This window comes from Lissotriton vulgaris, chromosome 4_1 (genome assembly GCF_964263255.1).
Source record: "Lissotriton vulgaris chromosome 4_1, aLisVul1.2, whole genome shotgun sequence".
In the NCBI taxonomy this organism is placed as follows: domain Eukaryota; kingdom Metazoa; phylum Chordata; class Amphibia; order Caudata; family Salamandridae; genus Lissotriton; species Lissotriton vulgaris.
The window spans coordinates 664985983-665130161 of NC_141691.1; positions in this window are offsets into that span (position 1 = coordinate 664985983).

The window sequence follows — 144179 nt, forward strand, 5'->3', positions numbered from 1 at the left end:
AGCCAGGGCTCCGCTCCTCAAATATGTCAGAAGTCTAAGCTGCAGCACGGGGAAGACCCGGAGACAACCGCTGGCCGTCAGGCACCGTAGGCCCGAAATCCCCGGGCTCGATTTTTGCGCCGTCGGTGTCCGCGCAGCCGCCCCGGCTCCCGTGTCCCAGAATACTCACGGGGCCCAGGTGCGCTGGCTCACTGTCGCCGGGGGGTCACTGCCTCGATGTCGCCCGGGGTCCGTCCTGAACCGGGCGGAGGCGAGGAAGCAGGGCGCAGGCTCCGATGGCCCCAGAAAAGGGCGATCCAGCTTCTCACTCCCTGGCGAGGCCCGCAGCGGCCCCAGGTCTCTCTGCGCCGCTGACAACCCAACAGCCGTGGACACTCCGGGACTCCCCAGTCCCGTCACCGGGGCCCGGGAGGAGCGAGCGGCAGAGGGATATATGATGTTACAACGCATACTATTACAACGCATACCGTTACAACGCATCTTTTACAACGCGAATACTGTTACAATGCATGTTTTTACAACGAGTACTATAACAACGCAAAATAGTACTTATTTAGCAAAAATACCATTACAACGCAACATATAACAACATATACCATTACAACGCATAAATAAATATATATTATTTTTTTTTTGTAAAATAAAACCTGGCACGGGATGCAGGGAAAATAGGGGTTTTGGGTGGGGAAGTGTATTAAAAATCGGTAAGAAAAACTACCATAATATTACGAATCCTAATTAATTATTTAATAAATTAATACTCGAGTGTTAAAATTAATACTCGAGTACTTAAATTAATACTTCGACTGGTAAAAATTATATCATTTTACCGAATTACATTTTTTAAAATTAAAAAAAATGAAACATTAATAATATACACGATATGTAATTTTCTTGATATGAAAACCAGATATATAGGATTCATGGACGCCATTTTGAAAAGGTATAACAATATTTAGTCCTACTATTATTTCAATGAATAAATACCACAACACATTATCCAAAATGGATGCCAAAACGGCTGAAAAAACGCTATGTAAATTACTTATAATTATTTTTTAAATTATACGTTTACACAGAAATAAATGTAAAATTTAAAACCAATTCTAGCGCATATTTTTACAAATTAAATTGAGTTACTAAACCAAACTTATAAATTGTAGCCAGACACCATTTTGAAACTAGTTGATCCTCAACTACCCGAGAGAGCAGACGTGAAAACTGAACCTCTGACCTTTTCACCCTTTGATACCAGTTAGACTGACAGAGCTACTGAATAAAACGATTTACAAGTAAGTAACGTTTACAGAAAACGTTAACAAAATAAATTCTTTTTATTGTAAGTGAATATCGAACAAAATATTAATAAATATCCTTATTATTTAAAGTTTAATTAGATATTATGAAAATATTACTGGGAATTAATGAACATAAACGAGAAAGAAATACATTTCATTATATTACGACAAATATATATTGTAACATAGAATTATTTTAAATAAGTAGAAAAATAAAACGCCATATAATTTAAATACGATCCCATAAAATTAAAATGTATTTATTATATTACTCATAGAAATCACTTCCAAGCCGCAGAAAACGTGAGACCTAAAAAATAACATTATTTTGGAAAAAACGAACCGTTATTCAAAGTTAGAACAAGGTACATCATCATTATTCATTAAACAACTTTATCATGCATTACTCGAAAAAGGACGCATTACAAATAAATATTGTACATTTTTTTGACAGAAAAATCACTTCTAAATTAAATTCCGGATCATAACTGCCCCAAAAAAGTGTGTCAACATCTTTAAAAAAAGGTAATAAAAATATTTTCGTGACAAACTAAATACAGCATTTTTCTTCCAAAATAAATGCACTAGAAATGGATAAATATATATAATTTTTTTAATGTTTCAGTTTGAAAAACCAAGTCTTGAAAAGAGATTAGAAAAAAACTTCAAACTGTGAACAAACATATATCAAAACCATCATATTAAAAGGTAAATTCGATTTTTAAAAAAAAAATATATATTATATATTTAAAATATGATTAGTCTGTAACATTTAACAACATTAACTCCATTTGGATAGTCAAGAGGTGTAAATGACTATTCCAACTCCGGGTAAGTGCTGCAGTAGAGAAAGTGCAGGATAGTGTAGAGGTTTAAATTATTATTCCAACTCCATATAAGTGCAGCAGTAGGGAAAGTGTTGGATAATCTAGGGGTGTAAATTACTATCCCAACTCCGGGTAAGTGCAGCAGTAGGGAAAGTGCAGGATAATATAGAGGTGTAAATTACTATTCCAACTCCATGTAAGTACAGCAGTAGGGAAGTTGCTGGATAATCTAGAGGTGTAAATTACTATTCCAACTCTGGGTAAGTGTTGCAGTAGGGAAAGTGCAGGAAAGTGTCGAAGTGTAAATTACTATTCCTACTCCAGGTAAGTGTTGCAGTAGGGAAAGTGCAGGATACTCTAGAGGTGTAAATTACTATTCCAACTCCAGGTAAGTGCAACAGTAGAGAAAGTGCTGGATAGTCAAGACACATGTAAAATAATATTCTAACTCCGGGTAAGTGCAGCAGTAGAGAAAGTGCAGATCAAAAGTATATTTACAATTATATAATTCTAAAATTGTGCACTATTTTTATGTTTCTTGAATAAAAAAACATCTAAAATTTAAAGAAGTAAAAAGTCACTTTCTTCACAAGTTATAAGCCACACATTTAAAACCATACATTTCTTTTTAAAGAACACAACCCAGCAAGATCTTCAAAAAGATCAACTAAAACCAAAATCAAGATCAGAAACCCATCTCAGCAAAGAAAAGATCTAATTAGAAAAGTAAGTGAAAATCAATTTTCATTATACACATATGAATAAAGCATGAATACAAATAAATGCTGGATAGTGTAAAGGTACTAATAACTATTCCAACTCTGGGTAAGTGCTGCAGTAGGGAAAGTGCAGGATAGTCTAGAGGAGTAAATTACTATTCCAACTCCATGTAAGTGCAGCAGTAGTGAAAGTGCTGGATAGTCTTGAAGTGTAAATTACTATTCCAATTCCATGTAAGTGCAGCAGTAGGGAAAGTGCTGGAAAATCTAGAGGTGTAAATTACTATTCCAACTCCGGGTAAGTGCAACAGTAGGGAAAGTGCTGGAAAATCCACAGATGTATATTACTATTCCTACTCCGGGTAAGTGCTGCAGTAGGGAAACTGCTGGATAGTCTAGAGGTGTAAATTACTATTCCAACTCCAGGTAAGTGCAACCGTAGGGAAAGTGCTGGATAGTCAAGAAACATGTAAAATAATATTCCAACTCCGGGTAAGTGCAGCAGTAAGGAAAGTGCAGATCAAAAGTATATTTACAATTATATAATTCTAAAATAGTGCATTATTTAAATGTTTGTTAAATAAAAAAACATCTAAACTTAAAAGAAGTAAAAAGTAACTTTCTACACAAGTTATAAGTCACACATTTATTACCATACATTTCTTTTTACATCTCTACATCTTTTCATTATACACATATGAATAAAGCATGAATATAAATAAATGCTGGATAGTGTAAAGGTACTAATAACTATTCCAACTCCAGGTAAGTGCTGCAGTAGGGAAAGTGCAGGATAGTCTGGAGGAGTAAATTACTATTCCAACTCCATTTAAGTGCAGCAGTAGGGAAAGTGCTGGATAGTCTTGAAGTGTAAATTACTATTCCAATTCCATGTAAGTGCAGCAGTAGGGAAAGTGCTGGAAAATCTAGAGGTGTAAATTACTATTCCAACTCCAAGTAAGTGCAACAGTAGGGAAAGTGCTGGAAAATCTAGAGGTGTAAATTACTATTCCAACTCTGGGTAAGTGCAGCAGTAGGGAAAGTGCTGGATAATCTAGAGGTGTAAATTACTATTCCAACTCCGGATAAGTGCAACAGTAAGGAAAGTGCTGGATAGTCAAGAGGTGTAAATTACTATTCCAACTCCGGGTAAGTGCAGCAGTAGGGAAAGTGCTGGATAATCCACAGGTGTAAATTACTATTCCTACTTCGGGTAAGTGCTGCAGTAGGGAAAGTGCAGGAAAGTGTCGAGGTGTAAATTACTATTCCTACTCCAGTTAAGTGTTGCAGTAGGGAAAGTGCAGAATAGTCTAGAGGTGTAAATTACTATTCCAACTCCAGGTAAGTGCAACAGTAGGGAAAGTGCAGGATAGTCAAGAAACATGTAAAATAATATTCCAACTCCGGGTAAGTGCAGCAGTAGGGAAAGTGCAGATCAAAAGTATATTACCAGTTATTTAATTCTAAAATTGTGCATTATTTATATGTTTCTTGAATAAAAAAACATCTAAACTTTAAAGAGTAAAAAGTCACTTTCTTCACAAGTTATAAGTCACACATTTATTACCATACATTTCTTTTTAAAGGACACAACCCAGCAAGATCTTCCAAAAGATCAACTAAAACCGAAAACAAGATCAGAAACCCATCTCAGCAAAGAAAAGATCTAATTAGAAAAGTAAGTGAAAATCAATTTTCATTATACACATATGAATAAAGCATGAATACAAATAAATGCTGGATAGTGTAAAGGTACTAATAACTATTCTAACTCCAGGTAAGTGCTGCAGTAGGGAAACTGCAGGATAGTCTAGAGGAGTAAATTACTATTCCAACTCCATGTAAGTGCAGCAGTAGAGAAAGTGCTGGATAGTCTTGAAGTGTAAATTACTAATCCAATTCCATGTAAGTGCAGCAGTAGGGAAATTGCTGGAAAATCTAGAGGTGTAAATTACTATTCCAACTCCGGGTAAGTGCAACAGTAGGGAAAGTGCTGGATAGTCAAGAAGTGTAAATTACTATTCCAACTCCAGGTAAGTGCAGCAGTAGGGAAAGTGCAGGATAGTCCTCAGGTGTAAATTACTATTCCTACTCCGGTTAAGTGCTGCAGTAGGGAAAGTGCAGGATAGTGTAGAGATGTAAATTACTATTCCAACTCTGGGTAAGTGTTGCAGTAGAGAAAGTGCAGGAAAGTGTCGAGGAGTAAATTACTATTCCTACTCCAATTAAGTGTTGCAGTAGGGAAAGTGCTGGAAAATCTAGAGGTGTAAATTACTAATCCTACTCCGGGTAAGTGCAACAGTAGGGAAAGTGCTGGATAGTCAAGAAACATGTAAAATAATATTCCAACTCCGGGTAAGTGCAGCAGTAGGGAAAGTGCAGATCAAAAGTATATTTACAATTATATAATTCTAAAATTGTGCACTATTTTTATGTTTCTTGAATAAAAAAACATCTAAACTTTAAAAAAGTAAAAAGTCACTTTCTACACAAGTTATAAGTCACACATTTATTACCATACATTTCTTTTTAAAGGACACAACCCAGCAAGATCTTCAAAAAGATCAACTAAAACCAAAAACAAGATCAGAAACCCATCTCAGCAAAGAAAAGATCTAATTAGAAAAGTAAGTGAAAATCAATTTTCATTATACACATATGAATAAAGCATGAATACCAATAAATGCTGGATAGTGTAAAGGTACTAATAACTATTCAAACTCCGGGTAAGTGCTGCAGTAGGGAAAGTGCAGGATAATCTAGAGGTGTAAATTACTATTCCAACTCCATGTAAGTGCAGCAGTAGGGAAAGTGCTGGAAAATCTAGAGGTGTAAATTACTAATCCAACTCCAGCTAAGTGCAACAGTAGGGAAAGTGCTGGATAGTCAAGAGGTGTAAATTACTATTCCAACTCCGGGTAAGTGCAGCAGTAGGGAAAGTGCTGGATAATCCACAGGTGTAAATTACTATTCCTACTCCGGGTAAGTGCTGCAGTAGGGAAAGTCAGGATAGTGTAGAGATGTAAATTACAATTCCAACTCTGGGTAAGTGTTGCAGTAGGGAAAGTGCAGGAAAGTGTTGAGGTGTAAATTACTATTCCTACTCCAGTTAAGTGTTGCAGTAGGGAAAGTGCAGGATAGTCTAGAGGTGTAAATTACTATTCCAACTCCAGGTAAGTGCAACAGTAGGGAAAGTGCATCTAAACATCTAAACTTTAAAGAAGTAAAAAGTCACTTTCTACACAAGTTATAAGTCACACATTTATTACCATACATTTCTTTTTAAAGGACACAACCCAGCAAGATCTTCAAAAAGATCAACTAAAACCAAAAACAAGATCAGAAACCCATCTCAGCAAAGAAAAGATCTAATTAGAAAAGTAAGTAAAAAACTATTTTCATTATAAACATATGAATAAAGCATGAATACAAATAAATGCTGGATAGTGTAAAGGTAGTAATAACTATTCCAACTCTGGGTAAGTGCTGCAGTAGGGAAAGTGCAGGATAGTCTAGAGGTGTAAATTACTATTCCAACTCCATGTAAGTCCAGCAGTAGGGAAAGTGCTGAAAATCTAGAGGTGTAAATTACTAATCCAACTCCGGGTAAGTGCAACAGTAGGGAAAGTGCTGGATAGTCAAGAGGTGTAAATTACTATTCCAACTCTGGGTAAGTGCAGCAGTAGGGAAAGTGCTGGATAATCCACAGGTGTAAATTACTATTCCTACTCCGGGTAAGTGCTGCAGTAGGGAAAGTGCAGGATAGTATAGAGATGTAAATTACTATTCCAACTCCATGTAAGTGCTGCAGTAGAGAAAGTGCTGGATAACGTAGAGGTGTAAATTACTATTCCTACTCTGGCTAGGTTTTGCAGTAGTGAAAGTGCTGTATAGTCAAGAGGTATAAATTACTATTCCTACTCCAGGTAAGTGTTGCAGTAGGGAAAGTGCAAGATAGTCTAGAGGTGTAAATTACTATTCCAACTCCGGGTAAGTGCAACAGTAGGGAAAGTGCTAGATAGTCAAGAAACATGTAAAATAATATTCCAACTCCGGGTAAGTGCAGCAGTAGGTAAAGTGCAGATCAAAAGTATATTTCCAGTTATATAATTCTAAAATTGTGCATTATTTATATGTTTCTTGAATAAAAAAACATCTAAACTTTAAAGAAGTAAAAAGTCACTTTCTTCACAAGTTATAAGTCACACATTTAAAACCATACATTTCTTTTTAAAGAACACAACCCAGCAAGATCTTCAAAAAGATCAACTAAAACCAAAAACAAGATCAGAAACCCATCTCAGCAAAGAAAAGATCTAATTAAAAAAGTAAGTGAAATTCAATTTTTATTATACACATATGAATAAAGCATGAATACAAATAAATGCTGGAGAGTGTAAAGGTACTAATAACTATTCAAACTCCAGGTAAGTGCTGCAGTAGAGAAAATGCAGGATAGTCTAGAGGTGTAAATTACTATTCCAACTCCATGTAAGTGCAGCAGTAGGGAAAGTGCTGGATAGTCTTGAAGTGTAAATTACTATTCCAGCTCCATGTAAGTGCAGCAGCATTGGAGAAAGTGCTGGAAAATCTAGAGGTGTAAATTACTATTCCAACTCCGGGTAAGTGCAACAGTAGGGAAAGTGCTGGAAAATCTAGAGGTGTAAATTACTATTCCAACTCTGGGTAAGTGCAGCAGTAGGGAAAGTGCTGGATAATCTAGAGGTGTAAATTACTATTCCAACTCCGGGTAAGTGCAACAGTAAGGAAAGTGCTGGATAGTCAAGAGGTGTAAATTACTATTCCAACTCCGGGTAAGTGCAGCAGTAGGGAAAGTGCTGGATAATCCACAGCCGTAAATTACTATTCCTACTTCGGGTAAGTGCTGCAGTAGGGAAAGTGCAGGATAGTGTAGAGGTGTAAATTACTATTCCTACTCCAGGTAAGTGTTGCAGTAGGGAAAGTGCAGGATAGTCTAGAGGTGTAAATTACTATTCCAACTCCAGGTAAGTGCAACAGTAGGGAAAGTGCTGGATAGTCAAGAAACATGTAAAATAATATTCCAACTCCTGGTAAGTGCTGCAGTAGAGAAAGTGCTGCATAGAGTAAAGATATTATTTACTATTCCAACTCTAGGTAAGTGCTATAGATATGAAAGTGCAGAATAATATAGAGTTATACAATAATAATAGTGGTGCAATCGGAAAAGTACATACAAATCGAGAGAATAAACTTTTATATTCACAAACTTAATATTTTTTTTCTCTCTTTTCAGAAAATGTCTACACATCCAACAGTAAAATATATCTCTTCCAGGAAAGGAAACCAACTACTTAATCACGCAGGTTACATTTATTGTAAGGATAGGGTAAGTTATCCACGGATTCATTGGAGATGCGTGCAATACCATACAACTCGTTGCAGCGGCAGAGCGGTTACGGTCAATGATATTATTGTAAGAACAACCGACCATAACCACTCTGCCTCTGCAATGGAAGTTGATGTTAGAGAAACAGTTAATGAAATGAAAGCTATTGCAAGCACCTCCAATGAATCCACAGGATTTATTTTGAGACAGGTTGCACAACATGTCCCTACTCATGTTGCTAGTAATTTCCAACTATTCATAATTTGCGTAGAATTATACAACGTCAAAAGCAGGCAAGTAATACTCAAGTAAATACGCCACATAGCTATTCTGATATCAATATTCCTCACGAACTTACAATTTCTTTTGCTAATGAACCTTTCCTTCTGCATGATAATGAAAACCCTCTAAAGCGTATTTTAATTTTTAGTACTCCACGTAACCTTGTAAAGCTTGAAACTAGTGAAATTTGGATGATGGACGGGACGTTTAAAAGCACGCCCCATCCATTCACTCAAATTTATACTATACACGCAAAAATTAACAACAGTGTAATACCCCTAGTGTATAGTTTGCTGCCTGATAATACTTCTGCAACTTACACAGAATTTTTAACTGTGATTAAATAAAAAACTACAAAAACAAAGGAAGAGTGTCCGTCAATAAGGCGTGAGTGTGATCGAGATAGCACGTATAGATATGAGGCCAGCTGTAGTTGGTCAGAAGGCTGGGCTAACTTTCAAGAAAAAACTCATTATTTCTTCAAGAAACCCTCACTCACCCTAGTGGTGACATGCTTCATCATCGGGTCCACTCGGGAGATCGAGTACCTCCCGAGTGTGCTACGACGCCAGGAGACTGCGGAGCAGGTTGTTGTGAGAGTGAGATGTGAAAAAAAAGTGTAGTTAAAAATGTCAGCGGTTGTCCCAAAAAATCATTTATTCGCTGGTCAACTTGACATATTAAAATTAAAAGCTATGTGCAGGGAAACTATCCACAAGAAATACAGGTGTTTCCCTGTTAGGGGAAGGTCAACATGTTTCTGCCCTTTAAGTGTGTGAGTTTACAGGGCTTTCGTCAGGACCAGTAAGTGGGTGTTACCTCAACAGGTATAGGCGCGCTAAGGCCTACCCTGCTGTAGGTTGTGAAAGTTAAAAACAGTGGCACTATGTGTAAAAATAAGTGCGTGAAAATACAAACCAAAAGGCTTGCGGGATTTGCTGTCCCCGCTGGATCCACGAGATCCAGCGGGGACAGCTAGGTGCCGAGAGGGTGCTGAGCGTTGCGGGCGGTGTGCCATTGTCGCTCCCACCCCCCCTCTGAATCTATGGGGCATGGTTCATACTGAATACAAACTTCTGGGCTCCTCGCAATAGAGGCAAATCCCCAAGCCTTTTGGTTTGTATTTTCACGCACTTATTTTTACACATAGTGCCACTGTTTTTAACTTTCACAACCTACAGCAGGGTAGGCCTTAGCGCGCCTATACCTGTTGAGGTAACACCCACTTACTGGTCCTGACGAAAGCCCTGTAAACTCACACACTTAAAGGGCAGAAACATGTTGACCTTCCCCTAACAGGGAAACACCTGTATTTCTTGTGGATAGTTTCCCTGCACATAGCTTTTAATTTTAATATGTCAAGTTGACCAGCGAATAAATGATTTTTTGGGACAACCGCTGACATTTTTAACTACACTTTTTTTTCACATCTCACTCTCACAACAACCTGCTCCGCAGTCTCCTGGCGTCGTAGCACACTCGGGAGGTACTCAATCTCCCGAGTGGACCCGATGATGAAGCATGTCACCACTAGGGTGAGTGAGGGTTTCTTGAAGAAATAATGAGTTTTTTCTTGAAAGTTAGCCCAGCCTTCTGACCAACTACAGCTGGCCTCATATCTATACGTGCTATCTCGATCACACTCACGCCTTATTGACGGACACTCTTCCTTTGTTTTTGTATCTATTGATTGGGGACTAAGAGTGCCCTTGAACCCTGTCTCTCCCTTTGTTGATCGATAAATAAAAAACTAACCAAGCCCTAGGAAAATAATAATGGATTTTGAATTGAGCATGATCAATGTGATCACCAAAATGTACACGGATACCCAAATTCAAGGGTGTTTTTTCCACTTTTCCCAGGCATTCTGGCGTAAATTACAGAAAACACACTTAGTTACAGAATACTCAACAGACAGCAAACTTCAAGTAGAATTAAAAAAATTAACAGCTCTTTGTTTTGTCCCTCCCGAAAGTGTAGACGAGTACTACACTGCCATTACAGAATCTGAATATTATTTAACAAACGAAGATAAATTGGCACCAATTCTAAATTATATGGAAGACACATGGATTGGACACCTAGGCAGATCGGGTCGCAGGAGGAAGCCACGTTTCCATGTGGAGTGGTGGAACTGTTATTCGAGTTGCCTACAGGGAGAGGCTAAAACAAATAATGCCATTGAGGGATGGCATAACTCCTTCAATCATTTAATTGGAAAACCCCACCCAAATTTCTATTAATTTCTTGAAACTTTGAAGAAGGAGCAAAGCTTTCAAGAAATGAGACTATCACAAACTCTCACAGGTAGTCTAAACTCACGGATTACTCAAAGAACTAAGGAAATGTCAGAACGACTATTGGGACTTTTACAACAGTTTTCGATGTGTGTGCCTCTAGATTACCTTGAGAATCTTGCTAACATCCTTTCTTTTTAAACACTTATTCACATTACTTTCCTGCTTTTATCTAAATTTACTCTCTTTCTAATTTAAATTGGCAATAAACATTTTTACTAAAACATTTTTTTAAATTTGATGTTGGGTCACCTTTTTTTGAATTTAAGTAATTTTTTTAAATCAATTGTGTAATCATCCCCTTACATGAATCAAATATTTTTTTTACTTTTTTTAATAAAACATTTTTTAAAATTGCAAAAAAAATATTTGCAACCCAAATTTTGTGACATTATTACTAATTATTTCGACATTACTTAGCATATGTAAAAAATGCATTTTTTAAAACTTTCAGAACTCTTCTTTCAAAACTAAACCATACAATTGTTGATAAAACTATGTATTTAAGCAAAATATTGATATTTCCATGAAATTACCAATAAGTGCTAAATCTTGTTTAATATTGTTCATAAATATCTTTTCAAAAATCTTCTATATTGGTTAAAAAAGTTTTTTTAATTTGTGGACTAATCAAGCCATTTTTTAAATCCTAAAACTATAGACACGAAAATACATCATACATATATTAATCTCCTTTTTATTCTTCAAAAAGTGAAACACAATCTGGCTGTGTCAATGTTAAAAACCAATCTAACCTGTTTTTCTTAATCCAAATATAGTAACTCCAACAAAAACCATAAATATACGCTTCACCTTATTTTTATAATAACCGTGAACATTAATTCTGCCTTAAAATGTAATAAACCAAAAAGAAATAAATTAGGAATCTTTTGCTTAAAATTTAACAGTTGAAAGACAAAGCAGAATTATAATCAAAATTATTATTTTAAAAAAGAATGGCAAACAATATAACCAATCATAATATCATTTTTCGCAAATATTCCAAAACTTTGAATCTCCAACAAAGACATATTTTTTTCCAAAAAGCACGAATAAAACTTTGGAAATATCACTGTTTACATTCGTATAATGTTTTATCAACAATTACGTGAAACTAACTTTCTCAAACATCTTTTTTCAAAACTTTAATTTCACTCGAAAATGCATTTTAATACATTGCATACAAAATTATATTTATTGTATAATAAATACATTATAAAACACTTTTACATCATTTAATACAACTGATTATTTCATTAATCTAATTACCGATCTTCCCCCCGCCCTCCGACCCAACATAGGCATATTCTAAAAATACGAGTAGCGACATGTTGTTTTAATTACATTTTTTTCAATTCGAGCAACCTCAACTTAACTTATCCTTACAATAAATGATAATCTTTGTTTCTTTTACAATATTATTTAATATTTAAGTGGTTTCCTACCTGAACGTAGATCAGCGTCCTGCTGCTTCCTGCTGCTTCCTGCTGCGGTACTGCACAAAATGGCCGATGACGCTCGCGTAAACGTAATGACGTCAGGATATGCTGCAACAATAAACAAAGGACTACTGTAGATTTATATTTAATACTTTTTTTTGAATAAAGTTATTTTTTATATATATTTACATGTAAATTAAAAATGTTCAAAAATATACATTAAATTTCAAGAAAACAGAAGGTTATTTTAATATAATTCTTGAATTATAAAATAAAATTCTACATACTAAAACACTGTTTGTTCGTTTTTATTAAATTAATGCATTGTATATTATCATAACAAATTTCATGTAAAAATTCTACTTTCTTTTCTTACCTGTTTTCTTCTTTCTTTTCCGTTATTTTCCGTTTCTTTCCATTGCTTTACTTTGCTTTAATTCCGGACCGCTATACATATATCAAGGTATCATGAAAATAAATGAAGGACAAATGTATCCATTGAAAACAATGTTAAACCGTGGGAACCATAATATTATAATAAGTTTTTCACAAATATATTTTTTTAAATAAATTTCTAATTATAAACGTATTAAATATTAAACTGTTTCTTTAATACCCAATATAATTTTTCTAAATATAATCTATTTTCTTTTAAAAGAAAATTCTTTATTAATATTAAAATTCTATAATACCCAAATTAATACTCAAATTAATTATACATACAATAAATTTATTAATTAATTTTTAAATATTTAAATTAGTTCTATAATACCCAAATTAATACTCAAATTAATTATAAAAACAATATATTTATTAATTAATTTTTACATATTTAAATTAGTTCTATAATGCCCAGATTAATACTCAAATTAATTATTATTATTAACTTAATAAAATAAAACTCTAATAAATAAAAACAATACATTTATTAATTAATTTGTACATATTTAAATTAATTCTATAATACCCAAATTAATACTCAAATTATTTTTACATACAATAAATGTATTAATTAATTTTTACATATTTAAATTAGTTCAATATTACCCAAATTAATTCTCAAATTAATTATAAAAACAATATATTTTTAAATTAATTTTAACATATTTAAATTAGTTCTATAATACCCAAATTAATACTCAAATTAATTATTATTAATAATATTTTATATTGTACATAACTATATTTATACTCAATTAACAATTACCATATTAATTACTAATAACAAAAATAATTATAAATACTCAAATTAATGATACAAAAAATACATTTATTAATTAATTTTTACATATTTAAATTACTTCTATAATACCCAAATTAATACTCAAATTAATTATAAAAACAATAAATTTGGTTAATTAATTTTTACATATTTAAATTAGTTCTATAATACCCAAATTAATACTCAAATTAATTATTATTAATAATATTTTATATTGTACATAACTATATTTATACTCAATTAACAATTACCATATTAATTACTAATAACAAAAATAATTATAAATACTCAAATTAATTATATTTTAAATAAATAATACTACATAAAAACATATCAATACATTATATATGATGATACCCTAAGTCTCCATGAAGTCCAGCAAATTGGTCTATTGTGGAGAAGAATAAGTGAATTGTACCAGATGGGTAGATGCAGAAAAGATTCACGTGAAATAACCGGAAGGGAGAATAACGGTTTAAGAAGAGAGGATCTGTGTCTAAATAAGGGAAGCAAATCATAGGGAGATTTAGAGGAGAAACAAACTATTTCTTCAAAAGAGAAGGGTGAGAAAAAGGATTGTTCAATGTTAAGCCAAAGAGGAGAAAAGGGGGAGGATTCCAAGGAAAGCCAACGAGAAGCTTGTTGTAAAGAAAAGGATTTGTGAAATAAGCGAAAATCTGGGAAATTAACACCACCATTCGATTTAGGTCTACAGAGAGATAAAAGTGAAATTCTGGATTTTTTGTTTTTCCAGAGAAAGCATGAGATAGAGGAGTCAATGCGTTTGAAATATAGAGCAGGAATGTGAACAGGTAACATGGAAAGGGTGTAAATAAGGATAGGAGCGATCATCATTTTAATGGAATCAAGCCGTCCCCACCATGAAAGAAAAAGAGGATTCCAAGAGGAAAATAATTGATTAATGCGAGATAGAGCAGCAGACATATTTAGCTTAACAGAGGAGGTAATAGAATTGGAGAACCAAATACCAAGTTATTTAATTTTAGTGTTATTCCAGGCAAAACCAGTAGAAGAAAAGAGATGAGGGAGACAAAACTAGGTCAAAGGGAGAATTTCCGTTTTGTCTCAATTAATCTTATAACCAGAAACAAGGGAGAAAGCTTCAAATTCAGATAATAAAGGAGAGATAGAAAATTCTGGATCTGAAATAAACAAGAGGATATCATCGGCATATGCAGAGAGTTTTAATTGGTGATCACTATAAGAAAAACCGGAAATGGAAGTGTTCTGCCGAATGGAGGACAAAAAGGGTTCCAGAGCTAGAACGAAGAGAAGTGGAGAAAGAGGGCAACCCTGATGAACTCCTCTCTGAAGAGTGAAGGAAGGAGAAAGTTGCCCATTCACCAGAACAGAAGCTTTGAGTGAAGAATATAATAGAGAAATAAGGGAAATAAATTTGGAGCCGAAGCCATGCCATTTAAGAGAAGCGAATAGAAAAGACCAATCCACTCTGTCAAAAGCTTTTTCAGCATCAACAGAAATTGCAGCTAAATGTATGGGAAGAGAGGGGGCTTTATTTAAAATGTTCAGAAAAAGACTGGAGTTATCAGAAGTTAGTCTCCCCTTAACGAAGCCACATTGTTCTTTTCCAATAAGCTGGGGCATAAAGGAATCCAAACGCAAAGCCAGTAATTTGGCAAAAAGCTTATATTCAACATTGACTAGTGAAATAGGACGATAGTTTTTACAAAAGTGCGGGTCACGACCTTCCTTCGGAATAAGGCAAATGGTGGCATCTTGAAAGGTACCTGCAGCTGAACCAGATGAAAAAAAGGTTAGAAAAAGTACTAAAAGTTTGGGCAATGAAAGATCAGAAAAATACAAATAAAACTCCACAGGGAAGCCATCAGGACCCAGAGTTTTACCCTTAGTATGAGTAGACAAAGCTGTATTGAGTTCATGATGTGAGAGATCATGATCAAGAGTAGAAAAATCAAGGTGAGAATTAGATGGCTTAGGTAATTTATCAAAGTAAGAATGAATCATAGAAGGAGTAGGAGGGGATTCTGGGGTGTAAAGTTGCTGATAGAAGAGTTGAAATTGTTCAAGAATATGAGGATCTGTGTGAAGAAGAACATTATCTGTGGAAAAAATTGATTCAATAGAAGTGCGTTCCTTATGAGATTTAAGGTAATTAGCCAAAAGCTTTCCAGATTTATTACGGCCTCCATAATAGCGTGCGCTACTGCGAAGAAGAATGGATGAGGCATTATCTGTGGTAAACGTGTTGAAAGAGATCTTGGCATGCAGAAGTTCTGGGGACATACATTTATCAGAAGAAGTTCTTCTTAGAGACGAAATCAATAATAAAACCTCTTGCAGTAGCCTGAAAGGAGTCCCAAAAAATATAAGGAGGAACGTCAGGAGTAGAATTAGTTTGAAAGAACTCAATAGCGAAAGTACGAAATGAAGAAGAGAAGAGAGGGTCAGTGAGAAGAGCAGAATTAAAGCACCAACAAGAGGGCTTGGGACGAGGAAGAAGTAAATCAAAATCAGTTATAATGGGAGCATGATCCGAAATGACAATGGGTTCAATAGAGGAGGATAAAAGATTTTGAGTGAGAGACTGTGAGAGAAAGATATAGTCTTAACCTAGAAGAAGAAGCATGAGGGTGTGAGAAGAAAGAGTAATCAAGGGTGTCTGGATGTGTGATTCTCCAAGAATCGGAGAGATGGGTTTGAAGAATAGTGTTTAAAAACTGTTTATGAGGTGTGTGGGAAACAAAACGAACAGTGGATTTACGATCAAGGAATGAATCCATAATCTGATTACAATCTCCTCCCAGAAGAAAGAAATCATCTTTATGTTGTATACACTTACTTGTAATTAAGGGCCAAAAAGAACAATCAGGTTGAGTAGGACCATAAATATTAAACACAGTCAGAGGAATTGAATTTATCAACAATTTAACCAAAATCCATCTCCCTTCATAGTCTTTTTCCTCTAATAAAACTTTACATTTCAACTTTTTGTGAATTAGGATAACAACACCATTTTTCTTATTGGAATAAGGAGAAAATAAGACAGTACCTACCCAATTCCTTTTTAACTTAAGGGATTCAATATCAGTCAGGTGAGTCTCCTGTAAAAGAACAATATCAGGGGCATAGGAGGATAAATGAGAAAGTACTCTCTGCCGCTTAATGGGGTTATTAAACCATGAACATTCCAAGAGATAACTCTAAATTCGCAAATAAGGGAAATGTAATAACATCAAAACTTGCAAAAAAGATAATAAGCATCTTCAAGCCGATAAGGAAAAACAATAGGAAGTTAGAACAAGGAAGCAAGACTGAAGATAAAGGAAGAAGGGAAAGGAAAGGAAAGGGGAGAGGGAAATTCCACAAAATGACTCTGAATTTTGCAAATAGGATAAACCAGAGAACATGAAGGATTACAAAAGAGTATGAAAACAGATTAAAGCCAAAAAGAAGAAATAGCATGGGGTCAGAGAAAAGAAAACATGAATGAAGAAAAGAGAGGGAAGGAAAGAAAGGGAAAGAAAGAAGATAGAAGAAGAGACAGTGCATATCCAAAGGATGACTGAAAACAATGTACCTGAAGGAGATAAACACATGGAGGTGGGGAAGTGGCGACACTCTACAAGACGAACCTTGCAAAGGGAGGAAATCCAACCGCATCAGGACAAAGGACAAATTGGAGAATTGACAAGATGATCAACATAGACTTAAGGAAATACACCAGGGACCAGTGTTACAGGGAGGGAGCCACGTATAACAAAGGGAAGAATTTCATGAGTCTAATAAGGAGACAAAAAGGTAAATGACAATACGAAAATGACAACAGGGATGTATACTATAAAATGCTTAATAAACAAACATAAGAATCGAGATCGGAATAACAACGGGAAGGGATGCAATATAGTGCATGAATTACCCGGGGGGAAAATCCGAAAGTACATTAATAATAGCAATAGAAGCGCTATAAAAGTAGAATAAGCATATGTAAATATTTATGGGATAACTAGTAACATGAGATTGTATCTAAACACGTGTGAAGAGAAAAAACGGAACATAGAACAATAATAAAATCTCTAAAAGCAGAAAATTCAACGTGAGTAAGAATAAAGGAAGAAATGATCAGCCACTTGAAGAGGCGAACGTATCCATGGCCAGACTGAAGATGGATAAAGTTCTTAAGTTCTCCAGGGTCCTGAAAGGTCCAAGTTCTGTTTTGGTGAGTGACCTTGAAAATATAGGGATGAAACAAACCATATCGAGCGCCCAAAGAACGTAGAGGTGCACGAAGATTCAGAAATTATTTTCTCCTGGACGCCATTGCATTGGAGACATCCTGGGAGAGGAGCACCCTTTGACCCATCCAAGAGACCTGACGTTTAGACCTGGCTGCAAAAAGGACAGAGAGGAGAGCTGTAAATTTCAGAAAAAGAATAATGACACCCCTTGGCTTTGGCGAATCAGAGGACCGTGGACCAAGTCTATGAGCTCTCTGGATACTGAGAGATGTGATAGATGGCATGTCCAATAGTTTAGGTGTAAAGGAGGCGAAGAATGTGACAGGATCATCTCCTTCCAAAGACTCTGGAAGACCATAAATACGATTATTCCGTCTGTTCCTATTTTCCAAATCCTCAGAGTGCTGGTGTAGGGTACGGATCGATTTCTCCAAAGAAGAGATACGTTGAGAATTGGATTGAACCTCTGAAACTTGTTGCTCTACAGAACAGATTCTAGCATCCATAGACGACCATTTATCTTTCAAAAGTTGCATGTCTCTGCTAGTATCCTCAACAAAAGGGCGCAAAGCGAGAATCTCCCCTAGAAGAAACTCCATAGAAATTGGGGAGGATGGCTTATCTGGCGATGGAGGATCCTCCTTCAAACGTTTAGAAGCAGCGTTAGGAGGAGAAGATTTATTTGATGAAGGTTGCGATGAAGAGGCACGGTGTGGAGCCAGACCAGCCATTTCACCCACAGGAGAAGAGGCATTGGAGGAGGTTGAAGTTGGGTACTCTTGAGGGGATTTAGAAGATACAAAGATACACATTGGTTTGCGCAGCTGACCCATATAAATAAACGCACTAAAAGTTGCGCAGTAATAGGGTATTTAAAGTGCACAATAAATCAGACAGTCAGTAGCAAAAGAGATTATTTAGCAAATGAGACCAGCACAGGATGAATATATGCCTCAGTCATAAATTCACAAAGCTATATAAAATAAATATAATGTCTTGTCATAAATACAGTAGCAGACCGTAGCGAAAGAAGTCAACAAGAAATACACCCTCAGCATGTAATAATGTGGTAAATGAAATGAGAGAAGATGTGGCAAGGTTGGGTCTGAAGTAAAATTATGACCTGGAAAGTGCAAGCTGTTAAACAGTTGACCCTGAAAGATCCAAAACACTGAGACGTCAGTAGCAAGTGGCATTTTTCAGCTGTAGATCGTAGAAAACTCCACAAGGGTCATTCAGCAAACAGCCTCCATGAGTTGACATACTCTGTATGGAAAGTAGGAGATAGCTCAAGTGGAAGTGCCAAGCATACACCAAGTATACACACCAGGCTGCAACTCGGTGAAAAAGCAGAGGAGATGAGCTGCACCTCATACAGGAAGCCAACAGTCAATGCGCTGTGCGTGAGGAAAAACATTTGCTGTGTGAGGAGAATTACAAAATGGCAGGCGTAAGCAGCATCAAAGCCCACAGCCGATAAAATATGGAAGTGCGATGTTAAAGATCACTTGGGAATAAGGTAGCAAGAGAATGACTCACAAGGCAGTGAAGTAGTGTAGGCACCGCATGTCAGAGGCCGCCGTGGGATCACAGGAGGCAGCCGTCACAAAGGAACAAAATAGCGAGCACGGTCAGCCTCAGAGCACACAGGCAGTAAAGACGTCAAATCCTTATGGGCAAAGAGTTCGGAGACATCTCAGGAGACGTTGCTTACATTCCGATTCAGGAAATCAGCAAGCTTGTCGCTGGGGACGCCATGGGAACTGCAGAAAGAGCCGAGAGAAGGTCCGTCACGGCAGAGAAACCTCACTACGTGGCCATCTTGTGCGGTGCCGAAACCACGCCCCCCTGCCAGAGGTATTCTAAGTTCCATGTTCTGGGTTGTCTAATCATTGGGGTTATGGAAGAACCAATGAGACACTGATTGCTAGTCTGGTAGGGGATTTTGGCTACTAAGGTCAGTTTTAGTACACCCTAATTCACTGAGGTTCCAAGGCTCTATGCACAGTAATGTGTATGAGCAGAATCCCTGCTACAGTGCTTTCCTTTGCACTACCATAAATGTGTTCACACTGCCACTGTTTTAAAAACAGTGCAGACAAATGTGTGGTTCACATGCAGCAGCTTTGCTGTCACACTGGGTCATGGCACAGAAATGTGCAGAGCTGGTTGATACTGGTACACAAAGCTTCTTGCCACATATGCCCTCTTTCCTTGCATGCATGTCAAAATGTAAGCATTTTCCATAAATTGGCAAGTACATGCATACATGATGTAATCTGGTTGTGTAGCTGTGGTGACACCACCAAGGGCTCACTAATAAAATGATTTTCCATATCCTTAAAAGTACTACATGACAAACAGTGTTGTGATTAGTCATCTGACTGTGTAGCCTACTGTCTATGTGTAGTTAGAATGGCAGTGTCTGCTATGGGCTGCTACATTTCACACTTACTGGACTCCCTCGTTGGCCTCGATTGTTTTTCTTTTGCACTGCCAAATTGCAAATAGAAATCCAACAACTGTTATCACTGCACTCTGTGCCTGCCTTGTCCAAGCACAGGAATAACCATGAGGTCATGAACATCTTATTCTGATTCCAGCTATGATGTGTTCACGATTTCCCAGGTTCTGTGTCTATTTGCATGTTGTTTTTGATGATGTCATATAACCTATGGCTAATATTTTATAGGTGTGGCAAATATGCATTATGCCATCAAATTCTTGGACTCAGGAAAAATGACTTGTATAATTAAATTTTTTTAGATAACATGTCCCCGGAGCAGAAGCGTCAGTTCCTCCAGCAGATGGAACGTTACCAGCACATCAGTCATGTGGCTAAGGGGTACAATGCAATGGCTAAGAGGTACCGGGAGGAAAGGGCTGCATGCAGGTGGAAGTCCATCACAGACAGTACAAAGAAAGCCGGGAAAAAAACATGAGTCTCTGTCTGCATCAACAACACACCAGAGCCAGCCCCAGCCAATCCCTGGACCATCAGGAATTCTGTGGCCACCACAAAGGAAAAGGTCAGCTATCCCAGTCCATCAGGAGCTGCTCCATGTGCAGCACCCACAACTTCCACCCTAAGTCTACCTCCCGCACAGCATGCACAACCAGGGACATTCTCCAGAGCTACAAGTAAAGTGAAAGGTCTGTCCTCACAAAGCAGCAGACGAGGCTTCTGTTCAATATGAACATTTGTGTGGCCCGTCTTGAATGGGACAATTATGACATTAAGGGCCACCTCATGGACATAAAGGGAGCCTCTATTGATGGACAATTGTTGTACAGTTTCCCACCCTGTCCAGCCCAACGTTTCCCTTCTCCTATTTACCATCCTGTTAATAGATTTAGGGGCAGATTTACAAGCCCAGTATGCCACTTTTGCACCACTGTTGCGACACTTTTGTAACGCAGCGGCGGGGCAAAGGCAGCGTCATGCTTCAAGGTATTTACAACGTGATGCATCTAGGGAGATACGTCATGTTGTAAAGCCCTTCGTCCCATGAAACCTGCGTCAGGTTTCATGTGGGCGTTCCGGCGCAGAGGGGAGCGTTCCGGCACAGGAACTCCTCGGAAAAGTGGCTGAGTCAAATCTACAAGATTTCACTCAGTCACTTTTCCGACCCTGCTGCGTCAAAACCTTACGCCTGCTTGTAGCAGGTGTAAGGAGTGACAGCACAGCTAGTATGGAGCGCCCCAGAGCAGTGCTGGAGTTGCTTCGCGCTTGCAACAAAATTCCAGCACTGCGTCACCTTCACGAAATCAGATGTGTCACGCATCTGTCTATTCTTGCGCCATGTTGCACAGCATTGTAGATGTGGCGCATCCATGGTGGCGCAAGAGGTGTCTGCGGTGAGGCAAAATAACTGGCGCATCCCTGCTGATATGCAGGGATGCGCCTGTTATTGTAAATCTGCCCCATAGTTGATAGTTAGTGTTAAGTGCAGATTTAGTGTAGGGATAATATAGTGTTAGGTGTGGTTAGGCTTTTTAATTTTAGAATATTCTCTTTTTAGTGCTTTTGTTTACGTTCCCTTTTCCATTGGGTGGTAGGGTTATATAATTGGTTCGTATGTATGTTTAGTTGGTTGATATAGGTTAAGGTGTCTTTGTGCCATCTCGGATGTGCCGTAAGGGGTGTGGTGGGTTGATGTTTAATATATGTTGTTATGTGTATAGTCTTAGGTAAGCTAGTTAGTTTAGTGTAGTTGAATATTAGTACAAGTTAGGTTAGTGTAGTTTAGGATTAGTAAGCATAATTAGTTAAGTACGATAAGAGTGTTTTTATAAAATAAATTACCAATGATTGATGCTTTGTGCTCCCATTCATTTTTGCTGTGGGGACATATCCTGTTGGATTGGTAGTGGATTACGACAGATGCATCCCCCCACCATCAATTAGAATATCTACAAGTGTGATTACAGCATCTACAAGGGACAGGCTACCAACAAACCACATTTGAAATGTTTTTTAAACCAACTGATTGATCTTTAGAGTAACAAAGTTCAGTTGGGAAAATAGTTTTTTATTAGTCTGAGAAAAATATATCCAGATGTGATTATTTTGTTAGGACAGATAAACACCATAGGATGCAAAGTGGGCATTGTGCTCTGCACAGCATTGGTTGAATGCTGTGGTTAAGGTGTAAGGATACTTTGCAATATCTTTGATTACAATGGTCCCCACAGCGGCTTCAGTTTCCATGTTGGTGTGCACGGGATGTATACTTCACTGTAAAGGGGGGCAGGATGCACACCTTGTATTCCTCTTTTTTCAAGTTCATCTGCTTATATCCGAGATATGCGTGCTGATTGTGTAAAGTGCTATGCCCTGTCAGCACTGAAATTATAGACATCACTGTAGTGGGGCTTCATCTCGCCCCAAACAATCGCACTGCTGAATGTGCGAATTTCGCAAGTGTATATTTATTTAATCAACCATTTGCCAAGTTCATCAATGTACTCCATGGTAATCCTTATTCATTTTAACCTCTTCTCAATTTTTGTGCGAGACCACATGCCATGTGTTAATGCCATTTCCGATTTTTTACTGCTCACTCCACGTCCATCCAGACTTTTTAAATGAACAGAACTGAAGCATAAATTAATTTCAGGCAGCGTTTATTTTAAAAAAGTACCCAATGCATTTCGGGCTCAACGCCCTTCTTCGGGGGTCACTGTGAATAGAATGATAAAACCACAATCACTCATACTGCTTGTAATTTCCATGAAACATTCCCTATCACTAACCCATACTAAATATATTGTGTAATGGCAAAAGCGTTTATATCACTTTAACAAAGCCTAGCGCGGTGATTGCATATGTTACAAAAATGACAAGCAGCCTACCTCATCCTTTCAACCCTGTTTGTGAAATTTTTCTTATTAATCAGCTTCCGATGTTTTAAAACAACCCTCTCCCCCGTGACAGACACATTGATATTTGATACATCTTCCTACATCCCTCCTACTAGACAGCGTGACAATTCTGTTTGACTTCCAACCTTCTGCACTTTTAAACTACAAATGCCCTTGCTCTACTCGTGACTCAGTTTGTGAAATGCCATAAACATATCTCGCAACTCAACTCCCCCACTTCCATTCTAAAATCACCATTGTTTTACGACCTGTTCTCACTCCCTTTCGCCCTCGATAATCAATCCCCTGAGCCAGGACCTTCAGAAACATTCAGTTTAACTCGTACCTGCCATACGTGATTAAAAAGCCATCTGTCCCACTCCGTCTACCTTCTCGTCAGTTGCTCTCCCATAATCCCTCTTTTCTTTAACCAATCATTATGTCTGCCCAATGAGGCTCTTCTGTTTCAATTTCCCGCCCTCTCACCCGCTGTGTATTACACGTAATTTTACTCAATTGGTGACTACAATTACCACAATTCAGTTCATCGCAATTAGGTGAACCAATGCGGTTCTCAGAATAAAACAGTGTAAAATAATATTAAATCCCACACTACAAATGTTAATGAATGTGAATGTTTTAAATGTCGTTTTCATAGTTATTGTAAGCACGTTAAGCGTCTCTACGGCCGTCCTTAATGAACCACGATGTTAATATTGGCATGCAGGCTCGAGTTTTTCCATCACGTTTATCAGTCCTTTTGTCTTTCGTCTCAATCTTCATCCGTTGGGTGCAATCCTGGTTTAGGGCATCTGTAACAAACTGCACTGTAAAGGGGGGCAGGATGCACACCTTGTATTCCTCTTTTTTCAAGTTCATCTGCTTATATCCGAGATATGCGTGCTGATTGTGTAAAGTGCTATGCCCTGTCAGCACTGAAATTATAGACATCACTGTAGTGGGGCTTCATCTCGCCCCAAACAATCGCACTGCTGAATGTGCGAATTTCGCAAGTGTATATTTATTTAATCAACCATTTGCCAAGTTCATCAATGTACTCCATGGTAATCCTTATTCATTTTAACCTCTTCTCAATTTTTGTGCGAGACCACATGCCATGTGTTAATGCCATTTCCGATTTTTTACTGCTCACTCCACGTCCATCCAGACTTTTTAAATGAACAGAACTGAAGCATAAATTCATTTCAGGCAGCGTTTATTTTAAAAAAGTACCCAATGCATTTCGGGCTCAACGCCCTTCTTCGGGGGTCACTGTGAATAGAATGATAAAACCACAATCACTCATACTGCTTGTAATTTCCATGAAACATTCCCTATCACTAACCCATACTAAATATATTGTGTAATGGCAAAAGCGTTTATATCACTTTAACAAAAGCGTTTATATCACTTTAACAAAGCCTAGCGCGGTGATTGCATATGTTACAAAAATGACAAGCAGCCTACCTCATCCTTTCAACCCTGTTTGTGAAATTTTTCTTATTAATCAGCTTCCGATGTTTTAAAACAACCCTCTCCCCCGTGACAGACACATTGATATTTGATACATCTTCCTACATCCCTCCTACTAGACAGCGTGACAATTCTGTTTGACTTCCAACCTTCTGCACTTTTAAACCACAAATGCCCTTGCTCTACTCGTGAATCAGCACGCATATCTCGGATATAAGCAGATGAACTTGAAAAAAGAGGAATACAAGGTGTGCATCCTGCCCCCCTTTACAGTGCAGTTTGTTACAGATGCCCTAAACCAGGATTGCACCCAACGGATGAAGATTGAGACGAAAGACAAAAGGACTGATAAACGTGATGGAAAAACTCGAGCCTGCATGCCAATATTAACATCGTGGTTCATTAAGGACGGCCGTAGAGACGCTTAACGTGCTTACAATAACTATGAAAACGACATTTAAAACATTCACATTCATTAACATTTGTAGTGTGGGATTTAATATTATTTTACACTGTTTTATTCTGAGAACCGCATTGGTTCACCTAATTGCGATGAACTGAATTGTGGTAATTGTAGTCACCAATTGAGTAAAATTACGTGTAATACACAGCGGGTGAGAGGGCGGGAAATTGAAACAGAAGAGCCTCATTGGGCAGACATAATGATTGGTTAAAGAAAAGAGGGATTATGGGAGAGCAACTGACGAGAAGGTAGACGGAGTGGGACAGATGGCTTTTTAATCATGTATGGCAGGTACGAGTTAAACTGAATGTTTCTGAAGGTCCTGGCTCAGGGGATTGATTATCGAGGGCGAAAGGGAGTGAGAACAGGTCGTAAAACAATGGTGATTTTAGAATGGAAGTGGGGGAGTTGAGTTGCGAGATATGTTTATGGCATTTCACAAACTGAGTCACGAGTAGAGCAAGGGCATTTGTGGTTTAAAAGTGCAGAAGGTTGGAAGTCAAACAGAATTGTCACGCTGTCTAGTAGGAGGGATGTAGGAAGATGTATCAAATATCAATGTGTCTGTCACGGGGGAGAGGGTTGTTTTAAAACATCGGAAGCTGATTAATAAGAAAAATTTCACAAACAGGGTTGAAAGGATGAGGTAGGCTGCTTGTCATTTTTGTAACATATGCAATCACCGCGCTAGGCTTTGTTAAAGTGATATAAACGCTTTTGCCATTACACAATATATTTAGTATGGGTTAGTGATAGGGAATGTTTCATGGAAATTACAAGCAGTATGAGTGATTGTGGTTTTATCATTCTATTCACAGTGACCCCCGAAGAAGGGCGTTGAGCCCGAAATGCATTGGGTACTTTTTTAAAATAAACGCTGCCTGAAATGAATTTATGCTTCAGTTCTGTTCATTTAAAAAGTCTGGATGGACGTGGAGTGAGCAGTAAAAAATCGGAAATGGCATTAACACATGGCATGTGGTCTCGCACAAAAATTGAGAAGAGGTTAAAATGAATAAGGATTACCATGGAGTACATTGATGAACTTGGCAAATGGTTGATTAAATAAATATACACTTGCGAAATTCGCACATTCAGCAGTGCGATTGTTTGGGGCGAGATGAAGCCCCACTACAGTGATGTCTATAATTTCAGTGCTGACAGGGCATAGCACTTTACACAATCAGCACGCATATCTCGGATATAAGCAGATGAACTTGAAAAAAGAGGAATACAAGGTGTGCATCCTGCCCCCCTTTACAGTGCAGTTTGTTACAGATGCCCTAAACCAGGATTGCACCCAACGGATGAAGATTGAGACGAAAGACAAAAGGACTGATAAACGTGATGGAAAAACTCGAGCCTGCATGCCAATATTAACATCGTGGTTCATTAAGGACGGCCGTAGAGACGCTTAACGTGCTTACAATAACTATGAAAACGACATTTAAAACATTCACATTCATTAACATTTGTAGTGTGGGATTTAATATTATTTTACACTGTTTTATTCTGAGAACCGCATTGGTTCACCTAATTGCGATGAACTGAATTGTGGTAATTGTAGTCACCAATTGAGTAAAATTACGTGTAATACACAGCGGGTGAGAGGGCGGGAAATTGAAACAGAAGAGCCTCATTGGGCAGACATAATGATTGGTTAAAGAAAAGAGGGATTATGGGAGAGCAACTGACGAGAAGGTAGACGGAGTGGGACAGATGGCTTTTTAATCACGTATGGCAGGTACGAGTTAAACTGAATGTTTCTGAAGGTCCTGGCTCAGGGGATTGATTATCGAGGGCGAAAGGGAGTGAGAACAGGTCGTAAAACAATGGTGATTTTAGAATGGAAGCGGGGGAGTTGAGTTGCGAGATATGTTTATGGCATTTCACAAACTGAGTCACGAGTAGAGCAAGGGCATTTGTAGTTTAAAAGTGCAGAAGGTTGGAAGTCAAACAGAATTGTCACGCTGTCTAGTAGGAGGGATGTAGGAAGATGTATCAAATATCAATGTGTCTGTCACGGGGGAGAGGGTTGTTTTAAAACATCGGAAGCTGATTAATAAGAAAAATTTCACAAACAGGGTTGAAAGGATGAGGTAGGCTGCTTGTCATTTTTGTAACATATGCAATCACCGCGCTAGGCTTTGTTAAAGTGATATAAACGCTTTTGCCATTACACAATATATTTAGTATGGGTTAGTGATAGGGAATGTTTCATGGAAATTACAAGCAGTATGAGTGATTGTGGTTTTATCATTCTATTCACAGTGACCCCCGAAGAAGGGCGTTGAGCCCGAAATGCATTGGGTACTTTTTTAAAATAAACGCTGCCTGAAATGAATTTATGCTTCAGTTCTGTTCATTTAAAAAGTCTGGATGGACGTGGAGTGAGCAGTAAAAAATCGGAAATGGCATTAACACATGGCATGTGGTCTCGCACAAAAATTGAGAAGAGGTTAAAATGAATAAGGATTACCATGGAGTACATTGATGAACTTGGCAAATGGTTGATTAAATAAATATACACTTGCGAAATTCGCACATTCAGCAGTGCGATTGTTTGGGGCGAGATGAAGCCCCACTACAGTGATGTCTATAATTTCAGTGCTGACAGGGCATAGCACTTTACACAATCAGCACGCATATCTCGGATATAAGCAGATGAACTTGAAAAAAGAGGAATACAAGGTGTGCATCCTGCCCCCCTTTACAGTGCAGTTTGTTACAGATGCCCTAAACCAGGATTGCACCCAACGGATGAAGATTGAGACGAAAGACAAAAGGACTGATAAACGTGATGGAAAAACTCGAGCCTGCATGCCAATATTAACTTCGTGGTTCATTAAGGACGGCCGTAGAGACGCTTAACGTGCTTACAATAACTATGAAAACGACATTTAAAACATTCACATTCATTAACATTTGTAGTGTGGGATTTAATATTATTTTACACTGTTTTATTCTGAGAACCGCATTGGTTCACCTAATTGCGATGAACTGAATTGTGGTAATTGTAGTCACCAATTGAGTAAAATTACGTGTAATACACAGCGGGTGAGAGGGCGGGAAATTGAAACAGAAGAGCCTCATTGGGCAGACATAATGATTGGTTAAAGAAAAGAGGGATTATGGGAGAGCAACTGACGAGAAGGTAGACGGAGTGGGACAGATGGCTTTTTAATCACGTATGGCAGGTACGAGTTAAACTGAATGTTTCTGAAGGTCCTGGCTCAGGGGATTGATTATCGAGGGCGAAAGGGAGTGAGAACAGGTCGTAAAACAATGGTGATTTTAGAATGGAAGTGGGGGAGTTGAGTTGCGAGATATGTTTATGGCATTTCACAAACTGAGTCACGAGTAGAGCAAGGGCATTTGTAGTTTAAAAGTGCAGAAGGTTGGAAGTCAAACAGAATTGTCACGCTGTCTAGTAGGAGGGATGTAGGAAGATGTATCAAATATCAATGTGTCTGTCACGGGGGAGAGGGTTGTTTTAAAACATCGGAAGCTGATTAATAAGAAAAATTTCACAAACAGGGTTGAAAGGATGAGGTAGGCTGCTTGTCATTTTTGTAACATATGCAATCACCGCGCTAGGCTTTGTTAAAGTGATATAAACGCTTTTGCCATTACACAATATATTTAGTATGGGTTAGCGATAGGGAATGTTTCATGGAAATTACAAGCAGTATGAGTGATTGTGGTTTTATCATTCTATTCACAGTGACCCCCGAAGAAGGGCGTTGAGCCCGAAATGCATTGGGTACTTTTTTAAAATAAACGCTGCCTGAAATGAATTTATGCTTCAGTTCTGTTCATTTAAAAAGTCTGGATGGACGTGGAGTGAGCAGTAAAAAATCGGAAATGGCATTAACACATGGCATGTGGTCTCGCACAAAAATTGAGAAGAGGTTAAAATGAATAAGGATTACCATGGAGTACATTGATGAACTTGGCAAATGGTTGATTAAATAAATATACACTTGCGAAATTCGCACATTCAGCAGTGCGATTGTTTGGGGCGAGATGAAGCCCCACTACAGTGATGTCTATAATTTCAGTGCTGACAGGGCATAGCACTTTACACAATCAGCACGCATATCTCGGATATAAGCAGATGAACTTGAAAAAAGAGGAATACAAGGTGTGCATCCTGCCCCCCTTTACAGTGCAGTTTGTTACAGATGCCCTAAACCAGGATTGCACCCAACGGATGAAGATTGAGACGAAAGACAAAAGGACTGATAAACGTGATGGAAAAACTCGAGCCTGCATGCCAATATTAACATCGTGGTTCATTAAGGACGGCCGTAGAGACGCTTAACGTGCTTACAATAACTATGAAAACGACATTTAAAACATTCACATTCATTAACATTTGTAGTGTGGGATTTAATATTATTTTACACTGTTTTATTCTGAGAACCGCATTGGTTCACCTAATTGCGATGAACTGAATTGTGGTAATTGTAGTCACCAATTGAGTAAAATTACGTGTAATACACAGCGGGTGAGAGGGCGGGAAATTGAAACAGAAGAGCCTCATTGGGCAGACATAATGATTGGTTAAAGAAAAGAGGGATTATGGGAGAGCAACTGACGAGAAGGTAGACGGAGTGGGACAGATGGCTTTTTAATCACGTATGGCAGGTACGAGTTAAACTGAATGTTTCTGAAGGTCCTGGCTCAGGGGATTGATTATCGAGGGCGAAAGGGAGTGAGAACAGGTCGTAAAACAATGGTGATTTTAGAATGGAAGTGGGGGAGTTGAGTTGCGAGATATGTTTATGGCATTTCACAAACTGAGTCACGAGTAGAGCAAGGGCATTTGTAGTTTAAAAGTGCAGAAGGTTGGAAGTCAAACAGAATTGTCACGCTGTCTAGTAGAAGGGATGTAGGAAGATGTATCAAATATCAATGTGTCTGTCACGGGGGAGAGGGTTGTTTTAAAACATCGGAAGCTGATTAATAAGAAAAATTTCACAAACAGGGTTGAAAGGATGAGGTAGGCTGCTTGTCATTTTTATAACATATGCAATCACCGCGCTAGGCTTTGTTAAAGTGATATAAACGCTTTTGCCATTACACAATATATTTAGTATGGGTTAGTGATAGGGAATGTTTCATGGAAATTACAAGCAGTATGAGTGATTGTGGTTTTATCATTCTATTCACAGTGACCCCCGAAGAAGGGCGTTGAGCCCGAAATGCATTGGGTACTTTTTTAAAATAAACGCTGCCTGAAATGAATTTATGCTTCAGTTCTGTTCATTTAAAAAGTCTGGATGGACGTGGAGTGAGCAGTAAAAAATCGGAAATGGCATTAACACATGGCATGTGGTCTCGCACAAAAATTGAGAAGAGGTTAAAATGAATAAGGATTACCATGGAGTACATTGATGAACTTGGCAAATGGTTGATTAAATAAATATACACTTGCGAAATTCGCACATTCAGCAGTGCGATTGTTTGGGGCGAGATGAAGCCCCACTACAGTGATGTCCGGGATGTATACTTACCATTCTTCAAAAGTCATCCTGATGCCTCTTTACATGTTTCTACACAGCTTTGCACATTGTGCACAACACTGTGAACAAATTGGCAAGTGTTGGACGAGGGATGTAGTGATGTAAGTTTCAGCTAACCTGTGCAGGTATTTGAAAATAATCAATTTTTGAGCTACACTTTCATACACCATTCCTCTTCTTTATGCTTGATGGAATAATTTTAAACTGTCTTTACATGTGTATTGCCATGACATACATCTTTTCAAACATTTTACTCTTCTGGGTATATATTTATTGTATATTGTTTGTAGATACTACATGTGGCTTTACACTGACATGAGTATTGTTCCAACTCACGATAAACACCATGGGCATGGATTAACTTTTTTTCTTAGACAGTGTTTTCTCTCACAGATCGGAGCATTGATTAAGTCACACTTGTCAGGCCCTCACAATGCCTATAATGGACACAGAGTCATCATATTCCCTTGGATAAATGTTACTTGATTAGTAGTAATGGCTACCCTGAATATGCATTGTTGGCACATTTAAACTTAATTGGTCACAGGCAACACACATCTTAGTGACTCAAATAATTGTATTTACATATGCAGTAACTTAGATAGTAGACTGGGACAGTTCTTTGTGCAACAACACCCCATTGCGTGAATGCAAGGGGGCCAGGCAGAGTCCAGGGGGAACATGTACAGAGACATGTTGAGGAAGAGGCAGAGTTCAGTCAGCAGGCTGATTGCAGTGTCATTGGGAACAACACAAAAATAGGCAATCCATATCAAAATTCAAGGTGAGTGTAGCCGAGTCATTCATTGGACTGTGGAAGCTGACGTTCCGGGGCATGATGGTAGGCACAGTTCCAAGCAGAAACATTCCATTAGACAGAGATGATTGCTACTGCTGACTTCTTTGCAAGATTGTTGATTTATCCACATCTTCCTCCTCTGATATGTCCTGTGTATCCCGTGTGCGTGATGGAGTGTTGGCTGGAGCACTGCGAGACTGTGACACTTCAGGGGGGTGAGATGTGGATTTTGAAGGTGCACCAGCATTCATCTGTGACAAAGGTTGAGGAAGCACTGCAGTGATGATTAGCTGCAGGGCTTGCAAGACTCCAGTAATGTCTCTATGGTATCTAGCCATGGCTGCCAAGTGTGAGGCCTGCATCCGCTCCATGTTCTCGCTGATCATTCTCATGTGACGCAACTCCTTGGAGCTACTTTGACTGGACAGTTGATCTTGCCTCTGAGTCAGTACTCCAGCGACGTCAGCCATTGAATGTTGGAGAGCATGGTGTGGACTGTGAATGCCTGTGATGGACTCTAGGTGGTCCCTATTAAGACTGAGACAACAACTGACTCCGTCAAGTTTGGCCACCAACCTGTCAAACCCCACCTGCACCTGACCATCCATCTCCTGCTGGACCTGCTGGACCTCTACCGCACAGCGTTGAAATCTTACAAGTGTGTCCTCAAGGTCCGGGGGAGACAGATGTGGTGGTAGGTGCTTGCTGCTGTGTGTTTTGTGCAGGGGTGGAGCTTCCACAACGCTGCCGGATGTCCCTGCTTCCGGAGATGGGCTGCCAATGAACCTGAGCAGCTCTTGGAGGATGTCCTGGTCGATGGTTGAGATGTATTTATCTTTATCAATGAAGAGTGGGACAGGCTGCTGTACAGGTGGTGATGTTTCTCCCTTTGCAATGTAAGGTGAGATGCTGTTGTATGTGTGTCTCAAATATGATCACGTATTTAATCAGTTTACAAGCAGACTGCATGACAGTGTCTATACCAAATTTTTAGCGGAGATACCTGTTACATGCAGGTTAGGGAATCATTGCACCACATTACTGATGTGATGTTAGAGTTGTGAATTCTTTCCTTACAGTTTACAAGTATGCCAAATGTGAGTGGCCAATTTCTACACACATGCTGCACCAGTTCTGTCCTCTGTTCAGTAGTGACAGTGGTGCAGGTTATACCACAGTGTTGTGAATGCAGATTGGCTCAGATGTATGTGTCTGTACACTGCTTTGTGGTAGAGTCACCCATACTCATTACACTACAAACCTTTTTAAGATTGTCTAGTTTTGGAGGTGTGGATTGCACCTTGATGTTGGCAATGCTACATGATTGTTATTGTGGCATGAGTAGGGCTATTATGGTGTTGAGATCAGGGTTGATGTAATGTGCCACATGCTATAGGCAGGTAAATATGCTTGATTTGCCATAAACCAAACTGTGTAGATAGATTTTAATGTTGCCAAATCACATTGACAAAGTACATTCTCATTGATGCATGTTTATTTGAAGGTATGGTTTGCTTTTGTTGTACTGCCCCTTATTCCTTTCACGCAGTGACCCTTGCACTTATGTGCATTTACACTGGTGTGATGTTGCAAGCTGGAGTAAATATGACGCTTGGTCAAGGTTGGGACACTTGTGCATTGTTGGACTGCAGATGTCTTCCTTATATCAGGGTGTGTATCGATACGATGAAGTATCAGAGTGAGGCCTTCTCCTTCAAGGATTGACTCTGCACTCCTCCACTTAATTGACAGAGGCCTGTACCATGTTTACAAGTTTATGGTGCATGCATGCATTTCATCATGCACTGGCACTTGACTTGTCAGTGCTGCACACAGACAGGCACCTTAGCAGGGTTGTGCAGGTGTGTCTGTGTTCAGGGCAAGAATGTTTATGTTGAAGGAGGGACCCCTTCAGGCACATTAGCAATGATTGACAAATTGCAATTACTATGTGTGCCAAAACAGCAAAAGCTTTGGCAATTGAGAATTGTATTTATTTTTGCATGTTGGGGATCATGGTTTTCCTTGCACGCACTGCTTACTGGCCTATTGGCTTCAACGTTGCGAATATATGGCAGCATGTCTTTCTATGGGTGTTGCAGGGTGGACAGCCAAAACAACACCCATTATCCTCTCCTTTCACACCACGTGAAGTGTGTAAGTGGGGGTGTCGCTCGAGTTCGAGACTCTGTCCCTTGGTGCAGTTTAGCTCGCTACAGGAGTAGCTGGGAGCCAACGCGGTTTCTGGGGGCATTTTCCAGCTGTCCAAAGGAGGACCCGGCCGCAGTAGGAGGTGAGAGGCGCGGCGAGCGGGACTGCGAGGACCAGCATTCCTGAACAACACCGCCAGCTGGTTCCTCTTCCCGCCGCGCCGCGCCCCCTCCCAGTGCCACGCCCCCCGCCTGAAACGCTCATTACCTCTCGCGGCCCCCGCTTTGCGGGAGCCGCTCGAGTTCGAGACTCTGTCCCTTGGTGCAGTTTAGCTCGCTACAGGAGTAGCTGGGAGCCAACGCGGTTTCTGGGGGCATTTTCCAGCTGTCCAAAGGAGGACCCGGCCGCAGTAGGAGGTGAGAGGCGCGGCGAGCGGGACTGCGAGGACCAGCATTCCTGAACAACACCGCCAGCTGGTTCCTCTTCCCGCCGCGCCGCGCCCCCTCCCAGTGCCACGCCCCCGCCTGAAACGCTCATTACCTCTCGCGGCCCCCGCTTCGCGGGAGCCGCTCGAGTTCGAGACTCTGTCCCTTGGTGCAGTTTAGCTCGCTACAGGAGTAGCTGGGAGCCAACGCGGTTTCTGGGGGCATTTTCCAGCTGTCCAAAGGAGGACCCGGCCGCAGTAGGAGGTGAGAGGCGCGGCGAGCGGGACTGCGAGGACCAGCATTCCTGAACAACACCGCCAGCTGGTTCCTCTTCCTGCCGCGCCGCGCCCCCTCCCAGTACCACGCCCCCCTGTTATACTTAGGAGCTCTTGGGCACGTGCATCGCGGGACGCGCGCGGGGCGGAGAACGGGGCGAAGACCGGGCAAAGAGCGGGCCGTTCTAGGCCGTTAGAGGCCGGCAGAGACCGGACCGGGCCACCCCTCTGACGCTCCTTGCCCCTCAGCCCCTTTCCGCTCAACTCCATAATGGCGACCAGGGCTTCACGGAGTAAGCCCGCCCAACAGGGTTCAAGTACACTGGAAAAATTCTTCCCAAAGGCGAGTGCTCAAGTTAACAAATGTCAATCAGTCACGGAAACGCACCTGGAGCTGGGACCTGAAAGCGCGACTCTGGATCACGGGGATACATTTTCTACAGATGTTAGTACACCTATACTACTGGACGCCACCCATATGTCATTAATGGACAGTATTGATCAGACCATTGAGTCGGTCCTTCAGCAGTTAAGAACTCCATCAACCCAGAGGGATAGTGACTTCCCCCGGCCATCTGGGATTACTGACCACTCTGCTATTCCGGTTAATACGGGAATAGATTCGCAGGAAGTGGGACAGGTTGCCCTGCTCACAGAGCCTGCAGGTAGTGGAGTGGAACATCCACCAAAAAGGAAAAGGTCCAGGAAACCAAAGAAGGCAAAAAGGGCCAAAGTTGATACAATTGAGATAAATCAGGATGACAGTACAGACATCTCGGCCTCCCCTGAGCTCATTTCACCAGGGTCTAGGTCGGATCACATGGGCTCTCCAGTATCTGTGGCCTTACCATTGCACTCGGGCCCATTTATATTCGGTGGGGCAACTTCCAATAGCACTGACACAATAATCAACTCACTTACAGACACCATTAAGAACTTGTTAATCCCCATCTCAGCTAAACTGGACGCCATAGAAAGTAGACTCAAGGCTTTGGAAAACAGTCACAAAAGGAACAGCCCTGGGTCAACTACAAATGCTCTTTTAGCTCCCCGGGATCCATCTGGGAACAGACCGTTGTCTCCTGCACCGACCCAGGTTTCAAATACGGTCCCGCTGAGTACAAACGGTGTGCCTGCCCCTCAGACGCACCCTTTGCCATCTTCAGCGTCTAGGCCCCCTGTCCCGGCCCCTAGGAGATCTAAGCCACTTCCTGCTCCCCAACCGAGGGGAGTTGAGAACTCTACTAATGGTCCCACTGGTAATATCATTTCCCCCCATGATAGGCGCAGGGTGGTTAATTTGCCCCCAGAAGCAGTCCCGTACACGGCAGTCATGGTGGGAGTACCTGAGCTAACTGGTGACACAAGGGAGCCTCAGGACTCTTTACGTAACAAGGTCATAAGTTGGCTTAGTATTAATAGGCCGCTGCCCCCAAACCTGAAAGGTGAGGTTCTGATGGTCAGGAGGATCCCATGGATTGGCCTTACTCCAAAGAACAGGGCAGGTGATTGTATCATTGTAAGTTTTAAAAGCCCACACGTCGCCAACTACATTTGTAATTGGCTCGTAAGGCCTGATAAGTCCAACATTGAATTAGTACCCCTCTCACACTTCTACCCAAATGTTTGCAACACGGAGGCGGGGAGGGAGAAGGGGTGGACTAGAGTAGGCTTTGCTGTAGATGGCTCACGTTATAGACCAAGGCATTACTTACCACCTGTTCCGGCCAATTTCATACATCACAACAGATTCTCCTGCCTAGATCAGGTCGACTGACCACAAACCGGGGAGACTTTTCTTAGCCCTGGAAAGCTGGTGGATGAGGCGCAAGGTTGGGTGGGATTGAGTGCTGCCCCTGTAACTGAACGCGGTCCACAGGATACCGTTAAAGATCGAACGGTTATCCTGGATGATAGTCTGGGTCAACAGGGGCTTCCATCTAACATTGGGTCTGACCATATTTCGCAACCTGAGGTGGCGGAGTTGGATGGGCCATCCGCCACCGCAGTTTGTAACATTGCTCTGTCAGACATTTATCCACCCATAGTCATTGCGCAACCTCCTACTGGAGGTCAAGGTACACTACCGTCAGATCCTGGGTTGAGAATTCTCTCCTGGAATGTGGCAGGAATTGCAAATAAGGAAGGCACACCGGAGTGGGATCAATTAGTAGGTAACAGTGATATCCTCCTTTTTCAGGAAACATGGGCGAGGGAAACCCAAACTAGGAGAGGGTTCGAAACATTTGAAATCCCTGCCAAATGGAGTGGGAGGGGGAGGCCGTCAGGGGGCTTGGCAATCTGGATTGCGAGTCACACTGGGTGCCAGACGGAACAGGTGCATACGTTTTCGCAGGACATCCAGTGTGTACGGCTCACATGGCCTGGCAAACCACCGTGGGCTATTGTTAATGTCTACTCGCGACCAGTTGCCGCGCCAAACGAATCACCGACCTTAAACGATTTGTCCTCCTTCCTGGGTCAACTTCCGGGAGACTTCAAGGTGGTGCTGGGAGGAGACTTCAATTGCCACTTTGAACCCTTGGAAGGCCTACTGGAGGGTGCCCTTACTGCCGAGGATGACTACTGGGGGGTCCCACCCTCGTCTTCGCCCCACCCTAAAGCCTGGTCCCCTCTAGCAATACAACTCATGTCCCTCACCCTAAACTTCGCACTGAGGGCTTGTAATGGTCGTACCCCTTCCGATACCCCCTCAGTGTGTACTTTCAACAGAAGGGGCCATGAGTCGAGGCTAGATTATATCATGATAGATATTACACTTTGGTCAAAAGTCCTTGACTTTAGGGTAATAAATAGGTCAGACAGTGACCACAATGCCCTTTGTTTAAACATCCAGTGGCCCCTGCCTCCAGCGGGCACTTCCGCAGAAAATGGAGGTGAAGATACGGGGGAGCTGCTCCTTACAACAAATAGGCGCCGGGTCAAGTGGGGAAAGCTCGTGAGCTCAGATGATGCCATCAACAAGCTATACGAGCTGGCACTCCCAAGGTTTATGGAGGTGGACGTACTTCTAAACGAACCAAGAACCCCAGAATATAACGAGAAACTGGGTAACATACATCAGGAACTAGTGAGGGATTTGGCGCAGGTATTTCACCCGGAGGTGCCAACCCGAAAGAAAAAGACCCATACTCCCACCTGGTACACCTCCTCCTGTAGGGCTGCCAAATCTGAGCTCATTGCTGCAATAAAAGAGGGGTCAAATAAGGCCAAGGAACGTGACCTTAGGAAGCATTATAAATCAGTGATGGGGAATGCTAGGACCGAGTGGGACTGGAACCACTGGCAGGACCTTCATGATGCCCTAAAAACCAGGGACTCCCGGAAATTTTGGGCCCTTGTAAATAATGGCACGGGGGAACTTAAGAAAGCAAATGAACCCAACATTGCCCCCGTGGTTTGGGAGGCTCACTTTGGGGGACTCTACCAAGACACTAATCCCTGCCATGATATAGCCCTGTCAGCGCCTTTAGGTTCCCAGGACTCTGCCATGGAACTATCCCTAGGGGAGGTGGAGGCTGCCCTGGAGCATTTATCGTTGGGGAAGGCGCCGGGTCTGGATAGGTTACCCGGGGATCTTTTCAGGCATCACCCGGATATCTGGGGTCCGTACCTCCTTATTCTTTTCAATGCCATTCTAGGAGGTATGGCAATCCCCGGGTCTTGGCTGGGGGCAGAGATTGTACCGATTCACAAGAAGGGATCCACTCTGCTCCCGGCCAACTACAGGCCTATTAGCCTAATAGATGTACCCCAAAAGCTCTTTGCGCGCCTTATCCTTAACCATTTGCTGGATTGGGTGGAGGACAATGACATCATGAGCCCCCTTCAGGCTGGCTTCAGAAAGAACACGTCGACCATGGATCAGATCTTCCGCCTCCTCCTCCTTTATTGGAAGACGGTAACGTTAGAGGGGGGAAGACTGTACATGGTCTTCGTGGATCTGAGGTCAGCCTTTGACCTAGTCCCTCGAAGGAAATTATGGGAGGTTTTGCAAAAGCTAGGAGTACCCCCTCAGCTTCTCAGCATTATCATCAGGTTGCATGAGAACAACTATGCACAAGTGAGGTGTGGGAGGGATGGCAAGCTCTCGGGCAAATTCCCGGTACATCGAGGAGTCAGACAGGGCTGTGTCTTGGCGCCGACCCTGTTCTGTCTTTTCATTAATAGCGTCATTCAACATCTTGATAACGTTAAGGACAACGATGCCCCGCTCCTGGCAGGCAGGAGGGTTCCGGCAATAATGTTTGCTGACGATACCCTCCTGCTTTCCAAATCCCCCATGGGAATCCAGAGGATTGTGAACGGTTTTGGCCTTTTCTGTCGCCAACATGGGCTGGAGGTGAACACGGAAAAGACTAAGTTCATGATCTTCAACCCCCCCACCAAAACCAGACCCAATCCTACACTTGGGGAAGTTAGTCTTGAGAGGGTCTCGACCTTTATATATTTGGGGGTAACACTCCAGAAAAACTTTCATGGGACTGCCAGATAGCGAGATCCAGGCTGAAACTGTCCCAGCTATCGGGTGCACTCCTGAAGGTGGCTAATAAGTCCACCTTTAAGCCTGTAAGCCCGGCCCTGGAAACATATAGGTCCCAAGCCAAGGCAGCAGCCATGTATGGCAGCGAGTTATGGGGACACAAAGCAGGGAAGGCTTTGGCAGGAGTGGAAAATAGTTTTCTAAGACGCCTACTTGGTCTCCCGCAAGGCACGCCACTTCTCCCCTTAAGACTGGACTTGGGTCTTCCGTCCATCGCTGAAGATCTTCTGTCGAAACCTGTGAAGTTTTGGCACCGGTTATGGACCACCGAGGAGCTGCACCATTATAGACAGGACCTTATTCATGTAATGAGGCTGAATGTCAACAACAAAATTCCCTGGCTGGCTTTTATCAAGATGGAATTGTTTAGTATGAACTTGCCAGACTTATGGGATGATCCAGCTCAGGGCTGCCAAAGGATTACACGTAAAACTCTTGCCCAGCTGTATAAGAACAAAAACCTCTCACTCATGGATAACGCTCATAATAGTGGCACCCTGACGGCACGTTTTATGGAATCCAAAAATTCTTATGCTTTCGAACCTTTTATGGATTTTATCTTTCCTCTCCTGGCAAGGAAATTGTTCGTGCAATGGAGGTTTGGTACACTCCCCACCAAAGTATTCACCTACAAATGGTCCACAGGGGGTGACAAACTTTGCCCATGCTGTAAAGCCCAGGATGAAGATGACCTACACATAATGTTTGTATGCCACGCTTACCAGAGACCCAGGAAGCGCTGGATAGCACCGCTCTGTCGGAACCTGGGCTTCAGGAAGTACTTACAGGCCTACAGGGTCATGAAAACTAATACTCTGGGCCATATTGTCTTTGCTGTTTCAAAATTTTTAATGGCAGCATGGATGATAATGAAGAAAATGTCCCCCTGAACTGGTACTACCCTGCACCCCCTACCCCATGCTGGTCCAGTAGAATCTTTTTATATGTAAATACTGTGTTTTAAATGTATGTATTTGTATTTTACTGCATCTTTTATGGCCCATGCGGACGAAATAAAGAATTTTTGGAATTGGAATTGGTAAGTGGACCTAGGTTACGTGGCTATGGATTTACACTGGCTTCTTAGTGGTGCTTAGCCCCCACCCCAATGTCACATAAAGTGCGATTGGCATGGGGATGTATGCTCTGGAATGCACCCCTCTGATAGGCACATGGATGATACATGCTGTTCTGCTCATGGTGATTGGATGCCTTTGTTAGTGTAAGGCTGTTTACAGACATGCGTATCTGTTCACTGCCACTGTTGACTTTCCCCAAGGACTGTTTTCCATGCACATCAATGTGAAATGGCCAGCTCACACCAGGACTGTGGTTACTGTAGACTACTTTTATCTGTATGGCACATGTGGAGACTTTGATGTAGGAGAGTGCATTTCGACATATAGGGTGAAGGTGACATGTAGCAATTTGACATGCATTGGTGCTACATTGATATTTTTGCTCGGTGTCATACTTCACTTGACATGCACCTGGACAGGGACTGTATAGTTCTGTGAGCAACGCACACAGACAAGACATTAAGATAGTTGTTTATGGGACTCATTCCTGGTATGCAGAGTCCTTACACTCTACTGTTTGAAGCCTATCCCTTCTGCTCATAGTTGAACATCACATTGGCCCTACAGTATACTAAATTTGGAGATTGTGGAATATGCTCCTTTTAGACATAAGGGTGCATATTCACTATGTTGTGGCAATGCATGTGTTGATGGTATTGAGACTCACTACATGCTTTGTCACTTTGGGAACATATAGCTGCATCTCATGAACAAGCAAAGGGGCATATTGACTGGAGAGGTGGCATAGTGTTGCATTGGCCTCCTTGCCTCAACACCACTCTCATACAAATTGTCCACACAGGGCTGGATCTCATTGACAACAATATGATGCAGCCCCGTGAACCAGACTGGTCTGGGACTAAAGTTAGCAGGTCACCACTGATGAGGGCACACATGCACCATTGTGCAGAGGTGTCTGAGTTGAGTTGAAGATTTTACATGTGCATGAAGGGGGACCTTACTGTACATACACATTCTTATGTGTAAGTTTACAATTGTTTGCCTGCTATTCACAAAGGGATTTACGAGTAGTATATTTTAAGTGTGGAGTCTCCACACATAAAAAAATAGTACTCTTTATGTGTGGAGACTCTGCACTTCGTAAATCCCTTTGTGAATAGCAAACAACTGTTGACCTTCACAAAAGTGCGCATTTACCTTTGTGAATCAGGGCCTAAATTTGCTGATAAGAAGATGGCATCCATAAGAACATGTTGTGAATAATTTCTTTGTATTCCATAAAATGATCCATATTATAGACTAGCAAGGTGTTCGCAAGTGCATCTAATCACCTACCATTGATTTCTCAATGCTCTTTTGTGCACCGGTACACTGAATGGTCTCTTGCAGCTAAAATTAAATGCTGCAGACTAATTATAAATGTTTACCACTTTCTAAGAGATTCATTAGTAGAACAAATAGCTTTAGGATCTGGTACCTGGTCAGGTGCAAACCTAAGCTCAAATTGGGCATCTGCTTTATACCGATAACATGGAGTTTATTTTCACTGGCTATAGATTGACTCACCATTCTGAGTTTCTGTCCATGGAATTGGAGATACTTCAGAAGGATTCATGTATAGTTCTTACCAATTATCAGTATTCAGTCTGAAGAACAATATGTTGTCTCTGTTTTCATTATTTTTATGTTATAGTATAACACAGCAATAAAAGTTCTAGGTAGCTTTTTAACACTGCTTTATTTGTGTCTTTGTCACCCTTACTGATAAAGTTCTATTTGTGTAACTCACTTTTAAGAACTATTGTGTACATCATTTATCTGATAAGATCCCTGATATTGCTGGTGGATGATGTCTTCATTTAGGATTGTCTGCCCATTTCCAACTGCTATCTGTGTTTTCAGTGGTGAATGGTTTTGAAATTATTGCTTTCTCATTCCCATCATTGTCTCTCTGTTGTCTGTGCTTCATATGCATATGGTTTATTTAGAAGCTGACAGCAGTTATTTTCTGTTGCGAGGATTCTGTTGTTTTATGCGTTCCTTGCAGGATGATCTATTCACCAGACTGCATTAACAGGGATAGGCTTATGGAAAGGGGCGACCAATCGGTCCCCCCGAACGTATGGCTGAGTACCACGATCCCCCCGGGAAGCCATCTTGGGCGGGAGGCGAGTCTCGGCTGGTATGCCCGAAGCGGCGTAGCCGGGGCGCGCCTGTTCCCGCCCTAGAGTGGGTTGGCCTAGACACTGACGCAGATGGCCACGCCCTCGGGGCAGGCAGGGGAGGGTTTACGCCCGCCCTGAAGACGGATAAAAGGAGGAACAAGACCAGAAAGCATCCTCTTGTTCCTGTGCTCTGAAGCTGCACCTCCTCGCTGCACGTGAGCTCGAGACGGAACGAAGAGCCAATTTTTGAGCGTTGTAATCTTTCTCGTTTGTTTTGCAGATACTCTGTAGGAGAATGCCGAAGAAGGCGGGAAAGCGAATGACTACCGAGCAGATGCTGCGTGTTCTCATGAAGGAAATGACCGACTTGAAGAGGCGGATGGATAAAAATGAGGAAGGGGGCCCGAAACGTCCTTTGGAGGGTACGGCCCCGGGTGGAAAAGGCAAGAGGCCCAGGAGAGGAGCAGCTGGAGGAGATACCCCGGGTCCCAGTGCCCCGCTCGAAGCACCCACTCCTGTACCGGAGGAAGGGAATCCGATTCCCGTGGTGGTCACCCCCGTGTCCGAGGAAGATATGCCGCCCGAGTTGGCAGCACAATTAACGGCGTGGTTGGGTAAAAGTAGCGAGGGCGCCACGGCTGTAGATGCGCAGGTGTTGATGAAGCAACTGCGGGAAACACGTGAAGCAGCGAGGGAATCCACGCCGGCCGCGGCTGTAGGGAAGCCTCAGGGGACGGTTTTAGTCACAGAGACAGCGTCCAGTTCAGGTAAGCGACCATTGCCGATTGCGAGGGAAGAGTCGGCACCCTCTCGAAGGGAGAGATTGGGTCAGCATGTTCCTTTAGCTATTAAAGAAAAGATATGGGCAGGGGAATATGTAAACATCTTCTCGTTGCTTACTGATCATTATGAGATGGAGCATGTTAAAAGTCAGAAGGAACTCATGCATCCGAGTGTTTGGCGCGCAAAGATGGCCGCCTTTAAGGTTAATGAAAACATTGGCAATTGGGGCAAGGCATGGGGGATTTTCACATCGATCTTGGGTGAACGGAGGCCCGAATTGCTACCCGAATTGCCGAGTTATCAGTCACGAATCATGGGGTACTCGGTATCACACGAGGGTAATCATTGGTTTTGCTATGATAATCTTTTCAGAAAAGCGAAAGAACATGATAAAAACTTAACTTGGGATTGTTATGACTCTGTGTCCTGGTCCAAAATGAAGGAGACTGGTATGTTGAAAGTGCCACTGGTAGGAAGTAATGTGGGCGAATCCTCCCGTCAATATGCGGGGACGCCCTTTCGATCAGGTACGGGTACCGACAATCACTCGAGGCCTACCGGTAATACAGGTAAAAAGGGGGTGTGTTGGAATTTTAACAGGGGTAAATGTACTAGGCCCCAGGGATCGTGCAAGTTTAAACACGAATGTAGTGGGTGTGGGCAATCATCCCATCCTGAGTCCACGTGCAGAGCCAAAACGGGTGATAACGGGGGTAGAGGAGGCGCCAAACAGGTCTAACATAGTCCGAGGGGCGCCTTTACCTACCCCGGTTGATACCTTGGCGATGATTCCCTGGCTCAGTGAATACCCGGATCGTGCTTCTGCTGGGGTGTTGCGGAACGGGTTTTCATATGGTTTCCGCATCCCAGTAGGGGACTTTCAGGGTGTGGAAAGATGCAAAAATCAGATATCGGTCTTGCAGCATACGACCGTGGTACAGGAAAAGATCCGGAAGGAGGTTACTCGAGGTCGAGTCGCGGGTCCGTTTAGTGTACCCCCGGTGGCTAACTTTGTTTGTTCGCCTTTAGGAGTGGTCCCCAGGAAGGACCCGGGTGAGTTTCGGCTGATACATAATTTGTCAGCCCCACGTGGTCTTTCCGTAAATGAAGCGATAGACCCAGAAATATGTTCGGTACGGTACGCATCTTTCGATGAGGCCGTGGCCATTTTTAATCGCCTGGGGCCCGGTGCGCTGATGGCAAAATCTGATATCGAGTCAGCGTTCCGGTTGCTCCCGGTACATCCAGATGATCAACGGCTGCTGGGTTTCACGTTTCAGGGACAGTATTACATGGATATGTGTATGCCGATGGGATGCTCGATTTCTTGTGCCTATTTCGAGAAATTCAGTTGTTTCCTACAATGGGTCTTTACTAGGAAGACGGGTTTTCAACATGTTATGCATTATCTGGATGATTTTTTGTTCCTGGGGGCAGCCGGGGATTCGGAATGTGGACATGCTTTGGATGCATTTTGTGTTTTAATGAATCAGTTTGGCGTGCCATTGGCACCAGGTAAGACGGTGGGTCCTTCGACCTGCCTCGAGTTTCTGGGGATCGAGTTAGACTCCAGAGAAGGTTGCTTCCGTTTACCAGGTGATAAGGTGTTAAAATTCAGGGCATCCCTGCAAATGTGTATAAGTGTAACTAAGGTCAAATTGCATCAGCTACAGCAGTTAGTGGGGCAGTTGAATTTTGCCCTAAGAGTTATACCGATGGCCCGCCCCTTTTCCCGTTCGATCGCTCAAGCCATGGTCGGACTGAAGGAGGGCCATCATCGCACAAGGCTCTCGGCCGAGGTCCGCCAGGACATGCGCATTTGGTTGGCATTTCTGGCGGATTTCAATGGTCGAGTCGTGTGGAACAAACCAGCCGTGTCCTCCGAGGAACTGGGGTTATGGACAGATTCGGCAGGGAGTATAGGTTTTGGTGCCATTTTCGGTACTCGATGGTCTGCACAAAAATGGCCAGCATGGTGGCGAGACAGTGGGCTGACAAGTAACATTGCCTTCCTGGAACTCTTCCCCATTTTGGTGGCCCTGAGAACGTGGCCTGAAGGGTTCAGAGATCACTCTGTGGTATTCTGGTCTGACAATATGACCGTGGTTGAGTGTATCAATAGCCAGGCAGCACGATGCAAATGGATTTTGAGACAGCTCAAGGAAATTGTGTTATTATGTATGCAATTGAATGTACTATTCAAAGCGAGACATGTCCCGGGGATAATGAACCAGGCGGCTGATGCCCTTTCTCGTTTTCGTATGCAGGCTTTCTGGGGTTTCCTTCCCACAGCGGACCCGGAGCCTGCACCCTTTCCCGAAGCTCTCTGGTCTCTCGGTGCCCCGAGCTTCGTAACCTCGTGGGAGAGAGTTTAGCACCCAGGACGAGGAAGGCATATGAAGGGGCGTTCCTTTCCTATTTAGCCTTTTTGGGGACTGCTAGAAGGGAGCTTTGGGGACAGGAGGAATGGGTAGTGAATTTTTTGATGTCTTTATACCGGGCAGGGAAATCGGTGGCCACGGCCCAGAGGCATCGGGCTGCCATTTCTTTTGTTGCTAAGGCTCATGGGATACAGGACCCGACAGCGTCTTTCACTGTGCAAAAAGCGCTACGAGGGTGGCAACGCCTTGAGGGTAGCAGAGTAGACGAGAGGCGCCCGATAGGTTTGGATAGGTTGGCCCAGTTATTATCCAGACTCCCTACTACATGTTCATCTCACTTTGAGACAGTGTTATTCCGAGCTGCTTTTACGCTAGCATTTCATGGAGCTATGCGGGTAAGCGAATTAGTAGCAAGGAACAAGCAGGATGTTACGGGAGGGTTGTGCGCAGAGCACGTTCAAATCAGAGGGGAGACGATGACGGTCTCTTTTGTAAGGTCCAAGACCGATCAAAGCGGGATGGGCGACGGCATAATTATACACAGGATTCCCGGGTCGTCCATGTGCCCAGTGAAGTGTTTAGAGGATTACTTGACACAAAGGGTGGCATCATGGGGGGGGACCTTGTTGAGACACGCAGACGCCACCCCACTGACAAGGTTTCAGTTTCAGCGGGTGCTTGCGATGTCAATTACAGCTGCGGGCTTGAACCCGGGCGAGTTTGGGACCCATTCCTTTCGGATAGGGGCTGCTACAGAGGCTACAGCCAGGGGTATGAATGTGGAACAGGTTAAACGTGTGGGGCGTTGGTCCTCCAACTGTTATAAAAGGTATGTGCGTTTGCACATGTTGTGAAGCTGTAATGATGTATTCACGCTTCTTGTTTTTGTTTGGTTTTCAGTTACGCAAGCCTACGAGGCGGGGCGGACTATGCAGTCGACCCAACACTGGGCCAGCGGTCAGACATCACCGGCTGTTAAAAAGGAGGTGTGGGTCGTGGGCCACTCATACGTGAGGCGTGCCGCGGACGTATTCAAGGCAGGTGACATGGTGCACGTGGCTGGGGAATACGGGTACAGTGTGTCCTTCTACGGAAAGGGCGGTCTCTGTATTGACCAGTTTAAATCTTTTTTCGAGGGTTTGCTAGGGCGGACGAGGTCACCGCCGTCTGTAGTCATAGTACATCTTGGGGGCAATGATTTGGTCACCATTGGTAGACGACTTCTCCTGGAGGCGATGCTTTCCACTGTAAGTTGGTTAGCGAGGAGAGTTCCAGGGTGCACAATTGGGTGGTCCCATATGATCCCACGAAAAGTGTGGCGGGGGGCTTTCTCTGTTTCTGCTTTAAATCACTCTGTGAGGAAAATTAATAACAAAGTAAGTAGGTTGTTCCGTTCCAATGCACTGCATTCTATCGCGCATGGATGTATTAATGATGACAGTATGTACTTGGGGGACGGTGTTCATTTGTCTCGGATGGGGAATGAGTTACTCATAGGAGACTTCATAGCTTGGCTGAAGACGTTAAAAACATGACCTTTAGGTAGGAGTATGGTGGGGGGTCCGGATAGCCGGTCAACTATCCGGACCTGTGGCGGTAAGGTCATGATCGGTGAGCACTAATTGGAAGATCCTTATGAGTGGGCGTCACCCATTACGGATGGGGGCGCTCGGGGGAGGTGGCCATTGGCCCCTCAACGGGGAGGCGGTCCCTTCTAAGGATGGGTCGCCGAAAGGTAAGGGAAGGCGGTCAAGGCCCCTTCATGGGTAGGAGGGGTTACAGCCCCCTCCTGGGGAATTTCCCGGGGCCAGGACGTCTGCGACGGCAGATGTGGTAAGTTGTGTGGGGTTTGGGGGGGGGTCTACGCTACCTTCTAGATACCTCACACGAGTCCTCGTACGACCTTTAAGTGGCGTCGAGTTTTTATTGGTGCCCCCGTCAAGTCAAGGGAAATTGGTAGTTGCACTTGAGGTATGCCTCCGTGCCGCCCCTCTCAAGTGAGGGGGATATGTCTGGGTTAGGGATCTTGACACCGGTTACGACCTTGCCGTTGGCCCTTAAACGTTAGGATGTACAATTTCAAAAGTTAAGTAAATGTTTGGTAGGATGTTAGTTCGGCTAGGAGAACCTTTGTATTAGAGGATATGTTAAGGTTAGCCAAACATCGCAATGTGGTAATGAAATTGTACATAATATGAAACTGTTGATTTAATGTTTTAATTTTGTTTCATATTTTAATAAATACGGCCCGGGAGGATCACTCCCTCCCGTCTCCAAAAACTTCAGAACTGTTTCCGGTTTCCCATCCTTGGGGATTGTGTTGAGAGGGGGTGGCGGGTATCTCAGCCATATGGAAAGGGGCGACCAATCGGTCCCCCCGAACGTATGGCTGAGTACCACGATCCCCCCGGGAAGCCATCTTGGGCGGGAGGCGAGTCTCGGCTGGTATGCCCGAAGCGGCGTAGCCGGGGCGCGCCTGTTCCCGCCCTAGAGTGGGTTGGCCTAGACACTGACGCAGATGGCCACGCCCTCGGGCAGGCAGGGGAGGGTTTACGCCCGCCCTGAAGACGGATAAAAGGAGGAACAAGACCAGAAAGCATCCTCTTGTTCCTGTGCTCTGAAGCTGCACCTCCTCGCTGCACGTGAGCTCGAGACGGAACGAAGAGCCAATTTTTGACCCACCCACCAGCCCCTGAAGACAGCGAGTGGTTTTGAATAAAGTTTGATGGATAATTCTGATTTTCGTTTACAGGTTGTGGTATTATCGTGAAGATGTTGAGTATGCAATAAAGAATGATCGACTTGTGTTATGTTTTCCAAATAAAGTAATTGTGCTTTAGTGTTCATCAGGAAGCATGCTTTGAATAAAGCTGTTGTGGATACTATCTGTTATATTTAGTGTTAATTATTTAGTTATCATTGTCGTATTTATCTTGGTCGGGCGGTAAGGTCATGATCGGTGAGCACTAATTGGAAGATCCTTATGAGTGGGCGTCACCCATTACGGATGGGGGCGCTCGGGGGAGGTGGCCATTGGCCCCTCAACGGGGAGGCGGTCCCTTCTAAGGATGGGTCGCCGAAAGGTAAGGGAAGGCGGTCAAGGCCCCTTCATGGGTAGGAGGGGTTACAGCCCCCTCCTGGGGAATTTCCCGGGGCCAGGACGTCTGCGACGGCAGATGTGGTAAGTTGTGTGGGGTTTGGGGGGGGGTCTACGCTACCTTCTAGATACCTCACACGAGTCCTCGTACGACCTTTAAGTGGCGTCAAGTTTTTATTGGTGCCCCCGTCAAGTCAAGGGAAATTGGTAGTTGCACTTGAGGTATGCCTCCGTGCCGCCCCTCTCAAGTGAGGGGGATATGTCTGGGTTAGGGATCTTGACACCGGTTACGACCTTGCCGTTGGCCCTTAAACGTTAGGATGTACAATTTCAAAAGTTAAGTAAATGTTTGGTAGGATGTTAGTTCGGCTAGGAGAACCTTTGTATTAGAGGATATGTTAAGGTTAGCCAAACATCGCAATGTGGTAATGAAATTGTACATAATATGAAACTGTTGATTTAATGTTTTAATTTTGTTTCATATTTTAATAAATACGGCCCGGGAGGGTCACTCCCTCCCGTCTCCAAAAACTTCAGAACTGTTTCCGGTTTCCCATCCTTGGGGATTGTGTTGAGAGGGGGTGGCGGGTATCTCAGCCATATTTCCCTCATCCTTTCTTGTTACTCTCTATTTATCCGTCGTGTGCTTATACCCCTTGTTTCTTTAGTTTATCTCTTCTGCCCTTTGTGCCATCCTCCTTTATAATCTGCTTGCCTCTGTTTCCAAAAACATTATTGTAATATATGGTGAAGCTTTTGACTGGTCAGTGCAACTTATTTGCTCATTGTTAGGCTCTTTGCTTCTCCTTAATCCTAAGCTCTTCCATAGGGTCATAGGGACAGTGGAAGCTAGAGTCAAAGTGAAGGACAGGCTACCTCTAGGATAATGTGTAAGTGCATTGTGATATTGTTTCTTAGCCTGGTGGTGAGAGGACCAATGATGACACTGTGTTAATTACTGTTCAGTATTGTGGGCAGGGTTTTTGAGGTACCTCCTACTTTAAATTCTTTATTTTTTACTTCAGTCTTTCTCTTTTCCTGAGCTCTATTCTTTTATTATTTCTTTTCCAGTCTATTTCCCTTTTTTCCTTATATTCCTTCATGACCTCATTTGGACTGTAGTAGTGCCAAGGACAAAGAGGCTAGTATAAACACTGGAGAGATACCTTTAAACCTTGTTCACGTTAAGGATATAAATATCGCAATAGTGACATATTTTCAACTTCCACTCTACGTTCTTTTAAGCATTGTCAATATATTTTGTGGTGTTTAACTTAGAGTGAGTAATCCTCCACCCCTCTTTTGGATATACATCAATTACTGTGTTTCTAAATTTGTTATCACAGGGCTCTTGCTGGTCCATTTGAGGAGGCAGTGTTTGAAACCAGCCAAACCTCTACCTCCTTGCCCTGCAGATGTTGTGAAGATAAAGCAGCCCTATGACATTTAATAAAAACATTCATACATTGTATGTTTCTAATTGTATTTACTGACTGCAAAACAAGCTACACAGTGCTAAACAACATGGTGAGAGAATGACACAAGATTCTTGCAAATTCTCTCTCGAAAATGGATTTCGTCAGCTTATCTGCAGCAAGCCTACTTTTAGAGGACACTTTCTGGTGATTTTTTTAAAACTTTGCATGTCTGTGAAGGTCATAAATAAAGAATAACAGTTGCTACCAACAGGATTGCATCTTTTAGAATAAAACCCCACTCACTTATAAGTCCATTCTTGAAGTTTCACGTGCTAAAAACTTGCAAAATTCCTGGATGAGAAATAGGCAAAAAACTGAAATTACCAGGGAAACTGAATGTTTAAACGCTGATTCCTAAGTTTGTGTTCCATTTCTCAGGGGTCAACGTATGATTGCATGGTATTCCCACATATTGGAATCACCAATGTCAGTAATAATGGAAGTTACATATTGAGGAATTCAGATTAGTTTCCACAGGACATCCGTAATAATGGCCGTAGTTAGATTTTGTTTCAAGAGATGTTTCACCAACTCTAGTCCGAATTATGGGAGTGTATAGGTGAGTTTGAACAGTTGAAGGATGTTGCTCCATATGGTCTAGGACTACAACCAGCCCCTCCCAGCCAAACAACCACCACAGCAGTACGATAAGTAACTTAGTCACGCGAAGAGTTTCTTTGGAATGCTGGGGTTCTCACGACCCCTTTGCCGTATTTATTAAAATATGAAAACAAATTAAACTTGTTAAAATAAACATCATTTACACAATCATTAATATGCAAAATTCTGACATTAGATTTACATCAACGTAGACAGGCATGAAGGGCTAACCTTAACAAATGTCTAATACAGCGTGTTCCTAACCAAATCTAACATCCTATGTATGAATTTGGCATCCTAACAATGTTTGGGCCTACAGCAAGGTCGTTGACCGGTGTCAGATCCTTCTTACCAGCTACGCCCTCACAAATGAGTGCGCATGCACAACAGGGGCCTGGTTACCGGGAGAGTACGTCCCTCTCCTGGTTACCCCGGATGCTCCCTGAACTCCATTAAACCAAAAAGGAGGGCCCTTTGACTCACGCCACTTTATGACGTCATAGTGTATGTGTGGGGTGGCTATCAGCCCAAGGAAAGCGTTGCTCCCTCCCTGCACCCTTCCGAACAAGCAGATATCCTGCCCCTGAAGTTCTAGGAGAGACCATTGGCCCCTACCCCAGGGCGACCCCTTCGAGAAAGGTGCCGCCCCCTGAGGACCTTAAATTACTGCTCACCGATCATGACCTTACCGCCACAGGCCAGCATAGTTGACCGACTATCTGGCCCCCCCCAAACCTCCTTCACTGAAAGGTCATACCTACCTCGCGAATCCTTCAAACCATGCTTGTATGCTCCTTGTGAATAAGAGATTGCCTGCCTCAGTCAGGTGGACCCCATCCTGCAAGTAAAAATGCTCCCCCAGATGCACCCATGCGGAATACTTTGTAATTGAGGTGCGATGAACAGCTTCTCTATCTTGTTGTTGACTCTCTTTACCGAGTGGTTCAACGCCATAACTGATTCCGCCCCCCTTCATTGCAGTCTAGGTATTAACTGAGACCACACTATGGTGCAACCCGGGAGCACCTTTGCCAGCCAACCCGCCGCCGCGATAATCTCTTCTAACAGAACCCTTCTGCCCAGTGTCACTAAATCATTCCCCCCAAGATGTAGAATGACAATTGAGGGCGGCGGGGTGTGTCTGTTGAGTAAGTCAGAAAAGAAGCCCCTCAGTTGATTAAGGCAGAGCCTCCCCCTACCATGAAAAGAAACCTGACAACCCTTGCTCTCCACCCTTGGTCCACAATCACCTGCAAAGAAAATTAGCTTAGCTCGTTTCACATAAGAATGACCAACGACCCATACTACATGCGTCCTCCTCTTGATGTCTTGTTGTTGCCACGTCGCTGTTGATCGTATTCGTTGAGGTAATAGTTTCAGCCCTGCGTCACAGGTCCGAGAAACTCAAAGGAAACAGACAACAAGGCAGGTGTCAGGCTGGTTTGCCAGTACTTACAACATGTGCAGCCGCACATAGCACTTATAAGCATTGGAAGACCATCTCCCAATCCTCTTTACACTGGTGGCATGCAAACCTCTCGCTGTTGCTTCAGTGGCCACCCCTATTCGAAAAGAATGTGTCCCAAATTCCTTGGGATCCAGACCCGCCTTGGCGATTGCCTTTGCTAGCACACTTTGGAACTGAAACCTGATTAATGGGGTACCATCCGCATGCATTAACCATGACCCCTTCGCTCCGGCCACCCATTGCCTGAGTTATGTCTCCACATGTGACACCGGGCAGCCCGGGTTGGTTGGTGCCCGGTGTAATACCAGGCTATCACCCCTGGACTCCTGATCAGTTTTTGATTTCCGTATAGTTAACCAGTTCGAATCACTCCTTAACGTGAGGTCTTCCAGCTGCAACCCACCCAACCAGTCCAGTTTGTTGTTGGCCACCAGTTCGCTTACCCGCAATGTCCCATAAAAGGCCAAAACAAATGCAGCTTTAAATAGGAGTACTTCGCCCGGGGAACTACATGTGTCAGATAAGGCAACCAATACCCGGGACAACCGCTCCAAACCTATTGGCCGTCTGTAATCAGTGGTGCTTGCCTGTAGGCATCGCCACCCCTTCAATGCCTTCGGCACAAAAAAACTGTTTGTGGGGTCCCTGACACCTTTTAACTGTGCAAAGAAAGAGACAGCCGCTTTGTGTCTGCTAGCTGTCGCAGCCGAGCGCCCCTCTCTCCGTGTTCCGGGTTTATATATGAGGTAAAATTCACTTCCTGTTCCCACTTTGCTTCCCATCCTTGCCCCAAAAAATTGCAATAAGACATGAATGCCCCTTCGTATGCTGTCCTGGTCCTGGGTGCTAAACTGGCTGCCACGAGGTTCTGTAGTTGGGGGCACCAATTTGCCAAAGTGTTGTTGGGAAGTGTGCTGGTGAAGCTTCTGCCGCAGATAAGTGTTCCCTGAATAGCTGCATCTTAAAGTGAGAAAGGGCGTCAGCCACGTTATTCAAGACCCCTGGAACATGTCTGGCCTTAAATTTCATATTCAATTTCAAGTATTTTAGCACAATCTCCTTTATGAGGTGGAGTATAAACTTACACCGCGCTGCCTGTTGGTTGATGCATTCGACCACAGTCATGTTGTCTGACCAGAATATTACTGATTGGTTGGACAACTGCTCAGGCCCGACAGTCAATGCAACCCATATTGGGAAGAGCTCCAGAAAACCAATGTTTGCTGTCAAACCGCTTTATTCCCACCACTCCGGCCACCTTTGTCCGACCCACTTGTTGCCAAGTATGGCGCCAAACCCCACACTGCCAGCAGCATCGGTCCATAGACCTAACTCCGCCGACGTGGTGGGGGGCCGCACCACACCACTCTGCCATTGCAATTCTCCAGGAATGCCATCCATATTCGCATGTCCTGGGACACCTCAACTGACAGTCTTGTGCGATGATGTTTGTCCCGCAGGCCCTTCATGGCCTGCGCGTTCGAGCTGGAAAATGGGCATGCCATAGGTATCACTCTTAATGCAAAATTCTGCCGACCAACGGTCTGCTGCATCTGTTGCAATGTGACCTTCTCTTTCACTAAACATTGCCGTAATGCTGCTCTGAATTTCACAATCTTTTCCTTGGGTAACCTGAAACAACCCTCCACAGAGTCCAGTTCGATGCCTAAGAATTCCAAACATGTCAACGGCCCCACCATATTTCCTGGTGCCAGCGGGACCCCAAAAGCCTGCATGAGCACGCAAAATTCCTGCAATGCCCACGCACACTCCTGGGAGCCCGCTACCCCCAGCAAAAGGAAGTCGTCCATGTAATGCATCATGTGTTGGTGCCCTGTTGTCTGTCTCATAACCCATTCTAGGAATGAACTGATTCTCTCAGTGTATGCACATGACCCGTAACATCCCATGGGCATACACATATCCATATTGTATTTGCCTTCAAAGGAAAAACCCAGCAGGTATTGGTCCAAAGGATGTACTGGCAATAGTCTGAAAGCTGATTCAATATCTGATTTCGCCATCAATGCCCCGGGACCCAGAACTATCAACATCTCTACTGCCTGGTCAAAAGACGTATACTTCACGCTACAGATGCCCTCGTCGATTGCATCATTCAATGATTCCCCCCTAGGTGCTGAGAGGTTGTGTATGATTCTGAATTCGCCCTTTTATTTCTTCGGGACCACCCCCAGGGGTGAGCAAACAAAGTTAGGTACTGGGATGTCGTCGAAAGGACCCGCTACCCTATTTGGCGTAACTCCTTCAAGATTTTGGACGCCACCACCCCAGGGTTGTGTCTAACTGACAACTGATTCCTACACTCTGGTGTCCCGGTGTACCCCCCCGTCGGCATCCGAAAACCATGTGTGAAACCTTCTTGCAGCATCCTTGCGGAGGCATGATCTGGGTACCTGTTCAGCCATGGAATCATAGTCAGGACATCGATGGGTGAGTGAGTGACTTGTAGGTATACCCCACTAATCCTGTTTCCTCTTCCCCCTGTTGCCTGAAGTACTACCCTTTGAACGGCATGCTGTTTCTGGGTGAGAATGTATGCATGCATGTCTGAATTTGCAGGTGCCCGCTGCCCTGGTGCAAGTGCGCCTGTTAAAGTCCCAAAACACACCCTTTCCACCTCCATTGCCTCTGGCTTTACTGAACCCATCCCCCCCTTGTGCTGGCCGAAAGGGCTGCTGGGGCCTGGGCGAATATCCCTTGTTCCCGCTTGTGGCAAACCCTGTGGACTGACATCCTGAAAACTGGTCATGCCAGGAAATGCAGTCTACCTTGTCCCAGGCTAACCATCGGTCAAATTCCATAGCTTTCCTGAAAGAAATGTCATATTCCCTCCAACCGTCCCCCCCATGCTTGTCACTGAACATTGTAATTCTACTTTGGTAACAAGCCATCTGTGCCTGCAGGTTGGGTGAACATTCGGCGGTGACTGCCATAAATACAGAAAAGGCCCTGATCCAAATAATCAGTGTCTCCTCCAGCCTGAATTTAGACAACTGAGACCGCCAATCGCTAGGGAACATCAAATCCTTTTGTGACTTGGCATACTCTAACTACGAATATATTCACATATGTGTTTGCCCAAATCAGTTCTTTCACTACTTGTGATACATGTTGAGCCAGGTTCTCCCCCCGGAGGGTATTTCTCCTTCACCCAATACCGGCATAGCAACCTCCTTACCATTCTCAGCGACTCGCGTAGGTTCTAAGTTCTTGTCTCTCCCCGCATCGGCAGAACCTGTCTGGGGAGAAATTGGTGCACTTGGCACCCCACCATCACCCCTAGCCAACATGATCTTAGCCACCAGTCTTTGCGCCTCCGCCGAGGGATCAGCTGATGAGGGTAACACCCCCCCAATCCCCAACAAGGGGAGTACCGCCGCTATTTGCGCCCCCAACTCGGGGGGAACCTGACCAGTCCCAGGAGGTTCACTGACCGGGACAGGTGCTGGAGTGGACGGCACTGGGGGTACCACCGGGATTACTGGTGGTACCACTGGCGGGGCTAGGTCCCTGGGTAAACCTGTTGGGGATGGCAAAGTTGGTGCAGGAGCCTCAGGTACAGTTGGTACCAGATCAGGGACTGCCCTAGGGGACCCCCCTCCCCCACATGGCTTAGGATGCCGACTATAAGTCCTCTTGGCCCTCACACGCTTAGGTAAGGTGTCTAATTCACCCCTTGGTCTAGGGGGCACTACCACTCACTTGGGTCTTCCTGATGGCCCTGCCTGAGCCTCAAGCCTCTTGCCCATTTCCGCCACGTTCTTCCCCAACTGATCCACCTTCCCTAATCTCCTGCCTATTGCTGACATTCTGCGCATCATGGTCTGAAACATGAGCTCCATGCGGGAACCCCTTGCACCCTGCCTACTAGACATTCTGTCACCGTGGATTACCACCTACACTGCACAATACGTCTCTTATGGGCACTATGTGCCTTGTACCTGTTCAAACAGTTGGAGGCTCACAGGCTGGCCGTATGCAAAACGCAACTGTGACTGCAACACACCAGCTAGCCTGGGTGCTTGGGCGAGCGCACTCTAGCCCTGCGGCCCGACAGAAGCAGTGAAATGCAGGCCTGCCCATGTCCTCAGGTCCCAACATCTGCCGTACAGTCTCGAGCAGCTCCGTCAGCGGTGCCCCCTGAATGTCTACCTACGATGAGAGTAAAGTTAAAAACAATCCTGTCCCTTCTAACCACAGATCCACATGTAACTGGGAAGCGTTCAGCCAGATCTCTCATCCATGTACTAACCAGGGCTGACTCTACTTTGTTTGCTTTTTAAACCAGTTCAGTAGTGTCACACCATGCTTCAGTTAACAATCCCCCCAAAGGAATCGCCGCGTCAGAAAACCACTCAATTCGCCCTTCCTTACAATTAAACAGGCCAGAGCAGTGTTAAATCACAGGGTTCTCATAGTACACTTATTAAATTACCACTGCATCCACATTGTCTGCAATTACCCACTACCAAGCATACGATGTGTTTAAAATAGGAAACAACTGCCCTCTCTGAAGATAGAACTCAGGACCTTAAGATTTTGAGACTGACGCGCTGCCCACTGCGCTAATTAAGGCCGCACCTTTCAATCGCGTGTTCAGCGGCCTCCCATCCACCTACTGCCCAGCCCGACACTGCTTCGCCACCTTACTTGACTTTTTTAACACGAGCGGGGGCTGCCTCTGGGCTCCGATCACAGGTTTATATTGAAAGCGATCACGCTTCTCACGGGTAACTCGCTCCGCTCGTTTTCCTCACGGCGGAAAACAGAAGCAATGCACCGAACTCCGACTTCCCCGAACTCGATCCTGAGGTGCTGGCCAAATCGCTCCGCTCCCCACGGCGGGAAAAGACAGCGCTGCGATCCCGATGTCCGTTGTGCTTTGTGGCTTAGCCTAGCGAAGAGCAGGACCTGCAACGACAAAACAGGAAACTTCCCCCGAACTCCGACTGCGCTGCAGTTCACGTTGTGAAAGAATGAAGACAAAATTATGTAGCCCCCGGCAGAGGGGCGAGGAGCAAGCCTGGGGAGCGCGGGTGCAAGAGGGCGCCTCCTGCGCTCCCCAGGCCTTTTAAACCTACCAGGCCCCACCCCCCTAGCCCCGGAAGCACTACACCGCTTCCGGGTCAACGGCGGGGGCCAGCACCAATCGGCGATGGGGCGGCCCTGTTCGCGTCATCGAGCCGCGACCGCCATGGGATGTGGGCATGCCCCATCATCGAGGATACAGGGGAGGGGGGGAGCCGGGCCCCACCATATGTTCGTGGGGGCCGAGCGGCTCCCCCTTTCCTTATGCGTTGCATTTTAGAGGAGAATGCACATTTTTGAGGAAGTTGTTTCATGCATAGTATTTATCAAATTTGTTAAACAGTCTGATGCCACCAAAAATAATATTAAGTTCTAACATAGTATGGAACATACGCAGAGTAGGAACAGGCAAATGTCTAAATTCAAAATTAATAACACTGTTGAATGTTTATTTTCCTAAACTGTTATATTAATGAGAAAAGGCTCAATCCTCATGACATATCCCAATGTCAAAGTCAGCAAAACAAACGGAAATAACACACTACATTATTACAAATAAATGAAAGCTGCATTAGCAGCAGCATTAGCCGTGCTTTCAGCTAAATCAACGTTTAAGTTAGAGACACACATCTTTGTGGTTTATTCAGGGGGCTCCACACTGTCTGGATATCGGAGAAAACAACATAGAATACACGGATACCATTTGTTTCCGAAAGTGCATTTCACAATTCAAGAATCTTGTTTTTATTTTCATTTCAGTTGTTTTAAGAATACAAATACTAAATTAATGGACCTTGATAAGAAGTGGAGCTGACATTTGTAGATGAAAAAAGTGTCCATGGTGTACAGGAGTAAAATATGTATTTTTTGTTTGATATGGTGTGGAATGTGAATGGCATTAGATCATTTCTTCTGAATAGCATTTACAGAATTTCAATCATAAATTGTTATTGACAGAAGTCAAACTCGTCTGCGTCATTGTATCTGGTTAGAAAAAAAAGTATCTGTAATGGTTAATGGAAGGTATTAGATTGCACCAAGTGTCAATTCTGTCAGTGTCAATGATCTTTTTAGTGCACTAGATACAGGATGCTTGAGCCAAACTACTTGGCCTTATATTTTGTTCAGCTCTCGTGTACCACTGCCCATGCCTCAGGCTAAGGATGTTTTTTGTTCAAAGTGTTAGCTGATTAGATGGCCCGGATGCAACCATTTTCACATGTTGGTGTGACATCTTTAGGTAAGTTGTTCATTTGTAATTTCTATTGAGGTGCAAACGCTCATTAAATGCTTAGTCAATCATATGCCAGAGGGATCATCTAATATGTTCTGTTAGTGAGGTATGAAACCTAAACATACCTGCAGATTTATCGGACGTGAATTTCTGAAGGATTGAGCAGCAGTCTGTGTATGTTTAAATTCATGGTATACTTTCTTTGGGGCCTATTCACAAACACTATTTTGGAGTACATGAAGAAGTTTACATGTTCCAAAGTGCAATTCACAAAGCTCCAGAAGGAGATCTCCATCTCTGCCAGTCCTATATTTTATACATGGATATCTCTGTCATGGTGCAAGAGATACTTGCAGAGTAACAATTGGATGCAGAAGTAAACGTGGGAGGAACAGGGGAAAGTGGTGGGAAGATGAGGAATAATTGCTACAAAATCTATGCGGTTAAGGGAAATTAAAGGAAGGGTTTAGGGAGCGACATGTTTATACAAAACATGAACTATCACAGTAGTGTGACTGACAAAACAGGCTAAAATGCACTCCAACCAAGCCTAGCACTATGTCAGTCACCCAACATGGGCAACTATTGGTACTGTAACCCACTCCCATAAAAATCAATGGAGGGAGGCACATTTCTTAACTTCATTATTGGATTCTTCAAAAAAAAAAGAAACTGCGATTTTTAATACACATAATATTTATAAATAAATATATTATAAATGATAATATATCAAAACACTACATACATTGCATTCAAGTTTGTGGCCCATTCAATACAAATGATAATGTAAGGGATAGAGAAATATTATTTGGTTAAAATTAATAATATGTTACATATTAGTGTAGGTGTGCTATCCCTTTTTGAAGAAGTAGTTATAAGTGAACAGAAGTTAGGGAAATGTGTTTTATCATTTTGCAATTCAAATATATTTTTCATTTAAAACTTATTTTTTTATATGAAATACATTTTCTTAAAATTCCCAATTATATTCAATAGGGAGATCTCTGTTATGATGAAAGGCATGGCCTTAGTGAATGTTAAGTGGGGTATGCTCAGTATATTTATCGTACTCAGCCATATAATCTAAGGAGGCAGCAGGCTCAGACAGATACTGAATAGTGGGGGTGATATGGTGGAATGACGTGGCACCTTGCATGTGAGAGGGAGTAATTCATTTAAGTAAGTTATTTCATACCTCCACATTAGCGATTCCAAAATATGTTAGGCAGTTGAGGGCATGTTGTGGTTGACAGTGTCAAAAGCTGCAGAGAGATCTAGAAAGACAAGCCATGAAACTCCACGTGCACCTTATGGTTTCTTTAGGTCTTGAAATCTTTTACAAAATAATTTAAAATAGCAATTCATGCCTTACAGTAAACAAACAGCTAGCTAGCCTGTTGGTTATTAGCTTTTGGCTCTGGTGATATGTCTCAGTCTTCGGTTGCAAAAAGTCTCACATGGAACTCATTCATTTTCCTCTAGAGATTGTGTTTGTACTTCTCACTAATCCAAGACTGGGTGTACCATGGCAAGATTTGGTTTGGCATCCACAAAGATTTTCCATTTTGTCGCATGCTTCAGTGTCTGGGCATACTGTGATGGGCTGCAACAAGATTTAGAGAGTGGGATGTAGTCTAGCAAAAAGAAAAGAAATACATTTTTACCTGTGTGTGTATGTGTGTGTGTGTATATATATATATATATATATATATATATATATATATATATATATATATATATATATATATATATATATATATATATATATATATATATATATATATATATATATATATATATATATATATATTCACTGAAAAAAACATAGGTTTCACACCAGTTATAGTTAGCTGGAAATTTTACTGACATAAAACCATTGAAATTCCCACGTTATAGTTAGTTGGACTCACTATAACTTGCACGTGTAATGCACTGATGACACCATCCAGTGAATGTGTGTCTTTCAGATAAATAAATATGTTTTATATATGTATCTTAAGGTCGATGGAAGAATATTTGTTTAAATTATTGTCTTAATGGATGTTTTTTTTTAAAAAAATGATTGGATATCTGCCTTATTAAGTGTATCTTAGTGAATACATATATTAGCGAGTGAAAGTAGGTCAGTCTCTCTGACATCAGTGATGTCATGAGTGATGTCACTGACCATGTCATGAGTGATGTAATATGTGATGTCATCAGCAGTGCATTACACGTGCAAGTTATAGTGAGTCCAACTAACTATAACGTGGGAATTTCAATGGTTTTATGTCAGTAAAATTTCCAGCTAACTATAACTGGTGTGAAACCTATGGTTTTTTCAGTGAATTTGATAGGTTTTTTAAATGCTAATTACTAACTATAACTGGTGTGAAACCTATGGTTTTTTCAGTGAATTTCATAGGTTTTTTAAATGCTAATTCCTTTCTATATCGAGTTTCTAACCTTTTTTTTTTTACAATTTGCTGTTTTTTTGTAAGTATTCATTTTTTTTAATATAATTTTTTTCTTTTGCGCTCTGGGTGCGCGCTCCGGGAAGCTTTCAGCTAAGCTCTCCAGTAAGCTTTCTGGTGAGCTCACCTGAAAGCGCACCCAGAGCGCTACTGTCGTTCGTGAAAAAAAATATGAATGAAAAGTTAATAATAATAATGCAAAACATTCCGTACCATACAAATAAAATCAGTTTTTTTTATATGGAAAATGATTATGCATTTCTGTAAAAGTTTGATGACGTCACTTCGGCGCGCAACATAAGTGCCCTCGGAAGCGCCTACGTTCGCGCCGCGTAAAAGCACCCAGAAGCGCCTACGATCGCGCCACGTTTGTGCCCTGGAAGCGCCTACGATCGCGCTGCGTAAACGCACCCGGAAGTGCTCCTGAGTGCGCAGCGTAAACGCGTCGGGTCATGTGACCCTAAAATAACACTTTTCATTGGTTGCTAACAGTTTTTTTTTACAAAGAATGAAATCCCCACCCATTTCCTTCACTTCTTCTTTCACTTTTGTGACTGAAAGACCTGTTTTTTGCTCCTGGATCTTTCTTGATTTACCATGGCTGCCAGAGAATCCAGCAGTGAGGATGAACCTGAGTTCATCAATGAAGAGCCTCCTACCCCAAAGGTGAAGGAACATTTCATATGGAAATTTTTTAAGATTCCAGCTGACCAGAAGAAGGTGAATGCACCAAAAGTGGAGTGCAGGATCTGCAAACAGGTCCTGTCACGGGGTGACCCCCAAAAAAAATACTCATTTGGGAACTTTACGATGATCCGACATGTGGAGAGGAGGCACCCCCAGAATTTTGCCCGGGAAAGTGTCAGGGCTCTGGCACAAGAGGTTCCCAGAGATGGGGCCTCTACATCAACCGGAGGAGCAACTTCTTCTGGGAGAGGGCAATCGCAGGAGCAGGTGCCAAACATACAACCTGCTTTTAACCATGGTGTCCTCAGATGCAGATACTGCAATCAACTACTTACCTTTGGAGAACAAAGTGTCCAGCTCATGGTTCGAGCATTAGAAAATCATCGCTGCCCTTTCCACCCCTAATTTTTTTTGTTCTTTTTGCTCCTGTTGAGCAGTTTCCATTCCCTGTTTTGTTCCTGTTCAGTTAAAAGAAGAAAACCAAAAGTTCTTTTCAGAACTACCTCCAATTCTCATCAAAGAGCTATATTCTTAAAAAAATGAAGAGTAAGTGAAATATAGTGCATTGATAATTGAAAGGAGAATGAGTAAGAAAGAACAGAAAGGTATGAGAGGAAAAAAGAAGTGAAGTGGGAGGACTGAAAGAAGGTGAGTGTTAGAAAAGAAAGTTATGAGAAGAAGAGTGAATATGGGGAATGTTGATATTCAAAGAAAATGTTGAAAAGGAGAGGTGTGGAAGGGTAAGAAAAGATGCATTGCTGGAGTTGAAGGTAGAAGGCCTCATTTATGAAGCCATGCGTCACTTTAACGCCACCAAAGCATCACTTTTTGTGACACAACATTCCAATAAATATTGCACCTTATTTATTCATATTTACAAAGTGGTGTTTCTTGGTAAATACATCACTTTGTAAACCCCTGTGCCACATTATTCCTACGTCAGGTGTAATGTATGCAAAAGGGACGTATTGACGCAAGAAAGGGTCGTAGAGGTGACACAGTGAATAAACTGGAGGCCTCATTTCTGAAAAGTGACGCATCGCTACGTGAAAACAGCGATGCGTCACTTTTCTGGACGCACTCCTTATGACATTCCAGATATGTCATATTTAATTTATGACTAATCAATTTGCAAGGAGTTACAGATATGTCAGTATTTCTGACGTCCCTGTAAACACAAAAGTAACGCATTGCTGGAGTGCATTTCACTGCGTCACTTTTAGGATGCTGTTTCGTCAAAATCTTGCGCCTGCCTCGCGTCACTTTTATGTTTACAGATATGCCAGAAATACTGACGTATCTGTATCTCCTTGCAACATGATTCGTCATACATTAAATATGACACATCTGGAATGTCATAAGGAGTGCGCACAGAAAAGTGACGCATCGCACCAGCAGTGTAAAAAAATGTGCCTCGTTCCGCTATATTTAAAAAGTGACGCATCTAGATAGATGCGTCACTTTTTAAATATAGCGTAACAAGGCGCATTTTTTTACACCGCTGGTGCGTCACAAAAATTGACGCACAGGTGGCGCAAAACTGGCAGCGCAAGGCCTTCATAAATATGGTCCTGGATTTTCCCCGTGCTTACCTCCCCGGTGCGTGTACCATGCGCTTCCCCCGTGCAAAACGAAAAAAAAAATAATAATTTAATGCCCCGCAGGACCCTATTTTAGCCCCCACATCAAACCTAGGGGGTCAGAGGGGGTCTACTCTTCCCCCTTATGGTCATTTGCCCTTTTTTTTTTCAAACCCCTTGTGTCTCGATTTTACAGAGAGACAAGATGGCGGCCGCTCCAGACTGTTTAGAATGTTTACAGACACCCAAGAGCCAATCAGCTTTCTGCGCGCAAGTTGCGTGTCGCGCCTGGAGCGCTCTCCGGTGCGCGCACCTGAGAGCGCCTATAGATATATATATTTTTTTGAACCTAAATTACTCAAAATCCACTGGAGCACATATCTTGAGACATAGCAAAGGCACATCGGGCTACCAGTCCCTACAATTTTGCCAAGTTTGGTGTATATCCATTCAGCCGTTCGAGCTAAAAGTGAAATCGACCGCCCTATGGAAATTAACATGGGAAAACGCGTTTTGGGACCCCCCTTTTATCTCGACCCCCGCTTGACGTATCCCCCCCAAACTTTCAAGGAAGAACCGGAGCTCGACGAGGCCATTTTCAGGAAATTTGCAGGCAGATTCGTCAACCGGTGCCAAAGTTATTCCAAATAGAATTTTGAGATTTAACATTGAAAAAAATCCTAACTATAACTACCTACTGGCGACTGCCAGTAGGTAATATATATATATATATATATATATATATATATATATATATATATATATATATATATATATATATATATATATATATATATATATATATATATATATATATATATATATATATATATATATATATATATATATTGAATCATTGGTTAATTGTAGCTATATTATATTAGTTGTTTACAGCAAATGTTTTATGGCCATATTACAAGTACAGTGGTTCTAAGACTGCCGTACTCGCGGTGGCGGTCCGACCACTGCAGGTCCACCTATAGTTTTACGAGTGTGGCTGTCAGATTGCCACAGGACCACTGGTACGCCTGGATCCAGGATCCCCCAGTGGTTGAGCAGTGGTAAGGGGCAGGAATATGCTTGTGGTGCTGCTGCAGCACCGTTGAGCAAATTCAGAGTTGCTTTTCCACCACCCATTTCATGGTGGTGAGTCTGCCAAGAATAAAGGGTGGTGGAGATGCACCTATGGGGCTCTAACAGGGCCTCCTGTTGCTTTTGGGCCTGGGGTGCATGCAGGAGCGCACATGTTCCTTCACAATGTGGCATGCATGACACGGTGCATGCCACACCATGCAGGAACATGCTGCAGGCGCTGTCACAGTGGCAGTCTACTGCTAAGGCTCTCCTACGGTCCTAACACAGCTGCTGCTGTGAGACAGCAGAATCCAGCAGGCAGGTGAACCACGGGCTTGGCAGTCCTCCTGCAAGAACAAAAGTGGCAGTGCAGCAGAAGGACCACCAAACTCATAATAAGGCCCTTAGTCTTGTCTCTGTTGGTAACATCAAGGGTGCTTATTAACTTTTAGTCCCATATGAGTCACACCTCTCCTCAGATTCTCTAAATGTTAATTTACAAACCAGGGTCCCAATTCACAAACTGTATTTTGGAGTACAAAAGGGCCCGATTACCATTCGGTAAGGAATGGCTCGGACCGTCTGTTGGAGCCATTCTTACCGCATAGTAATCTCCTGTTTGGAATAATTTCCGACCGACCCATTTTGATGGAGGCGGTCAGAAATTATTCGAAACACGAGTTCCGAATGGCTTACGACGGGCTCAGAGAGCACGTCCGCGATTCAGAAGGTTTTCAGTAATCCCTCACCCGGCTCTTTCCGGCTGAGGGATTATGATGGCAGCTTACCACCGCCTTTTTGTGCCTGCCTTTCCGACACCAAAAAGCATTTGGAGTCTGTCTTTTGGGGCCCCCATGGGTGCAAGGCCACGAATGGCAGCCTAGGAGGCACTGTCGATCCTTGCACTGGGTGGTAGGCACCTTTAGGTGCCTTCCACGGGGTGCAGAGATGAACTGCAGCTCTGCTCTTTACCATGGGAGCATGCATTCGGTTCGGTCTTTTTTTTCCATTTTTTATTTGATTTTATAGCCATAAACAGAAATACATTACATGAACAAAAGGGTTCGGAGACAACATACCAATAATCATAGGGAGAGCACAAAGGACATAAAAAGAAAAACAAGAAAACATAGCGACATTCTGTATATATCCATATACAAGCACCGTTTTGATAACTGAAAGCAATTATATAATGAAAGAAATTAAAGAAAAATACTTTAGACTCTTAATCCCAATGAAGGCAAGACCATATCCTTTTAAATTTTAACTAAGCCCGAGGGCCTCTGACTTTAGCTAATGCCATCTCCATTTCGTAGATTTCCCTTACTAAGGCTCAAAATTCATTAATACTTGGACTCGTACTTTAGATCCAAGAACGAGCGATACATAAACGAGCACAGGCTGACATAATAGAAGCACAGGGTTTTAGTAGGACAACAGACTGCAAAGACGAGGGTTATGCTAGACCAAAAATCTTTCAACTTGTGACATGTAAAAAACATATGTTGTTAGTCTGCAGGACATTCTTGGCCTTTCGGACAGTGTGACTTGGTATTATTTAAGTTAGTAGCCCATTTAGAAATTTGCTCTGGAGTGTAGTAGAGAATAAATATTATTCTAATTTGCTGAAGCTTCAAATTGACTGATGGTACTGCTGAATCTGTTGTTTCCAGAGATTCGTTAATATCCTCTTTAGTTATATTGCAGTTTAAAATCCGGCTTAATTTAGCCGCTATGTGTACTCCATTGTCGATAGCCCCTACTATAAGTTTCCTCGTCTAATAATGCCAAAAAGAACAGATAAAACCTCGGAAGGGCTGAATAGCTCTGGAAAAACCTTGGCCCGAATAAAATAATCCCTAACTTGTAAATACTTATGAAAATAAGTTTGTAGCAAGCCGAATTCTTCTTTCTGAAACTGAAAGGATCAGAATTCCTGTCCGTCATATAAGTGACCCAGCCGTGTCACACCCTTACTTTGCCATTCTTTTCTAGCGAGGTCGTGGAATATGCTAGGCAATAAAGGATTCCCCATAATGCAGTGTGTACAAGTCGGGAAATGCATATGTCTTACAAAATTCGCGCCGTATGTGAGTAATGTCCCTGACTATCTTGAATCGTACCCGCTTGTAGTAATTCAGGTTGGATGTTTTATATAGTAAAAACCCAGTGCAGAGTCCACAAGCCAACTGGTATGAGAGTCAGCTAGCACCAGTGTCTGATCCTTTGAGTAAGCTCTGTATTCGCCTGGCGAATGCATCCCAAAAATATAACTTAAAATCTGGAAGTTTGAAACCGCCCTGCTTATATGATAATTTTATATATCGTACAGCTCTCCTGGCACACCGGTATCCCCAAATAAAGCTACTGACGGCACCTTCCAGCCATTTTAAAAAGATCTGGGGTACCCTCGAAGGGGTGGTGTGAAAAAAATATGAAAACTTTCGAAGCACGTTTATTTTAACAACGTTGGGAAGCTGGTGCCAGCATCGCAATTTTGCGACTACGTTCCTCAACAAAGGTTCATAATTTAAGTTGGAAGTTCAATATCATCTATGTTTTGTTCAAATGTAAGTCATAGACGGAGAAAGAACCAAATCGCTGTGCTTCAAGAGTTATAGCTGCCAGAGCATTTACTGGCTTACTTGAAAAAACAGCAATATAGTCTGCATATGTGATTAGTTTGAGATCCATCCCATTTAAAGTGACTGGGATTATATCAACATTGGACAATAAATGCTTAATACATGGTTCAATATAAATAGCGAAAAGTAAAGGAGATAACGCACAGCCCTGCCACGTACTCCTTTGGACTGCAAAAAAAGCGGATGATTGGCCATTTAGTTTAATTGCAGCTGTTGGGCTCCTACATAGCTTTTGTTCTCCCAAGATGAACCTTTGACCGAGACTTATAGAAGACATTGTTGCCCATAGAGCTCCCCAGCTTACTCGGTCAAAGGCCTTCTCGGCGTCCAACATCAACATCCCCAGCTGCTGGCCCAGTTGTCCCGAGACATCGAATGCTGCGATTGTAGTATAAATATGCGCAGCCGTGTCTCTTCCGGGAACAAAACCATGTTGCTGCTCTGAGACTAATAAATAAATAATGGGGGCCAATTGTGTAACAAGAATTTTAGAAAAAAGTTTTGCTTCAGCATTAATCAGTGCTATTGGCCGTTAAGAACTCATATCGTCTGTGGGCTTCCCCTTTTTGGGAAAAACAACAGTATTTGTGACGTTCAAAGAAGAGGGAATTCCTTCACCTTGCATGATTGCATTGCATAATTCAAGGTAGATTGGAGTTAATGTAATTTTAAAAAAAAGTAAAAAATCTGAGCGGGATCTTATCCTCACTGACTGCCTTGCCAGCGGGCAAAGCGTTAATTGCTTCTTCGACCTCCCTCACCCCAACATCTTTTTGCAGAGGCTCGGAGAGCAGAGAGTCCAAAACTGGCATTGTTCACTCCTGTATATAACCTAAGGCAGTTTGTTTATCAAAGCAAACAGAATCACTGTACAAGTCAACATAAAATAGCCTAGATTGTTCTATTATATCCATAGATCTAGTGTAGACCAAGCCGTACACCCTTTTGATTGATTTGACACATGATTTAGCCCTGTGATCTGCAATTTGTTTAGCCAACAAGTGACCCACTCTTTCATCCTATTCATATTGTTTGGTTCTACATTTAAAGTAGCTGTTTGTGACTTTATTCCCAAGCCTTTTCTTTAGCTTGGCTCTAGCCTCAATAACCTTCTGATAAATCAGTTGTTCAGTGACATCTTTTAAGGCAATAGCTGTAGCATGCTGACGCTCCAAATCTAAACAGCGCTTTTGTTCTAGCTCCAGCTGACAAAAGCTCTGACGATTTTGTTTAATAATGTATTGCAACATAGCACCTCTTACACAAGATTTTAGACAGTCCCACACGAGTACAATAGGAGCAGTGCCCCAATTATTATCAATGTACTCCTCAAGTGTAGTTCTCATAAAATCAACATACTCAAATTACTGAGGAGATGTCTAGGAAAAGTAAATTCCCTGATTGGTTCCTGAGCGCTAGACTGCAACTGCACTGTTAACATGACCAGATTGTGATCGGATGTAATTGTAGGACATACCGCTATAAATGCTTTTTCCAGAATAGTGTTATTTGTGAATATCATGTCGATCCTTAAATGGTGCTTATGTGGTGCAGAGTAAAACTTATAACCTGGTAAATTTGGAAATAACCTCCTCCATGAATCTTCCAAGTGATGTAGGTGGAGAAGTTCTAAGACAGCTGCCATGGTTGTACACATTCTTACACATGCAGTAGTGTTAGTAGTATTGATCTTTCTATCCAGAATACAACTAAAACCTCCCATCACAATCTTTTCACCGGACCACTTGAGCAGCTCAGAACTCAAATGAGCTATAACATCTGGGTAATAAGTATTCGGCCCATATACCATACATATTGTAAACTTACGCCCATAAATCATCGTTCACGAGATAGACCATCTCCCCTTGGAATCAGCAGGTGATCGAAGGAAAACAGCCCTACATCTCCTGGACTTTAATAAAGCCACCCCTCGAATAGAAATAGTTTGCGACGTACAAACAATAACGTTATATCCCAATGCTTTTAACAAAGCTCTATCCTTGCATGCAATATGCGTTTCCGCCAACCCTAATATATGGGGCTTAAATACACGCAACTCTTCCGTTACTAGCTGTCGCTTTCCAGCTTGATTGAATCCTGCTACATCCCAGCACATGCATTTAAATTCCGACATTGGATAATATATGTAAACCCGGTCCAGTCGTCCATATCCAAATTGTATGCCCCTTTCCCCAGTGTTCTGCCCATGTGAAATCCATTAAACTGTGGCTTTTTACATCCCCCTCCCAAAAGCCCCTCCCCTTCCCCTCCCCGCCCTACCGTTTCCCCGCCCCTTTACCTATGAAAAGGAATCGCCCCCTTCCTTGCTGTCCCATGTTGACAGCATGCCAAAGATGCCCTCTGAGGCCCCCCCACCGATCCCCCACCGACCCCCATGACCACGTCATACCCGACCCAGCTCAGCCTACCAATATAATTTTCTTGTATCTGTAAAAAACAACAAATGAAAGAATCAATTTAAAGTCTTGAATCTACAAAAGACCTCTCTTATGACACAATGATCACTGAATTAGGACTTGGGATCATTTCTTGCCGATTACTTGCCATCTTGACATGGCTTGTTTAGCGTCCTGTTCATTAAAAATAAGTGTTGCCGACCACCTTTTATAATCTTGAGATGAACCGGTTCCTGCAAGAACACTTGTGAACACACAGTTTTGAGAGGATCCATTAATTGACAAAGCTTCCACCATTTGTCCATTGTTGCCTTACACAGGTCAGACCGTACAAAAATAGACATTGCATCTACCTTAACTGGTGACAATAGGCACGCCTTAACGTATATAGCTTGGCGTAGCAAAGAATTACCCAGAAACACAAGGATAGGTCGAGCAAAGTTGGATTTGGCCTGATTGCCCTGGATAATTGGCAATGGCAGTCTGTGTGCCAGTTGAACTTGAGTGTCTATATCCCAGTCTGCAAGGTTCGGAAAGGCTTCTTGTTGGAGTCTAACTATAGTAGTCTGCGGATTATTGCCTTCTCTTCCTTCTGGTATACCGAAAATCCATAGGTTCTGGCGCCTCTGCTGATTTTCGAGATCTTCAACCTTAGATTGCATTAGCATCATTTGGGAATCCCGTGTCTTCACTAGATTGAATGTATACGTGTTGGATTCTTCCACCGCGGCCACTCGCTGCTGTAGATCACTGACTTCAGAAGAGAGCTGACTGACGTTGGATGTTACCTCTGCCAAGGCTTGCTTAATTTCCCTGCTATCAGCATTAACCTGTTTATAGTGTGCCTGCGCTTCTACTCTCTGAGCATACAGTGCTTGCGTGATACTAGCCTGTGAAGGCTCCTCTCCTGTCCGCTCCTTATTGTTGACAAAAGTACCTGGTTCCGACACAGTTGATGGTGGCACAGCAGAGTTCAATGGTCAATGTTGGGTAGAAGACTGAAGATGTTGGAAGATCACTGCTAATAGCAAATGCAGATTTTTATGGGGCGTCTGCCTGGTTGATGTCATCTCTGACTCCCTCTGGTAGTTCTGTAGGGGTGGTTGCCGTGCTGATAGCATTAGATAACCTAGAGATAATGTTCGGAGCTAAGGGTAGGATGAACTTTAGTCATCTGCCTCCCGATGAGAGTATCCTTTTGACGTCTACCATCCCGTAGTGAAGGGAAACGGAAGATGGTGGAGTGATGCTGCATGTTCGAGGACACTCTCCGTGCCTCTCCCGCTGAACCTCCAGTGAGCCACCATCGCAGACCGGCCTGCCTCACTGCGATGTAATCTGCAGGTCACAGTTAAGGCTAGGCTGTAACTAGGACCTTGTTGGCTACGTACCTGATCACTGCATCCATGAGTTAGTCCAGAGTTATGTACCTACATACTCCCAAACAAATGTGCTGTATTTCCTACAGCAAACAAGGGGGTCTATGTGTGCCGAGCCACACAGTGTATTTCTCGGCCAGCTTCGCTTTATGTATTCTAGACATCCCTGATGCCGCGAACGCCACAAACACTTGCCAGGTGCTCCACGCAGTTCTCCGGAAGCGTTTGTCAATCAGTCACACTTTCAGAAGGGGAGCTGGGGACCGATATGGCTCCACCATGTACTGCTAAAAGACGGCGCAACAAAACAGTAAATCTGGCAAGTGCAACATGTAAAATTTCGGGCAGCTGAAAGAAGGACAACGAAGGAAGTAGCGCTAGTACTTCGCCAGCAGGGGAGCAGAACCTTCTCAACTCGTCCGTCTGGATAGGAAGCAGGCTGTATCCCTTCCTCCGTTTCAATCTGCCTTCTCCCAGGTGTCTCATGGGGTGCCTCAAGGCTAGTCCATCAGCCCGATTTTATTTAACGTGTATCTAAAACCATTGATCACGTTGATAAAGTCTCACAGGCTAAAGGCCATCAATTACGCAGAAGACACTCATCTCATCCTCTCTTGGGAGGGTGAGGAATCGATTCCTTTGGAATCCTTTCATGATTGTCTGCGAGACACGGCTGGCTGGCTACATAACAACTCACTACAGTTTAACGCCTCCAAAACTGAGGTTTTGTTCTGCGCTAGAAGTCGGATCCTTCGCCCTTTCCCGGTGGTTTTTGGCCCCCAGAATCCTCCGAAAAATCCCAGCCGGTCACCACTGTTCGCAATCTGGGTGTTATGATGGACAACAAACTGAACATGGAAGCCCAGGTTGCGAAAACAGCGTCCACCTGTTTGGCCCTCATTCAGTCCCTACGTAAGATCTTGCCACTACTTCCCTTACAGGCCCGGGCTTTAATAATCAGGTGTACTATTCTAAGTCGCCTCGACTATTGTAATGCGCTGCTTCTCGAGTCTCCAGGCTTGCTGTTAGACAGACTTCAAAGAGTACAATCTGCCGCTGCTAAACTGGCCCTTGGCTGGCCTAGGAGATCCTCGGCCACAGCGGCGATGGCCGAACTCCACTGGCTTCTGTGGAAACAGCGAGTGGCCTTTAAATCCCTCTGTCTCGTTTTCAAAGTCCTGCATGGATTTGGGACCAGCTCTCTGCAAGCCATGTTTGACTGGTACACCCCAACCAGAGCACTTCGTTCTACAACGGCATGTCTTGTAAAAGTGCAGAGATTTAAAAAAGCCGCTAAACTCTGGAACAGTATGCCCCTAGATATCCATCAAAGGAAAGAACTCCTTCCTTTTAGGAAACGTATCAAAACTTGGCTGTTTCCAAAGTGTTAACTTGATGGCCATTGTACTGCTTGCTCTCCCCCGTGCTTCCCCCCCTGGAGATATCTCAGCGCTAGGATGCCTGTAAGGTGACAGCTGCGCTATACAAATGTTTTAAATAAAATAATAAATAAAATGCACTTCACAAACTGATGGTAAAGGACCTCATTCCAATGTGGTGATCGCTGCCACTGTGGCAGACTTTATCCCACATATAAGTGCACTACTTTGTAATATATGTAGGTGGCACCAGGAAGAATGCTGGGAAATTGGTGAATAATTATTCCAAAAATTGTAGAGCTAAGAGAAAGTTAACAGGGGGCCTGGGAGTGAAAAGCTAATTCAAAACACACACCAACAAATTAATAGCACCATCGCAGGTCACAAAATATACTACTTAAGTTACTAAAGCTAAAAAAGTGTCAGACCAGGTTTAATTGTACTCCAGCCCAAGCTTGGAGTACGTCAATCACCACTGATCAGCAACTACAGGTACTGCAACATTTACCATAGAAAACAGTGGAGACAGGGAATTTAACAAAACAACCCAAAGGATCAAATGCTAAATTAACTAAAGTAGTTCAACATTCATAAACAATTATTCATTATTACTTTTTAATTGCTTGATAAATGGATTTTAAAAAAAAGTTACCACTTTTTTTTAAAGTTAAAAAGTGTTAAAATTAATTGTATACATAGATGTTAACAACATTTGCAAAAATGTTAGCGAAGGTGGATAATTTTGTCATATGATTGTTTGAACATTTATATTTATAAATGTAAATATTATTGTGAAATGGTTTTATTATTTATTTGTTATGTTGTTTGTTTATTTGTATTTATTAATGTATTTAATAATTGTATGCATTTGATGAGTTAGTGCACTCTAGGACTATATTTTATTAGCTCCAGATTGATAAAAAATATTAAAATTGTTTACGCTTATATTCTATAATAAAATATTATTATAATATATTTTTTTAATAATAAACTTTTAAAAATGTCCTCAGACATTTCCATCATGAGATTTCACCCCATGGAGAGCACTGATAGGTGAAAAGTTATTAGTACTAAGTTTATACCCATAAATTCCTGTTGTAGGAGTTTTTACCTCTTCATATGAGGAGGTAAGGACATGTAAGTCTACACCTAGGTGTAAAGCTCAAGACGAAAATGGTAAATAGCTAAATAATAGAGTGTGATGATAAGGTGTAGGAGTAGATCTACACATCAGTAAATAAACATGTGTATATTTACCTTTGTTAATTGGGCCCAAATGTTTCCTTCCTTTACTCTGAAATTCCAGTTGATAGCGTAGGGGTACAAATACGGTGCTGCAATGTTAAAAGTATTGCACTGTGACTCCGGTTGCTGTGCCATACCTGACATGTGGAGGTTGTTCTTTTAAAAAATATATATTTTTAATAACTTTTGCTCAAGTGACCAAACAGTGCAATAGTTACAGTCATTTGTACATGTTTGACATCTTAGCATCACAACAACTTTCTGCAAGAGAGGTATGAGGTTACAGGTAATACATGGTTCAAACGGCCCAAATAACAAGCCATGTATACTATCAGTGAATAAAGTGCCTAAATGTATCGGTCCCACCCTCCCTCTTAACAATGTGCGACTGATTTTTATCCCTCCCCCCTTAGCCTTGCTCTATGCTTGCCCATGGTGACCATATCTTCTCCCACTTTTTGACACAACCCCTACTTTTATATACCATTCCGTCGGCCCATTTGCACTATCATGGTCTTGTTTCCACTCTCCCAAAGATGGCGGCGAAGGTGCTCCCCATCTCCTCGCAATGTTCCTTTTGGCAATCCTCTCTGCAAGAGCAAGCCATATTCCTGTATACCTGGGCCAGTCAGAGTCTCCCTTGATCATCAGGAGAAGCCATCTGGAGTACATAGGGACCGTCACTCCTGACACCCTTGACATTCCATCTGTGACTCCCTGCCAATATCCGGATGTCTCCTGGCACTCCCACAAAATGTGGAAAAAAGTTTGCTCCTGCTGACATCCTCTTACGCAAAGCACTGTGTGTGCCTTGCCCCAATTTTTCAAGAGCTTGGGTGGGTAGTAAGTATGGTGCAGTTTCTTAAGTTGCACCAGTCTAAATCTTGTCCGGAGTGCAATCTCTCTTGGGCTCTCTATTGCCTCCTGACAGTCTGGGTCATCCCTATTCCCAAGCTTGTCCGTCCATGCTGCCCTCAGGGCCACCAGGGGGTGCAGTATTTTGTTCATTAGTTTACAATATATTATGGATGGGGGGTTTTTAGGGATGGGGTCTAATAGTAATCTGTCCTCCAGGAGGTAGTAGTCCAGAATGGGAGTGCCATGCTGGATATGTTGCCGCAGGGCATGCATTAGTCTGAGATAGTGGTACCTTTGCATTTGATTTAAAGTGTATTCCTGCTACAGGTCCTCAAATGCAAGTGGAGCCTCTCCTCTCCATACATCCCCTAGATGTTCAATTCCTATCAGTGTCCACTTTCTAAAGCCAAGAGGTTGTTCTTGAGTATTTTGGAGTTGGCACTGGAACATTTCAAAGGAGAAGAACTCTACACCTAAACACATACCACCCCAAATACCTGTTGCATCTATAGAAATCCTAAAAGCATAATATGTTCTCTTTAATGCTATTAGCTTGTGGCTGCAAAACAATGGTCAACAGGCTGTTCCATTAATTTGTCGGTGATGAATTTCATACTGTGCAAGCATGAGATTATTATTACTCAGAAACCGTATTGGAAGACATTGAACATCAAATAGAAGGTCTCAGGAACTTGGAAACTGAGAGGGAAATTGCTATTGTCACCCTCATTCAACACTGAAACAACAAAGCACACTATTTGAACTTTTGGATGTTTGTTTATCAGTTGTTCCATAGTTCTTAGAACTCTACTTTACATAAACAATGCTATGTTTGTCACCATCCTTTGCATGCATATTCAATGCCCCTTTTTCAAGTCTTTCATAAGGCCAACAATTTGAAGCAGTTTGTTCATTATTTGTTAATGATCAGTACACATGGTGGAATGCATATGCTGGAAATGAGAGCCAGAGAAGGGAGATTGTTTATTATTATTCAAGATACTTTTAATATTACCTTCTTTTATATTTGCTATAGTTATGTGAAAATGGGACGGGTCGCTTCTTTTCACCACAGGGAACCATTGAATGATTTCCAGATGCCCATTGATGGGTTCACAATCCTCAAAACCAGGCTATGTTCTGGACAATCTGAAAATGCCATGAAATAAATGTGGATGCTTCCAGATGGAGCAGGTTACTGTGGTCAAGGTAGAAATAAATCACTGCCAAGATCACTGTGCATCTTTCAGGAAAAGAGGGTCACATTTGTTGAGGGCATGCAGTGTAAAGCCACTCTTTCAGGCACAAGAATCAGCTGGTCATGAAAGAGGATTTGAACAGTGGTCACAGTTGAGAGGGGTGTGGTAAAGGACTTGTGGGCAAAAGTTCAAAGATTTGTGTTCCAGATAATGGACTAACCCAGGGCCGAACTGTCCATAGCAAGCACCATGCATTTTCCCGGTGGACCAGAAGGGTGGGGGCCATTTTTATTACTGGGTGGCAGGTTTTGCAGCAGTGCTGCAATATCGCCCCCCTGTATCAAAAGCAGCAGCAGTGTTTTCCATCAGGAAAAGTCCCCAAGTCTACCCCACTTCCCAAGGGACGGTCTGATTTAAGTGCCAGGGCTGGTTTGCATTCTAAGTCCGGCCGTGGATTAACCTATGCCACACCCCTCCCACACCCCACCCTGACACCCTTTCCCCCTCTGAATGAGCACCTTTGTTTTATTGGCATTCAGGTCATGTTTTCTGACATAAATTCTGATGTTAAAATTCCAAAAGTGTTTACCATGGGAGCATTGTCACTATCAAGACTGTAGACTTATGATTAAACCTAGGGGTGAAATATAAACGTTGAACAGAGCTCTGACTGCAAAAAAAGAGAATAGTCGGGTAAAGGCCAAGTGTCGAATGCAGATTGAGGGTATATCACATGATTCCACCTGTAGTCCAAGAATGTGGGAGGCACTCAGTACTGGTAAAACCAAAGAGCTCAAAGACTTTTTCATTTTTAAGGTTAACACTGAATTAATATTGGGAAAATCTGAGGGAGAGATTCTTTTTCTATGAGCTATACACTTGCACATATTCTCTTCAAATTAATACTTTCATATTAAACTCTCTTTTAACATTTATGCCCCTTCTTGAACCCCATAGACACTAAGGTCCCCATTAGTATGGTGGGCAGATACCCTCAGGAAACGGGATCACCCGCTAAGGGTGCGGCGGTCCTGCACTCCCGATTAGTGGTGGGCGCATGGAGCATCTGCAACATTGTGGCGGGCGGTGCAGAGAGCACCGCCCGCCGCAATGCCACAGAGGCAGGTTGTGCGTTTCAATGCACAACGTGATAGGCACAGCGCGGTGCCTGCCACGTTGTTCATTGAACGTTCGCATAGGTACCCCCATGTGCACCCCCCGGAGTCCCTGGGGGCCCTCAATGAGCTCCTGCAAGCAGACTCTGCATGCCTTTCCATGGCGGCAATGCCACCACGGAAACGCATGTTCACGGCCACATTGTAATATGGCTGGCGGTGTCTTTCAGACACGCCACCATATTGAACCCTTTTGCACCCGGTCGACTTATTGACCAGGCGGAAAAGCGGCGGATGGCATTTCCATCCGCCGCGGACCTCCCCGTCATTGTAATATGGCGGGGGTCTTTGCTGCAAGGATGGCAGGCAGATCGCCCCCGCCAGGCCGTTGGTGACTACCGCCGGCCCGGCGGGGATGATCCGCCTGCCATCCTCATGGGCCCTATGTTATTATAGAAGGGGCTGTTCTGTAATATGGATCGTCCCAGTGCTAAATGTCTGTCAACATTCCCAAGAGGATGTGCTTTCATTTGCATGGACAGCAAAACACACAAGATGATGGACGGAATGTTGCACAATGGCAAAACATTCACCCCCAGTCACAGATCTGGGTTTAATCCATCGTTATTTTGCTCACCAAGCCACCCCAGTTCAGACATGGCCATATGCAAATCAGTCTTGACCCTGTGCTTCATGGGAACAGTCCAGCCCGAACTACCAAGCCATGTCTTTCCTGGACCGGAATCAAGCATCCTAGGACCGGTTTCTGGCTATCAACCATCTTCAGCCAGGATAGCTTGACTCCAGTGGCTTAGTGAGCTAGGGACCCACATCTGGGCATACCTTTTCCACATAGGATGAACAGAAAAACACACAAGATGATGGACAGAATGTTTCACAATGGCAAAACATTCACCCCCAGTCACAGATCTGGGTTTAATCCATCGTTATTTTGCTCACCAAGCCCCTTAAAATTACCTACTCGGAAAACTGGCTGGCCTACCCAATCTCTAAGGTGGCCCATGGGGAGTACCCTTGTACTGCTGACCTCACCACTCTCTCTATTCCTTCCACTCGAGACATCGACAACCACATGTGGCAACATACAGCAGTAGAGCCCTGAAAGCACCAAAGTCACGCAGCAGTGCACAGCATCACAGCACTACTTCTGTTCCCAGTGGCAGGTTCATAGTGGATCCAATACTCAACATTGGCTGTGGCAGCAGCGTTAGCGACAGAGAGCCATGCCAGCTAAAGCTAATAAAAAGCCTTCTGCAGAACACCTGTACTGCTCCTTTGTCATGGCGGATCATCTATTCTCTTTCTTTATTTTGAACCCCACTTGGCACACGTCTCATGTGCCACTCTCCCAGGACAGTGACAGGTGGTGTCGGCAGCAATTCAGGGTGCAATAACAGTGCTTAATTTGAGCCTGTGGTTTCCAGTGCTCGGCACCAGCACTTAATTGTCAACACCGGCGCTTGTGACAGTCTGCCGCAAGGTGGCACTGTCTGGATAAGTTAGATGACCACAACAACAGTTAATTATTAATTCAATATGTATCAACATGACTATTACACGCTGTCCAACCCATTCTGATAGCTTTGGGGCATGAAATAGACCAAATTTCACACTTGTAGGAGTGTGAAATTTAGTAGGTGTGTTATTACTATCAATGGCAGCATGGCAGGAGCAATGTGTGGTGCAAGCTGCAGTTGCCTCCTGCTGAGAGCCCTGACACTTATGTTTTTAACAACGTAAGCACTAGAGCAAGATTCCCTGTGGAGAACTACTTGCAAATTGTTTGTGCATGCCTATTCAACACTGCTAAACATGCACAAGCCACAACGTCATATAATGTCCATACCGACATTTCTGAACTGTTTCTAAAATTTCAATAGCTGTACCTAAAGACTGCAATTTTTTCACCTTTCAGCTATTTTCTAAAATTCGTAAGATATCAGCTCCTCTGCAGACCAACAATAATTGCTGCCATTGGGTTTCTGTGGACAGGTCAATCCAAAATAACAGTTGCGTTCATAGCAGGATATGTCTCGGATTTTCAATGATTTGTAACATTTGTAACATTTGTAACATTTTGCATTTATCAAAAACGTTAGATTTCACACATATCTAACAGTCATTTCTTCTAATTATTTTAAACTTCAGTATTATTATTAAAATGTGATGCAGCCCATGACATTTGGAAGTGTTTTTGCCAAAATATATATGTGTTTGCAAAATCCTGCTGACTATGCAGCCCTCTGGAAGACAGATCATTTATTTGTAAAAATTCTAAACAAAGAATACGGTCAAGTTTTGAATGAGAAAGACATCATTGCATCGAGAGGTGAATGAAACTTAATTATATCTACATTAGCTGAAAGACAGTGAATATCATGCTACGGTAGTGGTTGCTGCAGGTAGATGGAAAGAGTCTCCGGCTTCCAGCTCCCTACTAATGCCTCGGTTAACCTGACAGTTATCTTCTCAAGCTCTTGAGGTTTTGGAAAGCAGTCATCAGCACTACATTAACTTCTGACTGGAGCCTCTGACAGCTGCCCAATCGCATTAACAAAGCTCCCTTTTCTGACCTTTTGACAGTGAAAACATTATCTGCCGTGGAAATCCCAACAGACTTTAAATTCCCACAGTCAATAAACTTGGGGCACTTACATGTATTTCTGCTTGGATGGATGTGAGCAGAACCTGCAGTTTGTCAAGCACGTTTGGGCCAGTAACAGAATTTGCAAAAAGGTGTTATGTTAGGTCATTGATGTGCCTGAAAAGTTTTCTTCCTGGTAATGGGTATGCACGCCTGCCCTGAGTGACCAACTTTCTGACACCTGAATCCCTAATATTGATTTTGCTGTCATAGGCAAACACCGATCATGCAGGTGCACCATGACATAGGCCTGTCTCACAGACTGCAGTCTTTTTGTTCTGGGAGGGACGCCCAAAATGCTACCCTTATGGTGGTGGAAGGTTATTGCCTTTCCCATGAGTTAAGCAACATGAATGTGATGGTGGCAGCATACAGTGTGGTGATTAATAGGAGTGAACAGGTCCTTTTTAAGCTCTGTCACTGGCCTGCAGCTTCATTCGCATTTTAAAGGTTCTGAGTTGTGTGCTTAATTCACCATTGGCCTACAACATGTTGGTGTGAGGTGCGGTGCTTTGAATAAATGGTGCCCCATCACTGAGTTTATGTGCGCCAGGGGAGATTGCCATGCAGGGATAATGCAGTACTAAGTAGTGCATGCATGGTGTATGCATGAGAGGGAGGTGCATTTGCCTATGAGTGGTACAGTACCCGAAGGATGTAGTGGTGTGCAGTGCATGCAGGAAAAATGTATCTGATTGTTGTATTTATACCTGTGAATGATGCAAAACATTAAGGATAAGGTGTGTGCATGTTAGATGCACATGCTGGATGTATGTGTGCTTATGAGTGGGTCACAATATTGATGCACACAATATCAATATACACAAATATTACAAATTAAATAACAACAACAAAAATATCATCTTCTACAAATATAGAGCACAAAAACGTATCACTGTTAAAATATTGTTTCTTGTAAGACAGATTTAAATATATCGCCTCACACAATTTCACCAAAATAATAACATTATCATTATTAAACATAAAATAACTACTTCTTACGTTAACCAAAACATTAAAAATGTACACATTTTAGTGTTTAATAATTTAGATATGTAAAAATATAAATCAACATTTACCATAGAAGGACCTATCTGATAAACAATTTTTTAACTAACACAAATATAACCAATACAATTAAATTGTAAAGAAACTTAACCAATAAAATTATGAAATTAAATCAACAATATAAAATGCACACAAATGTAATCAAATTAATACTCCAAAAAAAGACAAAAGCAACAAGAAGAGGAAACTCTGCTGGATTTTCTGACCAGAACCTAAAAACAGAAATATATATATCTCAGCAGCTGCCTTGCAATGTAAGTAAAACTTAGATTTAAACTAAAAGTTATTTTTAATTGAAAATAAAATTGTAAAATGGCAAATAATGAACAAAACACTCTACAAGCACTATTTCTTTACATGTACTTATTAAAAGAAAATACACCAACACCGAGAAAGAATTAAGAAGCCAAAAAAAACGATCACATACTAGAAAAAAGATTAAAAAATGCAAGGCCTGGAACACCCTTCCTACCCCCCTACAGCAGACCGAAGACTCCTCAAGAATGGTGTTATAATTATTGTAAAGGAACACAACCCCCCCCCAAATATAACAGAAAATGACAGGATATGATAGAGGCAAGCACTAGTTCCCAGTAGCCCACGACAAAAAATTTGAAAGATAATCCTAAAGTACCTGAACACAGTACAGGACAACTACCTCCCATATCCACTTTAAAATGTGTAATTGCATGAACAAAACTTGGCACAGGAAACCAACACAAACAAGGCAGTGGAAGGATGGCACAATGCCTTTCAATTCACACTAGGCAGGAGCCAACCAACACTCTACAAATTTATCGAAGCTCTACAAAAAGAACAAAGCTACCAACAACTACAACTGGAGCCATCTGTGACCCAAATTGCACCTAAACTTAGCAAAGAAATCAAAAGAATGTATCACATGTTTCATATGGCTGAGATACCCGCCACCCCCTCTCAACACAATCCACAAGAATTGGGAAACCGGAAACAGTTCTTGAACTTTTGGAAGGCGGGAAGGGAGTCACCCTTCCCGGCCGTATTTATTAAAATATGAAACAAAAATAAAACATTAAAATAACAGTTTCATATTATGTACAATTTCATTTCCACCTTACGATGTTTGGCTACCCTTAACAGATCTCTAATACAGAGGTTCTCCTAGCCGAACTAACATCCTACAAAACATTTGACTTGAAATTGTACATCCTAACGTTAAGGGCCAACGGCAAGGTCGTAACCGGTGTCAGATCCCTAAACCAGAAATACCCCCCTCACTTGTGAGAGGAGCGACCGCACAGAGGCGTACCTCAAGTGCATCTACCAATTTCCCTTTGTACTTGACGGGGGCCCCAATAAACTCGACGCCATTTAACGGTCGTTCGAGGACTCGTGTGAGGTGTCTAAAAGGTAGCGTAAACCCCCTCCCGCACCCCACACAACTTACCCATCTGCCGTCGCAGATGTCCTGGCCCCGGGAAATTCCCCAGGAGGGGCCGTAGCCCCTCCTATCCAGGAAGGGGCCTTGACCACCTTTCCTTTCCTTCCGGCGGCCTCTCCTTAGACAGGACCGCCTCCCCGTTGAGGGGCCAATTGGCCACCTCCCCCGCGCGCTCCCATCCGTAATGGGTGACGCCCCCTCATAGGGATCTTCGAATTACTGCTCACCGATCATGACCTTACCGCCACAGGCCGGATAGTTGACCGGCTATCCGGACCCCCCACAAAACACTCCTACCTAAAGGTCATGATGCAAACCCCTTAACCAGGCTATGAAGTCTCCTATGAGTAATTCGTTCCCCACCCGGGACAAATGAACACCGTCCCCCAAATACATACTGTCCCCTTTGATACAACCATGCGAAACCGAATGCAGTGTATTTGAACGAAACAATCTACTCACTTTGTTATTTATCTTCCTTACTGAATGATTCAAAGCAGTAACCGAAATAGCCCCCCGCCACACTTTCCGTGGGATCATATGGGACCATGCAATAGTGCACCCTGGAACTCTTCTTGCCAACCAACTTACCGTGGAAAGCATCGCCTCAAGAAGAAGTCGTCTACCAGTGGCCACGAGATCGTTACCCCCAAGATGGACTATGATTATAGACGGCGGTGACCTCGTCCGCTCTAACAAACCCTCAAAAAAGAATTGAAACTGGTCAATACAGAGCCCGCCCTTTCCGTAGAAGGACACCCTGTACCCGTATTCCCCAGCTACGTGACTCATATCACCTGCTTTGAATACGTCCGCGGCACGCCTCACGTATGAGTGGCCCACGACCCACACCTCCTTATTCGCAGACGGTGATTTCTGACCGCTGGTCCCCAGGAGTCGGGTCGACCGTACAGTCCGCCCGGCTTCGTAAGCTTGCGTAACTGAAAATCAAACAGAGACAAGAAGCGTGAGTATATCATTACAGCTTCACAACATGGGCAACCGCACATACCTTTTATAACAGTTAGAGGACCAACGGCCCACACGTTTTACTTGCTCCACACTCAGACCCCTGGCTGTAGCCTCAGTAGCAGCCCCTATCCGAAAGGAATGGGTCCCGAACTCGCCGGGGTTCAAGCCCGCGGCCGAAATAGACATTGCAAGCACCCTCCGGAACTGAAACCTCGTCAGTGGGGTGGCGTCAGCGTGTCTCAACAAGGCCCCCCCCCATGCTGCCACCCTCTGTGCTAAATATTCCTCTACGCACACCACAGGGCACATGGAAGACCCGGGGATCCTCTGAATGATTACACAGTCCCCGATTGCGCCCTGATCGGATTTGGACCTAACAAACGAGACCGTCATCGTCTCCTCCCTGACCTGAATGTGTTCTCGGCACAGTCCCCCCATCGTATCCCGCTTGTTCTTTGCCACTAATTTGCTTACCCGCATAGCCCCATGGAATGCTAGTGAAAATGCGGCTCGGAACAACACTGCTTCGTACTGGGATGAACACGTCGCCGGAAGTACGGACAATAACAGGGTCAACCTATCCAGACCTATCGGGTGCCTATCGTCTACTCTGCGACCCTCAAGGCGTTGCCACCCACGTAGCGCTTTCTGCACAACGAAAGACGCTGTCGGGTCCTGGATCCCATGAGCCTTTGCCATAAAGGAAATGGCGGCCCGATGCCTCTGGGCCGTAGCTACTGATTTACCTGCCTGATGTAAAGAGAGCAGGAATTTCACCACAAACTCTTCCTGACCCCAAAGCTCCCCCCCGGCAGTACCCAAAAAGGCCCAATAGGAACGGAACGCCCCTTCATATGCCTTCCTCGTTCTGGGTGCTAAACTCTCTCCCACTAGGTTTTGTAGTTCGGGGCACCGAGAGACCAGGGAGCTTCGGGAAAGGGTGCCGCCACCGGGTCCGCTGTGGGCAGAAAACCCCAGAAGGCCTGCATACGGAAACGAGAAAGCGCATCAGCCGCTTGGTTCCTCACCCCCGGCACGTGTCGCGCCCTAAACAGTACATTCAGTTGCATGCATAACAACACAATTTCCTTGAGCAGTCTCAGAATCAATTTGCATCGAGCTGCCTGGTTATTGATACACTCAACCACGGTCCTGTTATCAGACCAGAACACCACAGAGTGATCCCTAAACCCTTCAGGCCATGTTTTCAAAGCCACCAGAATAGGGAACAATTCGAGAAAAGCAATGTTACTCGTCAACCCGCATTCATGCCACCATGACGGCCATTTTTGAGCCGACCATTGTGTACCCAATATGGCGCCAAAACCCATACTCCCCGCCGAATCTGTCCAAAGCCCCAACTCCTCGGAAGACACCGCTGGTTTGTTCCAGACAATTCGACCATTGAAATCCGCCAGAAATGCGATCCAAATGCGCATGTCCTGGCGAACCTCTGCCGAGAGTCTCGTGCGGTGATGTCCTTCCTTCAAGCCGACCATGGATTGTGCAATCGAGCGGGAAAAGGGGCGCGCCATCGGTATCACTCTTAGGGCAAAATTCAACTGACCCACCACCTGTTGCAATTGATGCAGGTTTACTTTCATTGCATGAATACATGTCTCAAGGGATAACCTGAATTTTAACACTTTGTCCTTGGGTAATCGAAAACAACCTTCCACCGAGTCGAGCTCGATCCCCAGAAACTCGATCAAGGTCGAGGGACCCACAGTCTTACCTGGCGCCAATGGCACACCGAATTGATTCATTAGGACACAAAATTCATGTAAAGCCTGTCCACACTCAGGATCCCCGGCTGCCCCCAAAAACAGAAAGTCATCGAGATAGTGCATAACATGTTGAAAACCTGTCTTCCTTGTGAATACCCACTGCAGAAAACAACTGAACTTCTCGAAATAGGCACATGAAATCGAGCATCCCATTGGCATACATCTATCCATGTAATAGCGACCCTGAAACTGAAAACCAAGGAGACGCTGATCGTCTGGGTGTACCGGGAGCAACCGGAACGCTGACTCGATGTCCGATTTTGCCATCAGCGTCCCGGGCCCCAGGCGATTCAACATGGCAACGGCCTCATCGAAAGATGCGTACCGCACCGAACACACTTCCGGGTCTATCGCGTCATTTACGGAAAGACCACGTGGGGCTGACAAATTATGTATCAGCCGAAACTCACCCGGGTCCTTCTTGGGGACCACCCCTAGGGGAGAACAAACAAAGTTAGCAACCGGTGGCAATTCGAAGGGACCGGCGACACGACCTCGAGTCACCTCCTTCCCAATCTTTACCTGTACCACCGCCGTGTGCTGCAAGACCGACAGTTGGTTCCTACAGTTCGGTACACCTTGAAAATCCCCCACTGGGATGCGGAAACCATATGAAAACCCGTTTCGTAACACCCCAGCGGAAGCATGATCCGGGTATTCGCTGAGCCAAGGAATCATTGCCATGGTATCAATCGGGGTAGGTAAAGGCGCCCCTCGGACTGTATTAGACCTGTTTGGCGCCTCCCTTACCACCGTTATCACCCGTTTTGGCTCTGCACATGGACTCAGGATGGGATGACTGCCCACACCCTCCACACTCATGTCTGAATCTGCATGACCCCTGGGGCCTCGTACATTTCCCTCTGTTAAAATTCCAACAGATCCCCCTTTTACCTGTGTTGCCACTCGGCTTCGAGTGGTACTCGTTACCTGTACCCGTCCGAAAGGGTGTCCCAGAGTTTTGGCGGGAAGATTCCCCCCCATTACTCCCTACCAATGGTACCTTCAACATTCCTGTACTCTCCATTTTTTGCCATGACACGGAGTCGTAACAATCCCAAGTCAACAATGGGTTGTGTTCTTTAGCTTTTCTAAACAGATTGTCATAGCAGAACCACTGATTGCCCCCATATGCCACAGAATACTCCATAATACGCGACTGATAAATGGGTAACTCGGTCAACAACTCGGGCCTGCGCTCACCCATGATGGGTGTAAAAATGCCCCACGCTCTGCCCCAAGTACCAATGGTCTTGTCGACCTTAAAGGCGGCCATTTTCGCGCGCCAAACACTCGGATCCATGAGCTCCTTTTGACTCTTTACATGCTCTATCTCGTAATGGTCGGTAAGCAATGAAAACATGTTTATATACTTATCCGCCCAAATCAATTCCTTAATTTCTAGCGGGACATGCTGGGCAATCTTTTCCTTCCGAGAAGGCACAGACCCCTCCCCCGCAATCGGCAATGGCCGCTTACCTGAAGTAGACCCCGTGCTTGTCACCGAACTTGGGCCTGCTGTACTTCCGGCCGCCGGAACCTGTAGGGGAACAGAAGATGTTGCCTTCGCGGCCTCCCTAGATTCCCGCAGTTGCCTCATTACTGCCCGGGCGTCGTCAGCCGTGGCGCCCTCGCTATCTTTTCCCAACCACGCTGCCAATTGTGCCGCTAACTCGGGGGGCATATCCTCCCTGTTCACAGGGGTGACCACCACAGGAATTGGATTCCCTTCTTTCGGCACCGGGATTGGCTCTTCACGTGGGGTATCGGGAACCGGGGTGTCTCCCCCAAGTGCTCCCCTTCTGGGCCTCTTGCTTTTTCCACCGGGGACTGCTCCCTGCAAAGGCCGTTTCGTTCCTCCCTGTCCGTCTTTAGCCTCCACCTTTTTCTTCAGATCGGCTATCTCCTTCATGAGCACGTGGAGCATCTGCTCGGTACCGACCCGCTTTCCGACTTTCTTTGGCATTCTCCGACGGGATATCTGCAAGACAAAAGAAAGATTACAACGCTCAAAATTGGCTCTTCGTTCCGTCTCGAGCTCACATGCAGCGGGGAGGTGCAGCTTCAGAGCACAGGAACAAGAGGGTGCTTTCTTGGCTTCCGCTCCTTTTATCCGTCTTCAGGGTGGGCGTAAACCCGCCCCCGCCTGCCTCCGAGGGCGTGGCCGGCCGCGTCGGTGTCTAGGCCAGCCCACTCTAGGGCGGGAAAAAGGCGCGCCCCGGCTACGCCGCTTCGGGCATACCAGCCGAGACTCGCCTCCCGCCCAAGATGGCTTCCCGGGGGGATCGTGGTACTCCACCATACGTTCGGGGGGACCGAATGGTCGCCCCTTTCCACATGTTTCATAAACACCAAAATAGTAGATTACTTAAAAAAATAGCCAAAAGCATATTATTAAATAAATAATATCCTACAAAACTCCTAAAAAGTATTGCATCATCTTAACCAACATTAAAAATAGTTTTTATATATAAATAATAAACATGGGGTCTGATTACGATGTCGGACTCTCTTGCAGATTAGAAGCACCTGACGATAGGTCGGCAGTTCCGAACGCACAATTTGGATGCGGTCGCCCAATGGAGGACAGTCTGAAATATCCATTTTTAAATGACAGCTTGTGTGGTAGGCAGAAAAGGCACACAGTGCAGGGGTGTTTAGGGTCTCCAAGGCCCTATAGCAGAGGCAAGGAGCCCGTTAGAAGAGCAGCGGATGGTCCCGCCATCCGATGCCTCCTCCCACTGAATCATAATGTGGCGGGCAGACTGCAATGGCAGATGTTAGATGGACCGCAACTAATGGTTGATTGGTCGCAGTCCGCCCGATATCGTAATTGGGCCCATAATTTTTAATTACATCAGTCAACATAATAAATGAAAATAAGATATATATATATATATATATATATATATATTATAAATATAAAAATCTAAACCTCACCAACTGAAAACCTAAAACAATAAACTCAATATTTTGTGTAAAATAATTTCAACACATAAAATACACAATTCCAAATAGCAATGACATAAAACGTACATAAATGATAGACTATAACTTTTATGGTTTTTGTACAAAAAAAAACGAATAAAGTACTTTTGAACTGAACTGAAATGATAGAATATAACATTTTCCCCCAAAACAAATAAGTTAAATATGACTTACTGTTCTGTAGCTGCAGATAACCCTCTGAATCCACATAGTCAAAAAGTATAATCCACCAAAAGCTGGAAAAATATTTTCCAAAAAACTAAATAAAAAATGTAAAAATATAAGAAATCCAATAGAGATCCATTAAAGCAATCTGAAGTATCTCGGAACTGTAAAAAAAAAAAAAAAGAAAATCCAGAAAAGAAATGTTCCTGAAAACTCCCAAAATATTGGTGTATTAAAGACCAAAAGATTTACTTTAAAAAATAAAAATAAAAATGCCAAATAGCCATAGGACACAACGTTTGTAAAGCAAAACCTGCAAAGTAAAATAGAAAACCCACCCACAAAAACCATACAATCAGAAAGTACATATGCATTACACTTAATCATCAAAAATCAAATAACATAAAATAATATAACATAGTATAGTTACACATTATTAAAACACTGTACAAAGACGTAAACCAAATCACTAATAAAAAAAACTACAATTACTAAATGCACTAAAAACCACCCACCATTCATCCTCCCTACCCTCAAACCCTAACCAAAACCGAACAGCAGCACCTTCCCATGACCTGAATCCTGGACAATGACACAAATAGGCTACAAAATAGAAGGTAGCAGTAATAAAAACATTGTAAAAAAGTAAAAAAAGACTGCATCCCCTTGGAAATGAATGGGAAAATAAGTTGCAGATGTTTAAAAATGTGTGTTTTAAAATAGTTTTACCTTTTGTTTTAAATCATTAAACATATAAAACATGTTAGAAAATGCTATAAAAAAATTATGAAGGATAAATAAATGATTGTATAAAAAGATTAAATTATTTATTATATTCTAAAATAAGTTATGTAAAAATTATGGAGGTCATTACGGTAGCGAACAGACCTAAGTCCGTCCGCCATCGTCACAGGGATTGGGACCAGCCACCTATATGGCAGCGGTCCCGCAAGTGCAATTACAATGCGACCGCCGCTGTGGCGGTCGCCTTGTGCATGTTTACTATTGCGGTGGGTGCTGCTGGCTGCAGCATCCGCCGCAATGGTAAAAATGCAAGTTTTGCATTTCCCTGCACTACATGGCAGGCACCACGCGGTGCCTGCCGCATGGTGCAGGGAAATGTTGGGGCTCACCATAGATGCTCCCGAGGTGCAAAACTGGAGTACCCCTGCTTAAGTGGGGCCTGCTATGGGCCCCAAAGTACATCCCTGCCAGCCTGTGAATGGTGGTAGAACTGCCATACACTGGCTGGTGGGTATGCAGCATCCTAATAAGGCAATTGTAACGATTGCCCATGTCGTACTAGTGGCTGATGGACTTCCTGTCTATCAGCAATCCGCTCGTCATCCTTATCTGCCAGGCGGAGAATGGCCACACGATGGCGATGAATCCGCCACCTGCAGGCTGTCGTTGGCGCATTCACCGCTATCTTAATGATCCCCATGTTATTAATAAGTATATGAAACAACTGAATTAATGTAAAAAAAAGTTAAATGGTAGAAATCTTCAAACGTACAACAATAATATTAACAATGTATTAAAAATTGTTTTATCAATACATTTTTAATACCTATAACGATGTAAGTTAAAAATGTAAAAATATACATTAAGGAAACTTTGAAATAATAAAGGAAAATTGAAAAATGTGTTACGTATCTGTATTCTATGAAAAGATGTGAATAATAATGTTACTTATTACAAATATACAACAAACTACTAATTTAATTATCTTTATAAATATCAACAATGCTAATTGAATTCAATTCAATTAGACTTCATTTGGTTAGATGATAACCATAAAATCACAAGTAAAAATGAGTGCAGTTAATAAGTACAATGCACAAAAATCATAAGTTATTATATTTCATAAAATGGATAAGATACATACACACACAATAAAAATAACATGAGAATACAGATAAAAGTTGCAACATCAACAAGACCAGGCGAGCTTGGTTAAAATTCAGAGATATCAATAAAGGCTTAATAAACATGTTTCTTGGGACTGTAAGATATCAACAGAATAAAGTAAAGAGTTGCAGCCACAGAGACCCAAAGTGCCCGGGATACTCCAGCTCTTTAGAAAGGCTAGAATATGGTGTATTATATTGAGTCTAAGGGCCTTATTTTGACTTTTGTGGTATTGGAGCGGGGCCGCCACACCACCATCCTGCTCTGAGACTGCTAAAATAGACCGCCTGCCAGAGTACACCTCCTAAATTCTCTGGCTGGGTAGTTCCATAGGTCCCAAGGCGGGTCCTTTGAAATAGGCACCACAACAGGGGCGTCAAAGGCAGTTTCTGCAGGGCATGGACTCTGAAGTCCATGCCATGCAAGAACTGTGGTCCATGCATAGAGGGGGGCACAACATGTGCCCCCCTGCATGTGCCATATGGCGCAAGGGCCCTTTGTTTCCTCACTGCCAAACTTTTCATGGCAGGCTCCCAGCCTTAAAAACTGTAGCAGTGAGGAACTAGTAATATGCTTGGTGATGTCACAGTGGCACCACCAGCATACTTCTAACCTCACTCCACTGAAAGACTGCCAGGGATTGCGGATCCCTGGCCTCAGCAGTGGTTCTGTGGCAGTCCGATCACCATAGTCAGAATATGGCAGGTGGACCGCCAGTTTGGCAGTCCATTACCCGCCACCACGACTAGGGCGGTCCAATGGCCCGATGTAGTCATAATAAGGCCCTAAATCTGGCCAATATAAATTTTACCCTGTAATTCTCCAAACTAAACAAATATGGTTCCATACCAGGTACAACTTTAAGTTGCAGAAAGCCCCATACCATAGGTTTCAAGATTTCTAATTGTTCCTCTTAAGTGTGTCTGACTCCTTTTATTTCAGCATGACTCATGAAATCTGGGCTCAAAAAAAGTCCTCTCCCCAGGCTGCTCAGAACGCATTTAGGGGGTCATTAGGAAGGCGGCAGACTAGAGTCTGTCCGCCATCCTGGTGTAAACAGGGACCGTCCACCATGCATGCGGTGGTCCCGCACACCCGATCAGGATGCGACCGCCACCATGGGCGGCGGATCCTGCATTTTAACATTGCGGCGGGTCCTACTGACAGCAGCACCCACCACGATGTTAAAATGCCATGTTGTGCATTTCACTGCATTACGTTGCAGGCACCACACAGTGCCTGCCACGTAGTGCTGGGAAATGTACCATGTGTACCCCCAGTGCACCCTCGCCTCACACCCAACACAAATCCCCGCCAGCCTTTCAATGGGGGCACCGCCGCCATGGAAATTCCGGATGAAGCCAGCATCATGATTTGGTGGACGGTGCATGCTAGGTACCACCAGCATTACTGGATATATGGACCGTCTGCCAGGCAATCTGTAAAATTGCTTTTGGCGGACCCGTGGAGGCCGGCCTTTGAGTCCGCCACGATTCCCTCCAAAATTGTAATGCAGCAGGGAAAATAGTGGTACGATTGCGGAAGGACCCCCACTAAATGGGTGGCGGTGCCGGGCCTTCCGCAATCATAATCGGCCACTTAATGTATCCAATCCATGGTATCTTCGTAGCATGCGCCATAGACAGACAGTCTCTCAAAATCCCCTTATTTAACTGCAGTTCAATGGCGGAACATAATTTGATCCAACAGATTAGTGGACTCAATGCAGTTTTATCGATTAGATACGGCACTCCCAGTTCCTCGTGTACTGTGAATGCTGGGGTGTTTTGGAGATCCTGCAATACCCGTCTCAAAAATGAGTTTTTGATTGGCTGAATTCTATCCATTTTTGTGTAGCCCCACACTTCTCTTCCATAGAGCACCTTGGATACACACTTCATGTACACCTTAGTTATTAATAAAGGAGGTTGTGGACCTACACACTACACAAATCTGTGGGTGGCAGCTGTTGTCTTTAAAAGGTCAAGTTTTTTTTATGATACCCGGGGTTTCCACTTGCTCTGGTGGTCAAGCATTACCCCAAGGTACAGGAATACTGAGACTTTCGTAAGCATGTGAGATCCCACCATGAATGTTTTCGAGCTGGTATTTTTGGGGCCCCACAACCTTCACATGTGATTTTGTGAAATTAACTGTGAGACCCAAAGTTGCCATTAAATTAAGAAACATATTCACCAAGTGTTGTATCCTCACTGCGATCAATGCCATTAGGACCGCACTGTCTGCATATAATAAAACAGGTAGCGACCTGTAGCCAACCCTTGGACAATTTGCTTCCACCGACAAGAGGACACAATCCAGACCATTTACATATAATGTGAACAGAAAAGGGGCAAGGATGCAACCCTGTTGTGCCCCTCCGCTTGTGTCAAACCCTCATGTGCAGGCCCCCCTGAGAATATTGGACAGAGGCTGAAGTGCAAGCATGTAAATCACTCAGGATCAGTCCCCAAGGTGAGTAGCAGGTTCCAGAGTTTTGCCCTGTTCACCCTGTCAAATGCGGACGTCAAGTCCAATAAAGGTAAGATGGATAGATTTGTACCTGGCCACAGTACACTTGCTGACAATCAAGTATAATGCTAATTAAATACCATAAACTAATCATACTACAAAGAAATGCTTTTTAACAACATAATTTAACACTAAAATGGTTATATTAATTATTTCCACTCCAACAGGAACAATTTTGGAGAAAGTGATGGACATTAAAGGGATAGCTTTTACTATTCTCATTTCAAACTAAACAAATTTGGGAAACATGTTGGACACTGAAGGGGCAACATAAACCATTCCAACTGCAACATAAACCCTTTTTGGGAAGGTGTTGGACACTAAAAGGGTGAAATGTACTATTTCTACTCCAATATACACACATTTGGGAAATGTGTTGTGCACTAAAGGCGTGTCATTTACTATTCCCACTATAATATAAACCAATTTGGTGAAAGTATTGGAAGTTAAAGGGGCAACATATACTATTCCAACTCCAATCTAAACCCTTTTTGGTGAAGGTGTTGGACACTAAAGGATCAACATTTACTATTCCCACTCCAATCTATGCCATTTTGGAGAAGGTGTTGTACACTAAAGGGGCAACATTTACTATTTCCACCTCAATCTAAACCATTTTGAGGATGGTGTTGGTCACTAAAGGGCAACATTTACAATTTCAAATCCAATCCAAACCATTTTGGGGAGGGTGCAGGACTCTATAGGGGTGACATTTACTATTCCCACTCCAATCTTAACCATTTTGAGGAAGGCATTGGACACTAAAGTAGTTGCATTTACTATCCCAACTCCAATATAACCATTTTGCGGAGATGTTGTACAATAAAAGGGCAACATTTACTATTCTAACTTTAATCTAATCCATTTTGCGGAAGATGTTGGGCAATAAAGAAGCAACATTTGCTATTTCAAATCCAACCTAAATCATTTTGGGGACGGTACGGGACTTTAAAGGGCATCATAATAATATTTCAACTCCAAACTAAACCATTTTGGGGAAGGTGTTGACACTGAAGGAGATAAATTTGCTATTCCCACACCAATCTAAACCATTTTGATGAAAGTGTTGGATACTAAAGGGGTGACAATTACTATTCCACCTCTAATGTAAACCATTTTAGGGAAGGTGTTGGACACTAAAGGGATGACACGTGCTATTCCCACTCCAATCGGAACCATTTTTGAGAAGGTGTTGGACAATAAAAGATTTATGTACACAATGAATACTCACATATATTTAAGACACAATCATCCAAACTACAAACCTACATATTTAAAATTAAACATTAACATATAAAATAATGTTAATCATTATTAGTAAATAATACATATTAGCATGTCTTAATATTCCACCATTTTGAAACATATCATTAAAAATTCATTCATAATCCAAATTTAAAAATCATCAATATATTTAAAAAAAAGTATGTTTCCACATCTATAATAAACATAAATTATATTATATTTAAAGTAATACATTTTAGAATATACATTCCTAGCAACAGAACTAATTTCAATGATAGAAATAATAAAACTGTCATTATACATTTTCTAATGAAACTTAAACAAATAAACCTATAGCATATAAATATACAAAAAAATCAAATGTAATACATATTTATTCTATTTTCCAGATTCAATTATACATAATTTTGAATATTTTAAGTACATTTAAAAATAAAAATAAAAATGTTTCCAACTAGTTAAACCTATGACATTATGAGATTCATCATTAATAAATATATATGATAAAAATTTCCAAAAAGGATTTCTTTGTAAAATATTTATTTATTGAAAATTTGTAACAAAACTGCATTTACAAAATGTCACATTATTAAATTTAGATGTAATACATTTCAATTGTTCCCAATATATCTATAACTATATATTTTCATATTTACATCAACACACTTTAAAAAAAATGTAATATAATTTAACAATACAATAAAATAAATATGAAATATTATTTATAAAAAGTAATAATTTAACAAACTACATGTATTTATTTTTTCTATATACATTTGCAATTCATTAAAAAAATTAACATTACATTTAAATTCAAATATTCACTTTTTAAATATCTCTCTATCCTTATCTCCTAAAAATGCAACATCCCATCATTAAAAACATAATATATACCTTATGTTTGCACACTAATTCAACTACAAATAAAAACTTCAGACATTTCATAAATAATCAATTATCTTACTAAAGACACAAATCAAAAATAAACACATTTAATCAAACAAACTGCAGTAAAATACATATAAAATAATACTTGCAAACAATATTATGTACAACAATATTTTCTAACACTACATTTTTATGACTATATTAAAAACAACACTTAAAATGATATTCTTACCTTCAGCATTCCTGTCCATGATATTTTTGACATCCTAATATTCTTGACGCAAAACTTTTGCATTACAATATGTTTTTCTCAATATTTTGTTCAAACACCTACACGTGGTAAAGTACATAAAGGATACAGTTCTGGTCAGCGTGTTCCTTGCTCCCAATTCAAAATGCTGCTCTTTTCACAATGAATGTATTTTTCCAGTGTACCCCATGAGCTGGGCCAACCAGATTGTCGAAATGTCTTTATATAGTATGATGTTGCAGCAGAGTGAATCAAGTTTGTAAAAAATGCTTTGACTAAGACTTGGAGTCCCCCCCCTGAGCACATTAGCAGCTGCTAATGCCATCTGATTAGGGTTTTTCAATCAGATGTACATTTTTAACCCTGCCATTATGGCCGCAAGTTGAAGGCTACTGAGGGAAAGGGCAATAAACTGCTATAAAAATATGCAGCATGAGGCCATCAAAGCTTTTAGCACCTCCCCCAATTTGATCATTTAAAGTCGGATAAGTAACTTGACCAAGTTTGCTCTATGTTCTTGTTTCAGGCCTCTGCTGAACTTAAATGCAGAGTTTAAGAAATTGGGTTATTGGTTGAGGGGGTGGAAGACCCTCTAAAGCAACAACCCAAATTCTTACCGGGTGAACTAAAAAAGTCATTAAATTAACCTGTGCTTAACCTTCTGGTAGGTTGACAGAAAAGCAGTGAGGGTTTACTTAGAGGCAATATGTAAAGTATTTATGCAGTACACAAACAGTAATAAAGTAAAAACACAACACAAGAAAACTCCCAAACCAATTTAGAAATATAGAGTAAATAATTAGATGTTTTCATTGTTAGATTTCACTAAAAACTTTAATAATGCCCGTTCCAGTGATTGGATTTAATTTATTTTGTGTCATTGTATGTATTAGAATGTACTCTATGTGTCTACATTGGTTTCTTATTTTTCTGTTTTGTTACCATCAACACCCCTTCCATGGATCCAGGACCTATGGGGCACCACATGGGTGGTTAGGACTGATTCCAGCAGAGGCAAGCAAGATATCATGACCTTGTTATGTCCTGCAACTCACACAGGAGGTCACTTTTTGGGACTCTCTTGTGGTCTTGGGTCAAGGAGCAGGTACAGTCCTCTTTCCTTTGATATCAGGGTATCAAGGCAATCCTATGAGCCCCTTCAGCAGCAGGGCAGCACTTTAGGCAGTGAATAGTTGTTCGAAGGGTCCAACATGTATACCTGCTGCCACCCTTTGTGCGTGAAAGTCCTGTGGTTGGGATTCTCTATACTACACCCACATCTGGTTCTGGAAATGTCTTCCATTCCCCTGGCAAGGCTCTACACTATCTTGGGTGAAAATAGACTAGTGTCAGGTTATTTTGTGTGTGGTGGAGGCAAGCCCTTTGAAGTTGAAAATGGGCAGGGCACAGCTCAACTTGGCAGGGTGTCCTATCCTGCCTTAACTTGCTCCACTTTGTGTCACTGTCTGGAAGGAATACACAAACCCCAACAGCAGAGCCATTTGTCGTGTGACAAAGGACACTGCCAGAGGCACAAATTGTTATGATAAGAAAATAACAACTTTCTAAAAGTGGCATTTTCAGAATTGTGACTTAAAATCGAACATTAACATTAAAGAGGATTATAAATTACATTCCATTTGAGTCTAAACAGCAACGTTAGCACATATCAGATGTAGTAAGGTTACCCAGTGTTAACTAATGGGGAAGATGGGCCTTACAGTAGTGAAAAACGACTTTAGAATTTTTTCACTACCAGGACAATTAAAATTAAAACCCACATGCCTTACTTTAGAAATGTTTTGAAATGAAATGCACCTTACCTTATCAGCCTTTGTGGTCTACCTTTGGGTGACTTACATGTAACAAAAGGAAATATTGGCCTGGCAATAAGTTTATTTTACTAAATCAAAATGGCAGGCGGCAGTGGCAGGCCTGTGACATTGATGGCACAGGGACTGCTGCTGGCCAACTAGTAGCATTTAATTTACAGGTTCTGGCTATATGTAGTACCATATACCAGGGACATACAAGACAATTAAATGTGCCAGTTAGGTATATGCCAATATTATCATGTTTTAGAGCGAGAGAAGATCACAAGCACTTTATCACTAGTTAGCAGTGTAAATGTGCACATAACCTAACGCCAACAAAAATAAATTCAGAAAATAGGAGGGATGAAGGCAAAATGTTTGGGGTAATATCATGCCAAGGATGTCAGGTCTAACAAATGCCAACAGCACAGTGTCCTAATCGATTTGATAGGCAAAGCCAATCTATTTATTCCGAAAGAGCGCTAATTAAGATTGTGAAAAGGACCATCCATTACAATATGTTTGCACTGAAGTGTTGTGCACATATGAAAACAATAATACGCACATGATTAAAAGTAGTGTAAAACCTTTACACTGTTTTACAGTGAGCATGCATAGACGTTCATTTTTTACTCACTTTTTTTGCTTAACTGCTGTAAATAATGCAGTGATCCTTGAATACTTAGATTGGGGGTCACCAACTTTTCTGTACCTGCATATCGACGAAGGGGAACCTTTGCCCCTTAATGCACCGCTGTCCCGGTGTCCCGGTGTTACAAAGGATGTGGATCTGATATATATATATATATATATATATATATATATATACATATATATATCAAGTACATAAATATGGAGCAAAGTAAAGTTATGCTATTTTTACCTATGTATACTCACCTTCATAATATTTTTGTTGTCGATATTCTTGCTACAATATTTTTGTAGCATTCTATTTAGTAGCAGATATTCCAAGTTGTTACACTGTGAAAATTGCCGTGTTGGTGTGTTTATAGGTGTGTATCTTCTATCTGTGAATGTATGCCACTATGTTGTGTGTACATATGTGCATGTATTACACAAAAGTCAAATCTTATTTCTTTGTCATTGCTTGTTAATTACCGTGGGCATCATCAGATTATAGCATAGCCCGCCTGTCCACTAGGTTGGGGAAGGATCCGTCTTTGTTTCCCCAATGTCAAACTGCCCAAAATATTCTATGGTTTTGGTCCTTGTGGCAGAACATGTTTGCTGATAGTGCTCTAACTGACAAACTAGGAGCACTCTCAGTGAAAATGTGATAACAAATCGGCCCACCTGCAATTTTTTAATTTTCTGAAATAAGCCCCGAAAGGGAAGGTTTCAGGAGGGACAAAAACAACAAATCGCCTCAATGCTTTTTCCCTACACATCAACCACATTTTTGTTCTGAATGGCAGCTATGGTTTATATGCCCATCACAAACAGGATAGAAAGAGCACAAGAAGGCCCACTAATAAATAGCGTTGGCCTCTTGACACACGCACATTGTTGTCCCAGTAGCAGGTGGACCACTGGCTAAAGTTTTTTCAAAAAGGGATCACGCTGATCCTAAATGAGGTAGGGGAAATGTGTGATTACTGACGTGGTAGCCAGTGGTTTTTGGCAGATGCCCCACATTTGCCAGTCCCTAAAAGACCCTCTTTGCCTGATAGGCATCGGGGATGCTATGATTGCAGGTATTTCCATACATGAGACCAATCCATTGTTCAGTATTTTAGATAGATTACGTCCCATTCATTCAATAGAAATACAACCGGTGGAGTCAGATACAACACTGCTCCATCTCAATAAGAGTTAACAATAGTGTCTGATTTCATTCTCTTGGGCATTCTCTGCCAAATCATTTGCAGATATAATTGTTGGTTGCTCTCTATACACCGCATCAATGTCGTTTAAGGGAGAGCTTTTGTATGTGCTCATAATTCCTCACTGCTCGAATAGCAAGGGCTCAATTGGGATAGGTGAAAGTCCAGCTGGTAACTTCTCTTGGCAGGTGGACAAAGGCCCCATTGATATCTTGATTTTTTTTTTCATACACTAATAGTCAGTCTGTAGGGATAATATTCTGGAGATTTAAGTTAACCATGAGGCTACTTCCATTTTATTGTGTGTACCCTAAAATCGAATAAAATGTGTAGTTGTTTCCTTTTCTCAAAATCGAAATTTATTTTTCCCAGAACAGGATATATATTTATTATATTTGTGCTGTGAATTCCATCTGCATATTTTAACTCGACTTTTCAAAATTAGGTTATCCACTGGAATGCGTGGTATAATTTGGGTTGATTAAGAGGATGAGTATGACCTTCACACTAGTACCTGTTTATTTGTTACCTTGATTTTGAATTTGTGGAATCCTTTTGCTATCATCATTAAAACAACAAAATATTTGTTGATCAACAAAGTTACCATTATTTCGTCTACACCCAACAACACTTTGATATGTTTCAAGGCTCAATAATTTAAAACATTTTACATTAATATCTTTTAGAAATAAACTAGCACTAAATAGCTGAGAGAAATCACAAGGGTGAAACTTTGATCAGGCGAGCCTACAAAGTTCAATAAGGGACCCTCTTCTTCCAGTATTTATTGTGTGTGAATATTTGTAATGCTTTGTAAATGCACATGTAGCCAAACATACGCACCTAGTGATACTCCCCCTCTGAGTGAAACTGCTAAACCTTACACTTTATCCCAGTTTATAGACGTCAGAGTGGCCTACAAATGAGGTACATGCATGCACATACATGAATGTGAAATCCGTGATAGAAGAATTGGGATGTTATATTCTTGTGGTTTGGTCTCTGGAGGTGCGGCAGATCGCAGATATGATCTTGGGATAACAGGGACGTGCTGCAAACGCGACCGCATTGCAGTGCACAGGGGTATGTCTTCGAAGAGACAGTTATCAGCTTGGTGGTGCACTATGCAAGTTATCCGAAACATCATCCTAGTGGATTTTTCTGAGGAATATTGCAGTTTGTCTGAATTGCTGTTGTTTTCCTTTTAATACATATATATTTATAAAGTTTGTTTAAGGTTGCTTTCGTATTTTCTAAATATATTTAAGTGTGGTAATGTGCCCACCATGTGTATGTTGTTTCTTTCTGGTTTTATGAAAAGTCCTAGCTCTTGTATCTTTTGCTTCTGTTGCCCTTACTTTTGTCCAACCACTGTCTTATTTAGGGTTATCTGTTTGGAAAACCCAATCATGGAAGATGTTTGCGTGAGTGGCCAGCCCTACTCGTTCAGAATAATTAGCTATGGGCCAGATGTACAAAGGTTTTGTGCATGCGCAAATGGGTTTTAGACCTGATTGCGACGGCAAAAAAACAGTTGCCCCTGTACGAATCCTATTTTGCGAGTCGCAAATCAATTTGCAACTCACAAAATAGGATTAGCAACTCGCTATTAGGAAGGGGCGTTTCAGGGGCGTCCCTTCCTTATAGCCACTCCTTAAGCTATGTGAGAATGTTGTCCCAAGGACCGCTGCCTGCTCTTAAAAAATGAAACTGAAAAGTTTCATTTCCATTTCTTAAATGCATCCCGTTTTTCTTTAAGGAAAACAGGCAGAATTTTTTTTTAAACTGCTTTATTTAAGAGCAACCCCAGCAGGCCACCATCCCAGGGAGTGCCAGCCATTTCCAATGGGTCGCAAATTGCGACAGCCTCATTAATATGCATGAGGCATTCAATTTGCAACTCCATTGGGAATGGCAAACAGTGTCTAACACACTGTTGTACATTCCAATTAGCAAGTCGCAAATTACGGGGCGCAAATACGGCGCAATTTGTGACTTCTAGTTGGCAGGTCGTACATCTAGCCCTACTTTCCATGATTGCCTACACAGAACACATCTGTGTGAAATACACCATTGTCTCTAATCTTCTTTATCCTTGTGTGATTTTAATTGATTCTCCACCAAAGCTGCCAGCACGCTCGTTGGCTTTATTTTAAACTACCACTCTTTGTTGTGTTGTTTTGGCTCTTTCATCATCCGGTAAACCAGCTCACAGAGGAAGGGAATACTGCCTCCTTTCATGAAGCAACAAAACTTCTACTCACTCTCTCCTATGCTTGTCACTTTTAATTAAATTGGCACTCTGCCAATGATAAGGGTATTGTGCAAACATCACTAGATCAAGCCCAATATGTTGCTCTGACAAAAACAGCAACCATGGTCATATCTAATGACAAGATAGGTAAAGCCAGGTGATTGTAAAATATTAGACAGATTGTTGACCTTTGTATTTTTTTGCAGTTCCAAGACGTTTCTATGAATTATGTTGCAAAAACAAATGTGTACTGTCAGAACCCCTTTCCGAGAGCCTCAGGGTACGCATGGGCTGCTAGGCCCAAGGATGGTGGCTGAGGCCTTTTACTTTTGATGTCCTGGGCCCACCTACTATGGATTCTGAGCTACTGAGCTCTCTAGGGGCAGGGGCAGGGAGTGTAGATACAGATTCGCGAACACGAGTCATGACTCAAAGTGCACACAGCAATATATATAAATCAGCGTCCAGTCAAATACTTGTTTTTCTATGAAAAGCAAGTATTTTATTTATAACTCTACACATGAAAAGGAATAATGACATTTGTAAGCAACAACACAATTCTCTTGAGGTTGAGGCTATGGTGTTTGTCAGGCAAATTCCTGTCTCAACCTCGTCCCCGTAATGTGGTCGGGGGTAGTCCCCCTTCACTGGCTCATAAGTAGGCCGTACTAGTGAGTTCCCCTATGACTCTTAGTTATTAGTCAAAAATGTCTATGGTAGGGGGGAGGAGCTACGCGGGCATCCAAGATGGTCGCGTGAGCAGAGAGCTCCCGAGACCCGCGCCGCCCTTCTTTATCTATCCTTCACCTATCCTGGTCATTTTGACGGGCTTTTGCAGCGATATCTTCACTGATGCTAACAATCCTTTTTTGGTCGAAAACGGACCCTGGGGACCATTTTTCTGACATCTGCAACTTTTTGGCCTGCCCACGGGCGCGACCGGGGACTCGGCTACCTACTGTGGCCGACCTGTAATTGAACAACAACGGCTGCCTGGCATCTGGCCCACCGGTGGTGTATTGCTTTCACTTTCGGTTTCCAGCCTCTTTGTTCTTGTCTCCTCCTACTCTGCCTTCGCCTGCTGTTCTCACAGCCCACACTTTCCTCCGTAGGACTGGCACGGAGGCCGCGATACTCTCACTTCACTGGCACGTCGGAGTTTCGGGATTTTTCCTCCTTCTCGCCGTCTCTCCTGACTACTCGGCCAACATTGACCGCGAGATGGCAACGAAAGCGGAGGCCGAAAAACGTCGGAAGGCTGCAACCCGGGGGGGGGTCGATCCAGTCCAATATGATCGAACGCTACACCCAGCCGAGAGGCTCCCCCGGGGTCACGAGCGTGGGTGCTGAAGGACTTCAAACAGACATGCCGTCTTCTTCGGAAGTATCGCTCCAAGATCTTTTGGCTGCCATCACTGGACTTAAGGCCGATATGAGTCAGCAATTCGAAGCCGTAGTGTCCAAAATAGACACTGTGGCGGTGGATGTAACTCTTATTCGGGCCGACTTAGCCAAAACAAATGAGCGGGTGAAGGCTCTGGATCTTAAAACGTCGAGTCTGGTGACGGACATGGCTGAGGCGCAGTCTGAGATTGGTAATCTGCGTGCCTCGCACGATTTGCTGCTCAAGCGGATGGAGGACTATGACAACAGGGCCAGGCGGAACAACATACGCCTAGTCGGAGTGCCGGAATATGATGGTGCTGTATCGACCGACCTGTTGGTCGAGGAACTCATTGTCGCTCAACTTGCTCCGGCAGGGCTCAGTAAGTTCTTTGCCGTAGAGCGCGCCTATCGTTTTCCAGGAGGACAAGTGAAGCCAGGAAACCCACCGAGGCCTATCATTGCGAGACTTTTCCACTACCGGGACAGAGACGCTATCCTCCAGGCCGCTCGTAAGCACGGCCCCTTGAAATACGACAATAACTCTGTCTCCATCTATCCTGATTTCACTCCCCAAGTGCAGCGACAAAGATCAGGTTTCCTTGGAGTGAAGCGTCGCTTGAGAGATCGGGGCCTGAAATACGCCATGCTGTTTCCGGCCCGACTACGGATCGAATTTCGAGAACGTGCCTACTTTTTTGACCAGCCTGAACGTGCTGCTGACTGGTTGGACTCGTTGCCGGCAGATGACTCTGGAAGTGGAGGCCTGGTGGTGCGGAAGGTGGTGCAACGGCCCAGGAGTAATATGGGGCCCCAGAGGTTCTGATTGAGACTATACATTGTACTGTGTAAATTAACTTTGTGCTTTATGGTACTGCCCGTGGCGGTGCGGGAACGGGTGATTTCTCCCTTCCTCCTCGGGGGGTTCTTTGTGTAGATAATATGGGGCGACAGGCACACTGCAGTTGGGGGTGGCTTTTTAGTCAGCAGGGGTGCAGGGAGGGGGGTGTTGTACCGGGTTTCGGTTTTGGGGTTGGTTTCTGGGGACTGGGTTGGGTTTTGTTGAGTTTGTTCTGTCTTGGTTTTCATGGTATTTCACATTTTGCAATGACTTTGAACCTTGGGCTCTGCTGGGGGGTGGGGGTGGAATGTCTCTGTCGCAATGGGGGGGGGTGAAATGCGGGTTCTTTCTTGGAACGTAAACGGATTGGGTGATAGGATCAAGCGGGGCATTGTGTTGCAATTCTTGAGGCGCCACACCCCAGATGTTGTATTCCTTCAGGAGACCCACTTGATTGGAAATGCTTGCAAGGCCTTAGACCGCCGGGGTTATCGCCTGGTTGCACATGCTGGTTTCACTTCAGGTTCCCGGGGTGTGGGTATCATGGTAAAGTCTTCCCTTGCTCTTGCTATAGACGAGGTTATCCTTGATGATCGTGGGCGGTACGCTGCTGTTTCTGGGAGGTGGGAGGGTAAACAGATCGTGTTTGTTGTTGTCTATATCCCCCCGGGACTGCAGGCTACCACTTATGCCGATCTTGGCAGGACTCTCCTTGGGCTTCCGGATGGACTGTTGGTCCTTGGCGGAGACTTCAATTCTGTAATGTCCGGTGAATGTGACCGACTTCCCCCTAGGGTATTGTTGCAGTCCCAGATGTGGCTCAGTGAGATGGCCGATACTTTTGGCTTGGTAGATGTCTGGCGCTCACTACACCCTACACTCCAGCAATACACTTTTCACTCTGGTGCACATGGTAGTCTCTCCCGTATCGATTATTTTTTTATGTTAGCCTCCACCCTGTCCACTGTTCGGGAGATACGACATCTTCCCCGGGGTATCTCGGACCACTCCCCCTTGCTGATTACGATTTCTGTGGGCGGTCTACTTGGCAACAGGGTCCCCCCGATTCCTTCCTGGCATTTCCGAAACCCCCGGCTCCGCTCAGATTTGATTAAGGCAATAGATTGCTACTTCGCTGAGAATGTGGGCTCGGTCACTTCCCCCACTGTTCTTTGGGAGGCCTTCAAGACGGTTATTAGGGGTTCCGCCCTATCATTCATTGCCGCAGAGCGTAGGGTGAAGAGGGAGGCTGTTGTGGCTCTTGAAACCGAAATTACTGCGCTTGAAAGTGAGTTGGGTGGGAATGACACCCCTGCACTGCTGCACACTCTGGAATTGAAGCAAGCAGACTATAAAGCCTGTGTCACGGATGCTGCTAAATTGTTGCGAGCAAATCAACTGGGTCGACTGTACGATGTGGGTGACAAGGCTAGCAAGCTCCTTGCGTGGCTGGATAAGACTGAACGTGCGAGTCGAGTGGTACCGGCCATTGTTCGTGAATCTGGTGAGAGTGTCTCTGATCCGGGTGAAATTGTTGATTGCTTTGTGGACCACTTCCGGACGGTTTACACGCCTGTTAGTGATCGAGATGAGGCCGATTCCAGGCTACTGTTGCGTGACATCGCCCTACCCACTGTGTCGGAGGAGGACTGTCTTTCCCTGGAGGCCCCTTTTACTGTTGATGAGATTGCCCTCGCTATCCGATCCTTGCGCTCGGGAAAGGCGATGGGCCCCAATGGACTCCCCATTGAACTTTACAAACTTTGTCCCAACAAGATGGCCGCCCACCTACGTCACATGTTTCTCGAGGCGGTTGAGGCTGGATGCCTCCCCCTTGAGCAGCGCCTCGCTACCATAGTCGTCATTTATAAGGACGGCAAACCTCGTGACCGCTGCGCCTCGTACCGCCCTATCTCCCTCCTTAACGCGGAACCCAAAATCCTTGCTAAGGTACTGGCCAATCGATTGCTTAAGGTGATCTGCGACCTGATCCACCCGGATCAATCCGGTTTCATCCCCCATAGGAACACTGCCCTCAATCTGCGTAGACTCCACAGCGTTCTCGCGAGAGCTCCAACTCTCGCCGAGCCAGCAGTTGTCGCTTCCCTGGACGCCACAATGGCTTTTGACACTATCGAATGGCCATACCTATGGGCGGCCCTCTCTAAATTTGGCTTTGGCCCTAAATTCATCGCATGGGTCAAGCTTCTCTACGAACGGCCACTTGCTCAGGTCGCGGTGAATGGTAGATGCTCGGACCCCTTCCCCTTAGGCCGTGGCACACGTCAGGGCTGTCCGCTCTCCCCGCTTCTATTCGCATTGGCGCTCGAACCCCTTGCCGCGTGGCTCCAGTGGGAACCCTCTATTAAAGGGATCCGATGGTCCCCCGACCTTGAGGATCGTGTCTCTTTGTACGCGGATGATATCCTCCTTTATCTCTCTTCCCCTCAGAAGTCGCTTAACGTTCTCTTCGACGTTCTCACGTCCTTCGGTAAGAACTCGGGACTCATCATTAACTGGACCAAGTCCTGTGTTTACGTTATAGCTGGTACTCTGCCGCCTCTACCCTGCAGGTTTCCCATTCTGGTAGCGGCCGACGGTTTTAAGTATTTGGGGATCTATGTATCCATGACCTCATCGGTCCGCTATGAGCGAAATTTGTATGCTCCGCTCCGTAGACTTAAGCAAGACGTTCGACGTTGGCGCGACTTGCCTCTATCTCCATTGGGCCGGGCGGCACTCTTTAAAATGATGTCGCTCCCCCGATTTCTTTACGCCCTACAAAAATTTTTCGACCCTGTTCCAGCTCGCTACTTCCGTGAAGTCGAGAATTTACAACGACAACTGATTTGGGATGGCCGTGCCCGCATTGCCTTGTCCAAGCTCACGCTCTCCTGGTATGATGGGGGTATTGCGTTGCCGGATATTAGACGGTACTACTGGGCCTCGCACCTGAGCGCTATCAACCATGCGACCTACGCTCCGGAGCCCGCTCCCGCCTTTGCCTTGGATAAACTATTGTTGCCCGGTGGCAATTTTAATAGGGCTCTGTATTCAAAGGCACCCTTTCGACTCCTTACGGGCCCGACGAAATGTGCAGTGCGGGCATGGAGGGACGCTACCGTGGCCACGGGCTGGGGTGGTAAGCTGACACGTAAGACGCCACTGTATGATTCGGAACGGTTGGGCAACCTGTGGAAGACAAAAGGGTTTGAGAAATGGGACATGATTGGGATCAGCACGGTGGAGGACCTATGGGCACGGGGCGCGGTTAAGTCCTTTGAGTCATTGAAACTGGAATACCGGCTTGATGATAGAGAGCACTTCCGGTACATGCAGGTGAGGCACGCCTTGTCTGCCGTCTTTCCACCTGGTACCGACATTCCGCAGTCCTCCCCCTTGGAGGATCGAGTTCTAGACGGCCACGTCCCGGATAGTACCATCTCCTTAATCTACAAAAAGCTTATTAACAACAGAGCGGACCAACTTGATAAGCTCCGGGCTGCCTGGACGGCTGACGGACTTGAATTAGACGACGAGGACTGGCAGTCAGCTGTGTCCTCCCCTAAGGAGGTGGCTATTCCGGCACGGCTTCGCTTTGTCCAGTTGAAGATCCTCCACCGTGTGTATCTGTCTGGAGTGCGTCTGGTGCGAATGGGTTTGGTTTCGGATGGACGATGCAGGCGTGGGTGTGGGATGGATGGCACCTTTCTTCATGTTCTGTGGGAATGCCCGATGATTGCAGCGTATTGGTCCAGGGTGCATGATGTTATGAGTCGTGTCACTGGGATCCCACTACTTCCCGAAGCACGACGTTGTCTGTTGAATGTGTGGGAACCGTCTGATTGTAATGCTGCCCAGACACTTTGGGTTACCCTGGGCAACATGGTCGCAAAGAGGGACATCGCGCTGCTCTGGGGCTCCCCTAGATTACCGTTGCTCAGTGCCTGGAAAGAGAACATGGACTGGTCCATGTTCCGAGAGAAGACTGTGTATGAGGCTCGGGGGCGGCCAGGGAAGTGGTCCAGAGTTTGGGCTCCGTGGAATACTTACCGCGGAGATATCTGCCCCCCTCCGCTTGACTATGAGGTCCCTCTCCCCTCCTCTCCATGATTTACGTTCCTCCCCCAATTTTACCTCATGTTGTGTTTTCCCGCTCGTGCTCACCCCCCCCTTGCCGGAGTCCTTTTTACCATGTCACTTTTCCCCCCCCACCTCCAGCGACCCTTGCTATTATGATACCATGTGTTTGTGTGTTGTTGTTCTTTCGACAAAAACATAAAATTAAACCTTTCTTATCCTACTTCTATTATAATGTGCTCTAACCGACAATGTTGACTTGAAAGACTGCTTTAGCACGTACTGTCTCATAATCTACTTTTCACTCAGCCTGTTTATGTCATAGCGGCCGGCCCTGCGGGGTTGTAGGCAGACGCTGTGTATTGTGCATTCGTAAATAAAGGTTTAAAAAAAAAAAAAAAAAAAAAATGTCTATGGTGCTGCATCACTTCAGGAGCAAGTCCTCCAGGGGCCCAACAAACCCAATTCAAGTCTTACCCACTCCTGCAGCACAGAAGCATTTAGCACAGCAGCGAGGGCCTTGACCTCGGACAGTTGCGTGTTCTGATCCTGTTCGGCAAAGGCGGGCTGCTAGCAGTACTTGTGACAGCACTGGGCAGGTGCGGGTTCTCTCCAGAACGGCACTGCCGGCTTTCAACAGTGATCGGAGATGCTCTCAGTCTGCGGAGATGCAGTAAGTCAATCTTTCCTACATGGGATGGGGCGTTGGTATTCAAGCTCCCGATCAGGCCCAGCGAGGATGCAATGTCTTCCTCTGTGTCCTCCAAGATCCTCAGGGGGTCAATCAGGTGCAGATCTAGATGTACAGGTCTTAACCTGTAGTGTAGTTCCTATATCCCTAATAGGCTCTGCATATTGGAAGAATATACACTATAGATTTGACATAGGACTGAGGTCAGTATGTCTCTATCGAGTACATTAAACTTAATTGTGTGGGTCAGCTAACTCAGAGGTCATTGGACACTTTCTCGAATAAACAAGAAGGAATTAGTCTCTGACAACCTCATAAACATGACAACTTTGTTTCCCTTAGAGTCGGAACAATATCTTCAGAGTCGTGGAAATAATAGATAACTATTTCACTCAGTCAATCGTGCATGCTTCGTTTCTACAGAGATTACACAGAAATAGAGGGACAGGCGTTTCAATAAAAAGGGTTTATTCAACATGCTTCTTTCTAATGCAAGAGATATGAACTGCTACAATCGTAAGACAGAATGAGAAATATAATGCGTACAGAGTAAACAGTAATATAAAATAATACTGTAATAGCATTGTCTGTTGCGATAAAAATACATATATAAATAACATAGGCTACAATACTCAACTGGTGCTTCTAAAAAACGCCTACCCCACTGTACCTAACCTAGGCCTAGTATGAGGGAAGAAGTAGGTGCTGTCTTTAGCTATATTTTAGTTTTGCCAAGAATTGCCAAAGGTTTCTCTAGGTTCTAATCGGCTCCATACCTTAGAATGAGAGAGGTTGGTATCTCTTTCCCGGGACTCGATTTTCCAACACCCTGCAAGGGGAGTCAGAAACACTGGAGCTGGATTCTCGGCAGGAGGATGACAGCTTCTGGTCAGTGAGTCAGCTGGGAAGTTGGCTTCCTTCTGTACTTGCTGTGGCGAGCTGCGTCGTGCAAGTAGGTAGTCAGACTGCACCGAACCACACCGTGCTTTGCCATAGCAAGTGAAAGTATATTTATACCTTGAAGGTGTTTAGGAATGCCAGTATTGACGTAAAAGTTGGGCATATGAACATCTTGAATAAACCTCTAAGGAATAGATGTTCATGCATAATAAATGAGCTCTTGGAGAAAGCAATATCCAGGCAAGGGGAAGCCCCTAAAGCTTTAGAGTCTGGTTTTCCAAGAAGTCGTTGTGACGTAGATGAACGGATGTAAGTAGCCATGCCTGTATTTGGGTAGCATAGGCAATGCCTAAATAAGGACTGGATTTATGTGCCCATATAAGGGCAATGCGAATTATACCTATATAAGGGCATGAATCGGGAAATGCATACCGAATCTAAATCGATACACAACACCCACTGCACTTTCGTATGTACGACATTACTAAATTCTAAACATGATAACACATCTAAAATGTTTCTACACACAAAGTGCTAAAAGCATGTTTCAAACACATTGTAAATAATGTATCAAAACTAGTTGTAAGCATAAAATTGCATTGGTGCTGTACACATTAAAGCAATGTTTCATTCTAATCAAATGTAGACATTTGAAATGCGAATTGAATGAATCATAAAAATATACATTTATGAAATGGCTCATAAATACAGAAGAAAAAGGGCCGAAACCATTTCATGTCAGATAACATAAAACTGTTTGTTTGTGGACAAGGTCATATATTGTCTCTGGAAGTGTTCAAAGAATTCTTTTTCTCTATGAATAGTTCTACTATAAGCAGATTACTTGTGCCAAAAAATTAAACAATACAAATTTGGAAAAAACTAAATTAATCATAGGAAAAGTTCTTTGTGTTAAAAAAAAATGAAGGTCAGATTCAAAGTCTCTCAGAGCACTGTGTGCCAAAATCAAAAGTCAGTGTTCAGGCTTAGAGAAAACATGAAATCTTCTATGTCAGTTGACAAAAAATCGTTTATCATTGTATGCCAAAGTTGGATTACCTCGTGTAGAAGATTAACCGCACATAGCTGTGAAGCATCACCTTCAGCATTGGTCGCATCAACAAAGTTTGTATCGGATGTTTCCTCTCATACCTCAGCATCAGCAATTTGCGTCTGTGAGATCTTAATGAAAGCCGTCATCAGAATTGGTAGCCCCTGGGGACAACACAGAGCATGGGCATTTACCGGTTCAAGGAAAGTGTCGACATCAGTTGGCATGACTGATGGTAGTGTTAGACAGATGTCTAACACACATTTTTTTCCGCATAGCAGGCAGCGTAGAACAGATAAGATGCAATCTTGCCAGATTGGTCTGAATGACAGAAACTATGTGGTATTTAATTCTAGTAGACAAGGTATTCCCAAAATGTGGATGATGCGCTCACGACACTTTGAGGTTCCGTGACAATTGTAAGTGGTGTTTTTGACTCGCACGAATATGGTCGAGTCTGGTATCTATGAACCGCAAATGACGAGTTTAGTAAGTGTGCGCAGTTTCGCTGTGCTAACCTAAACCGTTCGTTTGTTATGTGGGTTTTTCATCTGTACCCACGGGTTCCATCTTAGATACGGCATCCATTTTGTCTCTTGCCCTCAAGTAGCCAGCGAACGGACGTTGTCCGCTTCGCGACCCTGGGGCTCCCAAGATATTTGCGGAAGACACATGTTCTTTGTAAGTGTCTTTATGACAAGGGGGATGTTACTGTAAGGCAGATGCCGCCGCTCAAGGCACATCTTGCTGCACGGACTTATTGTCTCAGCCGTGCATCTCATTAGGCACGTCCCTTTGATGCCTGTATCTCGTGTTTCCCGATACCTCCCCTTTTACACCCTTTCCGATCTCCCCACTGTCTCCGTCTTCCTCTGCACCTGTCTTTGTTCCTATTTCGATCTGTTTTACTACCGATTGGAATGCACTAATGTTGGGAAGATGGGTTTTTACAGTTGGGAACCGCCAAATGTTTCCGCAATTATGATCCGGACCTCATGTGTTTCAAAGTGACCAAAGCGACCCCTCTGGGGGATGATGGTGGGAACCGGGTTGTAAACTTTTGTGTACCATATTGTCTTATGGGTAAAAACTGTATAAAAGGAGCGATCCACAGAACCAATTTGAAGCAGTCTCCCCAAGTTGCACGTGTGTTGCTTGTCGTGACTTCTGTATTCCCTGCAGTAAATAAACCTTGAATCTTTGACGTCGAAGGAAGTGTCCCGTGTCTCTGTGATTCGTACGCCGGAGCAGGTTACCCACGAAGGTTTCAGGTGTTGTGCCCTGGCACCGCTGGGTCCTACAGAACCCAGTCCTTCAACTTCATCGCCAGTAGATTTGTCTCCATGGAGAACTGGGTGTCGCTGGTGATTTGGCTTGCCATATCTTAGCAGAAGGAGAAAAATTAGCATCCCTGCAACGAGTCCTAAAAGGAGGGGCAATCCGCCAAACACAGAGTGCACGAAGATTGGAAATATTCCAAGGACTGCTTGAAAAGGTGCTAACAGTCCGGAACATACGTTCTTGAAAAGATGTACAATACTGCCCGTATCAGACATGTTTAGGATACGACTTTACATTTCTGAGAAATGTATAGGGCAGTTTATATTCAAAAGGGCATGTATCTTGGTAGAAGTCCTTGCGACTTGTAGATCATAGGTCTCTTTGGCCGAGGTCAGTGGCACTGTTTTTTGCAAAAAAATGGCTTTCAATCTGATAAGAGTATCAATTCGTATAGAAGAGATGTTCAGTGAAGGCCATAGAGGTGACTCCCTGATTGTCTTAGTTTGTGGAAACAATACTTGCATACAGCAAGTGACCCTGGATGACACAGTTACTAGATATGGTATACCTGGCAACATGCCACAGCAGCTGTGATCGTTCAACATGCGGTAACTCCCATTCGAAAGTTGTCCAAAAATTGGATCACTCACTGCAGCTGGTGAACCTTGCAAGTGACAGGATAAGTTGTTAGAGGAACCATCACAGGCCCCGTGTAAATTAATACCCTGACAGAGGAGAGCATCGCTTAGTGCGTTTTTACAGTTTGTACCGCTAAGAAACACTTCACGCCCCCACTCGAACATCTGTGTGTGTATGGTAAATACCAGGATGTCTTGATGTATTCTTTACCCAACCTTTCATATGTGTCTGCTGGTATGTGTTTTAGTCAATACTGAAAATGAGAAATTGTAAAAGGCAGAGTGATTGTTCCATGTATTATCCATTCAGTAGTTGGTTTTTCCTGTACCATAAATGGCAATCTTTCCAGTTTTACAATGCTCAGGAACATAAAGTCTGCTCCCCTGTGTGCCAGTTTGAACTGTTTATCAGTGAGAGTGAATTCTGAAAGCAGTGACGTGGTATTGATTAAACGCCAAGGCACTGAATGAAGGTTTTGTATTGTACAGCCTAATAGCATGATAGAACGTAGTTGCGACTGACCATGTTGCAACATGACCAAGTCCTGTTCCATGATGTCTATGGCAGAAGATACTATGCTGTCCAATGAATATATCCTGGACGACAGAGTCGTTAACCCATTGTCAACTACAGAGAGAGATTTCTCTAAATTAATACAATCAATTTCTCGTATTTGTTCTGCAGGCTCTGCTTACATAATCTTCCATATTTCGTTATATGCAGCATATATACCGGTGCATGCGCATTCCTCACCAGGAATGCGCATACACAGGGTCCCGCGCATGCCCAGTTCCAAGAAGATGGCTAGCTGGACAAGGAAGATGACCCAGCGATAAGGTAAGTTATTTTTAATTCTTATTTTATGCTCTAAGTAATTTAACCGCATCGCTGCTGCGGTGATTTTTGCGCTACGCGGCTTTTTTCGAAAAGCCGCGTTAGATGACGAGCTCAGCTCGTCATCCCCACACGCCCCCGGTGGCTGATGATGAGCTGAGCTCGTCATCAGCATCGAAGGGGTTAATATTGCGGGTGGAGGGCAGGCGGGAGGCGGGCGGCCAACTTCCATTCCGTCCCTTAGTGTGCAGAGATTTCCACCTTCATTGCGAAAGGCGGAAGGGGCAAATCTCCGCACATTCCATGGGCGGAACGGAGATGTCCACCCACCCCTAATATGAAACGTTTTTGACGCGGTTTCTTGGTCCTAGCAAGAATTCCCTAAGATCTACACCATCTTTAAGTAAAGATAAGTGTTGCTTTACATCCTTAAGTGTAGATCTTTGTAGCCAATCAAGAAAGAGCTTCCCTACACTGTATGTTGTTACTATTCCAGGATGCTGTCTTTGAACATATCTTGGGTCTGGCCTATTGTTTTTAAACGCTTTTGTTTTGTTCAGGAATCTATCTTGACAGTTGTTTGCATCTGTGGGCCAGATTAACCATTTTTTCCGATCTGGATCTGTTCTGTTGTGATGCAAAATAGTATGTATGTCGACCTCCCCCTCTGAAGTGTTATCACTCTCACGTGTAGGTGTAGTTATGGACGGGTTGTTCATGTCTTTGATCTTGGCTAACCCAAGGCAAGACGCCTGTTGAACAGTGTCATTCAAAAACATCATTTGCTTAGGGATGATACAGGCTCTAAACATAGCTTCTACCCCTCCTGCACTTACCAATATTTTGTACCCTAGACAGTTTTTGTCTCAATTTTGTCTTTCCAAAAGTCAGAACCTAGTCTAGACAGTTGGGCAAAAAAGGCTGCAGAATAAATCTGTTTGGTGTTTGTTAACATACTCTTCAGTCCTGTTTTGTTTTTATTCTTAAAGTAAAATGATTCTGGATTGGACACATTGAACCCTGAAAAGAATGGAAACATATTTGCAAAAGTTTTTGAGCTACCCCTTGGAGGTGTAGGACAATGTTCCCATTGGTTATACATAAATACATTTCTAGGTGATGCAGTTTTATGCAAGAAATGATACCCATAATGGATATAACAATACATTTGTTCATAGGCTGAAGAACATTCTAACTATTCATGATTTGTGAATACTGCAGACATTTCTAGATCTGACATCATATTATTAGCAGTCTTGAAGTCCCAATCATCAGAAAAGGTACTAGATGAAACAAAGTCACCCAATTAAATCATAAATAAGTGTGGAATCTTCAACAGCTCCGACGGGCCCAAAATGTAATATTCTGTTTTGTCCCAAGCTATGTCATCAGGTATGAGAACAGCTGTGATGTTCACTGCCGACAAGTCTCTTTGTTCACGATGAGATGATTTGTGTGGTTTGAGGAGTAAGTTGACGTTCTTACTTGCTGCGTCCTTTCTGACATATCTTCCATTTATCAGCATACCCAGAGTTATTACCAAGGCTAACCAAAGTAGAAGAACAAATATTCCCAACACAATCCAAAGTTCAATCCATGGTGAAACCAAATAAGTCTTTTCCAGGTGATGAAAAAAATCAGTTGCTTGTTCTTTGAAAGTTCTTTTTGCCTGCGTCGTTTCAGGTTCGCTGGGATCCTCAGAAAACGTATCAAAGTTAATAAAATAGCCAGAGGCAGTTCTGTCAATGGTTGAAAATGCATCAGGATTCGTTGAAATTGCTGGAACCACTTGATCTCTTGTTACTTCGTTGTAGACAGGTGTTTCATGACGAACTGGTATTTGAGTCTCAAGAGGTACAAGTTCCATAGCTTTCTTGCATAGTCCTTCTTTTCTCACTGCAGATTCTTCAAAAGTGATGAGTCTCTCAGTTTGAACCTCTTGGATTCTAGCTAGAGGAGTGTGTCTGCTACTTGGTCGGAGTCCACTTGGCCTACTGCTTAGTATTGGCCACATAGTGTGGTTTGATCAGGTCAATAGACACAAACCTGATCTCCTTTTTACCAGCAAGGGGCAGCAGCAAAATTGTTCTTGATCCATGGATTGCTAGGACAGGTACTGGTTGTCTGTAAGAAGGCCCAAATTCCTTCTTGTACGTGATCTTTTCTCTGACTAGATCACCAAGCTTTGGGATCCAGATGGGACGGTTGGTTTTTACCCAGTGGTGGTTGGCTTCAGGAACACGTTGCTTTGTTTCGTTCTCAGTTCATTTAAGTCCTGTAAAACAGACAGACGTACTTTGATATCAAAATTCTTTTGTTCCACCACTGATGTGTGACAATCAAGGTCTGAGACCAACATTCTTGTCCCAAAACGGACCTCATATGGAGTGATACCACCTAGAGAACTCCTTTGCAAGTTGTTAAGACTCCCTTGGACACTTCTAGATGTTTAACCCACCCGTCACCCGAACCTAATGCCCTAGCTGTTATAGACTGCGTTATGTCCTGTTTTTTCTTTCCACAACTGAATTCCCCTCAGGATGGAATGGAGAAGGGTACCGCAATGCAAGCGTCAGCCGCGCGCTGAGGCCACATCCAAAGGAACCATGAAGATGAGTCCACTGCGACCATGATATATTTATAGTTACCATCCCTTTGCAAGGGACCACAGTAGCCCACGTAAACACAAGCTAATGGTTTATCTGAAATTAACAGGGGCGTCTGTGCAGGGCGTTTCACAGTTGAGACTTTCATCTTCCGACATATTTCACAATCCAAAACATAGTTCCGGGTCTGTTTCCTAATGCCTGGCCAATCAATACCTCTGTTTTAATAATGATACTGTGGCGGAAACACCTGCATGTTCAGAGGCGAGCCCTTCCTGTGCTGCTAGGATTAGTCCTAATCTATGTTCCATGTTTGGAATTACTCTATCCCCCACTCCAGGGGTTCGAGCAAACAGAACATTGTTTGTATCAGTTATATATGAGTATTTGAGTGGAAACCCTTTAGGTAACACTGCACTGCTGCCTTTGCTTGTAGCATTGACAGCCAGCAATGTTTCACTGTCTATTTTCATTTTTAAAAGAGTGATTGCAGCTACGGAAGCTGATTGCACAGCCCCCTTCGTGGCTTCATCAGCTAATGAATTCCCTTCAACGTGAACGCCATCACGTTTATGACTCAGCGTATGTATCACGTGAGTGTTTTTTAGTCCTTCTCGTAACTGAACTACTTGTTCCCAAAGCGTTTTATGCTTAATTGTGCCACCTTTTGCATCTTTGAAACAGTGCTGAAGCCAATTCTGTAAATATTCATTATAAGATTGAACACAAAGAAAGAAAGGCACACTATGAGTGTGGGGAATTCGCGATCCGTATTTTCAAGTGCCATTTTGAATGCTTGTAGTTCAGCTTGCTGAGCTGCACAATCTCCTAGAGATTGCGTTTTTGTCATCATAGGTCTGAATTTGCCATCGCGCATACGACCTTTAACGATCGCGCATGCAGCACCATGAGCTTGTTTACCCCCCGTAGCAGGTTATTCTGATCTGTCAGTATAAATTATACATTCACCTCTAATAAAAGAGAGAGGGACCCCAAAGCCAAAGGGATAGGGGACCAAAACTGACTTCCGTCACAAAAGATTCCCTTTGGGCACCCTATTTTAGAGACACCAAGTCTTTGAAACACATAGACAAATATTTATAGAACACAAAGGCCTACCAATAGAAGCAATGCAAAAAATAACAATAACAACTAATAAAATCAGCCTGCACAGTTTATTCATATACATTGAAACATAATTAAAATTGAAACATAATTAAAATTGGGAACACAGACAATATGAAAGAAGAAACAGATTACATACAGAAAATCATAAAACTCAAAAAAGAGGAGGTACAAGACAAAGAGTTATTTCCGCAACAGTCCGAATTATCCTTGATAAGTGTATATTGTACTTCTTCCTTTGCTTAAACGCGTTTTGGCAGACACTTAAGATATAGCCGTCAGTTAGGAGTTGGCTTTCTTCTGTACTTGCTGTGGCGAGCTGCATCGTGCAAGTAGGTAGTCGAACTGCACCAAACCACACCGTGCTTTGCCATAGCAAGTGAAGGTATATTTATACCTTGAAGGTGTTTAAGAATGCCAGTATTGACGTAAAAGTTGGGCATATGAACGTCATGAATGAACGCCTAAGGAATAGATGTTCATACATAATAAATGAGTTCTTGGAGAAATCCATATCCAGGCAAGGGGAAGTCTCTGAAGCTTAAGAGTCTGGTTTTCCAAGAAGTCGTTGTGACGTAGATGAACGGATGTAAGTAGCGGTATACAGTCAAAATATAGAGTTAAAAATATAAAATAGCATTAATATCGAATTAAAAATATAGAATGGACACAATATCGAATGGACAGAATATAGACAACAAAACTATTAAATAGAATAGCAGTAATATCGAATTCAAAATATAGAATGGACAAAATATCGAATGGACAGAATATAGACAACAAAAATATTGAATGGACAGAATATAGACAACAAAAATATCGAATTTGAGGCGGGTAAGTTAATATTAAATGTTTTAATTTATTTATTGGTATTTCATTTTTTTTAATTGATTAATTGATAATTATGTGAATTGTATTATTTATTTTCTGTAGCGGGTTGTAGGTTTATAGGGGAATACGGTGGGAAGTAATTTAATTCTAATTAATTAAATGTTTTAATTTATTTATTGGTATTTATCTTGAATTAAATATTTAATTTTTAATTGATAATTAATTAAAATATAATTGGTAATTAATTGTTATTAATTGATAATTATGTTAATTTTATTAATTCATTTTCTGTTGCGGGTTGTGGGTTTATAGGGGAATAGGGTGAAAAGTAATTTAATTGTAATTAGTTACATTTTTTTATTTATTTATTGGTTTGGTTTTTTTTGTTTTAATTTTTAATTTTTTTTAATTGTTAATTAATTAATTGTTAATTGGTAAATAATTTGTATTAATAGGTAATTATCTTGAATAATTAATTTGTATTTGTATTTTTAATTGATTAATTATTATATCATATTACATTGTTACTCACTTTTAATTAATTTGTAATTGGTATTAATATTTAATGTATTTTTATTCATATATGAAGTATTTACTTTCCCTACCAATGCACTCTCTGGGGTGGGAATAGTAATTTTTACCCCTACGCTATCCAACGCTTTCCCTACTGTTGCACTCACTGGAGTGGGAATAGTAATTTTTACCCCTACTCTATCCAACGCTTTCCCTACTGTTGCACTCACTGGAGTGGGAATAGTAATTTTTACTCCTATGGTATCCAACACTTTCCCTACTGTTGCACTCTCTAGAGTGGGAATAGTATTTTTTACTCCTACGCTATCCAACGATTTCCCTACTGTTGCACTCTCTGGAGTGGGAATAGTAATTTTTACCCCTACGCTATCCAACGCTTTCCCTACTGTTGCACTCACTGGAGTGGGAATAGTAATTTATACCTCTACGCTATCCTACACTTTCCCTACTGTTGCACTCTCTGGAGTGGGAATAGTAATTTTTACCCTCCCACTATCCAAAGCTTTTCCTATGGTTGCACTCACTGGAGTGGGAATAGTAATTTTTACCCCTACGCTATCCAACACTTTCCCTTCTGTTGCACTCACTGTAGTGGGAATAGTAATTTTTACTCCTACGCTATCCAACACTTTCCCTACTGTTGCACTCTCTGGAGTGGGAATAGTAATTTTTACTCCTACGCTATCCAACGCTTTCCCTACTGTTGCACTCTCTGGAGTGGGAATAGTAATTTTTACCCTCCCGCTATCCAACGCTTTCCCTACTGTGGCACTCAGTGGAGTGGGAATAGTCATTTTTACCCCTACGCTATCCAACACTTTAACTACTGTTGCACTCTCTGGAGTGGGAATAGTAATTTTTACCCTCCCGCTATCCAACGCTTTCCCTATTGTTGCACTCACTGGAGTGGGAATAGTAATTTTTACCGCTACACTATCCAACGTTTTCTCTATTGTTGCACTCACTGGAGCGGTAATAGTAAATTTAACCCTCCCGCTATCCTACGGTAAAAAAATTGTATATTTTTTATTAATATTATGTTCATATATATATATATATATATATATATATATATATATATATATATATATATATATATACATATATATATATATATATATATGTATTAAAAAATGTAATTGTATTTTTTTTTACTTACATTAATTATTTATTCTTTATAAGGTTATTTAAGTATTTTAAGTATGTTTAAGTTAATTATATTTATTATTTCATTATTTTCAATTACTTTTAAGACATTTTAAAAAATTCGATAGTTTGACTAACTATATTTTTTATAACTATATTTTTGATTCGATATTTTTGTACTTACCTGTTTGGATATAGGGATTTGATATTTTTGCATTCTATATTTTTTACTCGATATTTTGGTAAGTCTATATCTGTGTCATCGATATTCTTTCAGTGATCCATAAGTAGCCATGCCTGTATTTGGATAGCATGGGCTATGCCTAAATAAGTACTGGATTTCTATGCCTATATAAGGGCAATGTGAATCATAGATAAGGGCATGAATCGGGAAATGCATACAGAATCTAAATTGATACACAACAAACCCATTGGTTGCATACACACTCTTGTCCTGGGAAACAGTAAAAATCCCTTAGTAACTTAGTACTGGCAGTCCCTCCTGGCATATGGGTTTGCTGTGGTACCACCAGACACAATGAATACACCTCTGGTGCAATTGCCCACACCATAGCGGACTCTCCTGGCATACAGGGTTGCTGCTGAAATGTTCATGAGTAATGGGGCACTGGTCACACAATGAATTCATATGGGGTGACCGCAATGAAGTAGTATAGACTTGGCATTCCCGGCAACACTTTCAATGCGCTGCTCATCCCATAGCTCTCCTGGCATATGGGGGCCACTGAGTCAGTACTGCAAGTGGGCAACAGCCCGATCAGTGAACAGCCCTTGTCTCACACCTCATACAGGGGGCCTCTTGGTTGTGCTCCCAACTGGGCCTCGCTCCCTCCAATGGTGTCCTTTTCCTCACGGGACCTTGACAAGCAGGCTGACGCTGGTTCTCTGGGCTCCAGAACAGGTGATCTCAAGCTCCCTAGGCAATGTCCCCTCACCCAGCATGGAGGATGGCAGGTCTTGGATCCCATTCATGGTCATGGGCAGAAGTATTGCAGAGCTTCCCATTCTCACACCGCTCGTCTGGCTGCTTTGCAGATGAAAATCTTTGGGGTCTCAATCTCCTCTTCTTATAGTCCATTTCCAGATTGCAGACATGATTTAGGTTCTGAGTCTTTAAAGTATTATGTTGGGGTTCTGTTGCTTTTGAAGTGTACACTTTATTTTTCTTCTTTTCTCTTGAAAGGCTGTCTGTCACAGCAAGAAAGACTCCGAAGCTGATAGTCCACAACACAGGCCATGTTAGTGACTAGAATTCACACTTGGATGTCAGCCACAGTGATATGTGCATTAAGAGGTTAATCCTGGGCTCCCAAACCTACTCTTTATTATTCTGTTATCAGCACCATCTCTTCCTTAGATGTGCATAGGCCCTTTCCTCATGATTTATCACAGAATCAAAGAGAACCCTTTTGAAGTGTAAAGGGGGAATGTATTTCTCCCTTTCTCCAGTGTGTCCCACCCAACTCACAGTAATGCATCAATACACAAATCTGTCTGGAAGTATCCTTTATTTCTCAGGTCTTCACCAGGCACACCTGGGCTTTCCAACATAGAATGGAACCTAGGCTCCTCCATGTATGGTACCATTGCAGGTGCACTTGCACTAATGGTACATACACAGCACGCATTCTGCCCAGCACAGTTATCTCCATGTACTGTGCCACTACAGACACATACATTCTACACACACATTCAATCTGTGCACACTATTCAGTACTGTAGCTTCTCTATATTGTACAATGGTGACATATTTCAAAGACACACACTGCAACACACACCATGTGTGCGGTGCACAAGACTTCACCCATCATGTCCTGCACTTCTCTCAAGCGCACATACACCCAGCTCATGTTGTCATTGCACACACACTGCACTGCACTGCACTACTTCTTTCATGTACTGTATTCCTCACAGTCATGCATACACCCAGAACGCACATTCAACACTGAATGTACTGCACAGCACTGCTCTAGCCCTGTACTGTACCCTTCCTATACACCCATATATTCAGTGCAGAGTCATTACTTCTGTGCTGTGCAGCACTCTACATCTACCTGATGTAGGCCAAGTGTGAGTTCAAAATATAGCAGCAGAATTTAAAAAGGCGAGAGAGCTTGAAGGCCTCACTTCAGTAACCCAGGGTAAAAAGGACCTGTTCACTACTACCGATCACTACATGGTATGCTGCCACGAGGGCATTCATACTTCATAACTCTTTGGTGAAGGCAGCTGTTAATATCAGGGTAGCACTTAGGGTGCCCCTCCTCATCCAAGAAGACACCAATCCTTGAGATAGGCCTATGTCAAGGCGCACACATATGATCCGTGTTTGCCTAGTACAACAAATCTATATTTAGGATCCAGGAAACAGTACAGTTGGGCACTTAGGGAGACATCCACGTCTTTGACCATGCAAGGACTTTTCCATCCCAACACTAACATATGTGTAAAGTTTTATTTAAATGCACCTGGAACATGGAAGGAGGAACATTCTGCAAGAAGACAACCCTTCTAAACACAACTAATGCTCGAAAAACTATACACATGGCATTATATTCTTTTTTAATTCTACATGTTTTGTGGCTTCTTAATTACCATTCAGCACGTTCTCTGCCTACGTTTACAGCGATCCAGGACATTTTAAAGCTTTAACCACATGGTTTCTCTCTGTTCTTTCAGATGATCACTAATAATATATTTTTATATTTTAACTACATAGAATTATTTATCAAAACAAGTAAACAACTCCACTAAAACAACGCGAATTCCTTGACATTTTACAGCTATTGCCACTGGCACCAGCGTCAAGTCTAGCTAAAGAAGAATCTTAAACTGATCATATCTTATGAAAATTCTTTCTATGTATTGTTTGAAAATCCATGTACTGCCTAGGGATTTAGGATCGGCATTAAAAAAAATCATACAATAAAATGGGTTTTTAGCTAAAAATATGTATTTTATTAGGCATGAAACTAAACTACGGTATCAGATAATTACACTTATAGATAACCCGGTCCGGCATCTGTGCGTTTCTATCTTTTTGCCCTTTGAGGAAATGTATAATGTGTGAGGTGGTATATTTTAAATAAATTACAACAGCAATACAGAGATTTTCCCCCAGATTCATCATGCTCCTCTTTTGCGAGTCCTTAATAGCGATTATTAAGGAATCGCTATTAAAGACTCGCAAAACGGGATGCATGTAGAAATCGTAAAATTTATAGCGATTTCTACATCTTCCTTATTGCGATTCGCTGATTGCGAATCGCAAATGAGGAATGACTCCCCATTCATTCCTATGGGCCAAATCGCAATTAGCGAATCGCAAATAAGGAAGCGATTTCAAGGGTGCCAGGGTGTCCAAAGGACACCCTGTAGCACCCCTGAAATGGTAATTTACACTGGTGTTGCGCACACACATGTCCAAAGGACATGTGTGTGTGTAACATCCAACTTAGAAAAATGCACTAAAGTGTTTTTTTCTACGTTTTCGATATTTTCCAGGAAGTCAGACTTCGCAGTAAATAGCGGCCAAAAATTGCGAATTCGCAAATCTAAAATGGTTCATGAATTGCATTTAAGGAATCTCAAATAGAGATTCCTTAAATGCAATTCCTCGCAATTTAGCGATTTCAGATTTTGCGAATATTGCATTTGGGATGATGAATTCCAAATGGAATAGAACCACTCGCAAAGGGCCAGATTCGCAGAATCTGGCCCTTTGCGAGCCGATTTTACCTTCATGAATCTGGCTGTTTATTCACATTGCGAAAAGCAATCTTAAAGGGTCTTTTTATCTGTTAATCTCTATTTCATGAATGTGCTTTCTCAAGAGGGTGAATCAGTTACTTTGACACCCACAGATCTTCCAAGAATGTTAAATTTGAAGGTAATCACTGCTGTATTCAAATCTGTTCTTCAACACAAGCATCCTTTTCAGCACTGTCCTTTTACATTACATTGCTCAATACCCTCTATGATCGAATATGTGATATGAAGAGTCATGTATTGAATATCAAGATGGAAGCAGTGGAGATGAACTAATACATTTCTTGGGCTTGCATATGATCTAACGTGTTGAAGTGGGTAGTAGCCAAAAGACCCAGCCAGGGGAAAAGCAGACCGTCTTTAATTCAAAGTTTTGGCAATGGCAACTAACTTTATATAACCAGATAAAATATGATTGCAACAGTTTCAAACTCTAGCAGGTTTCTGAAAGCGTAATCTACTCAAATGGGGCACCAGGGGGTCTTCAGATTATTTTCAAAGCCAACAACATGAAGTAGACCCGGTTCACATATTGCTGGCTCACCACAGGTCATATAGTTCAGTACTCATTTCTGGCTTGATGTCTGCCCATGTTCTCCAATTAAGATTATACAAATTACTACCTATTATAAATTACGATGGAGATTGTTGACACTATTCCTAATCTTTGCTCTCATTTCAAACTATCTCGAAGTGCCCGAAATGCAGTATGAAAATGGCAGAGATTTCATAATGTGCTACACCACCAGCTAAAAAAAACAATTACCAACTAATGGAGCTACTCTGTATATGATAGACTGCCTAGGTAAGCAAAGACTGGGGGTAAATTGATACGAGTGTTAAGTTGTCCCTTAGTGAAGGTATGGACTGGTGTAATCACATAGAACGTAGGAGACTCAAAGTTGTGCAGCATAGTGGGTCAATACTCAGATTTTCCAAAACATCATTATGTCGTCCAATTTCGCCATTTGTGCAAATCTAGAAGGCACAGACACTGGAAACTGCAATGTATGGTTCGGAACTCTGGGGTTATAAAAACATCCATAGCCTACAAGTCTCAGAGAATTGTTTTATACACCAATTATTAGGCCTTACTAGTAGTACATCACTAGCCCCCCTGAGAATTGATGTGAGTGAGTGCAAGGAAGGTGAACGAGTCTAGTTCCTTGAGCACAAGGGCAATGCGGTTGAATAGTATCAGTTAGGCCTTTAATTAGTGTGTTGCCTCCATCTAGCTGTTTGAGGACCAGGGCTTGCACTTTTCTTCTGAAATGGGTGTCTGGAAGGATTATTTTCACTTTTTTCAGGAGAAAGATCTGGTACCATGCTGTCTTAGTTTTTCTGGAGATGTGTTCATTGAAGGTGAGGTCTGTGTTGAGGATGAATCCTAGTGACGTTGAATTGTATTTATGCTTAGGGATGACATCCTTAAGGTTCATTTCAAACAGCCTAATTTGGGTCTGTGGTTGTTTGGACCTGTTGGTGAAAGGAAGGAATTCCATATTTATAGTATTGAGCTTTAAATAAGTACGTTATATCCAATTCTGCATTAGTTTGAGGCAGGTTTGAAGTCACTGTGTGTCAATGGATGAGTGAATTATAAGGTAGAGGTTGGTGTCATTGGTGTATTGATGGCTTTTCTTGTTGTCAGTAATTGAAGAGATGAGAGGTTTCATGTAGAGACAGGAGATGATGGGAGAGAGGATAGATCCCTGGGACATTCCACAGGCATTGTGGAGTTTCTGAATCTTTGTGGTTCCTATCTGCATGAAATATTGCTTTTAATGAAAGTACGAAGTGAAACATTACAGGCCTATATCAAAGATCCCCATGCACCTTCCCAGGGTGTGTATCAGAGTTGTCTGAAGCTCAACTGGTAGACTTGTAAAAGACTAGTTTTGTTGATCTGCTGCTCTTGTAGGTGAGCTGAGAAGACTTTCCCCAAAGATATGGAAAATGAAAGAGTAACTTGGCAATTTGGGAGATGCTGGTGAAGTTGCTTTAGTCCAGAGTTTGGGCCTGAGTTAGAATTTAGTGTATGGATTACTCTGTCTGAAATATGACAGATGTCCCACCCACCTGTGCCACTTGTAATAAGGTACACCCAATATCTGTCATGTTTGTGATGGAGTAGCTCATCTTCCAAAATCTAAATCAGGCCCTCAGTTTCTTCAGTAGACGGCAATCTGTCCAGTCTTTAAGGTGTCCAGGAAGGTTACTAGGGTGACAGAAGAAGGAGAAGGGGTTGTGTTTGCACCAGGAGTTTGACGGCTGTCAAACCGAGGGTTGAGCAATGTGGTGTGGGGGGTAGTTTAGATGTTTGTTTTGCGTTGATGTGGGATTACATTGTTTTTCTCTTGTCAGTGAAGAATTGATTGATCACACTGCATTTGTCATCTGACCAAGGTATGAAAAGACCTGAGAGTCGGCTGATGCTTTGCGTGAAGGCCTTCTGGAGTGATTTGTTTATGTTATTTCCCTTGTTGTTGGTCGTTTTGTGGAAAGTGGTTTACGCTGAGTTAATAAGTCAAGTCAAGTCAAAACCACTTTATTTGATCAGTTAAAATCATAAAAGTATACTATACAGTAATACAAACAGTAAAAAACATGTTAAAAGAATTTAAAATTATGCTAATATATTGAAAATTCATATCCATTAAAAAGCCTCAATTGATGGACCTATTACAGATATTTTTCAACGTCATTTTTTCCCTGCTACAAGAGCTCATCTAAAGGAAATTAGCCTACAACATTAAACATCCAGTCTAGACCTCTTTAATCTGACAGATGCTGCCAGAAAGCTGGCCACACAGTACATAGTTTCAGGCGTTTCCATCATTTGGAGAAATAATAAGGCAGGTTTATATTGTTTCAAATTCATCTTTTTCAGTAATGGTGAGATAAACCGTTTCCGAGGCATAGAAAACAATCTGCAGAACAACAAAAAATGTACAGTATCTTGGGGAGAAAGATCATCACATTTACAAGGGGGAATATCCTCTGGCCTACCACAACCTTTCACATCCCATAATACTTTAAACATTTGATTGAATCGAAATTTCGTCAATAACCATCTGTGAAAGAAATTTGTCACGATCGACAAATAGGGTGCCAATGTTAACGACGTGGTAACCAAAACATGGGCCCTTACTGAAGGTTTACCTAACTCAACCATTTCTCGCTCTGCTTCACAAAGCCTGGCAAAGTTGGTCTTGACCCATGCTAAGTCGGCTTTACACAGAGATTCTGGCCTGGAAAAAATCTCTGGGCGTCCAAGCTTCTTAGCCATGCTCCTGATATAGGACAACCATTGAATTTCTCTCACATGATCTAAGTTAAGACAATCAATTATAATTTTACGGTTTAGGGAAAGTTTTGGGTTCAGCCAAATCTTGATCCAGAGCAGGATAGGTGCTAATTTAATGATATCAATTATATATCCCAGACCCAGCTCAAGATGGATAGAATAAGTGGCTGTTGATGATGGGAGCCCAAGAAGAGACCGCAAAAACTTGTTTTCCTCTATTTGAATCCGGTCAGAATTAATGGTCCCCCAGATTGCTGCCCCATACCTTGCAATTGAGACTGTCTTGGCTTTATAGATTGCCAAGATCGCCTCCGTTGGTTTCCCCCCTAGTCTTTTGGCAAACCCCAATACATAGCGGAAGAGCTTCTCACAGCATTCGATTTTATAGTAAGCTGTGGGGTCCAACTACTCCTGTCATCAAATAACACACCCAAATAGGTAAATACTTTTACTCTGCTGATGACCTCGGTGCCACATTAGAAAGTTTTAACATTATTTTTTGAGCTTCCCATAGACATTATGTGGGATTTCCCACTATTAATCACCAGATCAAGACTATTCATAAAGTTACCGAAGGAATCAAGCAGCCTTTGCAGTCCGATTGGAGTCCTTGCCAATAGAACCGCATCGTCGGCATAGAGGAGCACCGGGATTGGCGTTCCCCCCATGCGCGGAGTATCCTGAGTAGCTGCTATCAGATCAGACTCCAACGAGTTCACGTACAACGTGAACAACATAGGGGCTAAGATGCAGCCTTGGCGCACCCCCCTGCTGGACTTAAAGCTTGCTGTACATTTCCCCTTGTTTGTCATCCTAATTGAGGCGTTTAGATCTTTATGCAGCTCTGCCAAAAAGTATACCAGCGAACAATCAAGGCCCATCTCAAGCAGCATTGTCCACAGCCTTGATCTATTCACTAGATCAAAAGCTGTGGATAGGTCCATAAAACCCAAGAAAATAGAGCCCCTTTTTACCCTCGTATATTTGGCAATAATGAGGTTAAGATTGAGGCATTGATCCTCTGTGCTTCTCCCAGCTCTAAAACCATATTGCACGTCTGTCAAGATATTATTCTCCGAGGTCCAAGATGTTATTCTGGCCAAGACAACCTTACCTAAGATTTTTATAGCGGAGTCTAGCAGTGAAATGGGCCTGTAACATCTCGGGTCTCCCCTCTGACCTTTCTTGAACACAGGGATTATGATCGATCTGGACCAAGATTTTGGGAACCCTATAGTTGCTGAGGCATTAAATACCTTAGTCAGGATATCGGCCCAATACTCTACATCAGCCTTATACATGTCGGAGGGTAACCCATCCGGACCTGGAGTCTTATGCCCCGCCATACTCTCAATAGCTTTAACCACTTCGGCTTTCTCAAACCTTACTGGAGCCACTGTGGAATCAGGAACAGGGACCACCAGGGTTTCCAGCTCCAGATGGCTACCATATATTTTTTCAAAATGACTGAGCCAGTCTTCTTCCGAGATATTTAATTCTAGGACTGAGTTTTGATCTCTAGAAAACAGGGGAGTGTTGATAATTGACCAAAACTTGGCACTGTCTTTTAAAGTAGCTTTGTCCATGAGCTCGGCCCAGGCTTCTTGTTTTAACTCCCTTTTTCGCTCCTGAGTTGCCTTCGAGTACTCCCTTCTAAGCTGTGCTACCAAAGCTTTGTTCCTCGGGCGAACATTAAGGGCCTTTTTTAAAATATTATGGGCTTTACTGCATTTTTGGTCAAACCAGCCCATTGCCGGTCTGACGGGAGGCGGAGTCCCTCGTTGTGCTACACTAATCGGGCAAACCAGGCGTGATTCGTCCCGCCTGCGCATAATTCAAAACTTCGGATTAGGGAACCCCGCCGGGTCACAAATCCTACTCCCCTGATAAATAGGCCGGTGTAAATGCGAAGCCTATCTCGACCTTAAAGAGTAACGAGCACCTCTGAGCTACGTGGTCCTGACGAGATTTCGCTATAATCAAGGGTCATCGAAACGCGTAGACCTTTTCCTACAGTATTAGGATTCTAAAAGGAAACCATTCTAAATGCAAAAAATCGTTCCTTTGCTGTATATATTGTGAATTTTGAACTGCAAATTTGTATTAACTGATGTATAGTTGTTTTCATACCTAGTTCATGTTTGTTTTTTGTACAGGTTGTATGGTTGAGTGAATGATTGTGTCTTTGTATGAGAGATTTTTGAGTGAGATAGGCAATGCTTTCAAATATTACGAAATCTTTGTGAAATTTGTTTTTGCTGAACTTTGACGATTAAAATTGATTTATTCTGGACTAAAAAAGTGTCCTGAGGTGTACTGTTTAAATCAGTAGACCGAGTGGTCATCAATAAGCCCCCTAAAAACAAGTGGCAATATTGGTGCTCGTTATTGGTCGACCTGTCTCAGCAGCACCATTGGGGTCACTGTGCCGCTTTGTGAAGTTGATAGTGAACCAGGAATGCTTAGAAGTATTATGTGGAAGTAGCATGACCATACCTTCATATCTGGCAGCTTCATAAAGGTGTCAGTATGGCTTGCCACAGTCAGTTGATCACATTATTTGAAACTGTACCTGCAAGCAGAAGATGAGATTGCGTCAGGGCACCGACGCACACCCACACACACATATGCACATATGCACACACTATATCCCATGTGGATCAAAGCTTGAGATATTCTCTTGACATAAAAATTGATGCCGAATTTCTACCTGTGTTATGGAGATCAATGCTTGAGAAATTAATTGTAATTAAAGAGAGGGACAACAAATCCATCGTTGAGGTCCTTGACCAAATTGCTCCAGCCAAACTAATACGACAGAAAAAACTCCTCCAATTCCTAGTTCAATCCAGATCTCAACAATGAGTGGCGGATACTCAGATCGGCCGAATGCTTATGGAATCAAAACCCCTCCCCCTGTAACCTCTCGATCCTCAGATCCGCTAGATCCAACTATAAAAAACACATCCACAATGCTAAGATATCATTCTTCAGCTCCCAACTCGACCGGGCCAAAAACAGACCTAGGGAACTCAACATTGTGAAAAACCAAACTTCCTCTGTTCCCCCCAAGGTGATTGCCACCACTGAGAGATGCAAGGAAATTTGCCAACTACTTCTCAGAAAAAATCTCCCAAATTGACCAATCCTTTGCCCTAACTCTCCTCCTTCTCAACCTACTACCCACATTTCCCCAAATTCTCCTTCACTCTCTACACTTCCTCATGACTCCTTATCGCTCCCTCTTATCGTCCCTATTCTTGAACCCGGCCCCATCATACTTGAACTGAAAAATAATGCTTCTTGGCACGACTTCCATCCAGTCACTCTACTTGATGTCCTTAACGTCATTTCCAGACTGAAACCATCATCTCACACTAAAGATCCACTCCCTCCCAACCTTGTCCAAGATCTAAAACATATCATTGCCCCCTACTGGACCTCCATCATCAACTCCTCCTTTACCTCTGATTGTATCCATGTGTCCCTCCAATTGTGACAAATTACTCCCATCCTCAAAAATCCTGCTGCCGACCCTAATGACCTAAACAACCTTTGTCCTATCTCTAACCTTCCTCTTCTCTCAAAAGCCCTTGAAAAATGTGCCCTGCTACAACAAGATACACTTTGTTTCATTTAATCTTCAAGACTTGTTCCAATCAGGCTTCAGAAAGGGCTGTAGTACAGAAACGGCAATGCTAAACATAATTGATGACATACATCACTTCCTTGACAAAGGCGAATCCTCCCTACTCATTCTCCTGGATCTCTCCACTGCTTTCGACACTGTTAATCACTCTACGCTACTTAACACACTTAAAGATCGTTTTGGCCTCAACGGTTCAGTCCTCAAATGGTTCACCTCCCTTTTCCAACACAGAACCCAGCCAATTAAAATCCATGACTGCCTTTCTAAACATCTGCCCGTCTGCCCAGGGGTCCCACAGGGCTCTATCCTCTCCCCCTCTCTATTTAATCACTTCATGGAACCCATTACCCTCATCCTCAAACAAGCGGGAATCAATTACCACCTATATGCCAATGACACCCAACTTTATTAACACCATCGCTGCTGATGGTATTCCCCTCCTGTGCTGACCCCCATCGAATCCCATTGTTCATGACAAGCTCAGCTCGTCATCAGCACAGCTCAACCGTGCCTCACGACGAGCTGAGCTCGTAATGAGCATCGAAGGGGCTATAAGATTCAATCCGGCTCAGATGTCCTTCACCTCAATGATGCCTTGAGTAAGAATCAATCCTGGTTTCACTATAACCACCGCAAACTCATCCCAAAAAAGACCGAAATCATTCTTTTCTCCCCTAAGAACAACTCACTCCCCATTCTATCCTGGATCTTTGCCCTTACAGCTCTCAACTGCTCTCTCACTATATCAAACTCAGTTAAATCCCTCGGTTTTAACATCGACCAGAACCTTACTCTTATCCCCCACATAAAAAATTTGTCCAAAAGCGCTCTCTTCACACTCCATTACTTAAAGAAAATAAAACCCTTCATTGCCGCTGACGACTTTAAATTAGTCGTCCAAACACTGGTCCTGTCAAAAATCGACTATGGTAATGCCATCCTCGCTGGAACTCCTAAAGCCCAACTCACCACAATCAAATCTGTTCTGAACCTTGCCGCTAGGCTTATTTCCGACCTAAAACTCAAGTGGCTGCCTGTCGTAGGAATAGCTTCCTACAAGGCAGCTTGCATTACACACAAAGCCCTGTATCAACACTCCCCGCAGTACCTCACAGATAAACTTCACAAAGCTGGCTGCTCTAGACCAGCGTTTCCCAAACTGTGGTCCGCGGACCCCCAGGGGTTCCTGACACATTCCCAGGGGGTCCGCAGGCAGCATTTGTAAAACCACTGCAAAGTATCTTGTTTAATTAGCAGTTTTCAAAGGCCAATAAAAGTGTCGAGATAACACAACAGTGATTAATGTCCCTGCTGAAGAGGCATGAGAGTTTGTCTAGTGGCAGCTTTGACTTACCTAATGGAGCACAGAGGGTTAATATGCCTACTGCAATAAACATGTACCATGCGTTTTGAAAAACAGTATTTTATATGCATAGGTCAGTGGGTTACTGCTTTTGTCAGAGAGATTCATTTGTTACAGTACAGTTCATAAGTGACAATCGTAATCGCACAGTGACCTACAAACTGTCATCAAACAGCTGCTTGCAAACTGCAAGGTACAAGTTAGTGACTTTTTTCTCAGTCTTTCGTTATCCTGATGCTGCTAAAAAAGTTTATTTGGGTGGAAACACATTTTTAATGTTAAAGTCAATGCTAACCACCGTGTTATGTTCTGAATCCTGAGGTTGTGCTTCTCCAGTCCAGTAATCTTTAAAAATGCCTACCAGTATGAAAGACATGTGAATTCTACACCTTGAAGTCCCCTTTGCCTTATGTAACATTTTCTATACACTGTCTCTATATGTGTGTGATGTAAAGTGCTCTGTCATCCTACAATGGTATGAGAGATGCTATAAAAAATGAAATATATGTGACGAACGGGCTATAGAGCGATGAGAGGCACTGTTGGAGGGTGATAGTGGGGGAATCATTGAAGAACCCTCAGAAAGATTGTCGTATTCTTGTGCATAGTCAGGTCTTCATTTACTATTCTTTAAAAGCTAATACAATTCAATATATAATGATAAATGTGTTGCAGAATGCACCATTGTTTACTAAATTTCTTAAGGGGAGAGCCTCCCAAAGCCCCCTTTGTAGTGGTCAGGCTCACTCACTGCACTTGATGTGCACCGTATGGGGACGGGTCTGAAATCCTTTGCCAGGGCTGCTTTGGGTTTCCAGTCTGGCCCTGGCAGGAGCAGGAGCCTTGTACTGCGAAATAAAACCAACCATTGAAAAGTTAGTCACGGAGATGCAGCACCAACCTTCCCATTAACTTTTTTCATTTTCTTGCAAGTTCTTTCGATATAAAATACAACAGAAGTGGTGGAGAGTGTCGCTAGTCTCCTTGGCATAATAACACACTCCGCCACTTCAGAAACGCAGGGCTGCACCATATTTACGAGAATATGGTACAGCCCTGCGTTTCCCCTGTGCTGGCGCTACACTTACCAGGGGAAGATTGTTTATGTTCAGGAAGGTCCCCCTTCCTGCACATAAACAAGCTTGAAATGTTGTGTTGTCACTTCTATGTGTGCTGCTTAGTGTATCACACATGGAAGTTACAAAATGTCAGTTTTTAAAAAGATTGTTGTGTAGGAAGGGTCACCTTCCTGAACATAAACAATCCAAGGCGTTTTGCATAAATGAGGAGAAATGAAGCATTTCTTCTTGTTTCGCCAAGTTAAGACCAGGTTTTCCCTGGTCTCAATTTTGGCGCTGCTTCCCATTTACGCTGCCCTTGTAATAGGGGGCAGAGTCAAAATCAATGAGTGTTGCAGGGGAAATGCCCACCGTAACACCCACTGCCCACCCCTTTCACGCTAAGCATTGGTGAAAGGGGGTCTTATTTACAAGGCACCGTTAAGCCACGTTAAGTGGCTTAACGTTGCCTTGTAAATAAGTCAAAGCCCCTATCGCCACAGGAACCTCTCAAAAAGTGATGTTCCCATGGTGATTGGGGCTTGTAAATATGCCCCTAAAATAATTAGTTATTCGTGTTTTTGTTTTATGTGTACACGTGGGTTACTTTTTTCCGTATGACTGTTTTAATGTTTGAAATGTAAATCCTACAAATTGCTTGGGGGTCCCCGCCTTCCAGTGGTGACTCAATGGGGGTCCTCAGGAGTCAAAAGTTTGGGAACCACTGCTCTAGACCATTGAGGAGCACTAACACCCTCACTCTTGTCCCTCCTCTATTAAAGCAGAAAACCACACTATCTCGCTCCTTTTCTGGGAACGCACCTAACATCTGGAACTCCCTCCCAAAAGATCTTCGTTACCACCCCTCTTACGTCAGCTTCAAACAAGACCTCAAACTTCTACTGCTTAACAAATACTGTGGTCCTTAAATCCTCCCCTGAGCACTCATCTCACCCCTACCTCCTATAGTTCCCCTCCCCCTCTCTCATCTTCCTTCACCCACTAATCTTCCCTCCAGTCTTCCCTATAGGACCTACCTTGTCCCATCTGGTATTGCCTTATCCTCCCCCCTCCTCAGCACCCCCACTCCCATACCCCCCCCACTCTTCTCCATCTTTTCTCTCCCACACTAGGCTAATCTCTCAGGACTTGCTTTAACCCCTTGCAATACATATAAGGTGATGGTGTAAAACTAGAGATGTTTTTATTTTCTTGTTGGGTTTTGAATACTACCTCATTGTAATTCTGTTACAGTCAAGTAATGTATCTATGTATAGCTGTTTGATATTGCCTTAACTATCCCCCTCCCTTGCCTCATCCCAGTCCTATACCCTCCCTCCCTTATTTACATCCTTTCCCTCTCTCACTAGCCAAACTCTCATGATTTGCTGTAACCCTTTGGCAACTTGTTCAATTAGATTGTGTAATATTTAAATACCTTTCTACCGTCTGTATTGGTTTCTGAATTCTACCTCATTGAACATTTTGCTATATTGCAATGTATACTCATGTAAAGCGCTCTGATAACCCCTGGTCCAGCTGGCGCTATATAAAACATGTTAAATAAAATAAATAAAATAAAATAAATAAACATGGCTAGATATATTGATATCAAAGGGGATGATGGACGGACGGTTTGAACAAATCAAACACTCACCCCCAGTCAACTTATCTGGGTTTAATCCATCACCATTCTTTAGCTCACTTCACCACCCCAGTTCATACATGGCCGTATGCAAATCAGTCTGACACTGTGCCTCATGGGAACAGTCCAGCCCAAACTGCCAAGCCATGTCTTCCCTGGACCGGAAACAAGCATCCTGGGACCGTTTTTGGGTTCATAACTCTCATCAGCCAGGCTTGAATCCAGTAGCAAAGTGAGCAAGGGACCCTCGTCTGGGCATACCCTGCCAACTCAGGGCGAGCAAAGTGATACCAAAGGGGATGATGGACGGAGCGTTTGAGCAAATCAAACACTCACCCCCAGCCAACTGATCTGGGTTTAATCCATCATCATTCTTTAGCTCACTCCACCACCCCAGTTCAGACATGGCCATATGCAAATCTGTCTGACCCTGTACCTCATGGGAACAGTCCAGCCCGAACTGCCAAGCCATGTCTTCCTGGACCAGAAACAAGCATCCTCGACCGGTTTTGGGTTCATAACCCTCATCACATGACATGGCTTGGCAGTTCAAGCTGAACTGTTCCCATGAGGCACAGGGTCAGACTGATTTGCATATGGCTATGTCTGAACTGGGGTGGCGGAGTGAGCTAAAGAATGGTGATGGATTAAACCCAGACAGTTGACGGGGATGAGTGTTTGATTTGCTCAAACGCTCCGTCCGTCATCCCCTTTGGTATTGCTTTGTTCGCCCTGAGTTGGCAGGGTTTCCCCAGAGGTGGGTCCCTTGCTCACTTTGCCACAGGATTCAAGATAGCCTGGCTGATGAGAGTTATGAATCCCTAACCGGTCCCAGGATGCTTGTTTACGGTCCAGGGAAGATGTGGCTTGGCAGTTGGGGCTGGACTGTTCCCATGGGGCACAGGGTCAGACTGATTTGCATATGGCCATGTCAGAACTGGGGTGGTGGAGCGAGCTAAAGAATGGTGATTGATTAAACCCAGATCAGAAGACTGGGGGTGAGTGTTTGATTTGCTCAAATGCTCCGGCCATCATCCCCTTTGGTATCGCTTTGTTCGCCCTAAGTTGGCAGGGTATGCCCAGACCTGGGTCTCTTGCTCACTTTGCCACAGGATTCAAGATAGCCTGGCTGATGAGGGTTATGAACCCGAAACTGGTCCCAGGATGCTTGTTTACGGTCCAGGGAAGACATGGCTTGGCAGTTCGGGCTGGACTGTTCCCATGAGTCACAGGATCAGACTGATTTGCATATAGCCATGTCTGAACTGGGGTGGTGGAGTGATCTAAAGAATGGTGATGGATTAAACCCAGATCAGTTGACTGGGGGTGAGTTTTTGATTTGCTCAAACGCTCCGTCCATCATCCCCTTTGGTATCGCTAAATATATTGATGATACACGTCCTTTCATGCATTTAGTTGGCGATCTTTTACAGGCTTTTAGGTTTGGTAATACTGGCAGTAAAGTGCTCAGAGGGTGTGTCACCATATTTTGGACTAAAAAGCAAAATGAATAAATAATACAAAACACGCAATGCCTGTTGCACGTGGATGTGAACAACACTTTTCCTATCTCAAGCTATGTAACCTGTGGCGACCTTTAATAGCTTCCTGATTGTCATACAGACAAGAGACCCTTTGCTAGCAATCTCTCTGGTATGTTATGTTATGTTATGTTATGCGTTTTTATTTGGCGCACAGATGCTCCAGCTAAGGAGCGTCCTGGCGCCCGACAAGGCAGCTGCACAACACAACTAAACAAAAAAACAAACTGCAATAAAGGCATACGGGTGTGTGCCCTTTCACTGCAGTCGAGTGGTAAACAGAGTGAACATTCAATACCTATAGCACAATATGTTTTTTTTGCTTTTTGCAAATTCATACTCGAAAATCCCAAAAAGTCTGGAATTTAAGTCTGCGTATTTTTTTAATTTTAGGTACCATGTAAACTCAACGTTTCTGTGTTTCAAAGTGAAAATTGTCTTGAATCGTTTTCATGACATACACGAGCTAATTCAGGAGGTTGATGGTTTCTTACATTTGTTCTACATTTGAATGCTTGTTGTGAGTGATTGGTCTGTGGTGTTTTTTGACAAGTCTTAGAAACCACTGAATCTCAGACCATCACATTTGAGCGGTGGATTCATTACTTTCATAACCATAATTGCCTGCAGACATAAGAAAGGCATCAAACTATACAGTGCCATTTACCAAACAATGATTTATTATTTAAGATATGTATAGATTTTAGGACAGGAAATGTTAAAACAAAAGGCAAATAAAGCAGTGTTAATTATTTATGAGCTCATCGCACGAGTCCCCGGCATTTACTACCTTACTTTAGGAAATACTGCAACGAATAATGATTTTGGAAAGCCGCGCGGGAAAAATGGGCCTGCTGCTGCATTATTAAAAGCGTAAACATTACGTTTGTTCATGAGAGTGGTTCAAGGAAGTCATTACAAATAGCGCCATTACTTTTCTATACGATATTTTATTTATTGCGTGCTCTGAATAAGCTGTAAAAAAAGCTGCTGTCCTGTGCTCAGACTTCGTTTAGTAACAAGTCCAGTGTTACGCCAGTTTTCTCCATTTTGAGCCTAAAGCTATTTTCGTGATCGAGTGGTGCTTTGGTTATGCTTTTAGCCTCGCATTTTTTTGCTACAAGGTTACCACGGAACATCGGTATGAATAGATCAGGCTGGATTTACAATTCTCATGAATTTCTAATTCTCATTCACAGCCTCATAATTGAGGGAGTTTACATTCAAAAAGGGCAGTTGTGAATATGAAACTTTTGCAAGTGGATACAATTCAGAATGAAAAAAAAAGTGATAGGGGGGGGTTTGTGGCCCATTCAGGATTGACCTATCTACAACAGTAGATGATTTTAAACAGATTAGTACATTTGAATGTATTTGCATGTCCCTTGGAAGTATTTTCTCATCATGGCAAGGGATGAAACCTTTCACATGTCAAAGGCCTGAGTAACATTTCTGAAGTGGGAATCTAAGGAATCATTTAGTGATCATAGAATAATCAGAGGGGTAAGGTTGTTAAAGTTTTGTGTGCATTTATATTTTTGTGCATCATTAATAACGAGTAGAATGTGGTTTTACTCTTGATTTTACATGTACATATTAATATTGTACTATTCTATTTGAAACACATTTCCTATTGGAATACAGAAGTGTGGGTTTCTGACTCTTGCTAACTAGGCCTCAAACTGGCCCTGGTAGCCATCTTTTTCAAATGGATGCTCACCCTGCACATTTCACTGTTTTCGTTTTTTCTGCAGCACACAGTCAAGAGGAGTCATGCTTGTTTATTTTAACTGTGCCCTATTCATTCATAATATTTTGCTGTTGTTCATGTAACTACTTTGTTCTTCTGTCTCCCGATGACGTTAGTATAGAGTGGGCATAATCAATATTCATGTAGTGGGTGAGGGCTAAGGTGCTCAGACAATATGACACTTAATAAAACTGTGCTCTGATTTGCTGAGAATGTAAATTTGTTTTTCATACCAAAATTAATTAGTACCTTTAGTTACTTCATTTGCAAGAATAGTGCATATAAGCCCTCAATTCTGTGGGTGAACCTGAACTTTCCTGAGCTTTCCAAAATGCTACAAGGGATGCTGTCCACTACTTTATTGATTTTAATGCCCACTTTGGACTTAAAATATTTTTGATTTTGTACAACTCTGTAATGACCTATTTGCTGAAAGCCTTCATAGCAGCAGCTCTGAACCACATTTCTCTTGAATTTTGTAATTAATCCGTAAAATGTATCCTGCTGATCTAAAACGTAGTTATTAAGTGGGTGTTTACTTGACTGACTGTAATTTTGATTATTTTTATGTTTAGGGAGGTGCCTTAACTCAGAAGCACATTGCCTCATGAAATTGAGGCTTAACGCCGTCTCTAATTGATCAATCACTGAGCGTATTTTAAAGATATATTTTTGGGTGTAAAAAATTTCAGAGGACCCCACTCCCACAAAATGTGGTAGCAGAAGATGGTTGCGTGTTCAGAGAATCTTTATTTTACTTTGGAAACTTTCCTTGTTTGTCCTGTCCTCAGTTTTAATGGATTTTTCCATGCAGATTTTCCTGGTGAATTCTGCTGAGTTCCTGAATTGTGCAGCATGAAAAACGCAGAATGGTTTTGGTGTTTGAGTGTGTTATGGTGTGCTATTGGAGTTATGGTTTGCTTGTTGGGATGGGTCGTTAGGTTGCACGCTGATCACTGTGATTTTTATGTATTTTTCGTACTTGTGATTTGCATCATAGAAGTTCTTGAATTTTATATTGGTAAGTTTGGTACTCAAATTCATGGAAAACAAAGATCGTGAGATATTATGGTAATTGTTTTGCAACATATTTTATGAAGGTTTTACACATGTTACACATCTATACTACAGGAACAGTGTTGTGTAGTATATAATCCCCCAGGAGAAAATCGAACATTTGCATCAAATATTTAGTGGTTTGTAGAAGGGAAATCCCTTGGACAAACGAGGCAGGGCACACTACAAATAGGTGTAAAAGTTTACAGTCTTAGGTCATACAAACAGACTTCGTGAGCAAAGTCTGTAAATGAAACAGGAGTAGCCATGGGGAGAAAGACACAGGTAAGCAAGAAATCGATTAAGAAACTCATATAAACAAATAGACAAACAGCCACTGAGATGTTGTTTTGAAATGGGATGATGCATGCATATGGTGATGAGGGTAGGGGGCATGGTCGGGTTTGGTGACATTGCTGCCTGTGTGAAGTTTTAAACTGCCAACCTGACCTGGTCAAAAAACACTTTGCTAGGCCTAAAACTCCCTTTTTGATGCATATACGTTACCCCTAAGGTATGCCTTAAACAGCCCATCAGCAAGGGTGCAAGTTTGACATATACCTTTAAGTTTTACATGTCCTGGTAGTGAACAACTCATAAATAATTTTTTCGATACTGCGAGGCCAATCTCTCCCATCAAATAACATTGGATTACCTTATTAAATTAAATAAGTGATAACCTTTGCTTGGAAACAGGTAGAAATGTCATGCTGGTGTCAAAGAAAATGGTAAAAAGTCTGATTTTAAGTCACAATTGTGAAAATGCCACTTTTAGGCAGTTGGCGTTTTCGTGTCCTAACCATTTAGTGCCTGCAGCCTGTTTCTTAGTTCATATGACTAGGTAGTTGGCATTGCCCTCAGAGGACTGCCCTCCTGCATGAGTGCTTCCAGAGTAACTTTAAGGGCTAGTTGAATGTCCTCCTGATCAAAGCATCAGGGATGGAAAAGGCTTCAACTATCTTGAATTCACACCTGGACCCTGTGTGAGTGTGTGCTGACCCTCCAAGTGGTGCCCCTCCAGTCCTGGGCCTTTGAAAGTGGTCCTATAGGTGCCCAGATAGCCAAAATCCAAAACTTGGGACATAAAACATTTTCAGCCAAAAAGTGCCCAGAGAACTGAGAAGAGACCAGGACCCATCTGAGAACCGATCCACCCAATGTGCATGGCCATTCAACCTGACTTTGTGATAGCCCCCGCTATGCTCTTCTCTGCGGATGTATGACGTTACAACGCATACTTTTACAACGCCTACCTTTACAACGCAATTTTTACACCGCAACTTCCATTACAACGCATACCATTACAACGCATGCCATTACAACGAATTCTTTGAAACTACCTTTACAACGCATTCCACTACAACACATACTACATTTACAACGCATACCATTACAACGCTTAACATTACATTGCATGTAAGGTAAGTATTGGATAGTGTAGGGATAAAAATTACTATTCTAACTCCAGGGGGTGCAACAGTAAGGTAAGTGTTGGATAGTGTAGGGGTTAAAATTACTATTCTAACTCCAGGGGGTGCAACAGTAGGGTGAGTGTTGGATAGTGTAGGGGTTAAAATTACTATTCTAACTCCAGGGGGTGCAACAGTAGGGTAAGTGTTGGATAGTGTAGGGGTTAAAATTACTATTCTAACTCCAGGGGGTGCAACAGTAGAGTAAGTGTTGGATAGTGTAAGGGTACTATGTGTTGTAATGCTATGCGTTGTAATGGTATGCGTTGTAATGACTGCATTGTAATGCATGGGTTGTAGTGGTGTGCGTTGTAGTGTCATGCGTTGTAATGGTTGCGTTGTAAATGCATGCGTTGTAATGGATGTTGCGTTGTGAAAGTTTTGTTGTAATGCTAGTGCGGTGTAAAAGTTGCATTGTAAAGGTTGTTTCCCCTTCTCCGCAGCAACAAAACCTGTTCAGCAGTTCCTCTCAGAAGGGGTATCTGGCCTTGTGAAGCCATTGTTGGCTAAACAAAGCCTATTGGCCTCCTTTTGCTTTTTCCAAATCCACTCCCATTTTACCTGTCTTTAGGAGACTCAATCTCCTGCAAATATAGAGTTTGAGGTCAACAACCCGGAGAGCTACTCTGTAGCTGAGCTCAAATGATTCTGAAGGGAGAGGGGGCTGCAGTAACCAAGGGCTCCAAAATGCAGGAGCTCCAGATGGCCCTGAAAGCCTGGGAGGAGGCTCGCCAGTTGCAGGCAACAGCCCCAGAGCAGGAGGCAGACTAGTTGGGCGTGGATGATGAGGGCCTGGGCCTGAGGTTAAGGAGGGCAATGGATTTACTGGTGTGCAATTGACTGCCAAGCAAGAAAAGAGTGTGTCCTCCTAAGACCTGTCTGTTAAGGATTTGGCAGACGGGAAGGCTTCCTTTGGCCAATGTCAAGGTGGATGAGGCAACAGGCCACCGTGCCATGGAGATAATGAAACTGTCCATTAAGGAGAAGAGAATCGACCATGAGAGTAACTTGAAGGAGTTGAGCCTACAATCCAAGAAAGTAGACTCCAGCAGCAATGGTGGCAGCATGCATTCAGTGTGCACTGGAGAGATGAGAGTCTTCATCCGACAAGACCTGGTGCCCATCTATGTGGTGGGGATAACATAGCTAAATGCTTTTGTTAATCAGGTAGCCCTTAGAATGCACAGGATTCTAGAGGGGAATTGAGGCGCAAGCTTATGCAAACACATGCTCACAATGGGGAGGGACTCCTTTCTGACGCTAGAGGTTGAGATCAGATGAAGTATGCTTCTTTAAAAGCCATTTTACTTGCCAAGTTTTTTGCTGGCCCCTGAGAGGTACCACGTCAGGTTTAGGGGCAGCTATAAACTTCCAAATAAGTCCTGGATAGATTTCTGTGACTACTTCACCAAGGCACTGGTTGCATGAGGACTGACCCCTGGGTCCTTGCTAAGGAGGTGGACTGCTGGGCCAGCACCAGAGTTTCAAAGAAGGCATCTGTGGGAGATTCCCAAAAGGGTGCCCAGGGCCCCTACCAGAAGAAAGAGGGGGGACTAAAGTAAAAACAAGGAGTTCTCGCTAGGATACCAAATTATTCACAGGGTAAAGGGATCCAGCCATATTCTGACCAAAAAAACAATGACTTCTTTGATAAGAAGACATATGTGTTTGCCCATGTGCTGGGAGTGCTACAAGTATGAGATGATAAATGTCCCAAGAGGGCACAGCCCCCACTGGTGGGCAGACCCAAGGTTTGGCCTGTGTAGTGCTTGGAAAGGAGATTGCTCCAGTTAGTGTGGAAGAGAGAACAGAGGCTAACCTAGTGTCCTTAGGTGACAAAGAGATGGTGCCCAAAGCCCAAATGTGTCCAATGCTTCCAAGTACTGGCAGTGGGGTCACCATCAATATGAAGAGGGTGGAGGTTTTGAGGAATCCCAGAGACAGTATTAATACTGTAAGGTGACATCTGGTATCCGCTGAGCAAGTAATATCTAATACATTCCACCAGGTTGTAGTGGCAGACAACTGGGAGAGTCACTACCTAGTCGCTTTAGTTCCTTTTGAGTGGGGAGGGGGATCTCAGGTTCTCTGAAAGTAGCTGTGAGCCCTACCATGGCTGTAGATTGTGTGTTAGACAATGATCTGGAGCACACTATATACAATGAAGTGTAGCTTAGCTCTCACCTGGAGATTTTAGGGTTTCTTGAGTGGGTGTGCATGACTACAGGGTGCATGGCTGACCAGGAGGGGAATCAAGGAAGCCTGCAGTCTGGGAAAATGGCCCAGGCAGCTGCCAAGAAAGGGAAGGTAAGAGGGAGTGGTAAACCAGCCCCTACAACTCCCATGGTCCTGGTTGAAAGGGCACCTGAGAAGGCCTCCGCTGAGCCTACCGGGGAGTACATTGTTACCCTGGGAAAACTGCCTGAGCTTACTTGATGGCACGTTGTTGGTGAGCCTACGATTCAGGAATTTGTTAAATACAGATGGAGTGCCCAACCCTGGAGGTCTTGAGGTGGCAAGCTTAAATCCAAACAGCTGGTGACATTGCTGGTGATCATCTGATCACTTGGGAGAATGGCCTCCTATATAGTGAGATAAGTGTTCCGGAGCCTTGTGGTAACCTGTATGTTGGTAGTCCCCCAGTGTTACTCCTACTGGGACTGATTCATGATAGACCCCTGGAAGGACATCTAGGGCAGGACAAGAGCTTTGCCAGGCTTTTTAACCCACTTCTATTAGCCCTGGATGAAGACAGCCTCAGTGGATTCTGTGGGCCATTTTCTACCTGCCATGTTCCCTTATCTGTCATTGGCACCCTCTTTGAAAGGGTGGGCATTGACATTGTTGGGTGCTTGCACCATAAAATGGCCTTAGGCAACAGGTTTATCTTGCTTTTGGCTGGACCTCTGAGATCTGTGACTGTTCCTTCATTGGATAGGGCCCTGATGGGGAAGTATGGTTCCCTAAGGATGTGGTCTCTGACAAGGGCAAAAACGTCTTGTCTGCCTACATGAAGTCCATGCAGGATGAGTGTGAAGGAATTTTACAAATTCTCCACACTCTATTACCCTCAGAAAAACTAGCTTGTTTAAAGACCCTAAAGGGCATGATTATCGGCCTACCTGAACCCATGAGGTGGAAGTAGGGCATACTCTTACTATGCCTGCTCTTTGCCTACAGGGAGGTAGCATAGAAGAGAGTTGGGTGTAGCCCATTTGAGCTCCTGTGGTCACTCTGTTAGGGAAGCTCTCAGTCTGGTGAAGGAGTGGTGGGTGCAAACTCCCAGAACCACTACTCGCCCACTTAGGATGTAATCAGCTACATGCTGGTTCCCAGGAACCACATACAGAAGTTCTGGAAAAAGGCTTCTGCAAACTTAGAAGCCAGTCACGAAGTAATGGGACTCTGGTGCATACAGAAGGCCACTCTGGTAGAGTTTTAGCCGATCCGGAAAGTGTGGGTAATGGAGCCAGTGGACAATTGGTAAGGCCTTATAAAGTGAAGAGAGAAAGGGGGAGGTCATCTATCTGAAATACTTCAAGCCCCCAGAAACCTCTTAAGGGTACTTCATGTAAATCGCTGCTAACTACACTGTTAGAGGTCTGTAGTCACTATGCTCCTGGTGACAGATGATAGAGTGAAAGAGGAAAGTGAACCTCTCCTGTGCCTCTTATCCTTCAAGGATCAAAATGAGTCAGGGAAGGGTGTCAACATCTCCCCTACCTTGGCCCCAGTTCAAGAAAGGATTGTCACCAATTGTTGGGGCAGCTTACTTCTCTGTTTTTCCTCACCCCTGAGCTCACACACCTGGGTACCCTTGACACAGATACTGGAAACAGTATGTCTGTGAAAAATAAATGTTACATGTTGTCTGACAGAGTGAGGGCTAGCCATACGTAGGAGGTCTAAATAGTTGCATTAGGGGTGATTAAGCACTCCAGTAGTACCTGCTTCCGCCCAGTGTTGCTGGTACCAAAAACCACTGGGCTCAACTCATTCACCAGGATTGATGCTCACCCAATCTCTTGATCTGATAAGCCCATAGATAGGTTGAGAGCTGCCATGTTCCTAAGTACTTTTGATCTTACATCAGGGTACTGGCAGATTGTCCTGATTGAGGGGGCAAAAGAGAGGTCAGCATTCTCTACCCCAGAGCACCACTTCTAATTTCTTTGAACTGAAGAATGTCCTTGCTACCTTCCACAGGTTGACAAACAGGGTCCTGGCTGTGATGGAGTCCTTCTTCAGTGATGCCTACCTCGATAGAATATCTGTATATCGTAGAAGGTAGGAGGACCACTGAAAACAGCATGACAAGGTGATTCAGGCCCTGCAACGGGCAGGTTTGAATTTGAAGGCCAGAAATGACAGATAGGGCAGGGAACTGTGGTGTAACTTGTATATCTGCCTGGTAGGGGAAAGGGTCAGCCCCTGCAGGCCAAGATTGAGACTATCCTTGCCTTGGAGTGCCCCAAAACCCAGACTGAAGTGAGGCCTCACTGGATATTATAGGAGGTTTGTCGAGGGGTATGGTGCCATTGTTTTCCCCATGATAGAGCTAAGCTCCAAGAAGAAGCCCAATAAAGTGATCTGGACAGAGTCATGCCTGAAAGCCTTTGACACCTCAAGGAGACCATGTGTACAGTACCTGTACTCAAGGCCCCAGGAATTTGGGGGGGAGACTAATGCTTCAGAGCATAGAGCATGGCATAGGGTCTGCGCTGTCACAGTTAAATGAGGTGGGCCTAGTCTAACCTGTAGCCTTCATCAGTAGGAGGTTGCTTCCCAGTGTGCAGAGGTGGAGTGCTATTGAGAGAGAAGCTTTTTCTGTGATCTCAGCAATGAAGAAGCTGAGGCCATACCTGTTTGGGGCTCACTTCCGAGTTCAGACATAACACACGCCTCTCAGATAGTTCATGCATATGTGGTGTGAGAATTCACAAACTGTTGGGGTGGTCCTGATAGAGCGCGCAGGTCACCCGGCTCTGAGTTTTCCAGATTTTCACGCACTTGGGCCCATGACGTGATTGAAGTACTATATTTTGCGAGTCGGGCAAGTTTACACACTACTATCAGTACTTTGAGGGTGTTTTCTGAAACCCTATTACCATCGTACCTGACTTACCACAGGTACTTACTCTTCCTGACAGATCAGGAGCTATCAGAGGATAGGTGACAAGATAATTCTAAACATTTATTCTTTTCATTTAATAACACTTTGTAAGTCTTAAAATGACCACAGACACCTGAAGGGTTTTAAGGGTTTTTATATAAGAAGTAAAATTCAAAGTGACAAAAGTATAAGGCTAATGCAGATCAAAATATCAATAATCAGGATTATCAGAATGATGTAACTATGGATAAGGGCAAGCACCATTGGGTACGAAGGGAACTCTATTGGGTAAGGGTAACAGGGAACATGCTATTAAATTTCAGGCTTATACTAAGGACGACAAGTTAAAACACATTAGCCAGTGAATTCCTAAAGCCTACAAGTGATTCAAACCCTAATCTTAGTCTGTCTAACTTAATCCTAAACAACAATAATGGTCATCACACTTTACTGAAGCAAAAACAGTTTCAATATGCCCTACAGGAAAGGGGAAAATGGAACATACTAATAAACAGTTTGCATATGCGACATTAAAAGAACAGAGAGAATATCATGGGCATAGAGGCTTTATTAAAGAGCAGGAAGGAAAAGGGACAGTAAACGGACACCCACTGATATATTTACCTAGGACAGGAA